Below are 122368 nucleotides of genomic sequence, written 5' to 3' on the forward strand. Positions count from 1 at the left end.
GAGAGTTGTTTAGCTGAAAATATTACTACGGTGCGTTTAGATATATGCATGTAAGGTAGAGACATATGCATAGTTGGTTAAGGATTTGGGCAAACAAATAAGAAGAGAAAATTCATCCAACCAATCCAGTAATGATAGTTTGTTGGCAGACTAGATATGTTAATGACTTATATAATTACCACAGGCAATTAGTTTGAACGGCAGGAGTTGAGACTGGGTAGATGATATTTCTACTTGGTAGTACCTAATAAGCTTTATGTGGTCAATATATGTCTAATGAATGAAACATTATAACTTTTTGAAAGTGTAAGAGATGGAGACAATTCCTCCCCGAACGCATTCATTTCATCAGATGCTAAATGCTGCTACGCATGTACAACAAGTAACAAGAAAAAAGAGAGTTATGCACGCTAAGCCGTTTAGAAGAACCACCAACCAACTCTTTGGGTAACCAATGTCGCATTATTAGCAAGAACTTTCCGTTTATAGCCCTTCTATATAATCATGCAGTTTAGGGGTGTTTTCGTCTGAGCTTATGAATACTTATAAGCAACAAGTACTTTTAAGCTAATTTTAGCTTATAGCATTTTGAAATTTTAAGCAATTACGTGTTTGGTTAAAGTACTTATAAGTGACTGATAAGTAGTTGACGTGTTTGGTAAAATGTAGCTTTAAGTACATTTTATTGTAAAATGACTAAAAAAATGTACTACATTAAACAAGGGTATACTATGAAATTTTAAATTAAACATGGATAATGTGGTAATATACTTGGTTAAACTAACTTATACAGAGTGCTATAAGCAAAAAAAAAAAAAAGTACCCCCCCAACTTATTATTATTTTTTTTTGGCTTATAAGCTCAAAAAAATTATAATCAAACAATCAGCTTAATTTTAGAGCTTATAAGCAAGTTTGATCAGTTTATAAGCTTAGACAAACACCCCTTAATTATACTTTTAATTTTGGGTTTAAAGAAAAGAGTCTTGCACTTCTGTCAGTCTTTGATAGGATTGAGTTGAATTTGTAGAGATTTGGTCTTCTAGCCACTTTTACCTTTTCTAAATAATTCTACTAACTATAAGCTTAATCATAAGTAATATATTCGTGATTTGAAAAAAAAAAAAAAAAAATGTACGTAGAATCTGTACATTACACATTTGGCTCAAAGGCTAAATGATGGATATGTATAAAGAGAATACAAAAACTAGAGATCTAGAAATCCTTCAATTATATATGAATGTCTTCTTTAATTTCTTCTCTTTTCTGCAAACCATACCTGCCGTTTCAATTTCAAATAGGTTTCCCGCATAAGTGAAATCAAACCAACAGCTCCTCGTTTTGATTCTTTAGAGCTTTTCTTTGTTATCGTTAATACACAATTAAGTTAATAGTAATATTTTTAATAAATTAGTGAAATTGCAACCGAACAAACCTATATTTATTGATTGCATTAAATAAATAACGTGATCTAATTTTCAGTCAAGTATATTTTTTAGTTGCAAATTTGATTAATTGACATGATAGAGCAAGAGAATCTATATATCCTTATTGCTTAGTGGAATTAAAGACCTGAATCCGAATTATACCTTGTTAGTATCCTCCACTTTTCAAAACTTTTGTGAATATCGATAACAATTCTTAAATGGTCATATACTATATCACAAGCTTGAGAGTTTCACACCCAAAAAGTTAACCTATTAGGTAAGAGACTATCCCCCTTATAAACCCAGTACCCTCCATTTCTCTTCTAATGTGGGATATGTGACATTCCCCCCACCCAGTTATGTGCCCTCGTCACAAGTGTGCCCCCTACCTGCCTATCCATCTCACCCTCGAGTGGATCTACAATCATACTGTGGATGCTCCTCTGTATGGGCGCTTGAATCAAAAGACAGATTGGGGTCGACACCTGTGACAAGGGTGTCGCATGATTAGTAAGGGAGACTTGTTAGACTTTTTACCTTATGTCCTACACTTTTAATATAATTTCATTAAGGTCCTACACTTTTATGCTGATGTAGACTGATGTGATTTTAATGTAAAAGTTGTGTCTCTCCCTTGAGCAGTTGTCTTTGATGGAAAACAACTGCATATAAAGGAGACTTTACAGGTCCCCATTGGACGCAATTTTTGTTTTGATTCCCATAAACCATCACCCAAAGCTGCAGTCAATGGATCCTGTAATTTATAAAGGAGCAAGAAGATCAAAGAACAATTGCTATGGCTGGAGGTTTGTCATTACTTCCGCATATATTCCTGGAGGTTTTATATTGAAATTGATTGTATTATCACTTTTATATGAATATTGGAATATGAATGATTTTTACATTTGGTATCAGAGCCTTATTTGAATCCTGCCTGCATGAAGTTGTTTTGTTGCAAATCTAAAATATTGCATAAAATTGGGATTTTTTCCATTAAAACCTGTACTTTAAATCAAGCATAACTTTTATTATAAATAACTATTTTCGATTTTGATGTCATTGGAATCCTTGTTGAAAAAGCTTTCCAACGGTATATTATTTGTCAAAAACGAGTTCTGGATGCAAAGTTATGCTAGTTTAAAGTTTTGGTAGAAATTATTGTTTGGGTGTTTTCGGAAGTCATTTATGGCATCGATTTAGGACGAAATTGTCATGTGGATGTCATCGATAGGGTTATATGTCCACATTCAAGTTTTCCATCGAAAACGCCAGAAAAATGGCCGAAATGGCTGTTGAAAATCTGAAAAAAATTGGGTAAAAGTTGCAGAAAACGGTCAAGAGAAACCGACCCAATAGGATAAACGGTCAAATTGACCCGGTCAAAGTCAAAACGGTCAAACGACCCGGTCAACCCAGCCTAAACCCGTTAGGTCAACCCGACCGTCAACCGGCCGAGACCGGTCAATGAACCGGTCAACGGTTCAAACCTGTCAACGAACCGGTCCAACGGACAAACCGGTCACCTGACCCGTTCAAGACCCGGTCGTGCAGGCGCGTGAGAGTTTGTGCTTGCATCAGGCGTTGAGGGTGTGTGTTTGGGCGCGTGCAAGCGCGTGAAAGGACCGTGGAGGCGCGTGAGGGCGCATGAGAGTGTGTGCTGCCTTCTGGCGGAGCGTGGAGGCGCGTCCTTAGTCACGGTGGCGTGTGGAGTCGTGTAGCTTGTATGATGGTTTTTTTATGTTATATATACTTTGTTATGCATAAATAATGTATTATGCTTGCATTGATTTGTGTTATATTAATAATTCATGTTATAAATTATTTGATGTTTATGATCGTATATATTTGATTAATTTGAGTAGCCCAGCATCTAAATTATGATAATATATGCATTAAGAAATATTAGTTATGATCATATTAAGGTTATAACATTGTTTATATTAATCATATTAATATAATCATTTTACCCACAGGGAAGGTTATATTTTTATGATTAATTAGGGTGAAAAAATTATTCTATTTCTTATTAGCCCAGCTATTATAAATATTAATAATTTCTAGTTTCATCATTAAAGGATAATGAATCATAATATGTAATGTCTTTACCCACAGGGAGATTTTATGATATGTCGATTCATTTATGATTATTATTTGTTTTACATTGGTAAACTTATAATTGTTATTGATGTTTGTGCCTCATAATTTATTTAGTAAGCATGTCTATTGAATTACCTACAGTTGATCAAACTTTGATGATGGTTGAGGATAAGGTTCCTAATTTAAATGGTGATAACTACATATCGGGAGAGAGGCTGTCCTCCTTCATTTATGGTGCATAGATCTTGACTATGCTTTTCGTAAGGAAGAGCCCCCTACACCTACAGATACTAGCTCTCAAGCTGAGATTGCTTTGTATGAACGGTGAAGCGATCCAACCGTTTAAGCGATGTTTATCAATCTCACATTACGACTAGTATCCGTGGGTCGATACCGGAGTGTGAAAATGTCAAGGATCTGATGGATGCAATTCATGCACAGTTTGAAACATTAGATAAGGCATTAGGTACATCCTAATTAGTAGATTGACATCCATGAAGTTGACTGGTATTAAAGGAGTCCGTGAGCATATTATGAAAATGAGGGACATAGCTGCTCAGTTGAAATCCCTTCAGATGTGACTAATGATGACTTCCTGGTGTATTATGTCCTGAACTCTCTCTCGTCTCATTATACCCTTTCAAGATATATTATAACACACAGAAGTAAAAATGGTCAATCAATGAGCTTTTGACCATGTGTGTTCAGGAGAGGAAGAGACTGCTTCGGGAAGTGAATGAAACTGCACATCTAGTGACAGGAATGTCAAGTACACTTCAAACAAGAATAAGAAGTGGAGGGAAAGGCAAGCTGCATGAGGTTATGAGCAAAGGTATAAGGACAACAATGTTTCTTCTGTAAAAAGACGGGACCCATGAAGAAGGATTGTCCTAAGAGGAAGGCTTGGCTTGACAAGAAGGTAACCTCTCATCTCTTATGTGTATGAATCTAATATGATTGTGTTTCACATAAGATTGGTGGATTTTCTGGTTCTACAATCCATGTTTCTAATACCATACAGTTTTTCTGGATCAAAGGAAGCCATTAGGAAGTGATGCAGCATCTATTCAGGAAACGGATGCCTTCACGTGTTGAAGCTATAGGAACTTTTAGACTTATGTTAGTACAATTATGTTCTGGATTGGAACGAACCTTTTATATTCCAGTTTTTCTAGGAATTTAATTTTAGTTTCTAAACTTGTACCATGTGGATACTCTTTCAACTTTTATGGTAGTTCTTTTAATTAATTAAGAACTCATCTATTGTTGGAAATAGTACTTTGGTTGATGGTTTGTTTAAAATTCATTTAAGTGATACTGTTCCTTATAGTCTTATGACTCACATGCACACTGGTATGAAACGTACTATTATGTATGAAAACTCTTCTTTTTGTGGCATAGGAGATTAGGACCATCTCCATTGATAGGATTAAAGGTTGGTAAATGCTGGAGTTCTTGAAACTCTGACTTTACTGACTTTGATACTTGTGTAGACTACATTAAGGGAAAACAGACTAACAAATCCAAGAAGGTGCCAGGAAGAGTTCTGAACTTTTAGAAATCATACACACAGATATTTGTTGCCCTGACTGAGCTCTAGTGGTCAGAAATATTCTCACCTTTTGATGATTCTGAACTTTTAGAAATCATACACACAGATATTTGTTGCCCTGACATGAGCTAGTGTCAAAATATTTCATCATCTTATTGATGATTACCCACGATATAGTACCTATATGCTTATCACAAGATGAAGCGTTGGATGCTTTCAAAATATATAAAGCGAAGTAAGAACACTGTGGAAAACAAATTAAGATCGTGAGATCTGATAGGTGGTGAATATTGGTAGATACACTGGTATAGGACAAGCACTTGGTCCATTTGCTAAATTTCTTCAAGAGCAAGGTATTGTGGCTCAGTACACCTTGCCTGCACACCATCTCAGAATGTGGTAGCAGAACGGAGAAATAGAACATTAATGGATATGGTACGGAGTAATGCTGAGTAACTCCAAATTCCTCATTCTTTTGTGATTGAAGCTCTCAAAACTGTAGCGTATTATTAAACTGAGTTCCAACTAAGGCGGTTCCCAAAATGCCATTCGAATTATGGAAAGGTTGGAAACCAAGTTTAGTCATTTACGCATCTGGAGTTGCCCAGTTGAGGTTAGAGTTTATAATCCAAGAACGGAATTTAGATCCTAGGACTTTTAGTGCATATTTTATTGGTATGCAGAAAAATCCAGGTATATAAGTTTTATTGTCCTAACCATTCTAGTAGAATTGTTGAATCAAGAAATGCCAATTTCTTGAAAATGATGTGGTCTTAAATGATGTGGTCAGTGGGAGTGATCAAATCAGAGACTCGTCTCTGAGAAAATTGATGTTTCAGACAAGTGCTCCTACATCAAGTAAAAGATTGGTTGTTCATCCAAAGGTGAATATGAAAACCACTCAATCAAAATCCACATTCTGATGCATTGTTTTAGAAGATCATTTTGACAACTCCAATACAAGTGGAACAACCAGTTGTGCAACAGCTCAAGAGACTGCTGATACATTAAGGAGATCTACTAGAACAAAGAAACAGCAATTCCTACTGATTATGAAGTGTATATGCAAGAGTCTGACTGTGACATTGGTATTGAGGTGATCCAGACACTTTTTTATAAGCTATGAACGCAAGTAAATCTGAATTGTGGTAAATGCCATGATTGACAGAGATGAATTCTATGGCATATATAAGTTGGGGACCTTGTTGACTGGCCTACTGGAAAGGAACCTATTGGTTGTAAATGGGTATTTAAACCAAAAAGGATTCATTGGTAACATTGAGAGATACAAGGCTAGACTTGTTGCCAAGGGGTTCACGCAAAAGGAAGGAATGATTATAAAGAAACATTTTCTCCAGTTTCTAAAAAGATCCTTTCATATCATAATGGCATTAGTTGCCCATTTCAATTTAGATTTACATCAAATGGATGTTAAAACGCTTTTCTCAATGGAGATTTGGAGAAGAGGTTTATATGAAACAGTCTGATGGGTTCATTTCAAGTGATGGGAGCATTTGTTTTGCAAGCTTAAGAAGTCCATTATGGACTTAAACAACCTCCCGATATGTATTTAAGATTTCACACTATTATCTTCTCATTTGGTTTTGTAGAGAATGTCATGGTCAGTTTATATACCACAAGGTCAGTGGGAGTAAAATCATCTTTTTGGGTGTTATATGTGATGATATTCTTCTTGCAACCAATGATTTGGGTTTGCTGCATGAGTGAAACAATTTCTTTCTCACATTTTGTATGAAGATATGGGTGAGGCTCTTATGTCATTGGCATTAAGATTCATGATAGGTCTCAACATGTTTTGGGACTATCTCATGAAGCCTATATTAATAAAATTCTTGAGGATTTAGGATGAAAGATTGTTCACCAGTGTTACACCCTTGTTAAGGCGACGGTCATCTGAACCAATGTCCTACACTTGAGATTGAAAAGGAACAATGAAAACTATTCCTTGCTTCAGCTGTTGGAAGCCAATGTTGCTCAAGTTTGTACTAGACCTGACATTGCTTTTGCAGTTGGCATGTTAGGAATATATCAAAGTAATCCAGGTTTGGATCATGGGAGAGCTGCAAGAAGGTCATGAGGTATCTTCAAGGAACTAAAGGTTTCATGCTTACTTATAGACGTCCGACATTTTAGAATTAGTCGAATATTCAGACTCAAACTTTGCTGGCTGCGTTGATTCTCGCAAATCAACATTCGAATAGTTTTTTATGCTTGCCGGAGGTGCTATATCTTGAAAGTGCCAAACAATCTTTAGTTGCCACTTCTACCATGGAAGTTGAGTTTGTTTCCTGTTTTGAGGCCACTAAACAGGGTATTTGGTTGAGAAGTTTCATTTCTGGGCTTGGAGTTGTTGAGTCATCTCTAGGCCAATAAAGTTATATTGTGACATTCAGCTGCTGTGTTCTTGCTAAGAATAATAAGAGTGGAATTCGAAGTAAACCTCGACATTAAGTACTTAGCAATAGGGAGTACATTAAAGCCAAAGAAGTGCTCATTGAACACATACATACTGAGCAGATGATTGTTATCCTAACGAAAGGCATGCCACCAAAGACGTTCAAGGATCATGTTGTTCAAATGGACTATGTCCTGCTTTGTCACTATGAGAGTAATACTTTCATTGTCTGAAACTTTGTAATTTAGTTTGTTTTTCTCTTAAGTTGTATACATTTTGGTTGGAGCAAACAACATTTTAGAGGACCTGGACAAACATTTAAGGTTTGTTCATAAAGTGATATTCCATATTTAAGCATTTATTTAGAAAGAGAAATTGCATTGTAATACATGGAGTAGTACTTTTTCAAAGGGACTTACCGCTATGATTCATGTACTTTTTCCTCTTTCTAATTGAACATACCGCATATACATCTCTTGTGTTCTGGATTATATTAGAGTTTGGACCAAGTGGGGATGTTAGACTTTTTACATTATGGTCCTACCTTTAATATAATTTCATTAAGGTCCTACACTTTTATGCTAATGTGACTGATGTGGATTTTAATGTAAATTGTGTCTCTTTCCCTTGAGCAGTTTCTTGATGGAAAGACAACTGCATATAAAGGAGACTTTACAGGTCCCCATTGGACGCAATTTTTATTTTGATTCTCATAAACCATCACCCAAAAACTGCAGTCAGTGGAAGATCCTGTAATTTATAAAGGAGCAAGAAGATCAAAGAACAATTGCTATGGCTGGAGGTTTGTCATTTACTTCCGCATATATTCCGTGAAGGTTTTATATTGAAATTGATTGTATTATCACTTTTATATGAATATTGGAATATGAATGTATTTTACAAGACTGACACGGATCCTACATTGAAAACACATTGGAGAGGTCTTAAGTTTATAAAGGACGGAGTCCCTCTACCTAATAAATTAGCATTTCAGGTGTGAAACTCCCAACCCGTTACATAGTCTAGAGCTTTGGTTGGTCAAAGGAAAAAACTTATAAGAACGATCGAGCAACTAAAGAAATTCAAACCTATAGGTATTTGCTATCTGATTGCAATCGGAGCCTTATTCCATATTGGGATTTGATTGTACATTGTCGTAGCATATGTCCATTCACAGTATCAAACTCACTGATTGTATAAACATTCATTATAATTAAGCATGCACTTATATACATACATACAATTAGCTTAAACCTCGTGCTGAATATAAATTGTTTAAATCTATAATGTCGAACACGCTTGGATCGGGATGGTGTCTAGTTGGTGAACTGAATTTAAACATATCAAAAAACACAAAGGCCACTCATTTTGATCAACAGCAGGATTTATCACCACTTTAATTAATTGGACTTTATTAAGAGAGATCAAATTTCTGACATTATGATTACATAAAGGAAACATACAGTCTAATAACAACTTAATTCTTATTTAAAACACCACAAAACTAATCCCAACGCAACAGCTTATTAGTCAACCTCCCACATAGACAGAATTATCTCAGCTGCCTGACATAAAATAAAACAAGAACTAAACCGAAAGCCTATGAAATAAAATCAAGGGTGAAGTAAACCACCAGCACCACCGTCTGCACAGTCACCACTTCCACCACCAAGGCCCCCGATGGAGCCTCCTCCATCGTCTCCACCGACACCCCCACCAATGCCTCCAATTCCACCGCCAAGACCTCCTAACCCAGCTGCACCACCAAGTCCGCTGGTGACACCTCCAATTGCACCAACTCCACCTCCAATGCCACCAAAAGCACCGTTCCCACCAGCACCAGCCAAGCCGCCAACACCTCCAAAGGCAACGAAGTTCTTCTGGTCATTCAGACCACTCTCATTCGGCAAATTTTTAGCAGCTGAACTAGAATGTACAACTGCTAGAGCAAGTACACACATGATATACCACCTTGCCATTTCTCTCTTAAACACTTCCTTCTATCTAAGGAAAATGCTTGCAGTGGTGTATTGTGATTGGATCTCAACCCGGCAATGCCTTTATAGAGAATGTAAGTTGTTCGGGACGGTTGACAGTGTTAAATGAACATAGATGCCAGTTCATATCATCTTACCTTCTGCATTAATTTTTTTTTTCAAAGATGTAAAGAAATTCTATGGGCGCGGAAAAATTATAAGTTAAAACATACAGAAAAAGTTCTTACTTCTCATGATTGTGGTTAAAGGAAGAAGAGAAGAATCATACAATAAGCATGCATGCATCTAGAAATATTTAAAGAATTCACATGGAATTTATTGATTCATAGATATTGCATTGCAACTTGCAAGGTGATTTAAATTACAGTCCATGGAATTTAGATTCCTCCAGAAAATTATTTACTGTGGAACATGATTTCTCCCTAACAACGGAATATGATTTCTTCAATTGAATTTAAATTAATGTTTCTTTATATATATATATATATGTGTGTGTGTGTATTTGATTTAAAATTGAAAATTAATTTGGGAGAAGATTGAATTTTTTCGTAAAGAAGATTGAACTTCGGGTGTTACTATTACTCTCTCATCACCGTACAACTGTAAAATCTCGATGCGACATATGGGTTTAAACGGACAAAAATGGGATTGGGCGCCCATATAACCAGAGTTTTCTATTTGTGTGGTGAAACATGACTGCTTAGCTCTGGGTAAAATGATAAATGCATTGTTAGATAGTTTGTTGAGCAGCATAAATTGCTCCTTTCACTCAACTACGTTAATGGTATGTATATGGTTGTGGTACTCTGAATCGCAGCTTTGCAGACACTTGGCCATCTGAGCTGGTTATAGGATTTCTTACGTTGATGCGTGATTTTGACACCGATAATCTTGCACGGGTAAAATGTTAAGAAAATCTTGGAAATTACACGTAAATGATTATGAGAGTTAATTATGGTGCAAAAATTATATATGTTTGTAGAAACATAAATAATAGATTGACATAAAAGATTTTTATAGTGATTCGGATGCTTAAAGCAAATCTTATATCCATTGTTATTTTATTATTCTCTAGCTATTTTCAGATATTGCTTGTAAGAAGTACAAAAATGGAGAAATGTTTTATTTATAGAGAAAACAATAATGGTTGAAGCTCTCGTTTGTGTCTAGTTCTCGTATGCCCAGTTGGCCATTTTTTATGAAGAGAGGTGTCCATTTATACACCTTTGAGCTCAACGTAATGAATGTTTTTGCAAGTTGTCTTGACACATAGAGAGCCCTCATTTATCATGATCCTTTATTTTGATACAGATGGGACATGTATTATATAATATCTCTTTGAGGTGGTTTGAGTTTTGTCAGCTAATACACTTTGTCTTTTAGATAGTGTTGAAATCAATGTGTATTTTTGACACAACACCTTACATTCAATGAAAGACCAGTCACTTGACTCTCCTCTTTTCAAACTGATAACTTCTACGAATTAAATTTGAATTGCAATAACTTGTTATACGTTTGAGAATAGACACTTAGATAGAAAGTATGGATGTGTATCCATCAGAGTACAGGGTTATAAATCTTGTTTCTAAGCCTAAAGATGGAGTTGTGTTGTGTAACTTTTGGTGGCACAATCAGTAGCCAAAATATTCATTTAGATCACTTCAATTAGAAACTAGTGTAGAGGGAGTTCTTGAGTGAAATTAAGAAGCAAATAAATTACAACTCAATTTAGAAAGCATGTAAACACATTCAGGTATAGTCCTCTCTGCCTTTTGGGCTGCTAGATTCTTAATAAGGCTTTCCGGTCAAAGTTGGTGAAGCCACATCTTTCATCCTGACCTGGATCTGCTAAGCACTGCAACTGGATCCAATAACTTACTTCTAAAAGATTTGCTTTCGCTGAAGACTTTCGATCATAACAGACAAATCAGGCCCAAACAGAAAAACAAGAACAAAACACTTTAGTTGTTTAGGTTTAAATTTTTCTAGTGTAATGGTTATTCATATCTTAAGACAAATTAAGAGGGTATTTGTTTGAGCTTATAAGCTGGTCAAATTAGTTTATAAACTTTAAAATTAAATTGACATGTTTGTTTATAACTTTTTTGGGCTTATAAACTGGATTTATAAGCCTAAAGAAATAAGCTAGAGAGAAGGTTTTTTTTTGGCTTATAAGCTACTTTGACAAATTATATTACTATATTATCTCTTTTTTAATTTTAAAATTTCATCCTATACCCTTATTTTTAATAATGTAGAGATCTTTTTAGTTATTTTAATAATAAAATGTATTTATAAATCACATTTTACCAAATGCGTCAACTACTTATAAATACTTTAACCAAATACGTAACTATTTAAATTTTAAATGGTTATAAGCTCAAATTAGTTTATAAACACTAATTACTTATAAACTAATTTTCATAAACTCTACTAAACATACTCAAAACGACTTATATGTGGAGGTTGACCAGTTGATCAAAGCAGGCAGCTTAATTAATGACCTAAAAAAATTTATAATGTCAATGATATGGCGAGCTTTAATTCATATATACCTTGGCTTTTGTACATCTTCGCGCTTATCATTAAATCCGGTTAAATTTGTTTTATAATCCATCATATCTTATGAATTTAAGGTCAACCATTTATTCAATTCAAGGGCAGTAAGCAATTATTGATATATATTTCCAACACAAAACCTGTTAGCTGTCTGGTCCTACAATTACTATTATTATAACATTCGAAATCTATTACCCGTTTTGACCAATACAATCTCTATCAATAAAAATTATGAAAAGAAAAAAAAAATTGAACAAATTTTATGTGAAGGCACGGAGACTACATCAGAGCGGCAGAGGGATCAGATTCGTCATGTGGAACTTTGCTTAGAGTCAGCGAATTAAATTATAGGTGACGAGTGTACTTGTTAGCATACCCATACATAACCCATAAATAAAACTATCTTATAATGTCATCTTTTACTTAAAATAATAAAAAAAAAAAACTGAAAAAAAAGTGGAGACTTGCTTAACCATATCTGTACACAATACATGCAAATTGCAAAACATGAATTGTAGGAATAGGGCAAACAAAAACCCTAAAATACTGGGTCCATTAATCACAATAGTTTCGTTAAAATTGTTTTAGCCACCCAGCTGAGACAAAATCGCTAAATGCATCATGTGGAACTTGGGATTCACTTTGGCATTTCTCTTCTCCCTCTCTTCCCTCTTATATATATCCAACATAATCTTTTCTCTCCAGAAATATTAACATAATACGTAAAAATTAATTATGGCAAGCTTAGTTCTAACAACCTCCCTCGTCCCGAGGAGCACCCCGGTTAAACTAGCAGCCACAAGGAATCCATGGAGCTCCAAGTCGAGGAACGTTGTGCGGGTGAGTCACACTACCAATTGTACATAGTTATTAGATTTTCAGTGAAACTTAATTCTAATCCGGGTAAATTTTACCTTACTTTGTATTTATGTTGCAGTTAAGTTCAAAACAAGATTTTTCAAGTGCTTGTGAAAAAGCCGCTGAGGCTGCAAAAAGTGGAGCAAATACGGTAAAAAATGAGGCTTCTTGTGTAGCTGAAAATGTAATACTATTATGATCATAATATATATTGCAGATTATCTTTTTTTTTTTTTGGTTACATCCATATCTATATGCAACATTATCTGTTATTAATATGCCAAATAATTTGTTGTAATTCAGTTTCTGATAGATCTAATTTTCTGTTCTGGGTTGTGAGTGGTTAGGCTGCCCAGAAAACAAAAGACTCGGCACAAAAAGTGTCTGAAACAACACAGGAGATAAGTGATAAAGCGAAGGAAACGGTGCAAGATGCATGGGGAGCAGTCAAGGACACAACAGGGAAGATAATAGACACAGTGGTTGGGACAGCTGAGGGATCAACGGATACCATTAAAGATGGTGCTAAAACCCTCAAGCGCAACATCAGTACCTGAGCAAATTACTCTGTGAATTCATATATATATATCAATATGAATTTTGCCCTTCCCTAATTTTGTTATTATAATCTAATAACTATTACACTATCTAGCTTGTTATATGTGCTATAGCATGGATAATGTACCTGTACTTGGAGAAATTTTCATTTCCCAGCAGTGTGCTAATAAACTATACTACTTATACTAGATTATACGTTTTTAATTTATTTATTTGCTTGATTTAATTTTTGTAAGCATGAAAATTTTATTCACCCAATAAATAATCCTCCTTTCTTTCATTTTCTCCTTCGGGCAATCTAAGAGATTATTAAACAATATTATCCATATACTGTCTATGATTTCAATCTTCTCTTAAAGATGACATTTGATCCCGTTCCCCGGCCTTTATCACGACCATGAGGGACTTTAAGAATCAGAATAACTGAATCCCCACATCCAAATTAACTTCACCTAATTTCTTGACTTTAGTTAAGAACCATTTTTTTATGTGCAATTCCCGATCAATTGAGGCTGGCAAAACTGTGTACAGTTGAATCAATATAATTGTTTAATTTTAGTGTTGACCTTATCCAATAAAGCACAATTTCGATATCCCGTTCCAGGTTTCTTTGGAGCAATTTGATTATCCTGGCGTTCAAATGTTGGTTGTAGACTGTGATTTTGATCATTAATTACGTTTGTAGATTTTCAGTATATTTATATTAAAATTCTAATTAGACAGTCCATATGCTAACTTTCAAAAATGTAATTAATTTGGGGAAAATTTATGATGCTTTTGGAAAGAAATAAGGAACAAAAGAAGTCGATTAAGTTAGCGCGAGAAAAAGAGTTTGCTCAGTAATGTTAAAACATGCTTTATTAAATAACTCATATATTTTAGTTTATATAATTGAATTATAGTATAAATTTTTTTACTACTTGTATTGACCTCTTCAATATGTTGCAAGGCCAGAAATGAAGAAACTAACTTCGCGACAGTTCTTGGTGCAAATTCTTTGTAAAAGTAGGGAATAATACCTTTAGCCGCGTAGACTAAAGAGAGAAGATCAATGTTTGGACTTACCATTTCAGAGGTTTTACTTTGCGAAACGAAGACAATAATTTTCATATATGAAATGATATCAAAAAGATGGTGTATTTCAACTGGATATGCTCTGCAACAGTTCACTTTTGATAAAACTGAAACATATGAAAGCTTAATGGATTCAAAGTAACAAGCAGTCAACATCAACGTGCAACTATTATTGCACACAAAGTCGTCGGTGACCCAGCCCACGTGAAAGATTGAACAAGAGCCATCTTATTTAAAAATGAGAAAAAAGAAAGAAAAATTTAAAAGAGAAAATCCAGTGTGGATGTAGTGTACGGAAACCCAAAGACTCCTGAAGACCCATAGAGTTCTCTGGCATGCAATGCAGCAGAAACATATTCAAATACAACCCATTGCTTACGTCTCACCATTAAACGGGACTGTCAGAGGCTTTTATAATGACAGGCTGTAAACTTAGCGGATGCTTTGGGGTAGAGATAAAGACGATTGAAACTGAAGCGCTGTTATTGGCAGATGAGGAGCAAGTGAGGGTAAGGTTACGTCAGAGTGCATGGACACGTTGCAGCAAACTTGAAACCCGCCGCTTACCCAACGAATCTGACAAACCATTTCTGAAACCATTGAACTCAGTCGGTCCACCATTTCTCTCTCTCTTCGTAGAATAATGCAGAGAACAAGAATGTGTTGATATATTAAAAAATTGTGTTACTTTTGAGTGATTTTGGATTAAAAACCTTTTTGATCCATCATTTTAATTTATTTGATCATTAATTATTAACTTTAGCATTACACTTCTGTTGATGTGGTCGAATTAATTATCAATCTGATTGTTTCTTCGCTTAAACTTACTTTTCTTTAAGAATAACTAGATAAGCAGTAATCTGAGTTAAATTAGCTGATGATTGAACAATTAATGCTTATCAAGATGTATCTATATATATGGATTTACCAATAATGATCATAAGAAAGATAGATTCAGTTTTTTATTGAAATTAGTAAGAATTAAGAGAAGACCTAAGGAATTGCATATAGTTAGTTTTAAGCTGAGGCACCGCTGGTTGGCACCATTGAGGAGAGAACGTATGGCTGGTGGCACAAATCCGGAGTGAAGCTGAGAGATAGTAGGGGCACGAGGCTTTGTTTTTTTTTTTTTTTTTTTCTTAAATCTATCTCTATCTCCTCTAAAACTGTCCATCCTTTCTTTCTCTCTCTTCTTTAAACACTACTCTCAAAGTTAATTGTATATGTATAACCCCTAAAAACTGATTTGAACTTATCTGAAAAGAAGTTAGCAATTGAAACTTCCCAGAAGAACGAAAAACACATGGGGTTAACTTTGGGAAGATTAACGCATGTGTTATCTTCAAAACTCAGTCATCTCATCTCTAGTTGTATGTTGGCCTTGCTTGGTTTGAGATCAATCACTGTTCTCTACTTAATTTGGCCGCCGATAATGTTTGTGTAGTATACAGTATGATTTTGTGAAGTCCTAATGGTGTAATTGTTATTAATTATTCTGTGGTTTTTTTTTTATCGAATCTTTTTATGTTATGCAATTAAATAGTAGAAAGCATAGATTTGGAGAAGAGAAGTCCCTTTCTTTTGATGGGTTAAGGAATTATTATATTATCTTTGTTGATAAACCAGATGGTTTATTGCTTCTTCTCTGTTGAGAATTGATAGCCCACACCAAACTCCTTTCACTATTGCTTCCTTAATCGGATACAATCTTCCCACCTGCACTTATCCATCCGTACAGCAAAAAACCCTATCCTTCACTCATTTTTTTCCTTTATTTCTCTCCACTTTCCTGTCTTTCTCTAATTCTATCTGTAACAACAGAACATCGTTTCAAGTTTCTACCCTTTTTTTCCCCAAAAAAAAAAAAAAAAAAAAAAAAAAAAAACCACCAACGCTAGATGAAGAGTTGGCAACTGCATGCTGAAGATCTACATGCAGTTCCGAAAAATGAAACAAACTGTACTGGTTTTGAGGTTTTGGCGGCAGAACAAGTTCTGGGTGCCGGCGAAAGAGAGATCTGGCTTGATGGACCACAAGATGATCTCCTTGATATTGATGACGCTTCAATCTTGTATGGAGACTTTCCTCCTCTTCCGGATTTCCCTTGCATGTCGTCTTCTTCGTCATCTTCATCAAATCCGGCAGCGGTGAAGGCCATTGGTAGCTCTTCATCGTCATCTTCGGCTACTTCATCTTCTTCTGCAGCGTCTTGGGCAGTTTTAAGGTCAGATGTAGAAGAAGATGTGGACAAAAAGATTCAAAATGATAATCAAAATCGATCAGTAGATGTACCACCGACTTTGTCATCTACTACTTCCATGGAGATTATTCAGCCGACGGACTGTATCGATGGCGGTGACTGCATGGATGTGATGGAGAATTTTGGGTTCATGGATCTGCTCGATAGCAATGATTTGTTTGATCCTTCGTCTTTGTTTCACCATGATGACAACCCTCTTGAACAGTTTCAACAGGACAATAAACCACCTCAGGAAATGCCACAACAAGGACATGCACAGTTTATGATGCAGAACAACAATGAAGATAGCCGTGAAGTAGGGCCTTCAGATGACTTGGCCATGGTATTCTTGGAATGGCTGAAGACAAACAAAGAGACCGTTTCAGCTGAAGACTTAAGGAGAGTGAAAATCAAGAAAGCTACCATAGAGTGTGCTGCCAAGCGTTTGGGTGGTGGAAAAGAAGCCATGAAGCAACTCTTGAAACTTATACTTGAATGGGTGCAAACTAATCATCTCCAAAAGAGACGCATTAGAGAATCAGCCTCCAATCTTCCCTACCAACAATATCAGGACCCTTTCCAAAACCCTAACCCTAACCCTAACCCTACCTCAAACCCAAGCCTGAATTGCAATCCTATCCCGCATGATCAACCCAACCCTTGTTTTACCCAGTCGCCATGGATCGGGCAGCCGTCTTACATTCCTGATCCGGCAACTGTGGTGCCGGGATTTCCACCTATGGTTGGTTACATGGGTGACCCATTTGCAAATGGAGCATCTAATATGAATGGCCACAGTTATCCTCCCCATACAGAATATCATATGCTTGATTCTGCTCATTCATGGCCCCCTTCTCAGTTTGCTATGGCTTCTCATTACAACTCGTTTCCGGATAACAATCTGCACCCCGCTCCTCCCCATCCCCATGCATTCACCGGATATGGGAATCAGTACCCATACCCATATGTTCATGGGCCTGGAGATCAAAGGTTGATGAGGTTAGGTTCTTCTGCCACCAAGGAAGCTAGAAAGAAAAGGATGGCTAGGCAAAGAAGGCTTTCATCGCATCCAAGGCATCATCATCACCACAATAACCAGCAAAACCAGATGTCGAATGAGAGTGCAGACCAGCATGCAAGATTTGGTAATGATAGTTGCAACCCTGCTGCTCAAGGCAACACCGGAAACTGGGTCTTCTGGCCCTCTCCTGCAGGTGGTGCAGCCTCGGCCACGCCGATGCTGCCTCTAGACAGATCTTCCATGCAACCGCAGAATTACCAGCGGCAGGTTGCTTCAGATAGGAGACAGGTGGATTCTTTTTTTCTTTTGATATTTTTCATTGTTATAAATTGCCGAGATTTGCCCATTTGTGAAAGAAAATTAACACTGTAAAATCCAACCCAATTTATCATAATCGATTAGTTAACATGTTGGTTACCATATTTTGAAACATGGGAAAAAATGATTTGCTTATCAAATTATCTATCGAGCCTATAGATGCCTTATAAATCAGGAAAACTCGTTTAAGAATATATGGAAACTTTTAATTCTGGATGTGGTGCTGCTCAGCAATAGTGTACGGTAATGATGATTGTTTTTATATTCATTTAGGGATGGAAGCCGGAGAAGAACCTGAGGTTTCTGTTGCAAAAAGTATTGAAGCAGAGCGACGTGGGTAACCTTGGAAGAATCGTGTTGCCAAAAGTATGCTCTCTTTATTTTTGTTTTGTGTTTTGCATTTCAAAAGAAAAGTTCAAAAGTTAGATCTTAGTTGGTGTAATGTTCTCATTTTCAAAGGGTTAATTGGTGAGCTGTGTTTGATGGAAAAAAAAAATGTAAATTTCTACAGAAAGAAGCAGAAACTCATCTCCCAGAACTGGAAGCAAGAGACGGCATTTCTATTGCCATGGAAGACATTGGAACTTCTCGTGTCTGGAACATGCGCTATAGGTATTCTAAAATTAACCTTCTTATATTCATTCCATTGTTTTTTCTGTTCATAGCATTCATTGCTAAGTGACACTTTTCTTCTTTGGATTTCTTTCTTTTTCTCTTTCTGGAGTTTCAGATTCTGGCCAAACAACAAAAGCAGGATGTATCTCCTTGAAAACACAGGTGGGTTATTCGAGTTTTGATATAGATCCATATATATTATCAAGTCTTTATGAATAACATTGTTCTCATTTTCAATCATAATCTTTCAGGAGATTTTGTTAGAACAAATGGACTTCAAGAAGGAGATTTCATAGTCATATACTCAGACATCAAATGTGGCAAATATGTAAGAACTAAACCATCATCTAATTCACGTAGTCTTTTCAAATACTTTTTATCTTCTCCAAATTTTGTATAATATCTTCTTTAAAAAGCTTGAATCAATCTCACAGTTGATAAGAGGAGTGAAGGTGCGGCAACCAGGACTAAAATCTGAGACAAAGAGGCCAGGAAAATCGCAAAGAAATCAGCATGCAAGCACTCCAGCCACTGCTGGAAATGATTCGTCATCTTCACCCATCCCTCAAACAGTAAAGTAAGAGAGAAGAAAGAAAGACCCAACAAACCCTTGCCACCTCTCGTGTCATGCATGGAAGTGATTAGACAAATGGCGGGTCAATGGGGGTTGTTGGTCTTGTTAAAACATCTTTTGATTCTCCGCCCACTACTTCAACTTTTTGGTTTCTCAGATCAGATGTCAACTGGGGAAGCTATTAAAGCGGCTTGGTTTTTGACAACAGTGCGTTACGATCGCAGCGTTCAACTGTGGTGGATGAATCGTTTGTAATATGTTATAAAGTACAGAATTTCTGTAATGTGTATTATTATGTGGTATTAAAGTGTGTGTATTATTATGTGGGTGTGTTTTAATTGATCATTTTAAGGCGCACCGTTGTGTTTATTATGAATGTTAATAATACTTTCGGTATTACTTCATCGTATAAAATGAATGGATAGATGTATTTGTTGTTGTGTATTTAGACCCTTACAAATTGTTCCATGATTTTTATTTTTAATAATTACTTGGAGGTGAAATGTGATTAATAGGACATGGTTGGATGCATCTTGGGAAAAGTGATGATAATGATAAACATTTTCTGTGATTTTCTCACTTGTTATGAATTTTAAAATTTGATTAGTTAACATCAAGCCGCTGAATATGAAACCTGAGTGGTCACGTTTTTTTCTTTTTCAAGGGAAAAGTTACTTAAATTCGATCCATAAAATTAAAGGAGATCAACGGAAAGAACATTTATTGTTAATGTGATTAATTATTGGTGTATATATATATGTACACACACCATATTTTATTATGAGACACACAATATTTTTTAGAGTAACGATTCTATCCACCCAAGGTTTCAAGAAATGGCAAGTTACCACCCTTGGTTTCATAAATTACATATTCACACACTTAAATTAACATTGTTAGTGATTCTTGGATTTTGACACAATATAGAGAGTGCTATTACCAACCTGCCCTTGAACATTTTACTTTTGATTATGGCAGCTAATTATCAGAAACCCCCCTGAAAGATAGAAGTTTGTCCATCGCACCTCTACAAGTTAGGCAAACTCTAGCCGCCACAATCGGCACCATAGACCAACCAAAGCTCGGCAGTAGCGACGCGAAGGAGAATAAATGTCGTGAAGAAGGCGAGGAAACAAAGAAATTGCACAACAGCGTCATTCGAGTGCACATGCTACGATGTCGCTTGCTGGAGTTGTGCATGGTGGACGGCGTTTGGCGAGCTACCAGATGCCGAGGTGACGAGGGTTTTGATTAGGAGGGGTCAATGATGCTAAGGGTAGTGATGGGTGGGATTTTGGCTGCTAGAATCTGGCTTGAAAAGGCAAAACCCTAAACCTAGTAGCGACCGATCGTCAGTGGAAGCAATCAGGTGAAAATCATAAGGGTTTGGTGTAGGGATGACATGACCCATCTAGATCCTCCTTAACTCATAGGCTCCGGGCATACCCATGAGACTCAAGTGACACAGACATGCCATATGGGAAAACTATGAAACCTGTTTATGAATTAAAACATCATAAAACTCTTCTAGCTAAAACATTTATATGCACTCCCTTTTGTTTCTCACAAATAAATATAACATCATCTGCAAATAAACAAATGCAACTAAATCTTTACAAAATAAAACGTATAGTATCAGATTTTTTCATATTTTTTATAATCCAAAACATAAAATAAATACATAATGAAAAAACATAAACTTTGCAGTGGAAAATAAAACACAACTGTGACACATATGATGAAATGAAGTCATGTGGCCTAACCTTGAGTGGGATTCACTCTTCTGCACAATCTCCTTCTTGACCTGATGGGGGAAAAGAAAAACATTTGAAAATGAGAGGTGATCTAAAATGCTCAATGAGTGGGGAAGGGGTTAGTATGCAATAAAACAATTCAATATACAATAAAACATTCATGCTTATAAAATCTCATTTCCATAAACATATTTTATAATATAGACCATCCTTCATAACCAATGTTGAAATCTCTCATTGCAAAATTTTTTTTTGAAAACTTTTATGGTAAACAAATCAATACTCGTGTTTCTCTAAAAATATCATTTCTAAAAACATTTCATATATAGATAACATTTGCATTTACAAATTTCCACTTCAAATACATGATATACATATATATATCCAAACCATCTCTCAATCATATGTGAAAACTCTCACCCAACTAGTACCCAACGGTGACAAGATCTAACATCGCGCAGTTTGAACCACTAAATCCATCCTACTAGGCGGAATCAAACACTGCTCAAGCCTTCAACCCAGTAAGACTAGGGGTGTTCAAAAGAACCGGTTGAAACCGGAACCGGCGAATACCCTGGGTTTGGTTCCGGTTCCTACCTAGAACCAATCGTCAATAGGTAGGTTCCGATTCCAAATTTTTGGAACCGTTACTGTGCAGTTCTGGTTCCTATAGTTAGAAACTGGAACCGGAACCAGGAACCAGGAACCGAGACTAATATAAAATAAAATTAAAGATTATGGGGGTTAATAAAAACTTTTGTAGAAAAAGTACTGTGAATACATTTATATTTATATTTCATAACATTTAAAGTAAGTTGGTTTAACTTTTGAGAATCTACCTTTACAAAGTAATGGAGTTTGTAATTTTGAATTTTATTTTTGTTAACAACTGCCGGGGGGGGGGGTAGGGGTAGGGGTAAGTTGTTAAGGGTTTTTTTTGCTATTTTAAAAACTTTTAGGGGGTCATGTAATTTTACAGGGTACCCAAAACTGGAACTGGAACCAGAACCGTTGTTACAGGTTCTGGGTACCTAGGAAGGTCGGTTCCGGTTCTCGTTCCAAATTTCAAGGAACCATCGGTTCCGGTTCTTTCAAAAAGTGTAGGGTACCCGGAACCGAACACCCCTAAGTGAGACCATGCATTGATTGGGTCGGCACAATCAAATCTTTTCTAGTGTTATTTGCCTCGCTAGGGCCTTCGACCCATTTGGGCCGACAAAATCAAATTATGTCTAGCGATATCTACCTCACTCGGGTCTTCGACCCACTTGGGCTAGCAAATGACCAATCATACACATGCGTAGAATCAAATAAATATCGTGAGGGGGATGGGTACTAATTAGGGTGGTTTGAAAGCCACTAACGTCTCATACTTACTCTCAAAACATGACATGACCCGTCCCGACCCTCGCTATCTCATAAGCTTCAGGCACACCCATGAGACTCGGGTGACCGAGACGTGCCATGTGGGAAAACTATGAAACCTGTTTATGAATTAAAACATCATAAAACTCTTCTAGCTAAAAAAAAAATTATAAGCACTCCTTTTTGTTCCTCACAAATAAATATAACATCATTTGTAAATAAACAGATGCAACTAAATTTTTATAAAATGAAACATATAGTATCAGATTTTTCCATATTTTTTACAATCCAAAACATGAAATAAATACATGATGAAGAAACATAAACTTTGCAGTGGAAAATAAAACACAACTATGACACATATGATGAAATAAAGTCGTGTGGCTCAACCTTGAGTGAGATTCACTCTTCTGCACAATGTCCTTCTTGACCTAGTAAGGATGGAAAAGAACAACATTTAAAAACGAGGGATGAGGTATAATGCTCAGTGAGTGGAGAATAGGTTAGTATGCAATAAAATATTTCAATATACAATAAAACATTTATGCTCATAAAATCTCATTTCCATAAACACATTTTATAATATAAACCATCTTCCATAACCAATGCTGAAATCTCTCACGGTAAAAGCTTCATTCTGAAAACTCTTATGGTAACAGATCATACTTATGTTCTCTAAAAAATATCATTTCTAAAAATATTTCATATAAAGATAGCACTTGCATTTATAAATTTTCATTTTAAATTCATGATATAAATATACATATCCAAACCATTTCTCAAATACATGTTAAAACTCTCATCCAACTAGTACCAGGGGTAAATATGTCCAACCCGGTAAGATCTAACATCGCGCAGGTTGAACCACTAGATCCATCCTGCTAGGCAGAATTGGTCACCACTCAAGCCTTTGACCCAACGAGACCATGCATTACTCGGGCCGACACAATCATATCATGTCTAGCGATATCTGCCTCGCTCGAGCCTTCAACCCACTTGAGCCGGCAAAATCAAATAATGTCTAGCAATATCTGCCTAGCTCGGGCCTCCGACCCACTTGGGCCGGCAAAATCATGTCATACGCATGCGTAGAATCAAATCAATATCATGAGGGTGATAAATACTATATATGTGGTTTGAAAACTACTATCATCAATATACATACCTTTAACTCACCATTTTACATAAATCTCATGCCTTCATTCATCAAGAAAACATATAACATAACATTAAATTCTTATGTGCAGTATAAGGCTAAAATGCAAGTTTTCAACATGATTTCATAATAACACTTTAGCCCAATTTTTATATTATCAACAACAATTTTCCAAAAAAACTCAATTTCTTATGTAAACCAATAACATTAGCATATAAAGTAAATCACTCATTCAAAACTGCCAACTATTTCCAGAATTGAGGTTACTGACTTGTTATATCAAAATCACATCTTTAACCAAATTTTGTTTAGGAAACACATATATGTTCTACCCACGTGACATTATTGAACTCAATCTTCCAATTTTAGTGTAATCTCATGCTATTACACTCAATTATAACCAACACAAATCAAATGAACTAAAACTCATCAAAAAGGGAAATTCTAAGTTTTACTCACCTCCCATATGCTTGATCTTTCTCCACTCTTTCCGATCACCGGAGTTTTGTTCGCCGGCGGCCACTTTTCCAGCCACCTTCATTGTTCTCTACTTTTGTCTCTCTACGTTCTTTCCCTTCTTCCTTTCTTTCTTCTCTCTCTTTCCTTTTCTCCATTTTCTCTCTTTTCTTTCTTCTCTGGTCTTTTTCTCCTCTCTTTCTTCTTCTCCCTGTCGTTCCCTTCTTCGAGGAAATTTAACTGGTCAGACCTCCCAAGTTTGCATTTAAAAAAATAACCCTAAAAAGATTTTGCAATTTTTTTTTTAAGTTAGAAAAACTGATGTGGCACACTTATGATTCATTAAACATGTAAAACGGGTTAAACTGAAAAGATTTAAACATATGTGGGTAATATTATAATTAATGAAAGTTTGTTTAAATTTTGAAAATTGAAAACGATCCCCACCCTTCAAAATCGCTTAAGCAAGCCATATACTCAAAAAACAACTGATGAACACCTTTGATTTCTCTACGATTTTTGAAGATAAAAGTGTCCTATTTCCGACAAATATTCGATCCTAAAGCTTCCTTGCACAAAATCATGGCTGATATTTACAAAGATGAGAAAAACCCAACCCCACTCCAAATCCTAGACTCTGGCGGCGGTGGCTGTTCAAAGGCTTTCGAATAAGAGGCTTTGTGGATCATCCAATGAGTCAAGGTGGTATAAAGGTAGAGGAGACAATGGCGGCACAAGAACAGAGAGAAGAATCGAAAAATGGTTCTGAAGAGGAGGACGCTGGCGAGAATTTAGGCAAGGAGGAGGACGCCGGTGAAGAAATGGTACATTTTTTACTTGTGGTTTTGAATTTGAAGAGAAAATTGATTGATCTGTACGAATTTAGGGGATATGTAGTTGGTTTTATTGTTACGGTTATGGCGTTTTGTCGAGCAATTGGTGGGCATCGGGTGAGTGGCTTTGTTTGGGTTCTAGAGGACGGGGGAAGGCAAAAGAGGCCGTAAGGAGGTTGTTTGTGGGAAGTTGGAGGGCTGGGGATGGCAGGAGCTACGTGGGCGCAACTGTGCGTGGCTAGCCCTGCAATATGTAGAGCAGCCCTCCAGCCCCTCTATTCGGCCACCTCCTGCCATCTTCAGCCCTCCAAGCTTATGAAACCTGCCACAACAGCCTCTGTAGGGCTTGCATTGGCTTCCTCGGTTCTCTCGAGGCCAAAAACACCTACTCCTCGATGCCTTCAAAGCCCATATCCCCCAAATTGGCAACCTATTGGTTGTTTTTTTTTTTTTTTTTTTTTTTTTTTTTTTTTTTTCTGATATTTAATTTATATCGATTGTGCAGATTTTCCGAAGCGTAAATTATAAAGACTATGGGTTGGAGGTTGTAAGCGATAAGGTACCGTACTTCCCCGAGAGGGTGACAGTTAAGTCGAGTTGACAAGTTTTTACGAGAATAATGGAGATTTTAGAGGAACAAAAGAAGGGTATAAACAGATTCAAAGAGAGTTGTTTCGATCATTTTGTGAACATCGGAGAAAATTGGAAAAAAGGCGTTCTAGGGACAGATAGTGCATTATATGTTGCTGCACTCAGTTAAAAGCCAAAAAAAAAAAAAAAAAAAAAAAAAAGAAATGTGGTTCGTGGTGGATAGGAAGCCATTATGTTTTGGGATGATGGAATATGCCCTGATGACATGCTTAAGATGTGGGGCATTTCTAAATGCGGAAGAGCAAGAGAGAATAAAGAAGAGTAGGGCAGCCGATAACTTGGCTAAAAAGGTTTTGGGGGGGAAGATGGGTATACCTCTTTAGGGAGGTTCAAGATGTGTCTGGTATAGTTCGTGCATTCGACCCTAATGGCTTCTGACTCAACAAAAGCTGTTAATATGGATTGGATGAAGTTTGCAAGCAACATGGACTTCTTTAATGCTTATCCGTGAGGATGGGTATCATTTCAGCTAACCATGGACTCCCTGCAAGGAAAAGACATGGGGTTAAAGCATCGCCAATCTGTCAAGAAGAATAGACCGAGCATGTACAATTTGTTTGGCTTCCCATGGACAATGCAGGTAAATATTAATAGTTTTTTGTTATATTTTTTGTATTATATGTATTTTAATTATGATATGGACTGTTTTTTAACAATGTAGGCTTGGATGTATGAGGTCGTCCTTGTCTTGGCTAAGGCGGGGGGGAGGAAGAAGATTTCGGATGAGCAACCGTAATTTCCTAGGATGTTGCGGTGGCGCATCGAAAAGTGTACCCATTGAGATTACGACAAAATAGACATAGAAATTCAAGCGGTTCTGGTAAGATTAAAGGATTAATCTTTTGAATATGCACTTGCTTTTAAATATGGCTTAAATTTGATTAATTATTTTTCCTTATTGCAGAGAGTCATTCGTCCCTTCTTTACCGCTACTAGGGGTGAAGCGGGAGAGGAGTATGTTATATCGTTCAAAACACTAGACGATGTAGGAGATGAAGGGATAGACCTCCTAATGCGGGATCTAGAAGGGGTCATGCATGTGAGTGCAGTTGCAGGGCCACTGTTTGAGAATGTTGTTGACGCCGAGGATGATGAAACTTCAATCGACGGGAGGGAGGAAGAGGAGGAAGAGGTTCGTACGCCTCCACCAAATTGGCAAACTGGTACAACAAGTACCACTTTACTGAGGCGTCGGGGTCGAGAGAATGAGGTGGTTGACCTCATAAGCAGTCTGTTTAAGAGTTTTACAATAACCGTTTATGAGAGGTTTGAGAAGATGGAAGAGCGGATGAAAATGGTAGAGGAGAAAGTTGGTAGGGTGAAGGAGGAAGTTGGTGGGGTATTGAAAGTGGTTGAAGTGCAACTTGAGCATAAAAGAGAGAGCAGAAAGAGTAAGCACGTAATTTCTCTTTATATGGCAGTAACGTATAGAAAGAAGAGGAAAACGAAGAAAAAAAATGAGGAATTCTATGAAAGTGGAGAAGCAAAGATGGATGAGGGTAAGGAGGAAGGCTAAGGAAGTGGGGAAGTGAAAATGGAGGAGGGTGAGGCGAGACGCGGAGGAAGTGGGCAAGTGAAAATGGAGGAGGAAGGCGGAGGAAGTGGGCAAGTGAAAATGGAGGAGTTAAAGGTCGATTTGTATAGGCCAATAGATGAGGAAAAGGCAAAACTCTTCTATGCCTATTATAATGATTCTGGAAGTGATGGATATGTGAAGTGCAAGACCGGGGATTATCCTCGGGAGTGATTTGAAAATATGTTGACAATGGGCAAGTGGCTTGACGACTCAATGGGTTATTTTTTCTTTTTTCTTTTTTTTGCTTATGTTTTCCATAAGGTATTGTATACTTATCATGTTGTTTTTACTTGATGCAGCACATCGATGAGGTATTGACACTTATAAGGCTATGACAGAGCAGTAATGGTGATATTTTGTATCTGTATTGTGCCGTCATCGATGTGGCCTTTGGCCAAACGCTAGTAACTACATATAACACTTTAATGAAAAAGGCCAATGGTAGAGGTGCAAGAAAGGGAGATAAGCAGAAAAGATTGGCCACAAATGACTTTGACGGTGTCCTTGATGATTTTCAGTTTGATGACAGGATGATGCAGTACACACAGGGGGGAAAGACCCAAATATGATAACAGTTGGGCAAACATTAAAAGAGTATACTGCATCATGAACATCAAGGATATGCATTGGATAACCATCGTCGTGCTACTAGAGGAGGGCTTGCTGCAGATCCTTGACTGCAACCCAAGTATTTGTCGAGAGAGGCAATTAGAGATGCACTAAAATTTATTGAGTTCGACATGACCAACACCTCGATGGACAACTTGAATGACGAAACAATGAGCAACTTTCAGGAGCACTAGGCTGTTGAGTGCTTCCATGGACATATGGATCTATTTTGACTGACTAGAACCCAATCCAAATCATTGTTGATGCTGTCATCAAAAGGTATGGAAGTTGGACTTAGAATTTTGTAGTTTATGCGATGATGTCTTATTGGGTTGTCTTGAATTGGATCAGGAGGTGTTGTTAGGCGTCGGGCTGTTGATACTTGGGTTGTGGTGTTATGTATGCTTTGTGGCCAAGGCCAAGGCTGGATAATGTTGGAAGGGGTGTTGTAGAAGAAGACAAAGAGGCTGTTACTGCTGCTACTAATGCTGAAGGTATATTGGATAATTTTGGAGGATGGGGAAGTGGCTGAAGAGAATGATGAAGAGGGGCCGCCCTGCTTTTGTTTTGGGTGTATATAGGACATTTATTTGTTGTATATAATATTGTAATTTAATGTAATTGACACATTTCATATTTGTACAAAAACAATTCAGTATTTCTTTCCCTTTTGAGTTTGAGTTTATTTAGTATTCTTGTTACATGATATTGATGTGTTGATGCAATTAAGCTGTCAAATTCAGGAGAAAATATCACTTTAGTCCTCACTTTGATTGATCATTGTTCATCAAAATATCTAGAAAATTTCACTTTAGTCCTCACTTATTTCGGCTATTACCTTTACTCCCTTAAAACTTTCAAAATCTAACACTTTACCCCCCCCCCCCCCCCCCCCCCACCCCCCAAAATCGCAAAATAAAATTTAATAAAATTCTATACAAAAAATACGGGGTATTACAAAACATCTTTCTCATAAGCATATAATAGTTTCATAACATCTCATGTAATGTAAAAATATAAATGTAAGTTCTCAAAAGTTTTCAAATCTAACAATTTCAACCCATTTTCATTTCCTTTCAAACCATTGTCCAAAAACATCGAAACTCCATCTTTCTCATGTCAATCAACAATTTCCAACAATAATGTTACAATAAAACTCATTTTTATAAAGAAATCAAACAACTTAGGCAATTTAAAACAATAAACATGCATAAATAAGCATTTAAATATAACTTTTATTAAAGATAAAAGTTAGGGTTTTAGGTTTTTTCCATTCACAAATTTTGCTCGACCCTTAAGCCAAAAAAAAGATTGAAATCCTCTAACGGTGCCCCTGCTTGCCTCCCCATCACTATTTTGCTAAATCTTCATTCACTCTATCCGATTGCCAAAGCTTGCTCGCCGGCAGCCACCTCCACCTCTATCGCTCTCTTCTCTCCTTTCTCTCTATATATTCTCGGTTTCATCTTTCTCTCCCTTCTTTATTATCTTCTTCTTTTTTCTCTCTTTTCTTTCTCTCCTTTCTCTTCTTTCTTTCCTCTCATTTGTCCTTTCTTTCTTCTTCTCCGTTTTTCTTTTCTTTGAACTATCACTGTTCATCAAAATATCTAAAAATTTTCAATTTAGTCCCCACTTGTTGTTAAGGCCAAAAATGTCTTTGACCTCACTAGGCCCAAAAACGAAACACCTTCAACAGGGCTCAAAGCCTTAACCCAAGTCTAGTTGGGCCCACAATAGAATTCACGTAATGGGCCAGCCCATTGCACCCACCAGGGCGCTTACAAATTGAGCGCAATCACTAAGGCCTTAATTCACTTAAGCCTCACCGTTAGTTTATCGGAGCCCAAGCCCATTGATCCTAGATCACCTACAAAACCTATGGTTTACTTAGACCCTAAGGCTATCTACTTCCTATTTCAGTACTATCCAGATTCTCTTGAAGAGATTCACCTATATCCTAATTCGTCTAAGATTCGAATCTTACATTAAATAGGACTCCTTCCCTTACTAAGGCAAGTGAATTGAAGACTTTTCTACTCATTAACCTCAACCATTATGGACTCATAATCCTACTGGGATTCGAAGATCCTACGACTACTATATAAACAGAGACTTGCCATCTCATAAGACATTCAACATTACACCTTCAAACCCCCTAGTTCTCGCCCTTGAGAGCTATACACCACCATCGTACTTCTAGTCTCTGACTAAACTTTCGACAACCCTTTTTTTCCTAACCCTCACTAAATTAGCCTCATTCAGCTTTGCTGACTTGAGCATCGGAGTGCCTATGGCAAACACCACTCTGGTGTTTTTCGTTCACTTCACGCTTATTTCTTTGTGTGTGCAGGTGCAGCGGATTACTAGTGGTCTTAACCTGACGGTATCAGACCCCCATTTTCGTAATCGTAGATTTCACCGTCCACATTTGTTTCAGCTATTACACTATACTCCCTTAAAACTTTCAAATTCTCACACTTTACCCCCCAAAATCACAAAATAAAATTTAGTAAAATTTCATACAAAGAATACGAGGTATTACAAGGGAGGATGGAGATGTTGGTGGTGGTGGTGGTAGTGGTGTTGTCGGGGGAGGCCAACGACAGTAGAATCAGGCTAGATCAGGCTTGAGACGAGAGTCATGCAACTGAGGAAAATTCGGGCCTAAGGGTACTTGTGAGAGAAATTTGAGATGTGGAGGGTTATTTGAAATTTTCATTTTTATTTCAGATTTAATGTAGTGCAAATGACCACTTTACCCTTTAACCATTACATTAAACGATTTTATGTTAATTTAAAAGTGAAAATCTGGAATTTATGAAACCAGGGATGGGAACTTGCCATTTAGCGAAACCTTGGGTGGGAACATGTCATTTACTCTATTTTTTTATTATTGAACTCTTGCTTATAATTTTTTGTAATTGGTAGATAAAGTGAGCCAATTTAAGCCCACATCAAAGTATCAACTTTGTTGTATCAATATTTATCTAAAAATGTCCATTATTTCTTTTTTATTTTCATATTATTTGTTTCCTATAGCATTCTTCTTTCTTCAATTAATCATATCAATTGTGTTTGTTGATGCAAAAATTACACCAACTAGAGCGATCCGATTAACCTTAGTGGAATTGGAAATAATGTGTGCGTGATTATGGATAACCAGCATGCAATAAATGTAATGATAATAATGTAAAGAACACATAAAGGTTTTTAAAGTGGTTCGGTAAGTTTAACTCTTGAGTCTATGTCCACTGTGGTTCTTATTTTCTTTGAGAGCTTATAAGTAAAGAGTCTAATGCCTAGAACAATTTTCTAACCCATTTTCTATCGTTGAAAGGGGTTTATATACAAGTTTTTTACAAAGGAAATAGCAAAATTAAAGGAATTACAATTATGATTAAAATGCAACTCTGATATTCTCGTTATTGAACACTAAGATCGCGCCATTATTGCTGTTGATCTGATCTCTTCCAAAATATTTGGGATCTGAGCTTATCTATGATTTGCTTGAACAACTGTCGAGATTGGTCACGACTAGCTTATGCTGGGTCGAGCTATATCTCGACTAGCTTATGCTAGGTTGGACAAGTGTTGAGTCGAACTGATTATATGGGTCAAACTATAACCTTGCTGAACTCTGACTTCTTCGCGCTTAATGAAAAAAATCACACACAACATCTACTCCCTAGTGTTCGGTGCTTGTTTCGAGCTTCGAAGACTAATTGCTTGATTTGATATCAAGCTCAAACTTCACAGGTTGTATGTGGAATGCAGGTTTAGTCGAGCTTCATGAGTCAGACTTCATTTTAGTCGACGGGAACAAAACTTAAGCTTTTTTCCGCTGTGACATTCACGATAAACTCAGAATTTGAAATGAGGGGCATGTGAGTAATTTCCAAGCAGTCGTGTCACATTAAAAGCAGTCGGCTTTTGCATAGTGTAAAGAAGATCGAAATTGAATCTTCTTCAACTTCAACAACGGCAAGAAAAACTAAGAAACTGTACTTCTTCACTGATTTTGCAGGTGAGATTCTCTTTTCCTTTCATTTTCGATTTCCTCGCACCAAACCTTAATTTTTCATGTAATTTTGTCTCATTGTATTCTTTTTATTTTCATTTCATTTCAATGCACACTTTTTTTTTTTTTTTTTTCATTTCTACAATTTTCCCAGTACAATTCCCTTCTCCATTTCACTTAACTGAAATTGAATTCAGGGTTAGGTTTTTTTTTCCCTAATTTATGGTTTTTTAATAAAATAATAATAATAATAATTTTGGGTTTGAATTGGATATAGAGATAGATTTTAATAATGAAATTATCTGTCTTGATGCGTGAATCTTTGGTTGACAATGTTGTTTTGATTCTTTTATTTATATATAAGGCAAAGCTCTTGACTTTGTTGTGACTTGCTATAATTTTTTCCGGATGCACTTTGGTCTCTTTGATTAACTTCTCTTTCTTCGATCTTGATTTTGTCCGCTTCACTAGACAAGTGAGTTTCTTTTTCCTCTTTTTTTTTTTTTTGTTTTTTTTTTTTTTTTTGGTTTTTAATTTATCAAGTTCGATTGAAGTCGATTATGAATTGATTTTATGTATCTGAATTTGCTCTTAATTATATTGTTGGTGCATTTATGCATTCTGGAGTTTCTTTTCCTTATGTGAGCATGTTTTATATGCGTTTCAGATTTTCAATCTGGAGAAGACTATTTCACAAACCTTTCAATGTCTGAAATTCAAAAGATTGGAGACTGTAAAAGAGAAAACCTTAACAACAAATGATTTTTGTATTATATTATGTGACTATCTTTCTCATTTTGTTATTTAATTTGTAATCAGATGAAAACAACACGATATTGGGATTATTATTAAATGGTGGTGTTGAATTTTTCAAATTTTCAGATTTATAATTTATGTTTTATTGCTGAGGTCATCATGATACGTCACCGGTCCAACCGGTTGACTGGTCAACCTGGGACCCGATCAGCTGACTGGGTCTCCCCTCAGGTTGGGTTTTAAAATAGTGGAAAAAACCTGCTCTCAGCGAATGATGATCACCCAAAACATTCTAAGGTTGGGGAAAGTTTTTGTCCCCTATAACGAGATGGATACGGGGGTCGGTTACCCATCCCAGGTTAATAATTTAATAATATATTAAAAAAATTCATTTACTTTATTAAATATATGTATTATCTACATATGACTTATGTAAGTTTTCTTTTTTAATTTATATATTGAAATTAGGGGAAAATGGTTATAAATGTATTGATTAATTGTTTAATATATATGTGTTCGGTATGGTTTTTTAATTTAAATAATGTTGGTCTCTAAAAAAGTTTAAAGTGTTTTTCTTTTTCCTCTATGAAACAACAAAAAATAATTAGTCCTAAGACTTCCCAATAATAATCCAATACACCTCTAAAGAGTATTATAATTATTATTAATTTTATTTCTTATAAATATATATTCAAATTTTGGGGGAAGAGATGGGTAAGGGCACGAGGACAAGGACAAATTTAGCATGTTATGTGCGAGTTTACTAGCCTCTTCTTCGGCCCCCAAATTTCGGGGATGGAGATGGGTTCGAGGTTGATGTTTGGCATCCAAGGGTGGGGATGTGGAAAAAACTACCCGTCCCTATACCCAGATATTGCCAACCTTAAGTCAGTGTATCAATATTCTGATAAACTAGCAATCATCCTAGTTCTCATTCTAACTCTTTCAACTAAAAATATTTAGACTTATTGGTATGCCACTTTGTGTTCTAACAACCTTAATGGCTTTCCCTATCCCATATGGCATAGCAATAGGTCATATGTAAAAAAATTAAGATGTTTTGAATTCGACTTCTGCACCAAGACAGTATTGGTGAGCTTTACTTCCCCGAATGAAATTGATGTTCAGGAGCTTATCAACTTCATCCTTGAGCGCTCTAGATCGCTCAGCATCCATATATCTTCTTTTTTGTCTAATTGGTCGAGCCCCTGGTTGACGTTTAATCTGTGACACATTACCTCGAGGCTGATCCCCACCATATCCGTATGTACCCATGCAAACACATTGAGGTTTTTCTTTAAAAACCCCACCAGACTGTTTGCCAGCTCATCGCTTAAATTGCTCCCAATTTTTAGCACACGAGTTGGGTCTTTCTCGCTGACAAGTACTTCTCGCAACTCTTCTATAGGCCATGTTACAAGCTCTTCTTTGTGTATGCAAGGATCTATGGTGTCCTCTAGTGGTCCGGGTCTTGGCTCGAACTCAGTAATGACCATGGTTCTTAGGAGCGACCATTTTTGTGCAACATGGATGACCCAATTATAACATTCTCGAGATTCTTTCCTGCAACTCTTGATTGTTGCAACCCCACCTGGAGTTGGGAATCTCATTGCTTGGCAGTACATTGAGGTGATTGCGCTTAGGTTGTCCAGAATCGGCCTCCCCATAATGACATTATAAGTGGTCGGGCAATCGACAACTAGAAACTTTGCCATCACCATCCTTATCTAAGGCTCTTCCCCAAGAGTCATGGGCAACTCGATTGTTCCCTTGGGGACTAAACTATCCCTGGTAAATTTTGTACAGTGGCGACGAACATGCCCCAGGTCTCATTATGTGAATCTCATTTCTCGGAATGCTCCCAAGAAAATGATGCTCACTACACTGCTATTGTTGACTATTACCCTGAGTACTCGGGCATTGTCAATCCTTGCTACGATTATGATTGCATCATGGTTATAGTGAGGGGATTGTTCACACTTCTCCTTGGTGAATCCTGTCACCTCGTTTTCTTGCCTAGGCCACTTCAGCGGCTTTTGCTCACAGCTCATCACTCGGGGGACTGAGTATGTCCTGGCCTCTCACGCATATTGCTCGCAAAAGCGCCAGAAGCTCCCTACAATGTCGAGTTTCTGGTAGATCATACCCACCAATACATCATTGTTCGGCTGGATTTGTTGGATCTAATTATTCTACTCGCTTAGATTCTCGCGAGCTGGCTCCTCCTTGACAAATTCTTTCAAGTGGCCTCTTATGATCAGATCCTCGATAGCGTCTTTCAAAGCTCGACACTCATTAGTGTTGTGCTCGATGTCTCGATGGTACCAATAGTATTTTTGGTGATCTCTTCTGCCTGGTGCTCCTCTTATTCTTTCTGGCATGGACAATCTCCTAGCCTCACGAGAGACTTCATAGATGTGAGCTACATCTTGAGTTAGGGGAGTGTACTCTGCATACCGCGAAAAAGGTTGTCTTTCCTGTGGTTATCCGTTTTTTGTCTTTTTTAGAACCTATTTCGGTCCCTATCATTGCGATCATAGCCTATCTGTTTGTTTGTTGAGCGATCTTGTCACCTATCAAAGGCTCTTTGGGTGAGTTTCTATTTAAGATAGTTAGTGAGCTTTCCACTCGCTGATGTTTGGTGGATATTTAATAAAACTTGGCCAAGCTTACATGGTCTTCGCTTTGAAGCTCTTTCCACATCTTCGTCTGCGGCCTTATACCTGTTATCAGCAAAGTCTGGATTGATTCCTCAGGTGCATTTGCGACCTTTGCTTATTCATTCTGAAGCCTCGTTAAGTACAAGGTTAGAGTTTCATCTCTTTCCTGACTGATGTTGCTCAGATAACTGAGCAGCATTGCGAATTGTCTCCTCGCTTGGAATTGTTACAGGTACAGTGAGGACAATTGTTGCCAAGAGTGTATTGTGTTCGCCTTAAGCCTTTTGTACCACTTCTTGGCATCTCCAACTAAAGTGATCGTGAAACAGCGGCACTTTGCCAAGTCAAAGACCTGATGCAACTTCATCAAGTCATTGAAAGAGTCTAGGTGATCTCTAGGATCCCTTTTTTCATCAAACTTGCCCTCTGGTGCCGTGAATCCCTAGGGAAGCAGGGTCTAATGAACTTCTACTGTGAATGGAGAACTTATTATCTCTTCCGCTGAATTATTCTAGTGGGCTCTTGATTGGTGATTTCCATGTTGTCGTGGTTTCCGGTGGCCGTTTTTGATTTGGTACGGGCCATTTGACACTTCAGGTGATCAAGTCACTAAAGTCGCTTGCCAAAAATTTTGAAAGTAGGCAGAGGCCCTCATTCTGGTGCCAAAATGTTAATGCAAGAATTACACCAACTAGAGCGATTTGATTGACCTTGGTGAAATCAGAACCGATGTGTATGTGATTACGGATAACCAGCAATACAATAAATGTAATGACAATAATGTAAAGAACACATAAAGGTTTTTAAAGTGGTTCAACAAGTTTAACTCTTGAGACTACGTCCACTGTTGTTTTTATTTGCTTCGAGAGCTTACAAGTAAAGAGTCTAATAACTAGAACAATTTTCTAACCCTTTTTCCATCATTGGAAGGGGTTTATATACAAGTTTTTTACAAAGGGAAGAGCAAAATTAAAGGAATTACAATTAAGATTGAAATGCAACTTCGATATTCTCGTGATTGAACGCTAAGATCAGGCCATTATTGATGTTGATCTGATCTCTTTCGAAATATTTGGGATTTAAGCTTATCTGTGATTTGCTTGAACAATTGTCAAGATTGGTCGTGACTAGCTTATGCTGGGTCGAGCTATATCTCTACAAGCTTATGCTAGGTTGGACAAGTGTTGAGTCGAACTGATTCTAGGTCGAACTATAACCTTGTGGAACTCTGACTTCTCCGAGTTTAATGGAAAAAGCACACACAACAATATTTATTAATTATTTCAATTATAAACTATGTGATTAACCGTGATAATAATGCATTAATTTAAGAATGATATTGATCTTTTACAAATTGAAAAATACGTGTACAACATTTTACAATTTAAAATATTTGAGATATCACATTGTAAATGTTTTGACAACTAATAATATATAGAGTAAACGACATGTTCCCACCCAAAGATTAGCGAAATTCCAAGTTCCCACCCCTGGTTGCATTTATCTCCCACCCTTAAACTAACAAAAAATTATTTAATGTAATGGTGAAAGGGTAGAATGGTCATTTGAATTGCATTAAATCTTAAATAAAAACAAAAATTTCAAAATTACCCTGACATCTCAAATTTCTATCACAAGCACCCCTCATCACTCCCCTCCCTCATGGCTGCAGGAAAAATCCAGATCTGGTCGGATTCCAACATCGTTTGACATCATCGCCACCACTACTAGCTTCCCCCACTCATCCCTGACAATACTCATCCATCCCCCAGTCTCATCCGCCTCCATTTTGGCCGGATCTGAGCCTTTTCTCCGCGATTTTTCCCTCCCTCACAGCTACCAAAAAAATCAAGATCTAGCCGGATTCCGGTGTCGTTTGACATCACCACCACCACCACTAGCTTCCCCCACTCATCCCCAACAAAACCCATCCACCCCCCAGCCTCGTTTGCCTCCATTTTGGCTAGATCTGAGCCTTTTATCCACGATTTTCCCCTCCCTCGCGGCTGCCGGTAAAGTCCAAATCTAGTCGAATTCCAACGCTGTTTGACATCACCATCACCACCACGAGCTTCCCCTATTCATCCTCGACAAAACCCATCCATCCCCCAGCCTCGTTCGCCTCCATTTTGGTCAAATCTGAGCTTTTTCTCCCGATTTTCCCCTCCCTTACGGCTACTGGAAAAATCCAAATCTATTTGGGTTAAAAAATAATTTATTGGTCAGGGCAGTTTGGTAATAACATTCTCCATATTGGGTAAGCACTCAAAAATCATTAACAGTGGTAATTTAAGGGTGGATATGGAATAAATGAAGCCAGGGGTGGAAACTTGGATTTTCGCTAATCTTTTGGTGGGAACATGTCGTTTACTCTAATATATATCACATTTCAAAGGGATATATCTTGTATCATAGAATCATCCTCAATGTTAAGGCCAAAAGGATTCCGTTTTATGCCACAACCACAAGATATTAAATTCTGATAAACATTAATAATTTATTTATAATGAGAAATTATTTTTACTTTTACTGAAAATAATTGAAGAAAATATATCAAGATTCTCTGCTTAGTTAATAAATTTTCATCATTCTCCTTTCATTGCAAATGGTACAACCCGTTTACCCCTGTTATTTGATGAAACAGCTTGCCACCATTTACGGGTGGCCATGGTTTTATTTTACAAGGGGCTGATTGGTGTGAAAAATGGGAGTCCTGAGTGCCTGTTATGCTCTTTTAAAACGTAAATTGCTTTGTCAATCTCTTAACTTATGCCATGTTTTCATACCAAGGTTTTAATCACAGTATTAGTTTTATCATTTTGGTGATATTAAAAATCTGGGTAGTTTTGTTAGCACATCCAGAAATTAGTCGAGTGGTTTCAGTTTTCTGTTGCGAACAACCCGCTTCAATTCACAGGATTATTAATCAAACTCATCCTCAAATTTTCTGCTTCTATTTATTAATTTCAAACTTTCACCTTTACATAAACAAACCAGAGTTTTGAAACAGGGCTGGAGTTGAATCAATCTCCTCTCTGGTAACAGTAACTACCTAGAAAAAGAGAGAAAAAAAAAAGAATAAAATAAAAGTAACTATTTGAAAGTTGCCTTGGAGTTGGAGGATGAAGAGTATAACAATGAAGATGCAGAAAAGCTTGTATTGTTGCTAAGGAGAAATGATTTAGGCATCATTGTTGAAGATGAGTTATTATCTTGTTGACCATTTGTTGAAGAACCCTGGAGAAGCATATCAACTTTCAGACACTCCTCCCGCTCCTGCCTAATCTCCTTCAGCATGGCTGCTACATCTTTCATTGTAGGCCTATCATCTGGGCTAGGATTTACACACAGCAAAGCTACTCCTAAAGTCTGCAACATTTCCTGTATTTCAACTTCTGGGCGTGCCCGTAAACTCGGATCAAGAACTTCTACTCTACCTCTCTTCTGCCTCACCCAATCCACAATGTGAAGCCCATCTGGTATGGTAGGATCAATTGGTTGCTTCCCTGTTAGCACTTCCAACACAACAACTCCATAGCTATATACATCACTCTTTTCTGTTATCTTCATCATGTAACCATATTCTGCAAACCAAATCCAACGAAATACAACAGCTTTCAACAAGCATTAACATTCTGAAGATTGATTGAACATCAGAAATAATTATAATTACTTGAATAAGTTGTAAACTGGAGCAAAATTAGGAAGGAAAAACATTAATGATTGTTTGGCAGAGCAAGCTAGTGCAAGTAGTGATTATTGAATCATCCTTAATACTCATGAGATTTTGTTATATTCTTTATGAAGTAGTCTCATTTCTAAATAATTATTGAAATAATCTAACAATAATTTCGATAAATGTTACTTGAGATAAAATTTTAAGGATTTTAAACTTACCAGGAGCAATGTAACCGTAAGACCCAGCAACAGTGTTAGAAGACCGAGCAAAATCTCCCTCATCAACAAGCTTGGCAAGCCCAAAATCAGCAATATAAGGTTCAAATTCAGGACCAATGAGGATGTTGTTGGCCTTGATATCCCTGTGAACAATGGGAGGCACACAGTCGTGGTGTAAATAAGCCAAACCCTGAGCAGCGCCCAATACTATCCGATATCTCAACTCCCATTCCAAGCAGCTATCCCTCCTTTCATGAAGAAGACAACCCAAGCTCCCATTGGGCATATAATCGTACATAAGTAATCTTGTATTTCTATTCCAACAGCAACCCAAGAACCTAACAATGTTCTTATGGCGGATAGAGCCAAGGGTCTTTATCTCAGCTGAAAAGGAATCACGAACTCCACCAATTCCAGTTTTATTATTTTGACAATCATATCCAGCAGCCATTGTTGTTGGCCAGAGCTTTTTAACCGCTATGACTTCTCCGTTTTCTGTTTCTGCACGATAAACAATTCCTGAACATCCCTTTCCAATAACGTTGTCTTCAACTAGACATTTCAAGACTTGTTCAACTGAGAAATTCAGCTTCTGGAATGGAGTGAATTGCCAAGGCCACGAATTGCCTCCCATCTCTGAGTCATTATCATCTCCTACCATTTTCCTGGCTCGAAAAATTGCAAGAGCCCCAAAGATTGCCAATGTTACGGTCAAGGTAATAAGTGAAGCAATGGCAATTTTGAGTCTTTGTGACTTCCTAAAACTGCCACTATTCAGCATTCCTGCAGTTGTGGCATTGCTCAGGAAACATGACTCGTGGCCAGTAGAGCACAACCCCTGGTTTCCTGCCAGCTCTGTTGCTGATAATTGTCGAAAGAGTTTACTGTCCGGAAGATAGCCACTGAAATTGTTGTAAGAGATGTTTAAAGAAACAAGGTTGTCAAGCCCAGAAAGTGCAAACAAGTCACCTCCAAGCTTATTGTGTGAAAGGTCTAATGTGGATAGTTTGTTGAGAGCAGAAATCTGAGGTGGAATTATCCCTGACAGTGCATTCCAACTCAAATTTAGAGAAATGTCGAGAGCTTGAATTTCAAACATTTCAACTGGGATCATGCCCAAGAGGTCATTGCTGCTAAGATCAAGTGATTGAAGACTTGAACAACGACCTAGAGAAAAGGGGATTGCTCCAGAGAGGGAGTTGCTACAAAGGATGAGTCTATTAAGTGATGTAAGTTGTCCAAAACTTTCAGGAATGTGACCTGAAAATTGATTTACTGAAACATCTAGCACCTGAAGCCTACTGAGTGAAGCTAAAGAGCTAGGTAAAGTACCTCCAAGGGTGTTGTTGCTGAGGTTCAACATCTGCAATTGAGTGCAATTGCCAATCTCATCTGGCACTGATCCAACAAGATGATTTTCAGACAGGTCAAGGAAACTAAGGTTATTGAGGAACCCAATTTCTTTTGGAATCTCTCCACGGATTCTATTGCTTACAAGCCGAAGCCGTAGAAGAGAACTGCAATTGCCAATCTCTGGAGGGATCGAGCCTGAAATGCCATTAGAAATTAAGAGCAACTTTGTTAAATTTTGAAGCTGAAAGAGGCCAGGAGGTAAGCTGCCAGTGAGTGCATTGTGTGACAAATCTAGAGCTTCAAGACTCCTGCAACTAGCTAATGACGATGGAACGCTTCCTTCAAGCTTATTTTGCCAAGCAAAGAAGACTTGTAGCTGTGTTAACATCCCAAGCTCTGCTGGAATAGAACCCGATATCTGATTGGTATCAAGCTGCAACTGTAATAGGCTTGTGGCATTTGAAAGAACTGGGGGGATTGAACCGGAGATGTTATTGTTACTTAACATAAGCTCTTGGAGATTTGAGAGATTTCCAAAAGACTGGGGTATGCTTCCAGAGAAAAAATTTAAAGAGAGATCGATAGTCTTCAATCTTTTACAGTTACCTATTTCCTCAGGAATTGGCCCATCAAAGTTGTTTTGCCATAGTAACAGTTTCTCCAGCTTTAGTAGCTTGCCCAGCTCTCGTGGGAGTGAACCTGAGAGATCATTCTCATAGAGAAACAACACAACAAGCTCTGAGCAGTTGCCTATTTCAGGGGGTATCTCACCAGATAGCATTGTAGTATATACTGATAGTGTCTGAAGCTTGCTTAGTTTACCCAATGAAGCAGGTAAGGAACCGGCAACTTTAGTATCAGCAAGACCAAGCACCATCAAATTCTGGCAGTCTCCAAGCTCATCCGGGATTTTTCCTGCAATGTCTTTGTTTCCTCCAGCTCGTATAACTTCTAAATTAACCAGTTTGCCTAGTTCAACTGGAATATTCCCGCTTAAGTAATTGTCGAATATTATGAGATTCTTGAGGTTTTTGCAACCACCAAGCTCTTTTGGTATCTCACCCGTAAGCTGATTGGAGTTTAAAATCAAGTCCTGAAGATTAAGGAGCTTCCCTATGCTCGTAGGAATGCTACCAACAAGACTGCTTGAACTAAAATCTAAAACTGTCAGTTGAGTACAGTCTCCTACATCAGGTGAGATTGCTCCAGTGAGATTAGAACCAGAAATGGTAAGCTTTTGGAGGAAGGGAAGAGAGGAGAAATTTGAAGGGAAGGGAAGTTCTAGCTCAACTGACTGGATATTGATTTCAGTGACAAAGTTTTGGGAAGAACAAGTAATGTAAGACCATTTGCAAGGATTGGAATCTGAAAGTTTCCATGTCGAGAAAGGTGAAGGTAGTGAGTGAGAGTTGTTAAGCCAAGAAACTAGCGTAAGAACTTCAATATTCACTGCAAAAGCATTAACAGATAGTAAAAGAGAAATGAGAAGACGGAGGAAAAGAGGATAGTGGTGGTGGTGGAGGATGCTGAAAGATTGGCTTAGCATTGGATTGTGGTGGTGTTTGTTGAAGAGTTGTCTCGGCATCGGCATTGGCAATTGCTTCAAATCCCAAACCACTCTTTCTTGGTTTTGCATTGGGTCTCTCTCTCTCTCTTTCTTGTGATTCTTATCTCAGACACTCACTCAACAAATGCTGCCAATGCAATTAGTCTATTACAACTCTATTTACTTTGCAGGTAAGCAAGAAAAGGGTAGAGGAAAAAAAAAAAAAGTGAAATAGCAATAAAAGATTGCAGCCACATTACAATCACCATCACCCTCGGCCTCGGGGTTCTGTTCTTTTTCTATATCTTCTAGTCTTTTATATTAAGGTAGGTGTTGTACTATAGTCATTACCAGATACCACCATGTGTTTTTGCATTGTTTTCCTCAACATAGTCAGTGACGCGGACTGTTTTATTTTTTGATAATCGGACCACTCTTTTGAAACCCAGTTGCACCATTGATTCTTTTTTAGTTTTTTCTCAAAGAGGAAAATTTGGTTTCAAAACTTCATGAAAGCTGCTTCTATAGTGTTTATCATCATAGAGTTGTATGGAAGTGCTTCTAGGAGATGGTTTTTCTTCACTTTCATAACAATGGCAGATATATTTCTTCTTTAACATTCAGTATCTATTAATCTTTGAATATGACTACTAGTTTCTATAAATTCATTTCCCAGATGGAATTTCTCTCATTCTTCTCTTGAGCTATGTTTTCCACTTTGTATATTCTCTTTTCCCAAACAAGTAGCCATGGCCAATATAATTATGTAACAAAAAGCAAATTATGCTACACGGTTAACAAGAGAAGCATAAATATTTTCATGGGACAGATAGAGTCTCTGAATGCAAAGCATATGTACTACACTCCGTAATAATCACAATAAGAAATCCATATAGATGCATCATCTTTTCTTTGTTTTCTTGTCACTGGTAGTCTTACTATATTTAATCTAGTGTGAACAAGAGTACCATTGGCATTGGGCTCTTCACCACAGCCATTTGCACTGCTCATTGTTCTGTTTCATTGAAACTACAAAACCAATATATATAAGAAAAAAAAAAAAAAAAAAATCATACAGCAATTAATCTATATACAGTATCAATTGCTTCTCAAACTACAACGTTAACTTTTGTTTTCCTGTATTAGCCGGCCCTAGCTTGTAATTGGCTCTAACTTTCCCCCGTCCAAGGCATGTGTTGGGGTTACAATAACTTTAATAAAAGGATAAACCCTAAGGCCCTCTAGGTCACCAAGTCAAAAACATATTACTTTTAATCCAATAATTTTTAGTTCATCTTTTGACTGTTGCATTGGCTTCAATAATTGACACAACATGTTTGAACAAAATACCCACGAATAAAAAAAAAAAAAAAAAATCTAACTCGAGCCTAGTGTCCTCAGCAAGTAGCGAAGGAAGAGAGAAAAAGGCTAATCATATTGCAAATATTTCAAATTTTAGTGTAGCTAGGTAGGATAGTAGTATTATTTGTTTGTGGTGAAATGAAATTGAATACGTGATGATCGTGTTATTGAATTTGGAAGTGTTGAAATTAAAGGGCATCCCTGATTTTGAGGGTAAATCATGTGGATGAATCAAACTTTAGCCATTTGGCCTGACTAAACCTACTCCGCTTTAATTAGCTAATAATACTTGCTTAGTAAATATTCAAATGCAGGAAGAATGGTGCGCCGAGCCCAGAGTTCAAGGGCGTGACCTTGGAACTCCCACTATTGGAATCTATACACGTTTTGTTTTGACAAATTCCTAATCAAATTTTTCCCAGAAGCATCTCACATCGCCTTTACCAACTTAAGCTACCACCCACCCCCCATTAAATTTTTAGGAGACAAAACATAATCGGAACCATACTTTCTTCGAATTTCTAGGCCTCGACCATTATAGCACCACCACATGCTTATTAATTAGCATAATAACAAATAGGGAACCAAATTGTACCAATATTTTGTTAAGTTACCATATTCTAAAAGTCCACCCCTATTACTCAAACTTCAATACTGTAATAACTAGTGCACCATTTGCATTATTGTAATATACTTGTGAATTATATGTTAGAAAATAATACAGTCATCGAAAGTAGTACACTGAATTCATACACCGAATGATGTGACACAATCTTAACTGTTGATTAATTATAAATTAATATTAATTGACGATCAAGATTGCGTCACGTCATTCGATAAATGAATTTGGTACATTACTTTCAGTGACTATAGCATTACTTTTATATGTTTATCTCAATTAAGAGTATATATATAAGAAGAAGAAGAAGAAGAAGAAAATTAAATAAAAATTTTATCTATGAAAATTCTGTAAAAAATCCTCGTAAAAAAATAAATACTAATTTTTTAAACTTCAAAAAGAATTACTTTAATGAAACATGATAAAATATTTTGAATGGCAAGACAACCAAACGAAGGTTACCAAAATTGGGCCATATCGGGTTGTCGAAACAGGCCCAATCTGTGATTCCATTCGTGGTAACTTTGGAGCATAACTTATTTTCTGTTGAGTCTGGACCGGGTCTAGCTGACTGGCATGGGCCCTTTCCCTCCATGATTTTGCGGTTGAGAGAAAGCCTTAGCTTTGCCGTTTGGCACCCAACTCTTGGAGTCTTTCAAAACAAACAACTTAGAACGACATAAAGTTGTTTTTTATTCCAATTTTCCTTCAGTTGCACACACACTGTAAATTTTGAAGAAACATTTGCTTATATATTATGGCCTCTTCACTTATTCTTCATAATCTGAGTTCGATTTCGCCTGCCTTTTCAAAATGTTACAAAAACCAAACCCTAGCACTTACTCACTCGCAGTTTCTTCACTCAAATTCATATTTAAAGTTGAAGAAGCCATCTCTGCTCTCAAATGTCAAAACCAGGAACCTCAGAGCCCAAAAACCTCGTTCATCACCCCTTGTCTTTGCTGCTCAATCTAGCATCGTCAAAAGTTAGCTTTCCTCTCTTTAATTTAATTTCATTTGGTTTGCACAGCTTCTCTGCTTTTCTTGGATTTTAATTTTCATTTAATTTCTTTTATGTATTTTTTATCACGCATTGGCATTAGGAATTGCAATGAAAATGTTATTATTTTCATTAAGAAACAGTCATTTCGTTTGTTTTTAAATGAAGAGACTAAACAATTATAAGGTTCACTGCCTTGTCAATTTCTTTTGCCTATTTATAAGGTACCCTCTCACATCCCCAGCGGGTCTCGTTGAATGTTATATGTAGTTTTGTCTTCAGGTTAAGATCCTTTTGTCAAATAAATTCAATCATGTTTGGATAATTCTATAAGATTAGTGCTTGAGGTTGTTGGCCATGGATATTTTTTTGTTTCTTCTGGAAAGCTTCTGTTTCAACAATTAATTCCTGGTAGGTCATTCTCTAATAGAAGTTTACTGCTGTGGTCCTGCTATTTCAAGTAAACAGCACACTTCATTTGAGTTTTTTTCACACGTTCTTTGCTAACTCCGACCTTATCAATTCCTTGAAATAGTTCTGCAGACAGTTTGGAATGTTGGGAAGGATGGAATTGAGGCCGGAACCAATCTGGTGCCTGTAAGTTAATTTTCTCCCTCTAGAAATTTTGTGTTTCAAGTTAAAGTTGCAGTTAAAAGATTGCTTTGTTCATCGTTTTGTTGCTAGGCCTCTGTACCAAGACCAGTAGCAAGGATTTCAATTACAGCTGTGGCATTGGCTATTTCACTCTTTTTACTCAAGTCATTCGTCTCTACTGCTTTCTTTGTGCTGGTGTGCAGTTTTTTTTCTTATTCTTTCCTTTTATTAATTTGTAAGGATAGAGGATTGATGATACTAGTTTGCTATGTACGAAATGTTTAGAATATCAGTAGCAGTTTATGCATATGAAAAGTTAATCTTTTTTTTTTTTTTTTTTTTTTAAAACAGGAAATTATCTACCTATCTGGGGCCAACACTAACTTTCTTAAAGAATATTGATTTTGTTATTTTATTTTTCATTTCTTTTCTTAGGACTAATTCTACCATCATTATGACTTGCATTCATTTCGTCCGTTAAAATGGAATACTGCCATTAGAGTAAAAGCTTCTAATAACTGAATTATTTCCTATTGACTTAAAATCTCTTCATTTTCAGCATGTTCTTTAAGTTGGTAATCATTTAGAAGTTAGACATTTTAACCTTTACTATAATCTCACAATTTGTCTGTTTACTCTTAAATTTTTATACTATTTCACAGTAACAATTATTCGCTGTATTTAGAAGGAACAAAAGATAAGAAATCAAGATATCCTCTAAACAATCTTTCTAAAGTGGCTTTTGAGCATTATATTATATTGGTATTTGAATAATATATTCTCTGTTATGAGCAGGCCACGATGGGATTGGCATATTTCATATTCATTGCCTTGAACAAAGATAATGGACCAAAAGGGGGTGGTGGTTCCAGTTCCACACCTACCTCTACGGAGGACTCTCTTGAAGAAGCTAGAAGAATAATGGAAAAGTACAAGTAACAAATGCAGGAGGGATTTAGCCTGCTAACAATCAATCATCCAATTTTTGTTTGATTCACTTCTTGGAGAAATGTTGTGGGTATTCACTGAATTGAGGGAACAATAAATCTTCATAAATGGAATGTGTATATATTTTTCGTTTTTCATAACAAGGCTCGCCATATGTCGCTATTCTCCAGTGATGTTATCTTGGGTTAGCTTTAAGCCATGGTTCTGTTTATATGCATGGTGATAGAATAGCTTCTTTATATATTAATATTTATTTTTTTTATTTTTTTTTTAAAAGTTATAAAATGTTATATTTTAAACTTCAATTCGGTAGCAGACCAGCTATTTGCATATTGCACCGTACTAGGACTTTATACGCATCTTGAGCAATATGCCTATGAATTTTTTCATTGAAACTTGATCGGACCTGCTTCCTTTACATAGATACAAGCAGCAAGGCTGTTGATTTAAAGCTATCTGGTGCTTTTACTAGACCGTGGCACTGTGTTATCAGCAATGATGATGCTCTGTTCCTGAATCCTGAGATTCATATAATTTCTCTTTTAATTGTGCATTCTGTTGTGTTCTTTACAAATGCTTTTGAGAATGGTGAAGTAACTTTACAATCTGGGATTTGGCTGTCATTTTGTGCCATACAAGGTCATGATGCATTTTTAAATCACAATTAAGGACTAGATTATTACACTATGTACTATCGAGTATTGAGACATAATCACAGCCAATATTTATGTTTACATTTCTTTTCTCAAGTGAGTACATGTCACAATGTCTCATTAATACTGTGCTTGAACCTGTCTTGGTACAAGAAGCACTATTCTCATTAATTGCCAACCTGAGACCATCGTGGCTTCCTGCCATTTTAATTCAATCTGATTGTAAAGCCGAGCTTCGAAAGTTATGATTCCAACTTCTCCTAAAGCTCCAACTTTACTGTATTCGTAAATGGATATAGGGAACTAATTTTTTATTCTTTATTTTATGGACAGGATCTCTTTGTACCGATAAAATTGAATTATAGGGGAAAAAGTAGGTATCTTGAATGAAGGTTGAAGGAATGTAGACAGTTTTTTTTTTGCATAAAAATGTTTCAATGGATTAACGATTCTGAAATTAAAAAAATTATTGGGAAGAGAATAGCAAATAGGGCTATCCCATTGCTGAACTTGTGTCATAAAATATAAGACACTCAGTTTAACACCGATGTAGAAACATACATAACAGTTAACATTAATTACCTACACAACAGAAGTTTGATAAATGCGAACTATTAATTATTCTTCTTCTAGAACTTAGGCTTCCATGTTGATAATGCACCTCAAACCCTGCCCCTTCAACATGAGCTCAAAGGCCGTATTGATTTCTGAGAAAGGGACATGATGGGTTATAAACTTCTCCAGTTCCAATTTCTGCATGAAATTATGACATCAGATTAATGTCATCTGATAATAAACAGTCACCCTCTAAAAGCTGCGAATGCCGAAGAAAAAAACTAATTACCTTGTTCATGTACATATCAACAACAGAGGGGAGGTCACTCCTGGGTTTGTAGTTGCCAAAGAAAGTTCCTTTTAGCGTCCTTTCATTAAGGACATTGATGGGCTTCGTCATAAAGACTGCATCCTTATTTGGTACTCCGACGAGTACCGCCACACCCCATCCCTGCATTGTAATGTTCAGTGGATTAGCAATAAGCTTACGTAAATTGAACTCAAAATGAGATCACCTACGTCATGAACACACTCAAAAGCTGAGATCATGTTATCAATATTGCCCGTGCACTCTATGCTCCTGTCAACTCCACCATTTGTTATTTCTGCAATAACCTGTACACGTTTAAGTAGAGTTATAGGAGTCAGAGTACCGCTGAGATAAACTACTGAATAATATCAAGTGATCCAGTTATATGATACAGTGAAATAAAAGCAATTATAAACGATAAAAAGAGAGGAAACAACACCTCTTGAATGGGTCTGTCATGTTCCTTAAGGTTAAGAAATTCATTTACCCCAAACTTCTTGGCTAACAAACCGACAAGGATGACAGATAGAGGATGAAGCAATAAGTTAGTTCCACGTTCTTCTTTAAACAATTTTTTTCCACAGTAGATGATAAATTGATAAACAAATTATAAATGTTACCTTCATCAAACCTCTTGGAGCTCCTATCCACCCCAATAATCCTTGATGCTCCAGCAATTCTTGCCCCTTCGGCAGCCTAAAAGGTAACAGAAAAGTAAAAGACGCTCGATTTGGGGAAAATCTTATTCATAAGAGAGTTGAATAATAACAAAAATTAGCCTAAAACTTACAGCTAAACCAACAGCCCCTAATCCAAAGACAGCAACTGAAGAACCTTTTTTAGGTTTTGCCACATTAAAAATTGAACCCAATCCTGAAATTGAGTAGGTAGTTAGCTTTACATTAGCACTTGATATAAATTTCATCTTCAATATAGAAATTGGAAACTACCCAATGTCACAGAAAACAACCTGTTGAAATGCCACAACTGAGGATGCATACTTTATCCAGAGGTGCTAATGGATTGATCTTCACAACACACCCTGAATGGACAACCGTGTACTCGCTAAAGGTAGAGGTGCCAAGAAAGTGATTTATCGGCTTCCCCTTGAGGGAAAACCTTGAATTTCCATCAGCAAGCATTACTCCTCTGGTCGCATTTATTCTTAAAAGGTCACACATGTTGCTTTCTTCAGACTTGCAGTGCCCACATTCTCCACATTCCCCTGTAAATACTGGAAGCACATGATCCCCTACATCAAGGTCTTTTACTCCTTCCCCAACACTTTCTACAATTCTGTCATAAAATTAAACTTGGCAATGAGAATAACTTTACATTGGTAACAATATGACTCTATGAGCTATGACCAAGATCATACCAGAATAAGATAAAGAATTGAGAGGCCATCAGGCACCAAAATGATTCATCGTGTTTGAAATTAATCTATAACATTATGTCATAATAATGTAAAATCAATAGCATACCCAGCTGCTTCATGGCCAAATATTCGAGGAAACAATTGTGTGTTGCCCTGAAATACCAAAACGCAAAATCTTAGGTTTAATGAATTGCTGCGTGTGAGAAACTTGGCATTTGACAACTACTAAAATCAGGAACTACTCTTATTAAAGCCGATTACCATTTTGGTATGTTGTTAAAATATATATATCTTTGGTACGGAAAACCTTCCTTAATATAATACCTTTTGGACATACGTTAAGGATGTTGAGGGCATTTATTGATAAAATGTTGGTACTGAGTACTGACCTTGGCTTCCCAGAAGTGGAGATCAGTGCGACAAAGTGAGGTGTATTTGATTTTGATCCTTACTTCCATGGCCTGTGGTGGAGCAACCTCCACTTGCTCTATAACCAACGGCTTCCCTGCTTCCCATGCGACCGCAGCTGCCAAACAACAACACAAAACCAAATTAATATCCCTGCACTGCACCGAGGATAATTTTTTTTAAGAATTTATAAAGTTAAGGATAGAAGTCACAACAAAAAGATAAAACTCATAAACCAAAAGGTCTTTCAAAAGAAGTGATCAACTGATTTCATTGAAACCTTTGCACGGAATCACAAGACCAGCAGAAGTCGACATGGTTGATTCAATACGAGAATGAAAACTAAACACTTTCCGTCTTCGAGTTTGTAATAGAGGAGGAGCACATGTTTGTGTCCTTAATCTTGCCAGTGTACCGGAGCACTAACATGTGATACTCATTCATGAATCATGACCCATCTATAGATACCGAGCGAAGAAGGTTTAGTCAAAATCCAATGACAGGTGGCGGAGAGATAGACAAAATTAATGCTGTACAAGTACAATGATTATCCTTATATAGTTTGGACTTAAGCTATGAACGAATACACGAGCTATGTTTTACAAAATATCTTTCGTCCGTGATGACCCGCGCGCCAGGTAACTTCTTTCCAATAATGCTAATTGATCGTTTGTGTGAAATTACTTTAATAGCCATCAAGAAAGATCCAAGACATTAGACTTTTATCACTCTTGTCAGGTCTTTTCACAATATCATATGATGATGTATTTGTTTTACTCCGGTTGGGCATATTTCCGAATTACCGCGAACAACCGGTTCTAAATTCAAACTGTAATTTGAAAAACAATATCATCCACACAGTCTCATTCTCTTCGTTTCTCCACAATCAAACTCATGAACTCATCAACACTATACAAACCCACCGCTACAAGTTCATCACAACACCCATCTTCACTCTTCCCACAAATCACAAAATGCAAGAACATGAGACATTTAACCCAAGTCCACGCCCACTTTATCAAGACTGCCCAAATCCACGACCCACTTGCCGCCGCCGAGATTCTTCGCTTCTGCTCTCTCTCCGACCGCCGTGACTTAGACTACGCGCGTAAGGTTTTTAACCAAATGCGTGAACCCAATTGCTTTTCTTATAACACTCTTATAAGAGCCTTCAGTGAGAGTAATGATGATGAAGCTCTTCATGCCTTGTTATTATTTTATCAAATGATTTGTGATGGGTTTGTGTTACCTAATAAGTATACATTTCCTTCTGTGTTAAAAGCCTGCGCTAAATTGGGGAAGCTTTTAGAAGGAAAACAGGTTCATGGGTTAATTGTGAAATTTGGATTTGTTTATGATGAATTTGTTGTCAGTAATCTTGTTAGAATGTTTGTTATGTGTGGCGAAATGGATGATGCTCATATTTTGTTCTATAAAAACATTGTTGAATTTGGTAATGGTAGTAAGTTAGCGGGAGATAAGAGGAGGCAAGAAGGTAATATAGTTTTGTGGAATGTGATGATTGATGGGTATGTTGAAATTGGAAAGTTTAGAGCTTCTAGGGACTTGTTCGATAAAATGCCTCAAAGAAGTGTGGTTTCGTGGAATGTTATGATATCTGGGTACGCACAAAATGGGAAATTTAGGGAGGCGATAGAGATGTTTCACGAGATGCAAATGGGAGATGTGCGTCCGAATTATGTGACTTTGGTTAGTGTTCTTCCTGCAATTTCGCGACTTGGGGCTCTTGAATTAGGAAAATGGGTGCATTTGTATGCAGAGAAAAATGAGATTGAGATTGATGATGTGCTTGGATCAGCACTGATTGATATGTATTCTAAATGTGGGAGCATTGAGAAGGCAGTTCAAGTCTTTGAGAGGATACCTAAATTGAATACAATAACATGGAGTGCTATGATTGGAGGGTTTGCCATGCATGGCCGAGCAAAGGATGCTCTTGATTGTTTCACAAGGATGGAAAAAGCTGGTGTAAAACCCAGTGATGTAGTGTATATTGGCATCCTGAGTGCTTGTAGTCATGCAGGCTTGGTGGAAGACGGTCGGTTCTTTTTCAACCACATGGTAAATGTTGTTGGTTTAGAACCTAGGATGGAACATTATGGCTGCATGGTTGACCTATTAGGTCGTGCTGGCCTTTTGGAAGAAGCTGAAGAGCTTATATCGAACATGCCATTTCAACCGGATGATGTAATATGGAAGGCTTTGCTTGGTGCTTGTAAAATGCATGACAATATCGAGATGGGAAAACGTGTAGCAAAGGTTTTAATGGATTTGGCTCCTCAAGATAGTGGAGCTTATGTGGGTCTGTCAAATATGTATGCCTCTTCAGGAAATTGGGAAGGGGTAGCAGAGGTGAGGCTAAAAATGAAACAAATGGACATAAGGAAAGACCCTGGTTGTAGTTGGATTGAACTTGATGGAATGATTCATGAGTTCCTTGTGGAAGATGATTCCCATCCGAAAGCCAAAGAAATCCATTCAATGTTGGAGGAAATATCGGAAGAATTGAAGTTGTTAGGCTATAGACCAAAAACCACACAAGTCTTGCTTAACATGGACGAGGAAGAGAAAGAAAGCACATTACACTATCATAGTGAGAAGATTGCAATTGCATTTGGCTTAATAAGTACAAACCCTGAAACAACACTGAGAATAGTCAAGAACTTGAGGATGTGTGAAGATTGTCACTCTTCAATAAAACTAATCTCGAAGGTTTACAAACGTAGGATAATTGTAAGGGACAGAAAGCGATTCCACCATTTTGAAAATGGGTCGTGTTCTTGTATGGACTATTGGTAACATCTGTCTGTGTTAGCCTAAAATGATACTGCTAATTACTTTAGTATCAGGTATTTGATTGGGAACTGTACAATTGAGTGGATGAAATCAATTGAAAATGAAACATAATTAATCTAATTGCATTTTAAAATTATATAGTTTTGTTGATGCTGAATTTTGACACCAACGACTTCGCACGTGTAAAATGCTAAGAAGTCACACGTGAGCAAATTATAGTGAATAGGTGAGATACTGTTTGCACGGTAATACGCAAAAACATAAAAAATAAAGGAGACAGTAAAATTTTTATAATAGTTTATATGCTTAAAACGAATCATACATCTACTGTGTTCTTTTATATAAGTTTGTTCCTAGTTGTTAGACAGGATTACAAGAGGTCGTGAACTGCAATCTGATATTACAACTGCATGGTGTTCTAAGTATTCTTAGAGAATGTCAAGTCAGTCTCTTTCTACTAGTATGTTTTTTGCTATTTTTTTTTTGAATCCAAGGGTGTCTCCTCCCGACTTTGTGAGGGGGAGTTGCTTATTTATACCCGTTGTACTCAAGACAATGATTACACTTTTGTAAGTGGCCTGATGTCCTGTAGATCTCTCTAGCCTTCTCATTCATTGAGAACTTAAAGAATATCCTTAAATTAAATAAGGTTTGGACAGGTGTGCGAACCAAATTCATTCATAGACAAATTCTTGAGTCGATTGTTGACAACTATATTCTTTTTGTCTTTGGAGACGTCACATGCTTTGGATGGTCTTAAACTTTGATTGGTACTCGATGACATCAGCATAGCCCAGCCCTTATTTTAGGCCTAATATAATCACAAAGGGGAAATCTTCAAAGAATTGAACCAATATCTGCAATTCCAGGGTGCTGGTTTAGAATTCAATTCAAATTGTTCAACCAATTGATTTGATTAAACAGGTTGAATCTATTATATTAAAAATTCAACTCAATCTATTTGATTGGTCAGTTGAATTGGACTGTTATTTCCTCTCATCCAATCTAATTCAATTTTTTTTTATCATAAAAATCGAAGCAGATTTTAAAATTGGAGACTACTCATCGACTTTAAATGGATGAACACCTTTTATAATCATACCCTTAAAGAAAAAGAAAAAATATAGTTAAATTTGGAATAATATCAACTGCAAACACGGAAGAAGAAATCACAGAATTTCAACACAACATAAGATGCTTTTTTCCTTACTTATTCAAAGGCCTGCGTGGGCTTTGTATTATAATGTAAAAATAAGAAAAGAAAAACTCTAATGAATATGTTTCCACCATGCCGGACAAAGTTCCATGCAGATAGAAAATTTTATTGGGTATTCTGAAGTGTCAACGTATATTCAAATGATGAACTTAGTCCTCACTTGGCTTCCCAATTTAAAACTCCGCCTTAGTGCTTCACTCTTGTTTGAAAAGTGTTAAAGATGTAATCAAAACTTGATCAAAATATTTCTGTTTCAGATTCACTTTGTGCCAATGACCCATAAGCAAATTTTATGTTCCTGGTAGACAGAAACTCTACCAAAAGAATGATCCTCCAATACCCAATTTTCAAAGGTCAACAACATTATCAGTCTATATAAGTAAGCTAGCTTTTTATTTACAGCCATGATTAGGATATGTGGTTGAAAATCTTGAAGTGATGATAATTGTAATGAAAATCATGTTAAGGAACCAATCATTTCAGAGACCGGCGTGAGTTTGAATAGATAAAATGTCAAGAAACATGAAAAATTAGATGTTTGATAAATGGGGTGTCTTTTCATGATATCTCAACCCCTTGCTTATGACTTATGAGACCCATCTCTTCACAATATTTTCTGCAGTCATAATTCTATTTTCCATCATGTATTGAGAAGATGAGTGATTGTTTAATGTGGAAATGACCTTTTGTACCTAGTCGGAGTTGAGACCCCACATGATATTTAGTATAATTATAGTTAATCATAACTGAAATATACTAATTAAATTCCTGCTTTCTCAAGCTTTCATGTTTTAGTCCATGGATGATGGACCCTCTTCACTTCTAAGCCGCGGACATAGATTCACCTTTCCGTTTCTGGATTGCCTTTGCTTTTCCTCTTTCACCAACTTTAACATGCACACTTAATCTCCACCGTCGACATTCTTACTCCATTTTATACTGCCCCACTCATCACTTTATCAACACCACGCGTATCATGATAAACGAAGGAACATCATATATTCCATGCACCTGCCTGTATCTTTCACTTCGAAAGACAATACTTGGTGGCGTCCTGCACAACAAATGACAATCCTTTTTTTCTCAAAAAGTGCAAAGTAATAAAAGAAACAAAAACGAAAAAAAGATGTTGAATTCCAGCGTGAAGAGGCAAACACAATAATTTATGTTAATATTCATAATTAATGTTGAAGTTGTTTTCAGGTGGTACAGCTTCCTCAGTTGTTATTTCTTAAACTAGCTTTCATTAACGTTAAATGATGTATTTTATATAGAGTCAAATCATGACCGTAGAATTATTGGACTATCAGATTATCCATTAGTCAACACTGTGTCAGCTTTCCCCAAAAAGAGAGAGAACCTCTTCTTTGAACTTAACAAAACCGCCCTCACTACCAACTTTCCTCTCTCTCTCTCTCTCTGTCTCTCTCTGCTACTTTCATGGCGTTTTTCAAACTTTACTCTTCCTACATTTTCCTCTTCTTGGCTATAGCCTTTTCCGCTTCACTCACTGAGTCACTATCTTCGTCCTCTTCACAAGATGTGGAGCTTCTCTTAGGAAATATCAAAGCTTCACTGCAAGGTAATACTGACAACTTGCTTTTGTCTTCATGGAACTTGTCTGTGCCTTTGTGTCAATGGAGAGGACTCAAATGGGTGTTCTCAAATGGCTCTATTCTCTCTTGTACTGATCTCTCTTCTCCACAATGGACTAATCTTTCTCTTCATAGAGACTTATCAATTCACCTTTATTCTATTCAGCTCCCATCAGCTAACCTCTCTGGCTCACTCCCTAGAGAGGTTGGTGAGTTCTCTACGCTTCAAAGTTTGTATCTTAACATCAACTCACTCAAAGGAACTATCCCTCTTGAGCTTGGTTATAGCTCTTCACTCTCGGATATTGATTTGGGTGATAATCTTTTTAGTGGTGTTCTAGCTCCATCAATTTGGAATTTATGTGATAAGCTTGTTTCTCTCAGGCTTCATGGGAACTCACTCTCTGGGGCTCTCCCTGGACCTGCACTGCCTAATTCTACTTGCAAGACCTTTCAGTTTCTTGATTTGGGTAGCAATAAGTTTTCAGGGAGTTTCCCTGAATTTATAACTAGGTTTCCTAGTTTGAAAGTGCTTGATCTTTCGAATAACATGTTTTCAGGTTCAATTCCAGAGAGTTTAACTGGATTGAACCTTGAAAAGTTGAATCTTTCATATAATAACTTAAGTGGGATGTTGCCATTTTTTGGTGAGTCAAGGTTTGGTGCAGAGGTTTTTGAAGGAAACAGTCCCAGCCTTTGCGGGTTACCTTTAAGAAGTTGTGGTGGAAATTCTAGGTTGAGCTCAGGTGCGATTGCTGGTACAGTGATTGGATTAATGACTGGAGTGGTGGTTTTTGCTTCCTTGTTGATTGGTTATATGCAAAATAAGAAGAGAAGAACCGGAGGAGATAGTGAGGATGACTTAGAGGAAGGTGAAGATGATGAAAATGGTGTTAATGGTATTGGTGCTGGTGCTGGTGCTGGTGTTGGTAATGGTGAAGGGAAACTGGTTCTGTTTCAAGGCGGCGAGCATTTGACACTGGATGATGTGTTGAATGCAACAGGACAAGTTATTGAGAAGACAACATATGGGACTGCTTATAAGGCAAAGCTTGCAGATGGAGGGACCATAGCTTTGAGGCTGTTGAGGGAAGGCTGTTGTAAGGATAGGAGTTCATGTTTGCCTGTGATAAAGCAACTAGGAAGGGTTCGACATGAGAATTTGATTCCATTAAGAGCTTTCTATCAAGGAAAGAGAGGGGAAAAGCTACTCATATATGATCATCTTCCCAACAGGACGCTCTATGATCTTTTACATGGTATGCACTTTTTTTTTTCCTTCTGTTTTGCTCTTATGCATTTAACTCATGTGCGATTAAAAAGCTATTGAGAATGCTGTATTCTTCTATATTCATGTATGCACAAGAATTGAACCTCTTATGATCATAGTTCTTGTTGATGCTGAAATGTTGCTCCTGTCTTGGGGCTTAATTGATGAAGCTACAAATAAATGTGGAAAAAAAAAAAAAAAAAAAAATTCAGCAAAGCAACCTAAACAGTGTGCATTAATACCCAATGTTACAGAGTTCCAATTATATTGAAATGTAAGAGAGCATGTATTATCCAAAACCCACCGTAACGTGAAAGTCCTAGAGGAAAATTTGGTGGTCATTCGTATTCAAAAACATTCCCTCCCTCTTTCAGCTATCGTCATCTTGTGAAGTTGTAAACAAACTTCAAAGTGTGTGATAAAGAGATTGCAATCATTTCTTACACAAATCTTAGAATCCTAAGTATGCATTGTCCTAGATGATACTCAAATTCCTATTTTTTCTTATTTGAGTGGTGCTCTGGCTTAGACGGGGTGTTAAGGTTCAGAAGCTGAAGCAACATTTGAACTACAGAATTAGGTTTCAGGGCTAGGTGCCTGGTCAAGATCTATAAACTTCAGTGTGGCATTAACTAAGGTTCACTTCAGTGCTTAAATAGTATTTATTTTATTAGTATTCTTAATTAATGTAGTTTATCATTGATATATGACTGTCTTACGCTTGATAATTTTTCTCTTGCTGACAATATATGCTCGGTTAGTCAGTCCTGGAGTTGGTAAAGAGCATTAATGCCCAATGCTTGTATCAACTCAATGTTGATTTGTGGCCATCAACCTGACTCATAGTCCATATCTTCACCACTTCAAGTGATCCTAATTTGGTTCCACCATTACTACATATGAGTCAGTTGTCCATGATAATTCATATCTAGAAATCAGTTTGAGTGTTTATATCTATTTGCTATTCATGAATTATGGGCAAGGAATGCAGAATAATCAGTGTTATATTTTATCTGATCTGCTTGAATGCAGATACTAGAGCTGGAAAACCAGTGCTGAATTGGGCTCGGCGACACAAGATTGCATTAGGTATAGCCCGGGGACTGGCATATCTTCATACTGGTCTTGAGATGCCCATTACTCATGGCAATGTAAGATCCAAGAATGTGCTTGTGGATGACTTTTTTGTGGCCAGGCTTTCTGATTTTGGGCTTGACAAGCTTATGATCCCTTCTGTTGCCGATGAAATGGTTGCACTTGCAAAGACTGATGGGTACAAAGCACCAGAGCTTCAAAGGATGAAGAAATGCAATTCCAGGACAGATGTTTATGCCTTTGGGATACTTCTGTTGGAGATTTTGATAGGAAAGAAACCGGGCAAAAATGGGAGAAGCAGTGAGTTTGTCGACTTGCCGTCAATGGTGAAAGTGGCAGTTTTGGAAGAGACAACAATGGAGGTTTTTGATGTGGAGGTTTTGAAAGGGATAAGGAGTCCAATGGAAGATGGATTAGTTCAGGCATTGAAGCTTGCCATGGGTTGCTGTGCTCCAGTAGCTTCAGTGAGGCCGACCATGGATGAAGTTGTGAAGCAGTTGGAAGAAAATAGACCAAGAAACAGATCAGCTTTGTACAGCCCAACTGAAACAAGGAGCGAAATTGGTACCCCCTTCTGAGCTTTGTTTTCTAACATATTCTTAAAATTATGTGGTATACTAGTTACCATATTCTCTCTCTCTCTCTCTATCTCTCTCTGATTAAGCGAGTAATTGTAGCGAATGGTGCAATGTTTCCAGAATGAAGGTTATAGTTTTGTGGATGGAAATTCAGTTCTTAGTGATCTCTATGTAATTCATGACATTTATCTTGTAGTGTTGATTTTCACTTATTATTAATTTTGTTAAATCTGGGCCTAATGCGACTACAAGTGTTTGTGTTTATTTATGATGACATCTAATGCGCTTGAAAGAGTAGACTTGCTATTGTTGTTGACGTCAGCCTAGCCTAGGCCGTTTTAGGGCCTTAAAATTGAATACATAAACTACAGAAGAATTTATGTCTTCTAAGGGGTACCTCAGTCCAATCACATATCTGAGTCCGCACATTACGGTTGTATTATTTAATTCGGCTCATGAGGCATAGAGCCCCATCCACATGGACACTACATGACATCTCCACGTTCCATACATGTGATTCGGTACACACAAAAATCCAACCGGTTGTACTTGTAGTTGTATGTAAGGAACGCATCACATGCATTGGATCAAATTCCGCAACATAAATAATGCATGTGCCAGTGAGAGCCAAGCACATAAAAGACTCTGCTTGCAATTAACACCATTCCGGTCATGTGCATTTTGTGTATAAACTAATTTTGAAGCAGAGTACACTTAGGAGAAGAAAATCCATAATTGCAAGGCACACTTAATTTTTAAAAAGAAGTGGGCTAATTGTAATACCCACGTAGAGAATCTTTTACTTATGGGAGAGATTAACTTCTTCCCATTAAATTAAAGTACAAGTAGATACATACACACAGCTGGGTGGCCTGAAACGGGTATATTTCAGGAGAAACGGAAAGGCGATAAAGCAATTAAAAAAAGAAAAAAAAGTGTGAACAACACTACGGCAGGTAAAGTATGCCGAGGTCGATCAATGGCATTATGACAAGTGAGCCCATGTATATGAGATGACATATGACAACTGTAAGAAAAATTTGTACACTTGTCAAAGATTTGGTCGGGGACAAAATATAAAGAACGGTTGTAGACACTACTAGACAGAATGACTGGCTGCAAACTTACTGGATAATGCTCTTAAAAGGAAGAATTTTTTTTTTTTTTTTTTTTTTTTTTTTAATATGGGAGTTGTGGTGTCTATAGGATTGAGAGAATTAACATTGTCTACCACGGCGGCAGGACATGGCACCAGCACTAGAGGTAAGAGTGCCAACCAAGGAAGAGGATTTTGCACCTAAACTTGAGGCTCTTGCATAGCTGGCAGCAGATTCAGCTCCTGATGAAATGAAGTAGGCTCCATTCAGCAAGAGATCTCCCTCTGATCGCCAATTCCAACTCTTCCATACACCACTTGATGTATCCACCCTCTTTGTTACCTGATCACATTACCATTAATATATAGTCAGAATTTTGGCATCTTTAGCTTCAATTTATGCAATAAATATTCTTATTTCTATTAAATACCTCCTTAGCAAAGGAATTTGACGGGGCAAGGTATCTGTTGCCCTGGCTGTTAATGGTGGGATTAGCACTTCCACCGATGGCATACATTTCCCAGTGTGTGTAGTCATTATTCACCACGTGGAAATACCCATGCCTGCACCTGCAATTAAACCCACATTTTCTCAAGTCAATCTAAAGCTTTTACATAAGATTATATTTTTCTTTGTAAGGGTCAACAAATAAATTTTAATGTTCATATTAGATATAATACCTTGGCATTCTCTGGATAAGACCTTCACCGAAATGGTTGTAGGCAATGGTCACTTGCATCTGCTTGTCTCTTGTATAGGAGTCACTGTGTCCCAATAGCATAACCTGTATAATTTATCAGATGAGAAAATCTTAAGTCCAATTCGGTAATTACATAAATTAAAAATTTATATGAGGAGAAATATTAAATACCTCGTTATGGTGGGTGAAGTAGTTGTTGGAAATAGTAATTGCTGTTGAGGCCATTATAGCATCAATAAGACCATCAGCACAATTAGCAAGAGAATTGTGGTCGATCCAAATATGGCTTGCTCCAAAAATCGAAACGCCATCTCCATCAGCCATTGTCCTCCACCCATAATGACTCGGGGAGCTTCGAACCATGGCATTGCCAGTTGGTTTACAATCATGGATATGTATACCATGAATAATGACATTGGTAATGTATTGAATTGTGATGCAAGCCCCATTAGCAATATGGACATTGACACCACGACCATCTATTGTCTTAAAGCTATTCATTATAAGCTCTTGCTTGAGTGTAATCACCATGTCCCGCTTGAACACAATCCACAAAGGCCTGTCCTGGATGACAGCATGACGGAGTGTACCTGGTTTGGGATTGATAGGGTCGTCATCGCTTGGGTCACTTACGACATAGTACTTGCCATCACGGCCACCAATGGCATTCCGTCCAAAACCAATGGCACAGTTAGCAAGACGCTTTCGGCGCAAGTGCCATTTAGGGTCACAGCGCCAGCAATCATCTATTGGGTTGCCAGTTCCACATGAGAAATATCCCAACTTTCTCCTTTCAGTGCTATTGCGAATTGACCTGATAAATTCCAATATCCTCAGTTTTGATTACTACTATCGAACTTCTTGATTTGATAAAATACTCAAAAGCATGGGAAAATTAATAAATAAAGTTGATGGTTATTTAACATGACAATATTAATGTGTCAAAGTCATAACTCATTGTAGTGAGGGGAATTTAATTTCATGGGTTAGAAGCATGCTGTCCCTAGGCTGGCCATGTGACTTAATGAGGGAGATGTATACGGATAGATGTATACGGTTCATACGAAACGTTGGAAGACCACATTTCGCTATGAGAAATAAATGCTAAGGTGGGGAAAAACTAATCCCTGTCTGGTACTTTGTGAGTCGGTGGACATTAAAAATGGGGCACATTGATTAACTTGGCATGTCAGTATAGCAACTACTAGATCAGCAAAAAATTCCACCGAAGTTTTCTTTTATGAAACCAGATCTATGATTTGAGGTTTTTCGACCTCTTGGCTCTTGACAGGCTGTATAAAGAGAGCATAATTTAAGTAGCCTACCCCACAAAAACCAGATATAAGACATGGCATGAATTTATTGTAGTTTCAATTGAATGCAGTTGGATATTAAATTAAACTGGGTAGATTCTTATTCTCTTCACTGCTTTCTTCTATGCGTGGTTGTGGTACAAAGTAATTAGGTAAAATCTATTGATAAAATCCATCACCAAATCATTCGATTCCGACAACTGAATAAAGCAATTTGGCACCTATAATCTTATACAATCAGATATCTAATAGAAAAAGTCAAGTTATCATAAACGGATTCCCATGCGGAATCTCCCAGAGAAATGAAGACAAACATGGGCTTTTGTTAGCTATAATATGATATACTTAGCATCTTTTCTATATAAGAATATTTCATTTAACCAATAGCTTCACAAAAGCAATAAAATATGGCTTTACAATTAGATAGAATAGAAATCTATCTAAAGTTAAATGAGATTGGCACAGGCATAAAAAGTTGATGTTCTTAAGAGAGATACTTGGATAAGATAAAAATAGGACAAGAAATAAAATAAGTGCGTAGTGCGTGGATCTCAGGACATCGGCATGTGAGTAAGCGCTGGCCGCAAGATAACAAGAGTAAAGGGATTGCAACAGATGAGATGAGAACGTGGTTAGCTGGTTCTTCAAAATATAAAGGGAGTCCCTTCATGAATAATAAATCAAACAGGGTCCCATGGTTTATCTGAAAGAATTATTTGCACCAGCCAATCAGGTAACCATGTTTACATATGTCTGATGACAGTTAAAATAATCTTTTTCATTTTATTTTATTTTCAGTGCGGACCGTTGTAAGTACGATAAAACGGACAAGAATGCAGATGCAGTGACTCCTTTTGACTGCAACTTCTATGGTAAAGTAAAATTTGACTAATTGACTGCAACTTCTACTCACCCACATCACATGAGAAGACGCCAAGAAGTAAAAAGGACGTGTCAAAGACTCATTAAAGCGATATGTTAGGGTCATGTGAGGCCTCGTGTAGGAGATTATTCTAAATTCTATTTGGTTATAAAATGACAATGAATAAACAAATGAGTAATTAAATAATAACCAGGAACCTATCATTTTGTTTGATACGGAGAGGAAGAGAGAGACTCACATGTCAACCATAGCAGCCACCTCCTCTGGATCATCAACAGCGTGCTCACTCTTTGAATCATCGGAGCTACAAGTAAATTAAGCATCCGCAAGTTAGAGATTTTCTTCCTAGTTAAATGGAAGTGATGAAAAAAATCATAAAACGGCACCGTCAAGAAGTTGGCACGGAGAATCTCACTTTGTAAACTAGTAACTACTAACTAGAGGTAGTCACCATCAGCAAAATTGCGGACAGTGTGTTTTCTGTGGTCTATCAAATCACTAACCTAACCTCAGGCTTTTCTGTGGTCTATCGAATTACTTATCTAACCTCAGCATATTTATAATTTCATACATGCGAAGGTATCAGGATGTTAGAGGGTGATTTCGTACATAAAAAACCTATTGATGTCACCGTCAGTTGATTTTACAGTCAACTGTTTCTTTTTTTCCTTCTCGAGGGTTGACGGAGCAGTGAAATCACTAACGTAACCGAATTAACTATCCAGATTTTGCAGATCCGAATTAACTAGACGGTCCAATAGTAAAAAAAATTAAAAAGAAAAAAAGGCCCTGCTAAATTTATTTTCCTAACGGGCTCAAATTGCAACAGTAGAACTGGTTATCAGTAATTACACTAGCCTGTCCGCCATGGATGAATTGTTGGAGTTCTTCAAGAACCTGAAATAAGAAACATCAAAGGTAACCAAAAACACAGTAAGTATTCAAATAACTAAAATAAGCTTCCACTTCATAGAGCTCCGATGAAACAAAATATCAGTGTGGCCTAGAATGTGACACGAATTTCTAGAAATTCTTCACGTAAAAATGTGAGAAAATTTGAACCAATTGGTTTGTCACTGAACTAGCATAAGATGGCTTACCTAGACTTTAGCTCGTGCTTCTCTGTTGAGGCTTTGACGCCAAGAAACAGACATAGAATCAGTAATGCACATACAAAGCTTATCCATCTATGAGAAACCGCCATTGTTGCTGCTTCGAAGCTCTTCACTTTCTGTCTGTCTCTCTCTTTTTTTCTCTATTCCAATAAATGTTGCTGTCTCTGTATAAAATCAGAGAAGATGAAGAAAATGAGAAACAAAATTGAGTCTAAGAAAAAGCTGTGCGGAAGCCATCTTTATATAGCGGAAAAACGTTGGGTCGTAGCCAAATAATGCCTAACTCCGTTAATCACAGTTTGATTCTTAACCATGGTTAGGGTTAATTAACCTTACCAATAACCACATTTAACAACCTCCCTAACTGCCACTAACTGACTCCCTCTCTCTCTCTTTTCTCCAAAAAGACTTTACTCCTCCCACGTGTCACGTGTGTGATAACTCACTTGTTTCGCTGCCTCTCTCTCTCTGACACCTCAGCCATTCACCTCCGGCAGCACCACCTCCACTCCACCTCAGCTTATTTATTTTTAACTCCCTATAAGAGTTATTTCGTAGTCGTTATTTCTACTCGCACAAACATGATTGCCACGTTGCCACGTGAACAACGTCGAGGAGTAACTGAATTTCAGATCACTGTATACGACAGTATTTGGACAGATGTCCTTTTAGAGGTACGGTAAATGTATTTAATAGAGAGAGCGAGTACCCTATATCACCGGTTCTTCCGGTTAACTGTTCCGTACTGAAAGTCAAAAATCGAAAGAAAATAATTAATGTGCCTTGATTTCTAAATCTTAAATAAAAATAAATTATTTTATGCTAATGTTTCATTGGACATGCAATGACTAGTGTCCATAACTTGATGGGTTTAAATTGTCGTTCCTAATCTCCTAAGACGTTGTCTAATCTGCTTCACCAATTTTATTAATTGGGATAAGTATTCGAAATAATTGAACTGGTGTAAATTATTGTTTGAATTATAATTTTATCAGAAAGAAAGCAATTATTGTTGAAATTGGGTAGAGTATCTCAAATTGCCTCGTTAGGTTCAGTATTTGAACCTTAATAATGTACGCATCTCCATTATACTGTAACCCCTTTCTGTTTACCATAAATAGTTGAAATATTTGACACTGCTATTACTAGGCTTATTAAATGCGAGAATTCTGCTATTGATTAAATCCAAGCCTATATTCTAAAAATTTATTTATGTGTTTTCTTTGGATTTCATAGCAATGACCAATGAGATGGGACCATTAAATTATATCAGAAATGGACAAATAAATTGGATTGTTTTGAAGAAGCCTGCCTAATAAATGGCGTGGCATAAATTCCTATATGTCTGTTAAATTTCCAAATATAGATTCAAATGTCTGACCAAATTGTAGATATAAGAAATAATATTTTAATTGAGTTGTAGATCACATGGCTTCTCGCCGCTAATCAAGCCCCCCTGTCCTCCGCTCAATTCATGCTTCCCATCCTTTAATTAACCACCTTCCTAATCATAAAAATAAACAAAGAATAAGCCGGCGGCGGTGCCTTGTTTTAAGAACTTTTATACTATATATTTATATGGTGTTTAATAATAAACAGTATTAGTTAGTTTAAATCCACAAGTAATATAACCCGTTAATTGTGCTGTTTTCAAGTGTTCGTTCATTTTCCACTGTAAATGATGGGATGGAAGAAGTTAGTTAGGTGTGTGACAGAGAATGGAATTTGTTGAAGAAATTAGTTTGTGTTTGGCATCCAAATTAATATATTGAAATCAAAAGTCTTAACCTCAAGTACTTGTGGTTTTTAACAGATAGCCTACAAAGCGACTTTTTGACCCTTTCTAATCTCTCCATTTTCACAACAAAACTCCAAACTACTTAATGTTAAATTACTACTTAAGATTGGCCCCAAAGAGAAGTGGAAGTGAAACCAACAGTTGATTATGAGTTGGTATTTTGAAGTTAGATTTGACAAATACACCTTTCAAAGAAGAGGAGGTCGGATTAGGTCTAGGTCATATTTATTTGTTCCACAAAGTCAGTTGATTTCATACTAACTATCATAAAATTCTTCAAGTTGGAACTGACGTTGGAGAAAAGGTCATTTTAATGGAGTTGTTTGTGACATCTCAAATTGGTCAAAACTATCTTTAAATCGAATAATTAAAGTGATAGGTAATGACCAACCAAAACGTAAGTCTCTTAGTCATGTTCCTAAATTCCACATTTTAGCTAATGTTTGTGTAACTCCCATGTCACGGTTGGTTCACACTGCCGGTAAGAACAAATTAATTAACATTCATGGTACAGTAATAATTATGTTATATATCTATATATAATTTGTTGATGCTTGATTTTGACACCAACGACTCGCATGTGCAAAGCGTTAAACGGACTTAGAAATTACATGTGATATGAAAATGTGCTACGAAAGAATAAATGAGAAGCGATTTTTAAAGTGGTTCAGATGTTCAAAAGCGAATCCCACGTTCACTATGGTTGTATTAATGGATGGTTACAGTCAGGTCACGTACAATGAGTTGAATTACAATCTAGAGAGAATTTAAATGTACAGAGAGAGAGAGAGAGAGAGAGAGAGAGAGAGAGTCTGCTTTTAAAGACTAAAAATGAGTCAATCCCGTAAATGAGAAAGGAGCCCTCTATTTATAGTTAGGGGATTCAAGGTAGTAATCATGATTATGCAGTTTGGCAGGTGTGGTACAATTCTTAACCCGTTTCCCATTGGTTGTCTGCACGAGAGACATCCTTAAACCGCATAGGGCTTGGGCAGGTAGACAACTCCTAGCCACTCACAAGTCTGGCTTTCACCTGCCACACTGATGATAGCCTTACCTCTTCTGCCTTTGCGCGACGTGGCAGCGTCTAGACGACACAAAGTCTTCCTGAACTCTGATTGGCCCTTGCTGGCATGAGCTCATGTCAGCCCTAATTTTTTAGGCATAACAGAAGCCCTCTAGTTTTTAAGATTTAACTATTTAAGGATTGAACCTTAGGAACTTCATGATTATGCCGTGACTTGACTTATCCCGAGTGACGTCTGATCGAGCTGTATGAGACAAAAAGGTAAGATAATGTGAAACTAGTGGTTCAACCCGACCATCGAGCTATAATGAGGTCACAGCATAGGTCTCTAAGAATAACACAAGCAACTTGAGACGGCCTTCTCCCATAGGTTCAGCAACTTGGGTCGGACCCTACTCAGTACTATACCAACATGCTTTGAATTTTATCCGTCGCTCGCGACCTGAAAATACTTAGCACATTTTTACCGAAAGTAAAGAATCACATCGTCTCGAAATCAATACATGGCGAAGAGTGTTTTACTCGAACGACCTCTTTAAATGTTATCCGTTACGCTTGACAGCTAGTCTAGTAAATAAAATAAACTTTATTCTAACAGACGTGTCTATTGCGCAATAAGTGTCAACTATGCGCATTAAATATAAACCATGTTGAAACGGCATTCCCTTTCAGAGCATTAAATACGGGTGAGGGCGCATTTAATGTGGAAGAGGTAACCGCGCCGACATTTGGTTGCTCCAATGGAGGGAAACATTGATTGACATCCATGAAGCATGAAGGTTACTCTTCTCGTGGATTAACGACACGTGGTCGTAATCAATAGCAATAAACGTATCCTGCCCAAGCGTCGCTTGCTTAGGGAAACCAATCGTCGTCTTTCCCCCTATAAAACCCCAAGTTCGCCTCAAGTTTTATCATAAAACTCACATTTTCATAGAGAAAAACAAAACTCTTGCACTCGCGAAATCAGTCCGTTCTTCTTCCAATTAATGTGCACTCTTCGTTATAACAAGAAGTTTGTTTCCAGCAGTCAAGAGGTAAGGAGGACTTCTCCTTCGTTTTCTTCTATAATTTTTGTTAATAGCTTGACTTTATAGTAATGGTGGGTGTGAACTGCCTGATAATCTTACATGATGCATATTTATGGACAATGGTAAGAAGAGAACTTTTTTCTTTGTAAAAAGTGAGAACTTAGGGCATGAATTCTTGATTCGCAAGGGTTTTTAGGGTTTTTTTGGGGGTTAAGGAAGGTAAATTAGGGTTTCTTTTGCTTTTCCACGTCATCGTATGGAACACTGTACGGAGACTGAGTTATCTCTGCATGTCGCCCTTTTTTCAGACTTTATGAGCAATGGATACTTCAACGACTAGAGCAGTAGAGGGGACGAGCTCGTAGGCTCGGGGCCCCTTAGCAAGTCCCGTGCAAGAGGCATTATCAATGGCCCCCCGGGACGAGATACAAAAAGTGGTGGACTAGTTTGCACTTAGCGTGGATGTCTACCAACATAGGACATACACAGTTCGAAATCCTCCAGAGGGAATAGCCACGATCTCCGAGGCGATTTTTAAGTGTGGAGCATTGATACCTTTTCACTCCTTCATTAGATCGATCATCGACCACTTCAAGGTCGCACCATTACAATTGACACCTAATGCGTATATAATAACAGTTGCTATGTATATCGCATGTGGCGAAAATGGTCTTGGTGAGCTGACAGTGCTGGAGCTAACATGCGCTTATTATCTAAAGAAGAGTAGAGATAAAGATTTTTTTTACCTCTCGAAGCGATCTATGATCGAGAGAGGAATATTTGGTTACCCTAGTAACGTCGAGGCTTATGAGACCAAATTTTTATTTTTTGAATATGATGGTGTTCGCCAATTTAGGGAGTCGAGTAGGTTTTCCTTTCCTTTGATTTGCGAACTGTCCCTTTTTTCTTCAGCTCGTCTTATATTTAACAAACTTTTTGTTTCTTTGCAAAAAATAAGACAACCAGATTGACGGCTCTAACAGACTTTAACCGAATTGTAATATTTGGTCATCTACCCGAGCAGAGTCGAGATCGAGACTACTCATGACTACTGCCAACTTACGAAAGTATGGTTTTTTCAATCCGGAAGCATCTTTGGAACTCTTAGCCCGTAAGTATCTTCACACTTAGACCCCCTTTCTTTTGCCTGAGGTGACCTTTTCGCTAACATGCTTTCATGGCGTGCAGCAACCATGCCACCCAGGGTTCCAAGGCCGTCAACAAGGACTAAGGGGTTCGTGTTTCCCCAGGTCAACCATGGAGCGATGTGAAGAAGCTTCTCGGCTCGCGGCTACTCGCGCCGCTAAGTAGAAAAATATGGGCCAAAAAACCAAGAAGAGGAGGAAGTAGCTGCTTGCCGAGGAGGAATCGGAGTCCGAGCCAGAGGGCTTCGGGATTCCGCCGAGGGGATCATAGCCTTACCAAGCTTTTCGCTCGGGGGTGCCCCCGAGGAGCACGCCTGACACTTCGGCGATCCTCGAGAGCTCGCGCATAAGAGAGGGGGAGGTCGCGGTTACCCAAAGGAGAGCGGGCAAACAATTGGTCGACGAGGTGTCGGTTCTTCCAAGGTCAGACACGCCTGTGCTGGATTCTATGGGGTAACTCCCGGAGCACCTGAAACCGGTGGTGTCTACCTTGCTGGAGTGCCAACTGGCTGCGGCCTTCGAGAAGTTCGTGGCTTCCCGACCTACGGACCTGATGGCTACTGGGCTTCAGTTGCAAAGTCGGGAAAAATAGCTCGTTCTTGTTGAGGGCTTTCTAATATCAGTTGATTTTCTAACTTTTATGATTTTTGGGAAAAGGGAGGCTAACTCTTGTTTCTTTTCTCATACAGTCCTTGCTCGCCTTACATATGGCCCAACAGAAGATCGACATAGACTCTGCTTGAGGGTTCCATGAGCTGAGGGAAGAGAATACCAAGCTGAAACAGGACTTCGCGGCTCTAGACGCAGAGGCGAAATCTGTCAACATTCAGGTGAATCAGTACTTGGCAGAGAGAAATTATGCCCTTAAATCGTGTAGGGCTTGGGCAGGTGGATAATTCATAGCCACTCACAAGCCTGACTTTCACCTGCCACACTGACGATAGCCTTACCTCTTCCGTCCTTGTGCGACATGACAGTATCTAGACGGTACAAAGCCTTCCTGAACTCTGATTGACCCTTGTTGGCGTGAGCTCACGTCAGCCCTTATTTTTTAGGCATAACATAATTAATTATATAAATCTTTTTAGCTTATTCTTTATTAGATTAGATGCTACATATACATCACATCATTTAATTACTCAACCTATTCTTCATATAATTTATTTTTGTTAATTTGGGTTATATATATGAGCCATAGAATTGACTTATTCATTCATCCAAGCACGTCGTTTTGAGGATATAGCATGTGAACTACTTTCAAATTCTAACAACCCTAATAGGTACCGTTTCCCTTGGACATTTTAAATATATTTATACACATGCATTTCCATAAATACCATACTTTTAATTATATTAATTTTTAATAATTAGGTTAAATATTGCGAATATTCTAAGCTAAAGTAAGAATACCAGGACATGCACATCAATCCAGATTCCAAATCCCATGTATTATCAATCCTATGATTGCTTTCTTTTGTAAACAAAACCAATATTTTTTAAGATTTATAAATTAAATTAATATAAGTCTTCTTAATTTAATTATATAAAAAATAAAAATGGTTTTTGACATGACACGACTGCCTGCCGGCTCCGAAATTTTAGTTGACAAAACTAAGCTAATGCCTGTTCCTTCTCAACAGAGATGCATCTTCTCTTCTTGTTATAAATTTATAATTCAAGGGTGCTCAATTAATTTATTAACTTTAATATACATATATATTAATTATTTGGGTTGGATTAATTAATATTGTTATCCTTGTTATTAAAAGAATATAATATAATTAATTAACCGTACATTGTGTATTTACGGGAGAAGTTTTGTACTTAGATTGATAAAGTTCATGTTTGTGCACTAATTCGAAGACCAAGACCATTGCGAGCCACAATAATCCGCATTGACCTCAACACCATTTATTTTTAAGATGCAACTAATAATAATAATGCATACGGGAAGTTATCCATAACCCTTTATTCTTCGAATAATACTATACTTACAACTCTCTCTCATAAACTTTCTCTCACAACTCTGACGTGGCTCCTTGTAATTGGTTAGTTCATAATGGATCTCCACTAATTAATTGCAAACTGATCAATTACGAGCTATCACGTCAAGATTGTAAGAGAAAGTTTGTAAGAAATGATTGTTAGTATAGTATTACTCTTATTCTTTATCATCCTATCAAGTACACAAAAATTAACAAAATATAAATATTTATTAAAAAAGTCCCTTTGTGAAAGGAATAATTTATTCAACAATTAGATAACCCAATCACATAATGAAAGATTAAAAATCAACACACCATATTGATTAAAATCTAATTATAATAAACACCTGGGTTGTCATTATCAAGCATAATGTGAAAAACGAGATCAAATACAAACTTATTATAAAAAATAAAATAAAAAAAGAATGCATTTGGAGGTGGAGGATGAAAATTAGGTTAAACTTGTAAAGTGGGAGCGCATTTGAATAAATTCAGAGAATGTAATAACTAGAGAACAATTATGGAATTGAAAATTGGAGTGTTGAGGGTGATTCATTGCATGCGTATTATAGTGACATTAGGAATTGGTTCATTAGATTTATTTCGATAGCTACAACGTGTACATTTGACTTCATTATTGTCTGAAAAAGGGTTTATCATCATATCGTCTTTGATTAGAGAGCCGAGTGCGGCATTTGTGCCACCAACTCTGCAAATCCCAGCAACAAGTTTTTGTTTCTTATTAATTGTTAATTTCTGCTTTAGGCATAATTGGGCTTTAGACTTTGAAGAAGAGACTTGTTGAAACAGAGAAACGTTTGCCACCAAAACATCTTCCCTTTTATCTTCATCCAACCCAAAAGATACAAGGAATCATGTGCACATGTTTGGTGCAATATCAAACCAAAAAAGCCAGCTCGATCCTTATAACTTGAACCTGACAACAACAACAATTGAAATTGGGGTTCATCAATTAACTTACACGTGTACAGTGTCTCTGAGTTGTTTTATCCATTAATACTATGAACCCACATGGAGATTATCTGAATCGATGTGATACACCCCATGTGGTTTTTATTGCTGGCTGACTTGTGCTTTTGTTTTCTTCATAATTTGGCAGCTGGCACTCAGCTGAGCTTCAGCTGTCCCTGATGGGCTTGTTCTCTATCATCTATTTTGGTTGGGTTTTGTCACAGCCCATATGCTCCATTGGGCTGCTGTTGAAGTTTCAATATACAAGTTCAAACCTAGTCTTAACGACGTTGGTTTTAATTTCTTAAGCACGATTTTTTCTAGATATTTGAGCACTTTATGTTTATGTTGCCACAAATCCTTTCCATCAATGACTATGCCAGCGACACTGCGACTTCACAAGACTCGAAACACGGGAAGGCAGTGGTTGCAACTTTATATGTAACTGTTTACGAGATCGGCCAGGCCTCGCATTAACAAGAAACGGCCCAATGCCCTTTATATATTATATAGAGTAAATGGTTTAATGTTACTTTTTTTATCTGCATATTTTTTTACATTCTACTTTTATAGCAATATTTATATTTATATTCTATTTTATCACCGTTCTCTTTCTCAGATCATCACTCATCAAAATCCCTCAAACCTTACTCTCGTCAATCCTTCTAATCGCTAGTAAATGAGCGACTATGGTTTGCACAACCTCTCTTCTCAAATCAAATTTTGATCAATCTCAATCACTAAAATTTAACATTCTACTGCAAAAAAACTCATCGGTCTCTCCTCTTCAAAAACCCAATAGTCTGGATCGAGTTTACTCTCAATAATATAAATTTAAATAGTAAAATAACATTTTTAAAGCTTGTGTGGGAAGAAGTAGTTAACTCTATTGGTATTTTGTTTTTGGGAAAGTGCATGAACTTGGTCCAATGTCTGTGCATCACAATAGGCACCATCACAAGTCACATGACCTGTGCGTTATGCCATCAGTTTAAATGTATAACTCAGAGGCAGCTTTTGGCCAAAAATTAAAAAGATCATAAGAAGTTGCCGTTTATACAATATAGTTCAATTGAATGAGGTAAGGCCTTCTGCCACTCCATCCACGTGTTACGAAGTAAAACTGCTTATTCTTCTAGACACACTGTAAAGTAAACCATCATAATTAATTTCTCAAATCAAACAGCAATTAGCAATTAATACTTAATTTTAAACGAGGTTAGTCTCTTCACCACCCCAAAACCCTTCCCCCACTCCGTCCATATCAAGCATTGAAGTCTACGCCTCGTTTTAATGCGAATGCGATACCATATATTATCCGTAACTGTGGATAATTATTAATTAATGAAATAACCTTAATTAATTGAATCCAACAAGTTAAATCAACGGAAAATTGACTGGTAGTCATAAATCTTTATCGTAAAGGCATGTCATCATGTAAACTCAAAATTGATGAAACAAAATTCGATCTAAAACAAAAACGAGCACACATGGCTCTCTCTACGACCACTGCTACCTTTTTATTCCTGGTTTTTCATAAATGGAGGGAAAGATCAATCTTGGAATCCTTACCCGTATCAGATATGTTGCCAATGTTAATGTGATTGTTATTCGTCTCGGACATTAACCTTCCATAGCCATGGTCACATCTTATGCTTCTTTGCCAGTTCAAGAAACTCGGCTCATCCTCTTGACCAAGACGACGATGATTGCAGTAGAACGCTACATTATCAAACCTGGCTGCACCGTTGGATTTAAACATATCTGGGTAAAGTTGTGAAGGAAAATAGCCAAAGTTGGCGCTATGAGCAGTTATATACATGGATGGGTGTAGAAGGCCGAGATGATGATGGCTTGGAGGGAAAACCATTGGTAAAGATGGTGGTGATGAGAAGTTGTTTGGTGAATATTCGGATGCACGTTTAGCTTTTCTCGCAGCCGTTCTCTCCTTCTTGTGAGCATTTTGATGACCCCCCAAGGCTTGAGAACTGTAAAATTTTCTTGAACAAAACATACAAGGAAACACTCTTGACGATGAATCGTCGACATTGGTTTCCGAAACTTTCTCATGTTCGTGATCTCCCATGCCTGTAGAAAAAATTAGGGTAAGTTAATTTCACGGAAAATGTAACAAAAATATATACTGAGCATACATATATAACTTGAACAAGGAAGTATAGAAATCAAATGAAGAAGACCTTCAAATGCGATGCAAGAGCTAGGCCGAAGAAAGAAGAAAAATTGAACAAATAGAATGTGAGTATAGAGAGTTTGAAATGTTGGTACTGGTAAATAAAGAAGCGAAGAGGAGTTCAGAAACTAAATTGTCAAGAGTTGGAAAATGTGAAGAGGGTCTGTGTAACTATTAAATAGAGTGCTTGAAACAAGAGGGTGTATGGGCTTGGGAACAGAAGAGATAAGAGAGAGAGAGAGAGAGAGAGAGAGAGTTTTATGACAAATCTGCATGCTTAAATAAAGAGAGTGATTGGTGGAAAGAAATGCTTGGTTGGGAAATGGAATCTGTAATTTCCTTCTGACAAATATCGGTTTCATGGGCATTTTGGTTTTGCTTGACAGAAGTTTAACTCTTTGTTTCTTAGTTACAACTTGCAAATGCGTTGAATTAACACTGAAACTTCATAATTTTACTTGCTTTTGGAATTTGAACTCCTCTCTACTAAAAGCTAATGTAAAGACACTGTTCTCCCAACACAAACAGTGAGCAGCACCCTGAAATGAGAGTAGGCTTTTTCACTTTTTCATGGGTATTAATCCAAAGGATTTTCGTCTTATTTGCTAAATACAGGGATTCCCACATAGCAAGTGTGGACAATTAATTAGAGAGAGAGAAGATAAAGGTGGGTGTAAACTGTAAAGTGAACAGAGGAAGTCAGAGCAGAGTTTTGATGATCACGTTTGTGATGTCCAATGGCCAATGTAGAAGGATTGGGTATCTTGGAAGCTAAAGTCAGTCAGTCCCCCACTTAATCAGAAACTGAGTCGTGCGTTGCCTTCTCTCTCTCTGTGCATGCAAATGGCTCTCTGATGCATTCCTCTGCTTTTTCTATAAATAGTTATGGGCCTAACAGTTACTACTCCTGGATTCTCCACGCTCCACCGCCTCTCATCCATCCCTATCCCGACTCTGCACACTCTTCTCATGCCTCCAGTCACAGAATTTAACACAACCTAATACTCCGTCTTTTCTTTACAACTCACATTCTATTACCACAATTTGATTTCTCTCTACATTTAATCAGAATTTAGCTTAATATTTTTATTTAATGTAACATTTATATCAGTAAGAGATTTAGGTTTCCTTCGTTATGAATCAAGTGGCTATAAGCCTATAACTTGCTAGAATGTGCTTGGATATGACTATAGTCTATATAACACTTCCAACCTATCCTGTACACCTTTAAGAAAATATCGTTCCAACTCTTTGTGCGCGAAACTCGTTGTTTCAATTTTCAAGAGAATAGCCTAGTTAGCTAAATTTCTTACATGTAGTAACAAGTCTAAAAATCAAAATTTTCAATATTTAAGGCAATCCTTTGCATGAAAAAGACGAGGGGGTGGGGGCCTGGAGGGTTTTTAAAGCAATGAAATCGACATGGCTGAAAAAAGGGAGGCATTGTACAAAATCACATTACATTTAGTATAAATAAATGAAAGATGATAACGCTATGCAATTAATGAATGTTGATTGTTGACTCGGCAAAACCTGAAAATTACAATTCTGCAAGCAGGAATATGAACCATGGCAAAGGATTCACAAAAAGAGGTCAGGAGTAAAAATCACTGTTGAGGCATTTATCTTATCATGCTATACTGGTATAGGATGTGCAATTGACGATGACACAAGGATGGAGTATACATTTATGAGACTCAAGAACAACCAAAACATCTACTAATGGAGAAAAAACTTGATGGTTCTGATGATGGCTCTGCCTCGTCCTTGGTCTCAGGCTTAGTCTGAGCCTTCGGATGAGGATAATGCTTAAAAAATGCTTTAACCGCTCCAGTTACTCCATCTTCTTTCTCCATGGACTTTGCGAGTTCAACTGCACGCATCTTCACCTGTCATAGTTCTCAGGTGAGTCAGTAAGAACTGTAGTATAATTTTCCTATATCCTAGAATCCAGTAGGAATATTATATCAGATTGTGTAGTATTAGATTTTTTGTTTTGTTTTGTTTGAAACTGTATAGTATGAGATTTAATTGGATATAAATAGTATTGTTATGACTATATATACTTTACAATACATTAAATCAGCAAATGTTGAAAATTCAGTAGTACCTCTGGATCTAGCATGAAATTTATTGCATCAACTAACTTTGCAAGTGAGAACTCTTCAACTGGGATGGGTGGAGGACCTACTCCTCTGGCATGTACTCGATCTCCCCAGAAAGGTTGGTCACCAAAGAAAGGTACAATAGTTGTCGGGCACTATATTTCAAAAATAATGTGTCAAAATGAGATAGAAAACACATCAGACAGAACTCTTACTGAAACCATGCTTAAAGTAAGTTATCCATCATTACCGCTGCTTTAAGACCGGCAGCAGTTGTTCCAGCACCACCATGATGAACCTTAAAAGCAAAGTGTGGAGAAATAAGAACTTGTCATCACAAACAAAATAGGTTGAGGCATAGCCATATGCTTATTGAATCCCACGAATATTGAAAGAACATACACATGAAGCTGCTTCAGGATAAAGACTTACCACAGCCTTACATTGTAAGAATAGCCAGTCATGGGGGCAATTGTCCAACAAGTATACAGAGTCCTTTGGTTCTGCCACTGGAAGGAAATAAGATATAGCCAATTAAATCTCAACCCCAAGTGGATAGAACAATGTAGTCGTGGCCTTTACAGGCCAGACCCCACGGATCTAGCCGAAAAGGGCCAAAGAGGCCATCTTTGGCCGTCACTGAAGGCCAGATCAGTGAATTACCGGCAGTTCCGATCGGTAATTCACCGTTGTGGCAGATTTGGTTACCACCGACGGTGGTTGCCAGAATCTGGTAAGTACGCGTATGGGGGTGTTTTGTTAATTTTTAAATTTTTTTCAGGGGGTATTTAATGAAATTAATAACCTTATAGGGTTTAATAATTAAAAATAGGGTATATTTAGGAATAATGTGTCAAACATTATTTGGAGAATAAGATTGGGAATATAGGCAGAAAAATAAGCCAAAAAAACCATTATTATTACGTGAATTCGAATCCCATCATTTTCACAAAAGAAATCCAACATATAAAGGATTTCACAGGGCTTGGATTTCGGGAATCAGACTCTTCAAACTCCATCTCCTTTTTTTCTTAAGTAGTGGAAAATAGATAAGTGAATTCTAACCGAAGATTGTTTAGATTTTGGTTCCCTTTGAATTGTAAGATAAGAAATGCACTCAATTCAGAGGATAATTGAAATTCAAAGTTGATATATAATGATATTGACAAATCTGAAATGATCAAAAGTTAGCCACAGTCGATTCTTAAAACGGATTATGTAATGTATTATCATTTGTATTAAGGGGGATATTTTTTTAATCCCAAGAAATTGGATCGGTATATCATATTATAAAAGGATCATCCTGATCCATTACTTATCCTCTTACAGAACATTTTATTCATCATCTTCAAGAGAATTATCAATAAAAAAAAAGCAATACTACACTTTATAGAACGTACTTTACAATCTGACACTCAAAACCCAAAATATTTTTCTAATTATTTATAATTATGATAATTATCAATCAAATTGACAAATAAACTCATTAATTACTTATGAACTGCCTAACCCTGTCAACGAATTGGTCAAACTCAGGCAGCTTAGGAAAAAGATGAAACAGTGACAAGCATTATCAAACTCGACCAACTCAGCTTCTTTTCCACGATCCGTCAGCCCTTGAAAGTACCCCGTTTGCCAATTTTCGATGGATCAAAACCTCCAACAAAAACAATCGTCGCCGAAATTCACTCCGGAAATATCATGCCCCTTCGGCCCGAAAACGTTCGCTGCCCCATGGTCCCGGTCCGACCTTTTGGCAAAAACGCCTTCCACGTCCAATCAGTCCTCTTATTGATATTAGTGGAGCTCTCATGCGTTATTTGATGGAGTCCTTTCCTCCCCACCAAAATATGGCTGAATAGCTAAAACTCCATGATTTACTCTGGTTAAATTGTTCTGAACAGCTCTGAGAGCTACGTGATGAGCTATGTGCTTCCTGCGCTGTTCCAGCATGAAACAGTGATAAAATCACGTAGGAAGGCAAGCTTTCAATGGATTTAAATTTGTGTCGATAAAGTTGAGCAAATCAAAGCCATTTCATAGTGAGAGGACAACGATGCTCCGGAGCCAGACGGTAGTTGACAGAAATGATAACGGCGGGGAGTTTTCTGACGACGGTTTTTGAACTGTCAAGGAAGCCCTGTGAAGAAAGGGTTTTTGACAGGTTAGAAAGGGTCTTCACCGTTTTTTAACTTGACAGATTCTCGACAGGTAAAAAACTGTAAAAAATCAATCAATTTTAATCAAATCTTTGACAGTTTGGAACTATCAAGAATTTAGATTTATTTTCAATTTTTAATCAAATTCTTGACAGTTTAAAAAGTTGGAAGATTTTTTTTGTAATTATTTATTTTCTAGTTATTACTAATTAAATTATGGAATAGTGTAATGAAATTATTCATATGTTCCAATTACAACAATTATCACAATTCAACAATAAATTTAATATTTAACAATCTCTCAATTGATTATTGAAGGTACATATATCATTGTTGCTCTTATTAAACAAATTAAACAACAATATAAGTCTAAAATATTGCAAAACAACAGTTAAATAATGGAAAAACCGGTTCGGTTTAGTTTCTACATTTTTTTGAACACTCCTAATTGATTGATTGACATAAACTCACATAAAAATTACTTTGTATTTATGCTCTTTGTTATGTTAATAGAGAGAGAAGTCTTTATGCTGTGATTAGTGTAAAAGCGAGTCATACTCAATTCTGATTTTTCACTGTAAGATTATCAAAGATTTAGAAAGGCATTGTGAAACACTCATTGATCCTGTGCAACACAATTATTGACTAATTTTTGGACCCACCGAACTAGTTTGTATTTATTAAACACTCTATAAGCACAATAAACCAAATAAGTCATAAATATGATAAGTAACTACTTGATAGTACTCAAACTTGAGACCCCTGGCTAACGTAAATAAGTCATAGATAACAATAGAAAACTCATACACAACCAAAACAAATTTTTCTGAAAAAATCCTAAGACCATAACCATTTTCCAATTCTTTTTCTTGGGAAATTCTGGGATACAAAAAACAATTTTACAAAAAAAAAAAAAAAAAAAAAATCAGCACTCTTTTAACACATACTAAAGTTAAACATAAAACTATTTTTTTTTCCAATACAAAACCAACAATTTTGGAGTACAAGTTGTACAACCAAACAAATCAATACAATCTAACAAGGCGCTGTAGGTGGAGGCAGCATCGGACCGGAGAATGGAAACGGCAGTGGTGGAGAAAACAGGTAAATAAGAGATAAGGATGAGAAAAAAATAGAAGAGAGGACAAAAAACCAATGTGCTTTAGATCTTTTACATGAAAAAATAGAAAAAAGAGGAAAGTTAGAAGATACCTTAATATAAATACTTGCTTTTGGAAATAAAAGGGTAATTGTAGTTCATCTAAGTCGTTTTGTGCTGTATTAATTCGCATGTAACACATTCTAGCTTTATTTGAATCTTGAATGATATATCATATTCACATCATTTAAAGTTGACATAGCATTAATCCTTTGATAAAAGCATCACTCACGTTCTTTGGTCCTCTCAATTTATCCCTCACCCAAGAATAAAATCTTTTGGTAAATTGGGAATTTTAGTCTTATCCTAACTTTAGTAATAAGAATTTGATGATATAGCATTATATCTTTGATACCATTTTGTAAATGTTGAATAAAATTTATATGGGGAATACAATAAACTGGATATCAACAGTGATTGGATTGAATCGCGCCTATTAATTCTTGTTTCCATACAATAAAAGTTGTGCTGGACTCTCGGCATTGATTTGACAGACAGGACGAATAGGTAGTAAGCAACAGGTCGCCAACCTTTTGTCCATGAGTAATATTAAGTTCAAGGAACGCTTCCCATAAACCTTTTTTTTATAAAATACAATGTGTCAATTTATAATTGTTTAACTTATAATGGATTCTGTTTGTTTAATAATAGGTTTCACTTGATCAAATACAAATTATCACATTACTGTTGTGAAAAGTATTTATCCACTTATTTTTATTCTTTACCCACAAGTGAAAAGCCTTTCCAATATTCATGCTGAAAATTGACTATATATTTAAATTTAATTTAGAGTTAGTTCTTATAAGTAATACTTAGTGGAACTCTATTTTTTATACCGTTAAAAAGATAAAATACTGCAACTTTATATTGCATTAACTAACATATACATGCAATTTATGTATATGTTAATATTTCGTTTCACAAATTTCTCTTTTGTGAAGGAGGGGAAGTTGGTGACCCCACTCAAATTTTTTTTTTTTTTTTACTAATTTCGTTTGGTTTTTTGTTTTGACTATACTGTGTTTGTATTGATTTTTCTACATTTGACCCCATTTATTTGTTTTTTCCCCTATTTTATGTTATATTATATCGAAGTTATCCATTCTAAATTAATTTTTGGGTCTGTTCCTGGATGTCTTAATATCCTACTCATAGCAAACTACATTTTCCGACGTCATAGTCTAGAAAATTGAATTTTTTTAATTTTAATTTTTTTTATAAAAGTTTTTCAATAAATTATTTGAATTTTAAATAAATACTTATTTACAAATTTATTTGAGAAATATAATATTTATATGATATAGCATTATACAGTAGTATCTAATGCAATACACCAAATAGTAATAAAACTCAATACAACTTAAAGAATTCACTAAGAAATATAAAAGTATTGGGTGTATTTGGTTTATTATTTTGGATAGGATTTTGGGGATAGTATTGAATAATTGAATATGAGAGTATTACGAGGTAAAATTTAAAAATTTATAAAAAAACCCCCCTAAGTTTGCTAATTTAATAAATACCCCAATATATATAAATATATAAAATGACAAAAAGACCCACACCACCTACAGTGCCAGATTCCGGCCACCACCACCGGAATCTGGCCGAAAAATTGCATAACCACACATACCAGCCAAATCTGGCCAGTATGACGTTGCTATGGCTTTTTCTGGCCAGATCCGTGGCCTTTACCGGCCAGACCCACCACGGATCTAGCCGAAAAGGGCCAAAGAAGGCCATCTTTGGCCGTCACTGAAGGCCAGATCAGTGAATTACCGGCTAGTTCCGATCGGTAATTCACCGTTGTGGCAGATTCTGGTTACCACCGACGGTGGTTGCCAGAATCTGGTAAGTACGCGTATGGGGGTGTTTTTGTTAATTTTTAAACTTTTTTTCAGGGGGTATTTAATGAAATTAATAACCTTATAGGGTTTCAAAGTAATTAAAAAATAGGGTAATATTTATGGAATAATGTGTCAAACATTATTTGGAGAATAAGATTGGGAATATAGGCAGAAATAATAAGCCAAACACACCCATTATTATTACGTGAAATTCGAATCCCATCATTTTCACAAAAGAAATCCAACATTATAAAGGCATTTCAACAGGGCTTGGATTCTGGGAATCAGACTCTTCAAAACTCCATCTCCTTTTTATTCTTTAAGTAGTGGAAAAATATAGATAAGTGAATTCTAACCGAAGATTGTTTAGAATTTTGGTTCCCCTTTGAATTGTAAGATAAGAAATGCACTCAATTCAGAGGATAATTGAAATTTCAAAGTTGATATATAATTGATATTGACAAATCTGAAATGATCAAAAGTTATGCCACAGTCGATTCTTAAAACGGATTATGTAATGTACCTTATCATTTGTATTAAGGTGGATATTTTGTTTTAATCCCAAGAAATTGGATCGGTATATCATATTATAAAAGGATCATCCTGATCCCATTACTTATCCTCCTACAGAACATTCTTATTCATCCATCTTCAAAGAGAAATTATCAATAATAAAAAAAGCAATACTACACTTTATAGAACGTACTTTACAATCTGACACTCAAAACCCAAAATATTTTTCTAATTATCATTATAATTATGATAATTATCAATCAAATTGACAAATAAACTCATTAATTTACTTATGAACTGCCTAACCCTGTCAACGAATTGGTCAAACTCAGGCAGCTTAGGAAAAAGATAGAAACAGTGACAAGCATTATCAAACTCGACCAACTCAGCTTCTTTTCCACGATCCGTCAGCCCTTGAAAGTACCCCGTTTGCCAATTTTTCGATGGATCAAAACCTCCAACAAAAACAATCGTCGCCGGAAAATTCACTCCGGAAATATCATGCCCCTTCGGCCCGAAAACGTTCGCTGCCCCATGGTCCCGGTCCGACCTTTCTGGCAAAAACGCCTTCCACGTCCAATCAGTCCTCTCTATTGATATTAGTGGAGCTCCCTCATGCGTTATTTCTGATGGAGTCCTTTCCTCCCCACCAAAATATGGCTGAATAGCTAAAACTCCAATGATTTTTACTCTGGTTAAATTGTTCTGAACAGCTCTGAGAGCTACGTGATGAGCTATGTTGCTTCCTGCGCTGTCTCCAGCATTGAAACAGTGATTAAAATCAGCGTAGGAAGGCAAGCTTTCAATGGAATTTAAATTTGTGTCGATAAAGTTGAGCAAATCAAAGCCATTTTCATATTGAGAGGGACAACGATGCTCCGGAGCCAGACGGTAGTTGACAGAAATGATAACGGCGGGGAGTTTTCTGACGACGGTTTTTGAACTGTCAAGGAAGCCCTGTGAAGAAAGGGTTTTTGACAGTTTAGAAAGGGTCTTCACCGTTTTTTAACTCTGACAGATTCTCGACAGTTAAAAAACTGTAAAAAATTCAATCAAATTTTAATCAAATCTTTGACAGTTCTGGAACTATCAAGAATTTAGATTTATTTTTCAATTTTTAATCAAATTCTTGACAGTTTAAAAATTGTGGAAGATTTTTTTTGTAATTAATTTATTTTCTTAGTTATTGCTAATTAAATTATAGAATAGTGTAATGAAATTATTCATAATGTTTCTCAATTAACAACAATTATCACAATTCAACAATAAATTTAAATATTTAACAATCTCTCAATTGATTTATTGACTGGTACATATATCATTGTTGCTCTTATTAAACAAAATTAAACAACAATATAAGTTCTAAAATATTGCAAAAACAACAGTATAAATAATGGAGAAAAAAGTTGTGGTTCTGATCATGGCTCTGCCTCAACCCTGGTCTCAGGCTTAGTCTGAGCCTTCGGACAAGGATAATGCTTAAAAAATGCTTTAACTGCTCCAATTACTCCATCTTCTTTCTCCATGGACTTTGCGAGTTCAACTGCACGCTTCTTCACCTGTCATAGTTCTCAGGTGCGTCAGTAAGAACTATAGTATAATTTTCCCATATCCTAGAATCCGATAAGAGGAATATGTTATATTAGATTGTGTAGTATTAGAGTCTTTTTTTTTTTTTTTTTGAAACTGTGTGGTATGAGATTAAATTGGATATAAATAGTATTGTTATGACTATACATATATACTTTACAATAAATTAAATCAGAATGTTGAAAATTCAGTAGTACCTCTGGATCTAGCATGAAATTTATTGCATCAACCAACTTTTGCAAGTGAGAACTCTTCAACTGGAATGGGTGGAGGACCTACTCCTTTGGCATGAACTCACCCTCCCCAGAAAGGTTGGTCATCAAAGAAAGGTAAAATGGTTGTCGGGCACTATATTTCAAAAACAATGCGTCAAAATGAGACAGAAAACACATCAGAAAGAACTCTTACTGAAACCAAAACCACGCTTAAAGTTATCCATTATTACCGCTGCTTTAAGACCGGCAGCAGTTATTCCTGCACCACCGTGATGAACCTTAAAAGCAAAGTGTGGAGAAAACTAAGAACTTGTCATCACAAACAAAATAGGTTGAAGCATAGCCATATGCTTATTGAATCCCACGAATATTGAAAGAACATACTCATTAATGAAGCTGCTTCAAGATAAAAGACTTACTACAGCCTTACATTGTAAGAATAGCCAGTCACGGGGACAATTGTCCAATAAGTATACAAAGTCCTTTGGTTCTGCTACTGGAAGTAAATAAGATATAGCCAATTAAATCTCAACCCCAAAGTGGATAAAACAATGTAGTAGGTGAACGAAATAGAGGCAACAACAGGAACAAAATATAATAGTAAAACAAATCAAACAGTAAACAAAGAAAATAACACGTGCGATTTATCTTAATTCATCCAATGGGGGCTACGTCCAGCTGAGTCAATATTATTGCAATATGCCTCACCTCTCTCGTTTATAATGAATGAATTGCCCTATGATTTGCTATCACTGTATAACAAGAGAAAAATATATTTATATATTAGGTTTAAGAGAGTAAACCTAGTTTTACAAAGATTCATATTCCTAAGCCTAACCCAATAAGGAATTAGCAACTTACAAGAAATCCTACAAAGGTTCTACATGGAAAAGCCCGAAACAGTAGGAAAAGAAGAAGAATGAGAGAGACACAGAAGGAGAGAGAGGTAAAGGAACATATGAAGCATACGAATGACTAATTAAAAGAACTTACAGTTGCCAAGGCCACCCAGCCTTTGTTAATGATACCACTCTGTCCAGTTATTTCCAGTGCTTCCACAATTACTTGGGTCATTTTCTCTGGCTCTTGAACAGGCTGACAAGAAATAGGATAATAAACCTCCCATAAAGATTAAATATAATACTTTTATTCGCATAGCCAGTTAATGAAAAAGTATGATGAAATCTGGATCACTGCAATAACCATATAAGTCTTGAAATAAAAGAGCATTTAGAAGTTTATAACATGGAAAAATTCAATTTCCACAAGGGGGAAAAAACAAATATAATTGGACAAATCATATGGCAGCACTACTTCAGGGGGTGATACAATCTAGACAGTAGACGTCAACACATTGCATAATTATAACATATCACAGTACAAGAAAAATCTTCAACCTTTATTTCAATTACAGTCCTCCAGCTCCCCACTTAAACACATTCCTCCCTCGAAGGATGGCAACTTCTCCCTTCCCACTCAAAAAAGTTACCGGCTGCACCTCGCATCATATCCTACACAGGAGCTTTTCTAAACCCACAGCCCGCCTCCATCCTCCTGTTTCAAAAACCTATTTTCTATGTGAACAAAACAAAGGCTTCTTAAACTTGAAGGGAGAAGTACAGCAAGATGAAACCCACTCACACTGGTAACTAGTCCAACCATTGCTGATTCCTCAAACATTTACGGTCCTAAATTGCTCATAACAGAAAATAATAACTAGAAATCTACATATAAGAAAAAGATTCGATCCCTTCTCAAAATTCCTAAAGAAATTTTAAAACTTCCAATTGTATCTGCCCACATGAGTTACATAAGTTATGCACGAATTAGATTTGATCAAGAAAATGAAAGAAAAAACTGTGTGTTAAGTGAAAGAGGTAACAAATTCATAGCATGCCAAATTGATAATAAAAACACATGGTAGGTAATAACTTAATTTAATCTCACTCACTTCCTTCAAATAAATTTTTGGAAATTATGCCTCCTTTTCCTGCATTTATTTCATATGTTAATATTTAAGTTTCATGGAAATATATCCATCCACAAAAATTCAAAAAGAAGTTCTCATCGCAAGTAGTTCAAGACCTAAAGGAGTGAACAATCTAAATAATTAAAGCTACTTGGTGTCGTGCTGGGAAACATAGGATCCCACCTCAGTCAAGGATTAAGGCTTTATGGGAAACAAGTGGTCTATCAGTCATCTAGTAGGGCCATCATACCAAATAAGTAGAAGTTCACAACTCGAAAATATTCTCAAGAAGGCTTTACTAGTTTCAAAAGGTTATATTTCCTAGTAAAACAACATATAAATTATGAGAGAACTAAGAAAACAAACTCACAAGGCTACCGAATCCAATATAAATAGGCTCTGTATCAGCATCAAGCCTTTTTACAAGTGATTCTGGAGGTTCATAATTGGATGCGAGATAAAGGAAGCAAAATCCTACCACGTCAACTTTTGTTCCCCAGTCTGCAACACAATTAAAAGAAAAAAGGAAAAATGTAAACCAGAAATTAGCATTCTCCATAAGAATCCTTTTTCACAATTTAGCAAAAGTGCATAATACATGAATCAAGATGTCAACTTCACGAAATTTTAAGACAGCAAAAACCTCAAAACTATAGCATAAAAGCAGCTAAGTTCATAAGGACAGTTAGCCATGAATTATAGAAGCAAAAAGATACACGACACTCCACCCAAGAGAATACGGAAAAGTGTCACCTAAACAACAAGGCAAATAAAAAGCACCAGAAACTATTTCATCCACCAAATCTATAACCACCCAAGCATATGGCCAATGAAAGCATATCACACTTAGAATGGAAAAAATTGAAAATGGTGGCACGTAAGTCATCCGTTAAGACTAAAATAGCACTTACATCCCAAAAAATCAAATCAATTTTCAATTTGTGCAATAAAAGGGGCACAGGAGGAACAGGGAGAATGGATATTCGATCCAACATCAGCCTCAAATGTTCTATGATTATAAAGATGTGAAGTATAATTCCAGGTCTAAAGAAATTAGTTTAAAGAACATATAAGGTTCTCTAAGGCACTTGGCTGAGAAAGACATACTAAAAGAAACTCTATTCAAACTATAAATGCCTATTAAATGATCATAATGCTATCTGTAACAGTCTAGAAACTGAAGTAACAACCTTTGGTTTGGGAACAGGTGAGGACCCATATATATCCATGTGGAATATCAGATCAGAACCTGGAACCTCAAATAAGTGAAGCGTACTTCAGCTTTTTTTTACTCATTATCATTCCCAATTCCAAGCCAAATCATTGAGGTCAACAATTTGTACATAGCTGCAAAAATAAAAGAAAAAGTCATACCAGAAATTTATTTTTAAAAATAGAGCTAAAAATTAATATAATATGGCAAAGAGGACAGAATTTGATGAACTCACTCGATATCCAGCTGATTGCTTGACACGGGACAAAGGATGCGGAAACCACTTTGGCCGGAGAAAAAGATAATAGATTGTGCAAAGCAATTTAAGATTCCCCATCAAACCATGCATAGAACAATAAACTGAGACAAACAAGAAGAAACCAAGTTGTAAACGAAACTTCAAAGATATTAGCAAAACTTAATCAGCTAGATTCCATTACCCAACAAGACTTACGTCCATGATTGTGAAAAATATATGAATCGGTATTTCCAGTGCCTCTGCAACATGGGTATGCCTAAAGAAGCAATTGACAAGGTTGTTAGAAGTGTGATCAAGGAAATGTCACATAAGTTGACTTATGTAATAAATGATGATATGATCTCGCATGATCATCAATTCCCCAAATAGATAGCAAAAGATGCAGACACAACATTAAGCAAAAGATGAGACACAATCATTAACTACAATTATTTCTGACAGTGATTGCTTAGATTTAATATAGTCATTAAGATAAAAATAGCAATGAAAATGCTTTGTATAATTTTCTCTTATTTATTATCTTCTTAAATCACTTTCTGCACTATATATGCTCACCACACGAGAATTTCAAGTTGCAACCGAAACTGACATGTCCAATACAAAAAAAAAAGCTTGCTTCTTCATTTATGCTAAGAAGCAAATCAAAAATTTCACAACCAAAATTATCAACAATGATAAAACATTACCGTATGCTGGGGGATTAGCAATGATTGCATCTGCCTTAAAGGGAATACCAGAATCTAAATCAGGCTCTTTGCAAGCTGGAAGTAAAGAGTTAATAATTTCCTTCATCTGATTTCGTTGAATGGGTATCTCAGAAGGGCCTGATGGCAGGAAGCCCTTGTTTTTAACCATATCTGCTCAGAAGAGGAAAACTATTAACTGAAAGTACTGATTAAAAATTATCATCAAATAATCTTAAGAGTTTGTTCATATGGGCCACTGCAGTATCAACTCCAATACAAGAGAAAAGTAGCCAACTCTATGATATTATGAGGAAAAAAAAAACTGTATAGTATTGAAAACAGAAAATGCCCATGGCAAACAAATACATGCAATGCAGTACCCATGCTTTATGTCATGAGTGCAAGTGTGCAATCATTAATATTTGTGTATGTCAAACGCAAGCATGTAAAAGCTATCATTAATGCTTAGGATGAAAAGTAATTAATCAGACTAGCAGAACATCAAAATAGTTTAACTGCCTCTGAGGTGCCTAGAAACCCAGTTGCAGCAGCATATGCATCAAGTGCTTTGTGCAAGTTACCAATGCATTTGGACCACATATAGTAGATGGTAAACACTCCTATAAATACCGTAGACAATAAAAACAAAATCCAGACAGTCTAATCATGTATACTATAGATGGTCGTATGGGTACTTACAACCAGCGAGAACTTTTGGATCTCCGCCTAAAGGATAGAACTCCAACCCAGCAGTCAAGACAAAATCTTTGAAATTTGAATGAGTAGCTAATCTAACACGATGGCCATAGTCCTGCATGAAATATCCTTGTTAATAGACGTAATCTGTTGCATAATAGCTTCTTGGATTGCTAAAATTAAAAATCCTGTCCCAAATTTTCATATTTCTTTCCATTGGCACAAAATAAGCACAAAGTTTTAATTAAACATGGTTATACCAGAACAAAAGACCAATATCAACAAAGGTGAAAATTCTGCCAATAAACGAAACTTTTCTTTAAAGAAAAAACTGAAAAAATTATCTTCTGCATTCATGCTCCTAATGTCTATCCCGAACATAACACCTATCTAAGGTGTTTGCCACTTTTCAGTTGAAGACAATTTTGCGTAGAATTGTTGTTATTTTTATATTTAAATTACAAAAAATACAGAGTAGAACTGTAATACCCACCTCTAGAATTACAAACAATGTCAATTTATAAAAAAAAAAATAATAATAATAATACACATATAGAACTCAATCAGAAAAATGGAACAGAAAATAACGTGAGAGAATATTCTTTAACCTGCAGACGTTTGCCAATCGCAATAAATGGTTGTACATCACCACGAGTGCCTACAATTAGCATTACTATTTGCAATGGTGGTATGTATAGATGGTCTTGCGAATCAAGGGGCTCATCATTAACAACTTCACTACATAAATTTTCAGATGCAGCACCAAGATCATGGGGTTCAACATCTCCAGGAACTTCGAATTCTACAGTTCCATCATCTTTCACAGTAGCTATTCTGTTCAACAATTTAATCTGCATGGATTTGATAACTATCAATAAACAATAAAAACCCATGCAAACTAATCTCAAAGATAAAATTGCAATGCTATCAAGTCTAACTGTCACGACTATGATGACGACAATGATGCTAATAACAGTGAAAGCTAGCACACAAGTAGTAATAGTAAAGTCAAATATATAATAGGTTTTGTCAAGCAGGGCTTAAACTTAATCCCCTTCATGTGGGGAGACCATTTATTGATTTAGACAATTTATATGGATCTAATCAAGTTTATCACAAACAAGTCCCTCATAGCAAAAGATCAATAACCACATAGAAGTACACAACACTCTAACATTACATTTAAGCATGTCACTAAAACCCATAAGATACTGCCTAACTAAACCTACATAACATCAGCCTCAAACTGAAATTTGATAAGCATTAGATGAGGCTACTGTAGTCTTCCAATATGCTTCAATCATAAAAGTCATTCTACAAACAATATTCAATATGAATATGACTCCCTATATTGGATTAAAGACAAAATTAAAATTAGATATCACAATTAACCATTCTCAAGATGTTCATAGAATTCATAAAGCTCATCTCAAATAGAAATCTTATGAAAGTTCATACATTAATTCAGTATTAAATAGAATACGAACAAGTGTGAAAAAGGTTTCTGGTTAAGCTAGCTAAAACATGTCAACCATTTCGAAGAAAAAAATGCTTCACAGATATTAAAAATTCAAGGCAGATTTCAATAAACACTGGTATTATACCTTCTGCTCGACAGAAATCTTGCTGTCAAAAATTTGGGCTGCCTGTTGAGCAAGTACACTACGGGGTCTGTGACTCTCAGTTTTTGCTCTTTCCAACTTAAGCGGACTTGAAACTTGCTGATGTTTCTCAGCGCTTAACAACTCCATCTGCGGAGTCTTTATCTTAGGAACACTTTTCCCAGAATTTCCTAAACGAAGGAAAAATCAGAAATATCATATACGCGAACCCATAGATAAACAAGAAAATCTTTTACTACAACACCTTGGACTTGCTTGTTGGTCGTATATGATGTCATTTTATCTACTAAATTTTACAAGATTACAATCACATAAAAGTGCTAGTTAAAGATTTGACAAGCAATACATAATTTCACCAGCGTCAACAAAATCAATTAATTCTAACCACTCTCAGGTCTAAAATTCAAATATTCAACCATACTAAAAGAATTACAAAATAAAGTGAGCTTCACAGCTATGTTTTGGAAACCGATTTCTCAGCGACCAAACAAGAACACAAGCGAAACCACAATTCGAAAGGAAAATTTACTAACCTGAAGACTCTGCATGTCCATTATTTACGGTAACGGCACTCGTACTCGTCTCACCGCTATCCACTTCTTTACCTTCGCTGCTACTTACACCACCAATTCCGCGCTCAAACTTCACAGAAAGTTCACTTGAACTCGAAGAAGAAGAAGAAGGTGACCGTAAATTCTCTCGAGTCTCCGCCATCGGCGTCACGCCCGATGCCGGCCAGCTCCCTGACTGCGGATGTCCTCGGCGCCTTGCTGTTCCTTATTCAGATCTGCCCTACTAGGACGTGTGTTGTTTAGTACTCTCAATTTGTGCGTTTGGAATCTCAGAAACTGACGAAAAATGAGGGAGATTTTTGTTCTCAGAATCTAATTACTCAATAGAGAAGGCACGTCCACCGTAGTTGGTGAAGGGCGTAGGTGATGCTTGTGGTTTTCCTGTTTGCTTTTTTTTTTTTTTTTCCCTCTTTCTTTTTTGCCTTTAAAAGATACGTGACGCGTATGCAAAGTTACAAACTGTCGGAGCAGGGGCATTTTCGCAGTTAAATGGTCTATTAAACCATAAAAAAGGGAGAACAACATTTTCCCACCCAAGGTTTAGTGAAATGACTCTTTCCCACCCGTCAAGTTTCAAAATGACATTTCCCACCCTCCATTATGTTCTGTTAGTGTTTGCCATTACTATTTGACTTAAAAGACAAAAATATCCTTAATATTTGACTTAATAATTTTGTTATTACTTATATCATGTCAACAATTCAATTACTAATATACCCACTATTAATATAAAATTACTGCAATGTCCTCAACTATATAAGAGAATGTAAATTACCAATTTGTCCTTCCAATTTTTTTTATTAAAAATAATATTTTAAATGAAGTTACCACTGGATTTTTAAAAATTCAGAACCCTTAAAACTGGCATTAATATTTAAATATTTGAATTTTGTTAATTTAAACACTACTAATATCTGAAAAATAAGAATCCAGATTGTAAAATTACAGTAGAATTAATGGAGAATTATAAGAAATTTTGTCAATTGAAACCCAATAAAAATAGGGAATTCAATACAAACAAAACAGATTTCTACAAACTTTATGTCAAACATCAAATGGTATTGTATAATTAATAGAGAAGCAAAAGTATAAAACTAAGTAGTCACAAATTACAGAAATTACGAAAAGGAAGCTTTGCCTTATCAAATCAGGTGCTTAAATTTTATAATGATTTCTGGCATTGATTACATTACACCCAAACCCTAAACCCTAAACCCTATAAATTACGAAGAGGAGCTTTGCCTTATCAATCAGGTGCTTAAATTTTATAATGATTTCTGACATTGATTACATACACCCAAACTTGTCAACATAGAAAATTTTTTTCTCCTTCTAAAACTGCTTCCAAAAGTTGTCCTGGAAATAATTTATGTTGTCAAAACCATAAATTCATAGGATACTTTAATCTCCTTACCTTCGTGATGTTTCCATCTTTCTAACATGAGCTCCACATTTGAAATCATTGTTGGAATCGATACCTACGCAGAAAAATATACCATTCTAAATTTTTAGTTACTTTCAAGGAATTTGGATAGAAAGTGTGGTTGGCCTGTCTTTTAAATAAGGACAATTCATTGAGCAAACAAGGTGCCAACCAAAACACAAAGAGCAAACTCTCAACATCAGATTTATTGAAAGATGAAACAAAATAAAGCTTTAACCACCACGAGAAGTAACCTCCACAAAGAGCCATTGCAAATCTAACTCCTTTCCTCCAATAATGGGGATTCTACAATCACAATTACATAAATGATTATCAATAGAGCCAACAACATGCCAAAACATTTTAAATCAAAACTAAAGAAAAAAAACCTACAATAAAAGTTGAATTAATATCTTGATCTCTCATGTTGGGCATCAAAAGAAAGAATAAACATATAAAATCTTGCTGATATATGGTTGTCTCAATGATCAACAACAAAAAACTTACATCACAACAAGCCACGATATTTATAAATTATTATTATTATTCAAGGAGCAAGTACTAATTCTTCTTAATTTCGGTTACAGCTATGGCTTAGCTGTTGGTCCTTGAAAACTAAAGCAATTCAAGAGCCAACCTTCTAATTATTCATCCCTAAAGCAGCTGCATCATTTTCACTTATCAATCTGCAAGTTTGTGATAGTGAAGGATATGAGATGAAATTCAACAGGACTCCTTTAAATTAAAGTGTAATCTGACTTTGCCAAATTGATGTTTACAAAAATTCATTTATGTAATGGTACAAAGGTCATAAGAGCAAATATTTAAAAAAAGACAAGAACAAAACAAAAAACACACAACTTTTCTCAACCTAAAAAAAAAAAAAAAAAAAAAAAAAAAAAAAGGACAGAAAAAGATTACCCAAATTGTTGTCGTCGTCGATATTTTTCTCTCGCTCGCTGCTTTCTCACCTTTTTTTTCCTCAATCGTTGTCAGTCACCAACCTTGAGTCCCTAATCGCTTCAGTATCACAGAACACGAAGAACCCACAACTGGCTTTTTGTTAGTCGCCAGAATTTTCCTGCATTCAAACCACTGCCATTATGAATCAACAACACAGGAACTATCTCAGCCCGACAAGACACCAAAATAGAAAGCCGTTGCCTTTGCTACGTCCTTGTCATCAATAGGTCGGCCAAAGATGGAAAAGAAGCCGATATGGTGTATCCTTACTGGGGATGATGAAGAGATGTGGTGATCGCACGACAAAAAACCTAGGTCGCCAGTCCAGGAGAACACTTCAAAAAATGCGCTTTGATAGCGAGCGAGATCTTTGAAATTCAATCAGAACAACATTGAGTGAGTAAGAAATAGGATTCTTCTCTGAGTCGCGCGGATCACAAAATGGACTTCAAATCTAGAGAGCAGGAAGAGTTACCAAAGAATAGGCAGAAAAGGCAGGCAACTCTTCGTTCTCCCTTCTTTTTTGTTTTTTCAAAGTCAAACTTCATTGGAACATGGCAACCATTCAGCGACACTCACCATGATTTCAAATTTTTAATTTTTGTGGCTTATGTAAATTGACACTATTACCCTTTTTTAGAAGGGAAAACACTAATTGAACATAACGAAAGGTGGCAAAATATCGTTTTGAAACTTAATGGGTGGAAAAGTGCCATTTTGCTAAACCTCGGGTGGGGAAAAGGCGTTCTCCACTTAAAAAATCTTTCGATTTTAAAGTTGGAATATACTTGTGCTAGTTGACGATATGTACGTAATATGTTTCCATTTATTTCCTTTTAGTTAATTATGAAAATAATTAAATTAATAAAAAATCTCCATCTTGCTAAAAGAAAGAAGTTGATTTGGGGTGGCCGCTTCCTTTTACATTGAAGAAAACAAATTATCTGGCGATTGATGAGCATAAAGAAGTTTATTTTAATAAAAATCAAAACCAACTTTAACACCTCATCCATGTATATTAAGAATATGTTTTAACGATCCAAGAGAGAGTGGCAATGAGCATAATAATAATATAAAATGGTGATAACCGTTATAGTTCATGATTACAGATGTCAGGTATGCATATTGGAATTACGTATTACTTGGTCAATGTGATAAGCGTTTCAATTTTCTTCTTATTTTTGAATCCCTAATTCCTCCATATCATCTTCCATAAGCAATGACTGGAAAATCAACTTTATATATAAATTATAGTAGTACTTTTCTTAGATATCACAATTACCTTTTCTCAATGGCATTATTTGTGTCCAGCTGTTCCTCTTGCAGTTGGAAATGGAATTCCTTTGAAATTTCGTTTCTAGTGAGGAAATTTGAAAAAATAAAATAAATACATATTGAGAACAATAAAAATCTTAATTACATGGGCATAGAATAGAGTTTAATATATTTTATTCTGAATAAATCTTTATCATTGTTGCGTATCTTTTTCGCTTTTATTAATGTCAACTTGACATGATAAATCACATTAATGGAAGATCTTTATACTTCATAATAATTTTAACGCTCCAGTAGTTTATTTCTTGGTACTTTATTATCATTGGACTTTGTTAAATTTCATATCAACACCATGTCAAATTGAAAACTATATGATATATTGATACTATGATATTATCCAAAATTCATAATGATTATAAATTCTGTCCCACCAATTAAAACCAAAGGACTTTTCACTAGCCTTCAACACTAGTACTGATGAAGTTGTATACAGCATATGTTTTTTTCATTTATTTAAATTATTTTCGGATTCAATTAATACAAAAATTAACAATTATTTAGACTTAGTCAAATAATTGTAAATACTTTCCAGTAGCATAAAAGAATTCGAAAGAAAATTTTGCGGTTCATATTATTCAAGTTCAACACAAAGTATTTTCTCCGTAGTAACGCTACGCAATTATTGTAGCCGTCCATTTCCAACGCAACAATGGGTGGATTAACCACACCACGCGAGAAAACAGAAGAAACCGAAACAGTAAACCAAGTAGTGGACTGTGATGGCATGGAATTGTAGGCAGTCAAGTCAAGTCATGAAGACGTGTAGTTGTGTCGCACTCTGTGCCAAAATATTTCGGATGCACATATTGCCCTAGAGGAAACGTCGATGCCGACTCATGGAGTGCTAGCTGTTTCGACAATCATGACCGTCCACTTGGAGTATGGCCAGTAACCGTCTTAATTGATTTTAAGTGAGCTCTCTTGGAGTCTTCGTCTTGGTGAAACAAAGACACGCACACGTGTAACACTATGCAGACTTTGCCAACTTGTCGATGCCAGAAGGCCCAATACAAAACAAACTGTAGGCTTACTTGTAACTAATTTTATTTTTTACCGTATGCTTATTTTATATTTGACTAAAGTATTTTAAATTAAAAATGATAAAAGATGACTTTCACATTACCAAACTGAATAGTTTATCTTCTGTCTAACAAATCTTTTGATAAGAAAAGTAGAAAACAAAGATAATATTCTAAATTATCTTAAATTTAGTAGATTTATGTTCGAATATGCATAATTTTTTGAGCCAAACTAAACCTGTGATATTTCTAATGTCAAGTCGTGATCCGTGAACTACTTGGGCCCTATATGACAAAAACGAATTAACTAACAATAACAAATTCGCAAATCAAATGGCTAGGATTACTCAACTAGACGTACTCAACAAACACATGGTTAAGAAGTTTACACATAAAATCAGGAATCAAGATCATATAGGTTTTACCAATTTATTGGTTTATGGGATTAAGGTTGAAGATGCCAACTAATTAACCAACATACTTATTCAATTGAAATTCCCAAAATAATAATGATAATTCAATTAAAAAAAAAAAGGGTTTCAGAATTATTCTTCTTAACACAAAAAAACCATTCAATTAAAATTGTTATAGCATAATTTTTTTGAGGCGATACACGTAGGAGAGAGATAGGGTAAAACATTATAAAAATTGGGAAATTTAATTTTAATATAACTTAGCTCTAGTGTGGATGCCGCTTAATTCTCGGCAATGTCGCTCTCTCATGCGGAAGATTGAAGCTGCTCCAGGCTTAAGCCACGCTCTCTCTTCTCCTCTCTTCCCTTTCATTTTACCATTTTCAAAATTTCTCATCAAACCCTCTTATTTTTAATTTTTATTTGTCTATTCTCTTTCATAAGACATCGTTTAATTCAAATACAACAAGATATAAGGAGCTAAAAAGCGAGCATCGAGTATTTTTTTTTACGATCCAACTGTAATTATTGTAATTATATTCTCTTTTAGTTTGATCGATGCTTATTTCGATTTGACTTACATGTATTGAAGTCTTGCTCTGTTGTGTTGTTTATGATCTCTTCAGGTTTTGCGTTCGAAATGTTGACGGAAGATCATGCGGTACTGGCTTGATTTACGTGATTGATTTCGTGTACATGAAATCGGATCTGCTCCATGGTAATTTTTTTTTTTTTTTTTTTTTTTTTTTTTTTTGGCAAGTTTGTGAAAGGCAGACTCGTAATTGTTGTGTTTTTGTACAATAATTTGTGTGTGATTTAGGATTACTCCCTGCCGTTGTATGTTTAGAGTGAGTATACGGAGGATTCATTTTATATTTTAGGCTAAAAATTTGTTAGATTTGATTGGGATCGTGCAATTAGGTTGTAAACGAACAGTTTGTTCATTTTATTTTCTATCAGAAAGAGAGGGAGTAAGTGTTTGATATGTTGAATCAAGTAGATATGAGGAGGACCTGCTTATGTGTTGGAGAGGATAATAGCAGCTCAAGGGGCTAAGGCACTGCTCTTATGCAGCTGGATAGGCAGAGGAAGTCATCTGATGCTGCCATGACAGGTGAGGCACCTGGCCCATCTGGTCACTGGATCCAGCAAGGAGCAGCTTCTTTAGTACCAAATACAGGAAAAATCATGAATAATAATGTCTCCGTACAAACAGGAGAGGAATTCTCCATGGAGTTTCTTCAGGACCGTGTTGCAGCAAGAGGGATTCAACCTGCACCCATCATAGGTCAGAATAATGAACTGAGAATTGGACAAAACTATAATCAGAATCACCCGCAGGGGTGTGGGGATCTTGCTCGAATTCTTGGGTTCAGCAGAGAGGATTCCGAGTGTGCTTCAGATGTTTCTGGTTTGTCTGCAAAAGGGCCTGCAAAAGAGATAGAAAATGGGGTTTACAGCGATAAATTAAATAAATACCATAAGGAAGATGGCAATAATGGACATGGAGCGAGAAGAGCTTTTGGTGAATTAAATGGTAATCAAGTGGCTGGTGTGGGACCAATTTCTCCACCCACTTTTGTCTTAGAGTCTTCTCGTGGCAACAACTTTAATGGGCCAGGAGTTCCGGATGAATCTCCAGCTGGGAAGATGAAATTTCTCTGCAGCTTTGGTGGAAAAATATTGCCTAGGCCCAGTGATAGCAAACTCAGATATGTGGGAGGAGAGACAAAGATTATTTCCCTTAGGACAAATCTTTCTTGGGAAGAACTTGTGAAAAAAACTTTGGGTATTTGCAACCAACCCCACTCAATCAAGTACCAGCTCCCAGGTGAGGATCTTGATGCCCTTATATCCGTTTCTTCAGATGAGGACCTTCAGAATATGATAGAGGAATATCGTGGGATTGAAAGGCTTGAGGGTTCTCAAAGACTTCGGTTATTTTTGATTCCCTTGAGTGAATCTGAAAAACTATCTTCCCTCGAAGCAAGTACTATTCTGCACAACAGTTCTGACTACCAATATGTTGTTGCTGTGAATGGCATACTGGAACCCAGTACTAGGAAAAACTCTGGTGGGCAGAGTTTAGCAAATGAGACAAGTCAACTGGGAACTGATTTGAATCGCAATCCAAGCTTCCACAAACATTCTCCAGCTGCCCCATTACCTTTGGAAATTAATGGTGGTTTTGGTGACTCATATCTGACTCAATTCATTAATGAACCCCAACCTCCCAATCAGTCATCTCCCATCTATCTAGTTCCTCTGCAGAGTGGAGATTCCAAGAGTGTTCCTATGCAATTGCAAGGCAATAACTCCAGCGTTGATAGCAGTAGTTCCTTCATTACCGCCCAATTACAACCTGAGGACACAAGCACCGACACTGGTAGTGGTAGATATCCTTCCTTTGAGCCAGCAACTTTGGTAAGCTATCATCATGCCTACAAACAGATGGATGCCAACCAGCCAGACCAAATCCAAGGAGTACAACTTCCCAACCACAATTCCAAAAAAGGATTTGCAAATCCTTCAACTTTGGATCCAAACGACAATGATCTCAATGGTTTCTCTTATGAGAAGCCTATGCCTAAGGAAAGAACATTCCACTCAGAAAAGCCTGTCTCACGCCCAGGTAATCCTATTGGCTTGTTGTCAGGATCTATTGACTTTACTGATCCTCATCAAGGCATGTCACATGCATATTCTGATTCAAAGCTGAATGCGTATGGAGGGGGCTCTGCGTACTGTTCACTAGAAGGAATGAGCCCATTATCCCCCTTGAACTTTGCAAAAATACAATTGCCTTCACTGCCAGTTTCCAATGTCTTGCAAGAAAAACCAATGCAACGGTACGAGAGCACTGATCTTTTGCATCCAAAAGTACAGAATAATTTACTGGATATTGGGTCTACTGGATCACAGATAGATGTGCTGCCGTGTTTCCCTCTAGAATCAGCCTGCAGGAAGAAACCTATTTCTAAGCTTACCAATGACACCAGAGACAAGCGGCAAACAACTAATGATGCCATGAACAATGATTTCACGAAATCAAACCATTTTGATGAAAATTCTTCAACTCTGGAAACAAGGAAGATGGTAGATGAAAGAGATCTATTTTTGCATCAAGGTGGAAACTTTTTCAAGGGAAGACCACCTGCTAACAGTTTGGAGCACATGAACAATTTTCCTAATGACGATTGCCACCAAACTAATGCATCTGGTGTTGATACATTTTCATGGGAAATGCAATTGTCTGGGGGTATGCATCCTACATCCTCGGCTATTGGTCCCAAACCCTTTGTAAACATTGTGAGGGAGCACCCCACAAACTTTGAACTTGACAAGCCTCTATCTGATCACATTGTTGTGGACCAAACTGCAAAAGATCAGCATTGTGATTTGACTGGTGCAATGATAGGACAAGGAAGCAATGCTCCATGTACTGAAAACTCTGAAGTTGCAGGCTTATTTCCGAAAATCAGACTGGCCTCTTCTGATGGAGGTCCTCTGGCTGATCCTGTTCCTGAATTATCCAGTGGTCTAGTTTTCTGTGAACAAAGACAGCTGCAACCTGCGGTATTTCAAAATAGTACTGGTCCTGGAGAACCTGATCTAAAAGTTTCTGCAGATTTATCCCCGTCTCCAGTTCACTATGATGCTGGTCCAAGCTCACACTTGCATAACAGTGACCTCCACACGGTGTTGCAGAAGCCAACCATAGATGTTTCTTTGAAGAGAGAGGTTTCCCCCATTGACGGAGATTTTATATACTACCCAGACCAGAAGGTTGAGAAGTTGGGATTTGAAGAATATGTTTCTAAGAAGTCAAATGTAGCAGATGTTGCATTGATCCAAACAAACCCGGCAATTGACAATGAAGATCGAAAGCGGCTGGAGTCAGTGGTTCTTGTGGAAGATGTGACCGATAGTGTGCTCTCTTCTTTTCAATCTTTACCTGCAGTTGACCCTCATGTTGCAGATGCAACTGGCAGTGGTATTGTATCCCCTAATGCAACAGAGTCAGATAGTCCCATTCCAGGATCTGAGTCTGAGGTATCATTGATTGAATTATTTACTAGTCTTAGGTTTTATAAAATATGCATATATTTGTAGGTTTGAGTTGCTACATAATTGTTTTATAGGATTCTAAAGCTGATTATCGAGACAAGAATGAATCTCTTACTGATGCAATGATAGCTGAAATGGAAGCCAGCATTTACGGCTTGCAGGTTCTATGTTAATTTTTTATATCTTCTTAATATGCTTTTATCATATTATCAATGCGCTTGGAAGCTAAAATGTGGTTCAAACCTTAAATGTTCTGTCATGACCTACTTATTGAGAGTTGATGTTTAGTTTGGAGAAATAGTAGGTCTTTTTGACGAGAATGAGTACTTTTTCTTTTTGAGTCTCTGAATTGCCTGTTAAAGTTGATTAATTGATCTCCTTCTAGTGCACCATCTTCCTGCTGTCAGTTTTGAACAGTAACAGATTGATTTTAACTTAACCTCTCTTATGCCTCCAAACTTGTCACTGTTATAACTAAAATATAAACAATAACCTGTATTCCTTATGCTTAATTAATTGAGTTAAAGGAATTTGAGTGGTATGATTTAGATAGTGAAACTATCAAGTGCTTTATTTTGTGTATCTATGTCAAGCTAACCTAGTATTAAGATGATTTATAATTTATGAAGTTGAGTCCAAACAATCTTGATATAGATAATGGGTTATATTAATGGACAAAAAGCATCAAATTGTGGGGTTGACTTGGCATTCCAACCAATAATAACACTGGTGTTGTGTGCTATTCTAGTATGCATGAGGCTACATAAAGTAGAATTGCTATTAATGTGTAAATTTCAGTCCCTATTGGTAGTTTGCACAATCAGTCCTCCCCTGGTTGGATGACACCGTTTTGACTGGAATCTGTCAAAATTCTAGCTCTGTACCACATTAATCATGATTATTTGTAGGCTTTTAAGTGCACCTAGCCACACACAATCCCATATGCAATTGCGCAAAACACATGTTCACCATCATTTTTTTTTTTCTGAAGATCTTTACTTCATATGATCAGGCTTGTAAGAGTTCAAACTTCCAATAATTATCTTCTAGTTGATACTCTCTTCGTAATTTTTAGAACTAGAAATATCCTAAGTTTACTAAGTCAGCCCCAACCATACCTAATAAGATAGGAGTTTTGTGTTTACTGTGATGGTTCGTTTACCTACTCAGCGGTTGGTTGTTAAAAAATGTTTTAAGATGTTGTATTATTTACGGATTAATGACCAGCTTCCTGTCAATTTATTTCTTATCTTGCTTCTTAATCAATCTGTATGTAAGGCTAAAGTTTTTGATGCTGATACAGATTATAAGGAATGTTGATCTTGAAGAGCTACGAGAGCTTGGATCTGGTACTTATGGAACTGTCTATCATGGAAAATGGCGGGGAACAGATGTTGCTATAAAGAGAATTAAAAAGAACTGCTTTGCTGGGAGATCATCAGAGCAAGAACGGCTGGTGGGTTCCGACGCATTTTCATCCCAGTACCTTTTCTATTTAAAACTTTAAATACTTAGTATTTAAGAAATTTAAAACAGTTTTGTAACAATTTGGGCCATAGATTCTAGAATATATTTGCAGTCCAAGGGTCATATGAGTCATTTTCTAGTCTAACAATCAAATTCTGACCGCCCTGAGCACACTGTTTAGATTCAAGCCTTAGGAGCGTTACTGCATGCAAAGATGCTATAATAACCATTCCTCCTTAAAAAAAAAAAAAAAAAGGGAGAGAGAGAGAGAAAGTGTAATAGATTTGGTGCAACTAATCATCGTTACAATTTTTTTAGTTAGAGTTCTAGATAGAATGCAAAAGCAAAAGAAATAGCCAGGTGCAAGGAATGCCCAAGATTAGGGAATATGTGAAAGAATGGTTGAATCCGACTTTGAAATGAGAATAAGAAGAATCAGAAGATTAAAATGAACACACCAAAATTCAACTGAGATATTGAAGTTTTTCTTTATCTACCAGTACTTGTGTATGTTTAGTTGCTATAGTAAAAAATAGAACAAAGAGGTAACCTTCTTTCTGTGATAATAAAGATTTCCTCTATACCAACCGTTAAAAGTTTTAAGTAATATCGGTCATTTCCTGTTTGCTTAAATATTTTGGATTATTGGTGTATCAATATGGTACATCTCTAATCTTTTAATTAAATTGTATTTGGCATTTCTTTGCATCCACGTGATAAGTCTGTTGATAAAATATAGCCATGTATGTGAAATTTTTTAAAAATTATTGTTGTACACTTTTTTATTATTTTAAGTTTTCAGGTTTACTAATGGTATTAAATGCTGTTCGTTTTTTAATTGTTATTGTCACCTGCATGTGATGTTGATGAATATTTGGTTGTACAGACCAAAGACTTCTGGAGAGAGGCACAGATCTTGTCAAATCTTCATCATCCTAATGTCGTTGCATTTTATGGGGTAGTACCAGATGGAACTGGAGGAACCTTGGCCACCGTAACTGAATTTATGGTCAATGGATCGCTTAGGCATGTCCTGCTTAAGAAGGATAGGTAATTCTGCTTCTATATCTTAAATTTAATTAGCTTTCATTTGTTTGTTAATGCTATTACTGGTTTTTGGAATTCTTATGCAGATCACTTGATCGTCGTAAAAAGCTTATTGTTGCCATGGATGCAGCTTTTGGCATGGAATACTTGCATTCAAAAAACATCGTCCATTTTGATCTGAAATGTGACAATTTGTTGGTAAATTTGAGGGATCCACAACGACCCATATGCAAGGTAAAACTTAACTAATTGTAGTCTGTTTTCATGCAAAACTATTGATTATGCTTTCTATGTGCGCTATGATTCTATCGGCTCTGAAAGCCCACACTGAAGAACAACAAAACTTCAAAGCAGAAGAGAGTATTTCCATTTCAAGATGGTTTTGTAAATACTTGAGGCAGAAATCAATTTCCTGAAAACCATTTGTTCAATATTACGCTGAAGTATAATCTAATAGATACTAAATTGGAGGAACTTTGTTGGGGGAAACACCTGTCCCCCACTTTAGTTTTCAATTTTATTGTTTGTATTCTTCAATTTCAAGATTGGTCACAGTATGTTGTTTTCTGCAGGTTGGAGATTTTGGATTATCAAGAATCAAAAGGAATACTTTGGTATCAGGTGGTGTACGAGGAACGCTCCCATGGATGGCACCTGAACTATTAAATGGTAGCAGTAGCCGGGTTTCTGAGAAGGTTAGTTAAATCCTACAAAATATGTCTCCTCGTAAAAGCAGTAAATGTTTCATGGTAAAGCAGTGTACAATAAGATATTCTATTTGACAGGTTGATGTTTTCTCATTTGGCATTTCGATGTGGGAAATCTTGACTGGTGAGGAACCTTATGCAGATATGCATTGTGGTGCTATTATTGGTAAGTTTGTCATTGACCTCATTATTATAAAATTCCAAAATCATATACATATTGTTTTTGGGGAAGAAATATGAACAGTTATGCTATCATAACAGTTCATATTTGATTTTTTTTTTTTTTTTCTTTCTTATTTAAAGTGTGCAATAGAATTATTTTCGAAATCTCCGAATGATAATGGAACTGAAGCAATAAGTTGTGTTGTCATAGAATTCAAGGGAACCAATTAATCTATTTATTTGGTGCCTGAAACATGATGAAACCACCTTTTTTCTCCTTTATGTTCGGTTTCATAGCATCACAAGACTTCTACTTCACGCTGTGCTTGCACTTGTTTGGTAAGCTACAAGGAAGTCATTGGTAGGCAGATATGAAGAAGATTACTTCTTGTTTAATAAAAACATTTTTTTTCCCCGACACCCTTATTCCAATCTCCCTAGTATGGGTAACATTGAATTTGTAGGCTTCTTATACCTACATGAGATCCACTAACTAAGAAGCTAATATTATTGAACCCTAATATTATTTTCAATTAATATTTACTTTCTATTCTTTCCACCGTTTAGATATGAAATATGTGCTACTCTCTTATCTGTTTTGTTAAACTTTTGTTTGCTGATCTGTTTTGTGAACTCTGTGAAGGTGGGATTTTGAAGAATACACTTCGACCAACTATACCTGAACGCTGTGACCCTGAATGGAGGAAGCTGATGGAAGATTGTTGGTCACCAGATCCTGAAGCGAGACCATCATTTACTGAGATAACAAACAGGTTGCGATCTATGTCAATGGCACTTCAGGCAAAGGGACAGAATAGCCAATCAAGACAGACGAAGCCTAATGTTTCCTAATGAAAGATGTACATGAACCTGAACCTGCTTCAAACTTCAGGTACAGGGACTCTTTTTGTATCATCAATAGAAAGCCCTTACGATTGGGGATCACAGCTTCTGAGGGTGAGCATGATAAGAGCTTTTGGCGTACTGTTTCTTTTTCTTCCTACTTCTGTTAATAGAAATATCTTTATTTTTTATTCTTTTTTGTAAAGAAAGAAAAAGAAAAAGGAAAAAAAAAAAAAAAAACAGCTAAGATCATAGTAATAGGCGATGAAGGGTGCATTTACAGTTCTCTGATTAGTTTACTATGATGTTTTTGCCGGGAAAATTGGGTTTTGTTTGTAATTTTTGTATATACAGATGTTAAAATGGAGTAGTTATGGATATATATCTTATTAGTTTACCATGCGGCAACAAAAGGTTCTTTCTCTTTCTGATTCCAATTTTGTTTTTTCTCTTTTATTCTGAACCTTTTATATATATTTTTTTTAACTTTTTTTAATTATTAAGAAATCAGTTGCTTTGAAACTTCTACCCAAGAGGGATCCTTTTTTCAATGAAGGCGCTTTGGTTTCCTTGGATTGCCTAATGAAAATACTCAAGTTTCAAAACCTTTTTCATTTCAACGTTAAAATGGATTAATAATAATAAAAAAAAAAAAGTTTATATGTATATATAATTTTTAGAGGTTTTCACAAGTCATTTGCACACTGAAAATAACATGCTTCTTCCAAAAAGTTCCAATTCTTTAATTAAAAAAAAAAAATGTAGACTAATCTGAGAAAGAACATTGAAGTAACGAAGTTACAAGGAAGCCATCGGTCAAATTAGAAAAAGAATGATGGCTCTAAGAGTTAGAAGAAAATTGAATGATTAAACAAGACTTTCCAAGTTGAATTCACACATGAAATATTATTGAAAATATTCCACCACCACCATTACAACAACACCTTTCTTGGCGGTATTCCACAACTTGCTTAAATTTAATTAAAAAATAAATCCAACAAATGGTGAAATGTCAATCAGGTCCTTTTTTACTTTTTACAATATCATATCTCTTAGACAAATGGTGGGTGTAATTATTTTTGTTATTTTTTCTAATAACACTGAGTTTTGTCTATTACACTTGCGTCAGTCTCGCTGCTTGTGAAAATAAGAGTAATATTACATTTACAAAGAAATTTTACAAAGATCTTCGTATAAAAGGATGTGATAAAAAATGAATGAAAGAATAAATTTAATGAGTTTCACTTTTTGTTTTACTTTTTTATTTATTTTTTACTACCTTATTTTGTATAAAAATCTTCATAAGACTTTTTTGTAAGTATAATATTATTAGTAAAAAAATTGGGGCCAATTGACGAAATTCTTACTAGTATAAATTGTTATAAAATAACTATCCAGTATAGTTATTTTAATACATTTTTTTTTTTTCTCAAATTTCAAATAATTTTATAATTATTCAGAATTATGAATAAAAAACTAACCAATCATATCATATAGGAAGAGTTCGAAGTAGCAAAATGTGGACGGTACGGGGCCCTCAGGGCTCGGACTCATGTGGAAATCGTGGACAAAAACGTGACTTGGATATTTCTATACGTGATTTGTGTTTGGGTCAACTTTCTTAGGTCTTTTTCTTCACTACATTTTCCTAGAAATTTTTCACTGGATCACTTTATTTTGCTCTGCTCCTCCATAAATACCACAACTCAACCACATAACATTATTACATTTCAAATACATTACATTATAAAACTTGAAGAGTGAGAGATGGAGAGAGCTCTCAACAGACAGAAAATTCTGCTTCAACATTTACTGCCACCTTCTTCTGCTTCACAAATCAATGAATCAGATGCTCTATCTGTAAGTTTAACTGATCTCTGTTTTTTTTCAAGGTTTTTTTTTTTTTCAACTTCCTGTCCTGAGATTTTTTTTTTTTTTTAATTAAGGCGTCTACCTGTGCGGCTGGGGACAGTGCTGCATATCATAGGAAGGCTGCTTTTGGAGATGATGTAGTGATTGTTGCGTATGTTTAATGTTTTGTCAAAAATTGGATATTGGCCTGTTAATTAAATTGAGATATGGTTTTGAGTCTTTTGTAACTCAATTTCACTAGTGACTAGTATTGATTTTGCTGCAATAATTGTACCGAACAGTGCATATCGAACTGCTATTTGCAAGGCGAAGCGCGGAGGCTTCAAGGATACCCTCGCAGATGATTTATTTGCGCCCGTTCTTAAGGTTTGATTGATGCCTATGCCTTTAATTTAATTGTCTCGAAAGGAATTTGTTAATAAACTTACTAACAAATGCCTTTAATATCACTTTGGGCAAAATTTCTCTAGCATTCATGCTTTCTTTGATAATATATGTTAAGGATACATATTCTTTGCAGGCATTGATAGAAAAAACAAAGTTGAACCCAAGTGAAATCGGAGACATAGTTGTTGGTACTGTTTTGGCGCCAGGCTCAATAAGAGCTACTGAGTGTCGGATGGCAGCGTTCTATGCTGGTATTCCTGGTATGCTTTTCATTTGTAGCATATGATTATGCAATTTGATCATATTAAACGGAGTCATTGCCAAAAGTTTCTAATTTTGATAAATTAATATTAAAAAGAAAGAAATCTATTATTTGAATGCTTCTAATACACATGATTAAATATGATGTCAAGACCAAGACAGAATGGTTTCCTTTACATGTAGTGTTTATTAATTTCTTTTTAAATTCTTATTTGCTCTTGGGACGCAATATATCTGTTTCAAACAGAAACGGTACCCATCAGAACTGTCAACAGGCAGTGTTCATCAGGCTTACAGGCTGTTGCTGATGTTGCTGTTGCTATAAAAGCTGGACTGTATGACATTGGTAAGAGTAATTTTAATGTGTTACTTTCTTTATTTCCCTTCATGGGCTCGTGAAAATGATTCTGGAGTGCGTATAACGACCTTTGTCTTTGGTCTTAACCTACTTTGCTTCAATTGCAGGTATTGGGGCTGGATTGGAGTGTATGACCCAGGATGCTATTGGCAGAGTTCCCAAAGTTAACCCAAGAGTATATTCAAAGTGTAGTCGCTATTGAATTGTGTTTAATTTTGAAATGGGTCCTTCAAGTGAATTTGTACTGTAAACAGGTAGACAGCTTTGCTCAAGCCCGAGATTGTCTTCTTCCAATGGGTATTACTTCTGAAAATGTTGCACAGCGTTATGGTGTGACACGGCAAGAGCAAGACCTGGCTTCTGTGAGTCTATAGAACCTTTATTGCATTATTGACTCTTGACGCGAACATATTGTTTAATAGCTTAATACCTTAAATTTGTGAGAATAGATTGAATCTCATAGGCGTGCTGCTGCTGCAACTGCATCTGGTAAATTTAAAGATGAAATTATCCCAGTTCATACTAAGGTAAATTTTGTGTTGAATATCCATGCACAGAATATTTTTTTATATATTTATTAATTAATTCGTTGCATAACTGATAAACATTGTATTCAGATTGTGGATCCAAAAACTGGAAAAGAGAAGCCTGTCACAATTTCTGTGGATGATGGTATCCGACCCAACACAAGCATGGCAGATCTAGCAAAGCTGAAGCCTGCATTTAAAAAGGATGGGGCCACAACTGCTGGTATTTAAATCATAAAACTTACGAAGTTTGTCTGTCAAAATTTGGATCAGCAGAATCATACATTCCAACTGAAATTTATCTGAAAACTGTATCATAGGGAATGCTAGCCAAGTGAGTGATGGAGCTGGAGCAGTCCTCCTTATGAAGAGAAGTTTGGCCATGCAGAAGGGACTACCAATCCTTGGTGTGTTCAGGTCAGATCTAGTTATATTAATAGGATTGACTTGCCCTACATTAAATATGCATTGACTAGGAACCATAGGATCTAAGTTTAGGGCCTTTACTTTTTTGCCTCTTATGTTGTGTGACAAGGTTTGATGTTTAGCATGTTCTTTTATGAAGTTCTTTCCCCTATCTGCATGCCATAATTATACACACAAATACAAAATAAAAGGGTTGATCATTCAATTGCTTCCCTCTATCAACTAGCCTAAACAAAATGAGCATGGTTCAATTGGTATCAAAAGCTTCCGAAGTATAGTATGGAAATTTTAGAGGAGATGATAGAGACCAACATTGACATATTGAAATAATCAACGGAATGGTAACCATGTCAGCACTGATTAAATGGTTACTCTAAGCAAACTCTGATTTGGGATGTAGAGCAAAATAGGCAGGATATTACGTGGGATATGTGCAGATATAAGTTTTGATTAAAAGCTATTACACTGTTTTGCTTCAGGAGCTTGATATAACATGTTGGATGATTTCTTTCTGAATGTAGTTTTCTACAGAAATTCACATTCTTAGACCTTACAATGCAATGCGCATTCCTTGCAGAAGTTTTGCCGCTGTCGGTGTAGATCCTGCTGTCATGGGCATAGGTCCAGCTGTTGCAATACCAGCTGCAGTGAGGTCTGCAGGTCTTGAGCTTGATGATATTGACTTGTTTGAGATAAATGAGGTATTAGTTTCATATTGTTGTTCTAATTACCATGGTAAATATGTTTAGAGTTCAGAACTTTTAATCGAAGCAAATGAATGGCTCATCGTCCAGGCATTTGCATCTCAGTATGTCTATTGTTGTAAGAAACTGGAGCTAGCTCATGAAAAAGTCAATGTCAATGGAGGTGCAATCGCACTTGGGCATCCTTTGGGTGCTACTGGTAAGTTGTATGACATTTCGTATAGAAAACCTCAAAATTGTTGATTAAAGGTTGCACTGTATATCTATCCATATTGTCACTGACAACTGGAGATAATATATTAGTATGTGCACACAAGTACTTAGTATGTATATGTTTTGTGAGGCATGATCATATATTATTTTCTGGGGAGCATGACATCTGCAGTAAAAACAGTGAGCCTTTTTTGGTCATAAGAAGTTTTGATCTTATACAGTAGAACTCTTACTGTAGGTCCATAATATTAAGATGCCTACTGTTTTATGTATTAGGTGCGCGTTGTGTTGCTAGTCTGTTGAATGAGATGAAGCGTCGGGGCAAGGACTGTCGCTTTGGAGTGGTATCCATGTGCATAGGTCTCCCTCTCACTCTCTCGTATATATGAATATAAAAATATTGACCAATTTAGTTGTCTAGTCGTGTACTGAAGCATCTAAATTTTATCCTCTTAGTTCTTAATCATCTGGGCATGTATCATCAATGCAGGCTCAGGAATGGGGGCTGCAGCAGTTTTTGAAAGAGGGGACTGTGTTGATGAGTTGTGCAACGCTCGAATGGTTGAAAAGAACACTCTTTTATCTAAGGATGCTCAGTAGATACATTAGTTTGCCTCTTTCCTGTCCAAGACTGGCTTGGTTGATTACTAAAATTATCTCATAAAGGGTACCGATAGGAAACAAATAAAGCCTTTTCTGACACCAGTTAAATGACCTGGTCTCAGATGTACCGGTAATTTGAGTTATATTCAATTTGTAACTTCAAATGTAGGTTGTTATCCTGCATGACGTAATTAATTTGGGTTTTAAATAGATAAATCTCTTGTTGATTAGGATTTAACTGAGGTTGTTGGCGTAAGTATGGTTATTCACCACAAACCTATAAACTGAGTAAACCGTTCTGATTGCTTGTTTAGATATTAAACAAGTCAAACTGAACAAAAATAAATAAAACTGAATACGTATTGTTGATGTTTGAGGTTCAATCTTTGTTTCTTTTTAAAGTTTCTGGTAGTTGTTCACTTTTGTTGTTATGATAAACAATCATTTCTTTCATATTATTTTTCTTTACAATGAAATAGCTGCAATGATAAATTGTTGAAAAAGCACAAGTTGAATCAACAAAACGAAACACAAAATCTAAAGCAACAATAAAAGGTTTTATTTGTTTATTTACTTGGGTACAGACTCTGATCAGCACTAATCTTTGCTCCCCACCGGAGATGGGTGCTGTCAGCAGCTCATTTATGCAGTGGACAAATCACTGATCTAGCAATAGCAATCATCGGTATATGCCCTATGCCATAGAAACCAAATATTAGAAAGAAAAAACCATGATAATTCGCTCTGAAATCAGTATTTTGTAACATTATTGACCTAGGAACTTCATGGAGCACCAAAGTGATTAACTTCTATACATCCTTGTAAAACAACTGATATTTTGGAATGCGCTCTGGAGGTAAAGGGCAATTAACAATTAGCTTCCCTTTCATGGCTCCCCTAAATATTGCCTGCAAGAATGGGATGCAAATGTTAACATGTTAGTCGGCCTGTGCATATCATCTTGTAATATATCAACTACAATACACAAGCAACAGAACCACACACAAAAGGCTGAAAATTGATAATCCCTCGAAATAAAGTAACTTTCTTGGCTAACATATGAGTACATTCTCAACCAGAAAAGCTAATATATCCTAAATAGTAGCATACTATAATATATGCATAATGTTCTTTCCAGTGTTAATTATGCCCCAAAGATGGTGCATTGTCCTTTTGAAAATTAAATATTTTCATACAGCCAAACTTCGACACATGAATAAAGCAGGTGTTGGGAACTGGGTAATCCATTCCTATAACGTGTTTTTTTCCGAATTTGAGAGATTAAATTCAATATCTGCTAATCTTTCAGCTACTAATGACACACATAAAAAACAAAAAAAAAAACAAAAAATTAAAAAACAATAAAAAGTTTGCAGAGGTTGACCCAACAAATATTTTACATGTAATGAACTCCATTGTGTCAGTTGAAAAGAGTGTTGCATAAATTTCATGATAGCGTAAAACAGTAGAAGTACGATAGTCGATAGCCATATCCACAGAGCAAGGTACAAACTAAATTGAAGACATGTTTGAGTTTGCTAATTGCTGAGGAATGAAAGATGCCATACCTCTACAACATCAACAAAGTCTTGTTTTCTATGAAATGCACCCACCCATTTCGTGTGATCAGCAGTCCTGTATGAACAAAAAAACTAAATAAATAAATCCTATACTGTGAATTGGTAGTCTCAAAAGAAAATTTTGCCTGTTAAATACACAGAAGAAACTTGGCCCCCAACAAAAGGAGAGTAGGACCTAGTACTCTGCAAGTAGTTAATTAAGTTAGCTACACGATTTGGGAAAGCCCTTCTTAATCTGGTTTTTCATTATAAGTTTGGAATACCTTTCAAAGAAATACCTAGAGAGCGGCGTTTTTTTTATTTTTTATCAGAATAATCCCTTTAATTCAAAGAGCTTCAATTCAATATTTGGTAATTGTACTAAAAATTTCAACAATTCAATAATAGAATGTGCGTTGGTATTTCAAAAATGAAACAAGTTCATAGAAAATTAATAATAATAACGGAAAAAAACAGAGTTATACAATACAAACCCAGAATCCATCTTCATATGATGAGCATTAAAGAAGAAAACGGTTGACGGAATGAAAGTGATGTCGAAGTACTTCACATAAACTTGAATATCTTCCGAATCAATATCGACCAATGCCACGGTGGCAAACTTTGAAACATCGCGTGCCGATTTTACAAGCTACAAAGAAGAAAACATGAGAAGGATAGTGTGGAATTGAAAAGAATATAAAGAAGAAAGAGATAATACGATGTCGTCAAGCTGGAGACAGACGGCATCGGTGGAGCGACCGAAGCGGAGGATGAGAACCTTGTCGATTGTATCTCTAATGATGCTGTCTATTTCTTTCTTCTTTGTTAATGTGGTTGATAAATAATCCATCTTCAACCCACACCGATTTTAATTTGAATTTGAATTTTGAAACCCTAATATAAGGATGAGCTCTGGAGTTGTGAATTAAATGGGGGTGATGCGCCGAATGGGTTAGGATGGTGATGGATGTAAACAATGCGACCGGAAGAAGGTGAGTTGAATACGTGAGGGGTGGCCAAAACGGTGAGGGTGGGGGTGGGGGACGATGGTGAGGAGATGAGAGTGGAGGTGGGAGGTGACAGCGAGCGAAGGGGGTGGTGAAGAAGAAGAAGAAGAAATAAAGAATAAAAAGACTAGAAGAGGTAATGGAAATAAATAAAGGAAAAAAGAAAAAAAGAGGTGCTTTTATCTTTAATCCATTCACAATTTCACATAAAGAAGGGGCAGAATTGTAATTGTAGGATTTTATATTCGGTTCCCATACCCGCTTGAACCGAACCGAAAATTAGATTCAATTCAAAGCCAATCAGCCATAAACCGGTTTAGATTCGATTCGACTTATAACCGAAACCGAATTTCTAGTTCGGTTCATATAAACACCAAACCGGTTTGGGTACCGGTTTTGAACAGCACTAGTGAATTTGCCGGAAAAAAACGTAATATAATGTAATATTACGTTCCGACTCGAGCAAAGCTGTTGAGTTTTAGCCTTTAGGTTCCCTTTACTAATCAGCACCCTCTCCTAATTAAAAAAATGAAAAGGAATGCGCTACTTAAAATGTCAACAATTTTTTTATGAATTTATCAATTAAATCTAATAAATACAAATTAATCAAAGAATTAATGAATAGATTAGTTTTGTTTTGAAATTATCTGTCATATAATCAAAATGACTTTTACAGTGGAGTGAACTCATAATCATAATAATTCAGAAGTTGAAATTTTATAGATGTCCAGGGACAACTCTTCAGCAGTAACAAGACGAAGATTAAAGGATTTGTTTAAAAAAAACAAAATATTTGAAATTGTCTTTATAATAAACAGCATTTTAAATTTAAACATAATCTATCACTAACATTACAATAGAAGAATCCACCACTGTTGCCCAACACAACCATGTCACTGGAAATCATAATAAGAACTTCTCCTGGTGCACATGTCCTCATTAAAAATGAGGATATACTCCGGACCAATCACATTCAGTGAAAAATTTAAACAATTTAGATTCCACGCTCTCATTCTGGATCAGGTGAGCCACCAGGAACCAGCTGCATTGCAAACAAAATTCATATTAGTAAAGAATATAAATAAAATTTTGTCTTCCCTCCCTAATAATCTTTTCTGTCTCACCCCTTTCCCCAGGATTGCTACAAGGAATATAAGTTCCCAAACAGACAGGCAATGCCCATCATTCACAAATTATGACTTTGACGTATCTCCGACTAACACACACTAAACTGAAAACCAAAGCTATAGGAGTGCATAGACTTAGAAGAAAACCATTCACGTTAATACTCACAATAGCAATGTTGTTTCCATTAAGCAAAATCTGATCAAGCTTTGTGATCCGTCTACCTTCAGATGTGATCTCACTGTAATACGAACACAGAAGCCGGAAATTAAACAAAATTAGATATCAACACATGAAGTCTCTCAAATTATGAAAAAAAAAAAAAAAAAAACCAGTATAGATTCACATGATCATTATAAAAAATGATGTATACATGCACACAAATAGGGATTCTGGAGCAATTGAAATGGTATTAAATATGTCCCATTACTCCATTGTTCTTTCCTGTCCTTCCATAACTTATGAGATTGATTAAAAATATCCAACTTTATTCACTGAAGAAATATAAGTCTCTGTTCATTGCTTGCAGAAGCAAATAGATAATCCACTGCTATACCTAAACATATAAACTTGCTATGATTCCCATAAGTGTGAGGACGTTCAACATAGAAAATCATTTGCAAAGCCGATATTAAAGAAGACGGTGTCACACAAGAGAAACAAACAGAAGCCCCAAGCTAGAACAAAGAAAAAGAATAATACTCCAGAACATATGATTAGGAGATTTGCTCTCATTAATGTCATCAAAATCCGAGCTCGATACTAGGCTAGAAAGTTGAACTACAGCTTGCTCTCCTAACCAACCAGACAAGCATACAATCTATAATTTTTAGGGCACAGATTAAGTATCAAAGTACTCATTGAAAATCATGATGTAAATTCTGATTCAGGAATTCAGCATCTGTCATAAGAGCTGGGGATCATATCCTGTCAGCAGTTCAATCAAGATAACCTATATAAAAGTCAAAATGGGCCACCAAAGACCCCTTGAAAGCTGACCAACTCCCCACCATCCCAGATTCCCTAAAGACTGTTGCTTTGGAGTTTAACTTGACAAAGTCATCAGTTGAGGGTTGACAAGCAGAATGTGTCTGTACATCCCTAAGGGTTGAGAAAAGTATAATCCCTGATAAATGCAGATCTAAAAGCCAAAAATAGACTAATACATGCATTTCATCTTCTGCTAAAAGAAATTCTCCAAAAATTTCATTCAAAAGTAGACTTGCTTCACAATTTTATGACATAGCCAACATACCACAATGATAATTACATCTATCACCCAATCTTAAGCCAAGGAATGGAAAATCTTCCTTGTCAGCCCCAAGTATATACATGTCATTTCAAAGAGGAATTCCCACATTAATCAGGTGAATTCGCATTAATTACAAGACTAAATGGTTATCCTTGCCGTAGATAATACATGCACAAAAGAAACTTTGTTGGGTTTTCCTCCAAGTGGGAAACAACTCAACTGAGCCTTCATTTCCTACAGAAGAATTGCAAGTTTGCAACCATTTACTCTTACCACATAAACAATCTCAAATTCACAATCCAAGTTCCCCATAATCAAATAATGACTTCAAAGTTATCTAATTGTCGGCCATACAAGCAAAACATAAGCCTCTCTCACACTATTAGATACATATGCAATTTTGAGAGAGAGTGAGGGGCTTACTCCTGCCTTCACCATCTTGAGTTCCCTAACTGCTACTACGCTTTCCAAAAAAGACATCAGAATCTACATATAGTAACAAAAAATCAAATTCAACAGAATTACCTTTCACGGTTCCAGAACAGACACAAACACCAAACACAACACGAATCATTATGACAGCACCACCCAATTTCAACACATCCCTCTCCCTCAAAATATAGAAGCTCAATCACACATTAACCCCTTTCTCTAGCTCAAACCATACACAGTACAAAAGCATAAACTAAAACCCTAGAAAACCCAACTCACTCGATAAACATAAACCCTAAAACATAAACGATAACAAATAAGTATTTACAGAATGAGAAAGAGAGAAATACTATTCAGTAACGTCTTCGAGGACCATGTTGACGTAGACATCGAATCCCCTAAGAGTACCAACAAGCTCCTTGTCTCCTTTCATTATCACCCATATTTTGGACCCTATGCACCTGTCTATTAGCTCTACACCACAAACAAGTTTTTTTTTTTAATTATTTTCTCAAGAAAATTACGAGAGGAAATTGAAGGAAATGTAGATATAGGTACCTGATGGTAGGAGCTGCGAAGGATTGTTGGCCATGGCGCTAAGGACAGAAAGACTTGGCGATCGATTAAAGGGCCTTCTTCTTTTAGGCTTTTGGCTGCAGTTAGTCACTCAATTACAAGTTTCTTTTGTTTCTGTCAAATTTTTACTCTAGGATTGTCGCAACTCGCAATTTCGCTATTGCACGTGATTATATATATAACCTCTCTCCAATCATAATGTTAACACCTATTAAACTTATTAAAATAAAAAAGATATAACTTAATTGGGGCACGTAATAACAATTTTTTTTTTATTTTTTTTTTTATAATTAATAGTACAATACAACTTCTTTATAGTCATAATATTGAGACCAATTAAATTTATTACTATAAGAATGTTATAATTTAATAGAAATATAGTTACAAGAATTATTGTTTTGATTTCTTATTTTATAATTTATATTTTAGTAGTATTATGATTTCAACTCATTGTTTTAGTAATATTAGAATAGTACAGAAATAGATATTAAAGAGTCACTGTAAAATTGAGTGATCAGATTTGATAACTTCACTACCCTAATCAAATGGATATTAATGTCTTCCTCAATCATCCAAATGAGCAACATGTCGTATATGTTTTAATTGAAGAATAAATCATTACTTGAATTAGACAAGAAGAGGAAGAAGATAATCATGAGGATGATAGTACGAAAATACCAAAAATTCAATGCCAAGAAGCTCTAACATGCTTGAGAGCTAGAAATATTTTGGTTTCAACAAGAAAGTGTCCATGTTGGCGGCTTATTATGAACCTGCAAGAGAAAATATATGTTAACAACTTTAAAGCATAAATCATTATCTCAAACAACTTTAGATCAATATTTTATTTCATCTTAAACTTTTAACGTAACATAGCATATATTTTTTGTAATATACATGTAATTATTACTATGTAGAAGCAATTTTTTTAAGATGAGACATAGAAAAATTATAACTTATTACAATGTGAAATTTATTATTATTTATAACTGACCCAAGTTGAGACCAAAATTTTTTATGACTACATGGAGGTTATTCCTATATAGAGTATCATTATAGAGAGGTTCTACTGTATTAGGATTCCAATTAATTGTTCTAGTAGTATTATGATTTCTTATTTACTTTTCATGATGTAAGAATATTACTTGATTACTTATTTTATAATTCATGTTCATTGTTTTAGTACCAATAAGATAGTATGAAAATATATATTGAAGAGAAATTATAGAATTAAGTGATCAAATTCGACAACTTCACTCCACTAATCAAATGGATATTAATGTCTTCCTCAATTATCCAAATGAGCAACAAGTCGTGTATACTTTAACTGAATAATAAATCATTACTGGAATTAGACAAGAAGATAAAGGAGATAATCCTGAAGATACTAAAAGTTTCGTGTCAAAAAACTCTAAAAAATGCTTAAGAAGCTATAAATATTTTGGTTTCAACAATAAGAAGTTCATGCTGACGATTTATTATGTGCATGTAAGAACTCCAAAACATAAATCATTGTCCCAAACAATTTTAGATAAATATTTTATTTAATCTTAAACATTTAATATAACATAATATGTATCTTTTGTAATATACACATAATTATTATTATATAGAGACAAGTTCCTTGAGATGAGACATTAAAAAATTATATTTTATTACAATGTAAAATTTAGTCTTATTTATAACTGGCCCCAAGTTGGAAGTAGAATCATTAACTTAACTACTAAAAATAAGTGATGAAAATTTAATTTAAAATTATATATCCTGACTAATACCACAATATTATGATTAAATGAGTCATAGTAATACTAGACCCACAATCTAATCTCATAACATTCTCTCATAATCTTTGACGTAGTCAGGGTCGGCAGGTGAGGCACCTGCCTAAGGCCCCAAAAAAATAGGGGCCCAAATTTTTTATAAATTTTTTTTTTTTTTTTTTTTTTTGTTTGAATATCTTACAAAAATGAAAATGGTTTATAATTTATTATCTAAGCCAAGGGGCCCCCCCAAAAAAAAAAAAACCAAAAAAACCCAAATTTATTATAAACTTTTTACATATATTCCCACCAAAAGTTTAACAAAATAGCAAGTTTGTACCCTTAGTTTTATATATTCTAGTTTATACCCCTAAATTAACACATTGAATCTCTTTTAACAATAGAAGACTAAAATAGTCATTTACATATCTTAAATTACTCACCCCCAATTCAATCCCAAAATTTGACATTCACATAAATCATCTCTAGCCCTCTTCTGCTGCCAGTGGTTTGGAGTTGATTTCGGTCGATTTTCTCACCAAAATCGACCGAAATCATCATTTTATCATTTCCCAACCTTGATAGCCCTCAATTTGACTAATTTTTGATGAATCTCGCAACTCAACTCCACCACACGACAGCCATTTCTAACCTTTTTGGTATGTACCCGACATTATTGGCCTTCCCCGACACCACCATCTTCCTCCCCTCAACCCTCTCACCACAACCCCTATCATACCTTATCCGTTTACTCTGCCAATCGCCGGCCATCGATACCTTTTGGGCCGTGACTTCTCAAGCTTTTTCTTATCAATCTTGGCATTGGAAATCACCCATTTCACCACCCATCACTTCTCCAACATCTACTCTCCAAAACCCCCCACCAACCTAACCTTGTTAGCCTATCGATTGCCGTCTACCTCTCCTAGTGATTTTTTATCTCAAAAGGCAAAAAAAATAAAATAAAATTAATAATAATAAATAAAATAAAATAAAATAATTTTTTTAATATATGTTTATATTATTAGAGGGCCCCAAAGTAACTCATGTCTAGGGTCACAAATGTTCTAGAGACGACTATGGACGTAGTAGTTTATAATTGGTTAGTTCGTAAATAGGTCTTGCCTACTTGCCTATCCATTTGTAAGCTGACCAATTGTTAGTCGTTGATGGGGTTTGCACAAAGGAAATTAAAAATAAAATCCCTAACAATAACATTGAACCCAAGAACCTTATACCTAATTTATGTTATTTACATATGAAATAATATTGAATATAAAATTTACAGATTTAACACTAACGTTTAAAGGCTCCTTCAATCGATACGAATCACTCCCACTCTAAGATAAAAGTGAACTCTCAGTATCTGCACGAATGGAGATCGACTTGCGGTCTCAAGTGCTAGGAAGACACACAAGCAAAAAATATGCATAATTTTTCAAATTCTCTTCCCCACCAAATGAAAAAACATGAGAGTGAGTGAGGTGAGTGGTTTGGGTTTAATTAATAAGTTCTCTCTTTTATTTTAATTTTAAGTTATCTTTTATATGCAACAAAAATTAAAACTCTAATATAGTTAGGAATAAATTTATTCCATGATTAGAATAGTAAATCCTTATTACCAAACAAGGTAATAATCCATATGACATCTCATTCAAATTCAAATATGAATTTCATATTTCATATATATTATCTTTACTAATATTAATATTAAATATATATATATATATATAATATTTAAATATATGAATTTATTTAAATATATAATCTCACTAATTTTAATTTCAATATAAAATTAAATATAGGCAACAATCTCAACAAAATTAATTACACTATGAGATTACTAAAATGTTCTTTCATATCGAAAGACAAAAATATCATTTCTATCATAAATGATAAAAATACACTTTCATCGCAAATGATGAAAATACATTTTCTCACCAATTCATTATTAATGTGTCCTCTATGTGTGTGACTCGAGGCTTCTCATTATATCGGTAGTGGGTAGTCTCGTGATTGATACCAATCAATCGTCTCACTAAACACATACCAAGGTTAACCTCTAGCAAGACATCATGGCCATCTGATAGATTCGGATTCAGCGAAACAACTTGCATATCAACAATATGGTTACTGTGCAATTAGATTCTTTCATCGTCTGTTATTTTATCGAGGTTGAGGTACAAAAATAGTGTCAACCTTAGTTATCTTTGATATCTTTGTATTCAGTTACTGGACCAATGACTGAAATAATAAATTGGATTGAGTAACAACTCAAATCTCACTGTGGCCACAGCTTTAGTGTCATTGTCATTCACTGAATTGCGTCGTGAGATAACTTATTCCGTACCCGGGAGTGATGAATCCTTTGTCGATCCACCATGGTTTTGATACGCTCTTCGATGTAGCCAATCACTACCGTATTGATAGTTCTGAATAGAACTACGTTGGGTAGTATCAAACTACACCAATTGGTGCACAAGACGCTCTGGTGATCTCAAGTCTAAGGATCATATGCACCACCATTCGTTAGAGGATTTATTTTATAGACACTAAAATTACCATCCATATGGAATCCTCTGGTGGGTCTGTCCAGTGAACTTGTCTACAGCAAGCAGCCAGGTGTCATCCCAACCTTGACAAGTGAGATCAGTTAATATCTTTCGACAGGGTCGTTCAATACTATGATAGTTTTACTATATTATCTATGTCCTTAGTCATAATAATACTGGGGCTGTGAACATTTCTAGAATAGCCACCATATGTGATCATAAAGTTTTCACTATCAAGATTTGAAACACTTGATATCCTCATCACGTTTCTACTATCATAAAGACATATATCAATACACATAATTATGATTTATATGATATAGAATAAAATTTTATTTTATTGATTAATAAATATTATTTCAGAGAGTCAATTATACAATAATTGATTGACTATAGGATACATACTCTAACACCAATTATGAACTATTACTCTGTGACAAAAAGTTGTGAGATTGGTTTGTTCCATTTTGGATCTAAATGAGTTAAAATCCAGTAAATAACTAATAATCTAGTCTCCAATAGTTAACAGTAAAAGCTCATATTCACCGACAGAAGATAATCCACGTGTAAGTCATCCACCGGTACGACACCTACAAGAAGGCGGTTGCATCCGATCAAATGATCAATACCTCAATGATCTTGACTACCAAAATGACCTTTCAAAAAGTGCATTTCATTTCAATTTCAATTTCCATTTCCCCCTTATTGCTTCATATTTTTATTTTATTTTATTTAATTAAAACCTCCCGATTCTCACACCGCCTATATATCTAAAACAACTCCTTCACGCAACCTCTCTATGCATAAAAAAATCCAATCTACACCCATTGGAATTCAATCTCCTGTAATTTCTCCTCCCATCGCCTTAATTTTAACGCTTTCCATTTTTTCGAATTGATCTGCTTACTTCTGATTTCTTATCCAATTGTTAGGTATATTATCTTCATTTATTATTAGTTTATTCATTCATTTTTAGATTTTTTATGTTTATGTGGTTGGTGATGATTTAGATTATGAGTTAAAGACGTTGAATTTTAGTTTAAAACACGCGCAAATTTGAAATCAGAAAATATTTTTAAATTTTCTGGTTAATGTTTTTGATGATCATATGTTGTATTTAAATTTGTGTTTCATTACAATTACAATAACAAAAGCAAAACGGCAATGAAAACTTCCAGTTTATGCTAGGGTTAATTGCTATAATGGTTTCCTGAAAATGGGTTTATGGTTTATAATTTTGTTGTGATCATTTTAGAATCAAGTCTTGGATAAGAGTGGAATATGAAACGATTGGCAGATCATTGATTTTAGATTATATACAGCCTTAGTGGAGGAGGATTTTATGTTTGTAATTTGATCTTCTGGGTTATCTGCTCTGATTTGTATATTATAGGTTTGTTGTCTTTTATTAACTAGTTCATTTATCTTTAAGTAGCTTTGGTTGAGTTTTGAGAAATGCATATGAAAGGAAACTGAATTGATTTATTTATGCGCGTTTTGTGTGTTGTTTTATAATTTTTTGTTGTTACATTCAGTGTATACTGGTCAGTTACTTTGTAGGTGTCTAATCTATTCTTTAAATGACTACAAATTTGAAAATGAAATGTTTTCTTTGTAACGATCGCTTCTGCTTTCTGGTTTAACTGCAGGTTTTTGGACTCATTCACGATCTTGTGGCTGAGGACGTAGTTATAGCTTGTTTATTCAAGTCTTTAATCCTTCAGCTTTGTAGAACTATTTATTTCTGAACTGTTTGTCACATACTTTGGAGCACTGCATGAGTGTTTGCCTTGTGATCACAAAGTATAAAGATTTCATAGTTTCAATTGTAGCGCATAGAGATTCAGAAGGTTGCGGTAGGAAATCTGCATAGAGTGCTTGTGGTAAGCGTACATGCAATTATTGGAAACACATTATTAGCTGCATTTCAAATCACATTATTGTACGATGGATTCCCTTGCTGACTTCATTTTGTTTAATTCATGTTTAACCATGTTTCATATCTCACATTAGTGTTGTTTATTAGTTAGATTGTTAATGGTTGCAATACATATATGTATAGTTGTCCTATTCAATGGAATCATTTCACTTTGACCTTGTATACTGAAGTTTCATTGGAAGGTTATGCCAGAAAGTTAAGAAAGCTAGTATTTGAATTGATGGATTTATTGCGATTGCTTGATGGACTATGAGTCTGTTAGGGATTGGCTTGAGCAAGAAGGAAGGACTGGGCAGCATTAAAATTCAATGTGGGTTGTGGGGTTTCTTTCTCATTCCACTGATTGCTTACATACGCAATTCTAGAATGATTCAATCATGGTAAAATATTTCTTATGCATCTCAAAGGTACAGATGGGTTTAGATGAGGTTTTTTAGTTTCGCTTAGTCGTACTCATGGTAGCAGTTGTAGGCCTTTCTCCTTGATAAGGCTAGTTCATGTTTGGAATGCTGATTCTTCTTATTTTTGTTCTAGATAGAAGATGTTGGTCTTAGTAAGATGGTATTGAGACAATCATAGAAATAATTCAAGAAATAGAACTGCTGACACTTTGAAATTGATAGAATAATACTCTTTGATTGACACTAGTTGGATTTCAATTTCCAGGGTTTTCATGTGAAGAATTTGTGGGGTACTGTGTCTAAACTGAATTATTTTATGGCAAATTTGATGATGTACTGTGGGCCTTATTGCTTTTATGATTGAAGTAGTGCTGATGCTTAAATGATGATTCTGAAGTGGCTATCCAGCTACTCCTTGCTTAGTTAATTGTAGATAACTTATGTCAGAGAAGTCGTATTACAACTGGTTGGATCAATTTCCTAACTCAATATAGTTTAATAAAAATCATTATGTTGCAGCTTTCTTTTCTGGTTTTGGGCTTGGATTAGGCTTTAGAAAAGGCTAATCATGACAAATTCAAAGCAAATAGGTTTATTCTTTACATGGACTGCTTGCTGAACCAAATTATCTGATTTGAATTTATTATTTTAAAATAGGAAGCATGAAGAATTATGTTGAAAATAAAGAGAAGAATAATGTCCACTATAAAGACAGAATCCTTGCTGAAATGGGGACAATTACCTAAACAGAAGTTATACAATCTTTTTTA

General features: G+C 36.1%; 16 protein-coding genes and 1 long non-coding RNA gene across 23 annotated transcripts; 7 read left to right on the forward strand and 10 right to left on the reverse strand.

Moving 5' to 3' along the window:
• Positions 1-8900: 8900 nt before the first annotated feature.
• On the reverse strand, positions 8901-9505 carry LOC116136820 (acanthoscurrin-1-like). Its single transcript, XM_031422493.1, has one exon. The coding sequence runs from the start codon at positions 9468-9470 to the stop codon at positions 9105-9107; it is 366 nt and encodes a 121-aa protein (XP_031278353.1). The 5' UTR covers positions 9471-9505; the 3' UTR covers positions 8901-9104.
• A 3277-nt stretch (positions 9506-12782) lies between these two features.
• Positions 12783-13462, forward strand: LOC116136785 (uncharacterized protein At4g13230-like). Its single transcript, XM_031422458.1, has 3 exons — positions 12783-12887; positions 12985-13056; positions 13253-13462. The coding sequence occupies exons 1-3, from the start codon at positions 12783-12785 to the stop codon at positions 13460-13462; spliced, it is 387 nt and encodes a 128-aa protein (XP_031278318.1).
• A 2973-nt stretch (positions 13463-16435) lies between these two features.
• Positions 16436-27664, forward strand: LOC116136786 (B3 domain-containing transcription factor ABI3-like). The gene is made up of 10 exons (XM_031422459.1): positions 16436-18085; positions 18389-18481; positions 18627-18727; positions 18846-18892; positions 18982-19058; positions 19165-19302; positions 24893-24985; positions 26424-26828; positions 27395-27406; positions 27530-27664. Exons 1-10 carry the CDS (start codon positions 16436-16438, stop codon positions 27662-27664), a joined length of 2751 nt encoding a protein of 916 aa, XP_031278319.1.
• A 10567-nt stretch (positions 27665-38231) lies between these two features.
• Positions 38232-41979, reverse strand: LOC116136787 (LRR receptor-like serine/threonine-protein kinase RCH1). Its single transcript, XM_031422460.1, has 2 exons — positions 39036-41979; positions 38232-38722 (listed from the first exon to the last, which is right to left on the reverse strand). The coding sequence occupies exons 1-2, from the start codon at positions 41977-41979 to the stop codon at positions 38232-38234; spliced, it is 3435 nt and encodes a 1144-aa protein (XP_031278320.1).
• Positions 41980-44567: 2588 nt separating this feature from the next.
• On the forward strand, positions 44568-46684 carry LOC116136818. The gene is made up of 4 exons (XM_031422491.1): positions 44568-44901; positions 45451-45512; positions 45600-45704; positions 46305-46684. Exons 1-4 carry the CDS (start codon positions 44673-44675, stop codon positions 46446-46448), a joined length of 540 nt encoding a protein of 179 aa, XP_031278351.1. The 5' UTR covers positions 44568-44672; the 3' UTR covers positions 46449-46684.
• An 889-nt stretch (positions 46685-47573) lies between these two features.
• Positions 47574-50169, reverse strand: LOC116136745 (alcohol dehydrogenase-like). Its single transcript, XM_031422406.1, has 10 exons — positions 50042-50169; positions 49743-49879; positions 49460-49506; positions 48946-49271; positions 48766-48848; positions 48596-48671; positions 48415-48476; positions 48185-48280; positions 47955-48116; positions 47574-47863 (listed from the first exon to the last, which is right to left on the reverse strand). Exons 1-10 carry the CDS (start codon positions 50076-50078, stop codon positions 47747-47749), a joined length of 1143 nt encoding a protein of 380 aa, XP_031278266.1. The 5' UTR covers positions 50079-50169; the 3' UTR covers positions 47574-47746.
• Positions 50170-50590: 421 nt separating this feature from the next.
• Positions 50591-52693, forward strand: LOC116136807 (pentatricopeptide repeat-containing protein At5g48910). The gene has a single exon (XM_031422476.1). It carries the CDS (start codon positions 50656-50658, stop codon positions 52579-52581), a length of 1926 nt encoding a protein of 641 aa, XP_031278336.1. The 5' UTR covers positions 50591-50655; the 3' UTR covers positions 52582-52693.
• A 2479-nt stretch (positions 52694-55172) lies between these two features.
• LOC116136810 (putative kinase-like protein TMKL1) lies at positions 55173-58561 on the forward strand. The gene is made up of 2 exons (XM_031422479.1): positions 55173-56648; positions 57692-58561. Exons 1-2 carry the CDS (start codon positions 55235-55237, stop codon positions 58330-58332), a joined length of 2055 nt encoding a protein of 684 aa, XP_031278339.1. The 5' UTR covers positions 55173-55234; the 3' UTR covers positions 58333-58561.
• Positions 58562-59084: 523 nt separating this feature from the next.
• Positions 59085-63658, reverse strand: LOC116136805 (probable pectate lyase 8). Its single transcript, XM_031422473.1, has 7 exons — positions 63426-63658; positions 63184-63222; positions 62564-62629; positions 60301-60943; positions 60110-60213; positions 59860-59998; positions 59085-59771 (listed from the first exon to the last, which is right to left on the reverse strand). Exons 1-7 carry the CDS (start codon positions 63527-63529, stop codon positions 59550-59552), a joined length of 1317 nt encoding a protein of 438 aa, XP_031278333.1. The 5' UTR covers positions 63530-63658; the 3' UTR covers positions 59085-59549.
• Positions 63659-72831: 9173 nt separating this feature from the next.
• On the reverse strand, positions 72832-73954 carry LOC116136741 (protein LATE FLOWERING). The gene is made up of 2 exons (XM_031422401.1): positions 73597-73954; positions 72832-73486 (listed from the first exon to the last, which is right to left on the reverse strand). The coding sequence occupies exon 2, from the start codon at positions 73482-73484 to the stop codon at positions 72933-72935; it is 552 nt and encodes a 183-aa protein (XP_031278261.1). The 5' UTR covers positions 73485-73486; positions 73597-73954; the 3' UTR covers positions 72832-72932.
• A 1105-nt stretch (positions 73955-75059) lies between these two features.
• LOC116136761 lies at positions 75060-76258 on the reverse strand. Its single transcript, XR_004129064.1, has 4 exons — positions 76127-76258; positions 75945-75992; positions 75700-75849; positions 75060-75478 (listed from the first exon to the last, which is right to left on the reverse strand). It is a non-coding gene; the product is annotated as an uncharacterized LOC116136761 (long non-coding RNA).
• Positions 76259-81500: 5242 nt separating this feature from the next.
• Positions 81501-86696, reverse strand: LOC116136788 (probable carboxylesterase 18). Its single transcript, XM_031422461.1, has 8 exons — positions 86595-86696; positions 86490-86493; positions 85517-85647; positions 84171-84272; positions 83408-83455; positions 82809-82931; positions 81663-82329; positions 81501-81508 (listed from the first exon to the last, which is right to left on the reverse strand). The coding sequence occupies exons 1-8, from the start codon at positions 86694-86696 to the stop codon at positions 81501-81503; spliced, it is 1185 nt and encodes a 394-aa protein (XP_031278321.1).
• An 81-nt stretch (positions 86697-86777) lies between these two features.
• On the reverse strand, positions 86778-90401 carry LOC116136760 (sterol 3-beta-glucosyltransferase UGT80A2-like). The gene is made up of 6 exons (XM_031422427.1): positions 90156-90401; positions 89605-89792; positions 88609-88851; positions 88004-88115; positions 87305-87475; positions 86778-86875 (listed from the first exon to the last, which is right to left on the reverse strand). The coding sequence occupies exons 1-6, from the start codon at positions 90334-90336 to the stop codon at positions 86796-86798; spliced, it is 975 nt and encodes a 324-aa protein (XP_031278287.1). The 5' UTR covers positions 90337-90401; the 3' UTR covers positions 86778-86795.
• Positions 90402-95948: 5547 nt separating this feature from the next.
• Positions 95949-103832, forward strand: LOC116136746. 4 transcript variants are annotated; one of them, XM_031422407.1, is made up of 9 exons: positions 95955-96065; positions 96308-99400; positions 99490-99576; positions 100719-100871; positions 101769-101932; positions 102016-102163; positions 102502-102624; positions 102715-102802; positions 103442-103832. In XM_031422407.1, the coding sequence occupies exons 2-9, from the start codon at positions 96416-96418 to the stop codon at positions 103648-103650; spliced, it is 3957 nt and encodes a 1318-aa protein (XP_031278267.1). In that variant the 5' UTR covers positions 95955-96065; positions 96308-96415; the 3' UTR covers positions 103651-103832. The 4 variants fall into 4 exon arrangements, 3 of the variants coding, with proteins under 3 accessions (XP_031278267.1, XP_031278269.1, XP_031278268.1); XM_031422409.1 differs by having other exon boundaries at positions 95956-96065; positions 96348-99400; XM_031422408.1 differs by lacking the exon at positions 95955-96065 and having other exon boundaries at positions 96168-99400.
• Positions 103833-105296: 1464 nt separating this feature from the next.
• Positions 105297-109040, forward strand: LOC116136762 (3-ketoacyl-CoA thiolase 2, peroxisomal-like). Its single transcript, XM_031422428.1, has 14 exons — positions 105297-105501; positions 105588-105664; positions 105795-105879; positions 106034-106160; positions 106409-106507; positions 106627-106694; positions 106774-106881; positions 106969-107046; positions 107137-107269; positions 107367-107463; positions 108050-108173; positions 108267-108375; positions 108666-108749; positions 108880-109040. The coding sequence occupies exons 1-14, from the start codon at positions 105409-105411 to the stop codon at positions 108987-108989; spliced, it is 1392 nt and encodes a 463-aa protein (XP_031278288.1). The 5' UTR covers positions 105297-105408; the 3' UTR covers positions 108990-109040.
• Positions 109041-109464: 424 nt separating this feature from the next.
• On the reverse strand, positions 109465-111627 carry LOC116136763 (thioredoxin-like protein 4B). Of its 4 annotated transcripts, XM_031422430.1 has the most exons (5): positions 111273-111404; positions 111046-111203; positions 110561-110627; positions 109767-109900; positions 109465-109686 (listed from the first exon to the last, which is right to left on the reverse strand). In XM_031422430.1, exons 1-4 carry the CDS (start codon positions 111402-111404, stop codon positions 109802-109804), a joined length of 456 nt encoding a protein of 151 aa, XP_031278290.1. In that variant the 3' UTR covers positions 109465-109686; positions 109767-109801. The 4 variants fall into 4 exon arrangements, with proteins under 4 accessions (XP_031278290.1, XP_031278292.1, XP_031278289.1 ...); XM_031422432.1 differs by having other exon boundaries at positions 109469-109900; positions 111297-111627; XM_031422429.1 differs by having other exon boundaries at positions 109469-109900; positions 111273-111627.
• A 629-nt stretch (positions 111628-112256) lies between these two features.
• Positions 112257-115102, reverse strand: LOC116136777 (sm-like protein LSM5). Its single transcript, XM_031422451.1, has 4 exons — positions 114929-115102; positions 114721-114844; positions 112855-112927; positions 112257-112603 (listed from the first exon to the last, which is right to left on the reverse strand). Exons 1-4 carry the CDS (start codon positions 114960-114962, stop codon positions 112571-112573), a joined length of 264 nt encoding a protein of 87 aa, XP_031278311.1. The 5' UTR covers positions 114963-115102; the 3' UTR covers positions 112257-112570.
• Positions 115103-122368: the final 7266 nt, after the last annotated feature.

Source organism: Pistacia vera, unplaced genomic scaffold (assembly GCF_008641045.1).
Source record: "Pistacia vera cultivar Batoury unplaced genomic scaffold, PisVer_v2 Contig32, whole genome shotgun sequence".
In the NCBI taxonomy this organism is placed as follows: Eukaryota; Viridiplantae; Streptophyta; class Magnoliopsida; order Sapindales; family Anacardiaceae; genus Pistacia; species Pistacia vera.

What these genes read in the sequence shown, in the direction of transcription:
- LOC116136820 (XM_031422493.1), bottom strand. Translation starts at nt 9,470, where the DNA reads ATGGCAAGGTGGTATATCATGTGTGTACTTGCTCTAGCAGTTGTACAT.
- LOC116136785 (XM_031422458.1), top strand. Translation starts at nt 12,783, where the DNA reads ATGGCAAGCTTAGTTCTAACAACCTCCCTCGTCCCGAGGAGCACCCCG. An exon ending in AGTCGAGGAACGTTGTGCGG is followed by an intron (nt 12,888 to 12,984) that starts GTGAGTCACACT and finishes TTTATGTTGCAG; the next exon opens with TTAAGTTCAAAACAAGATTT. An exon ending in CAAAAAGTGGAGCAAATACG is followed by an intron (nt 13,057 to 13,252) that starts GTAAAAAATGAG and finishes GTGAGTGGTTAG; the next exon opens with GCTGCCCAGAAAACAAAAGA.
- LOC116136786 (XM_031422459.1), top strand. Translation starts at nt 16,436, where the DNA reads ATGAAGAGTTGGCAACTGCATGCTGAAGATCTACATGCAGTTCCGAAA. An exon ending in TTGCTTCAGATAGGAGACAG is followed by an intron (nt 18,086 to 18,388) that starts GTGGATTCTTTT and finishes ATATTCATTTAG; the next exon opens with GGATGGAAGCCGGAGAAGAA. An exon ending in GTATCTCCTTGAAAACACAG is followed by an intron (nt 18,893 to 18,981) that starts GTGGGTTATTCG and finishes ATAATCTTTCAG; the next exon opens with GAGATTTTGTTAGAACAAAT.
- LOC116136787 (XM_031422460.1), bottom strand. Translation starts at nt 41,979, where the DNA reads ATGCCGATGCCGAGACAACTCTTCAACAAACACCACCACAATCCAATG. An exon ending in TTACGGTTACATTGCTCCTG is followed by an intron (nt 38,723 to 39,035) that starts GTAAGTTTAAAA and finishes TTTGGTTTGCAG; the next exon opens with AATATGGTTACATGATGAAG.
- LOC116136818 (XM_031422491.1), top strand. Translation starts at nt 44,673, where the DNA reads ATGGCCTCTTCACTTATTCTTCATAATCTGAGTTCGATTTCGCCTGCC. An exon ending in CCGGAACCAATCTGGTGCCT is followed by an intron (nt 45,513 to 45,599) that starts GTAAGTTAATTT and finishes TTTTGTTGCTAG; the next exon opens with GCCTCTGTACCAAGACCAGT. An exon ending in CTACTGCTTTCTTTGTGCTG is followed by an intron (nt 45,705 to 46,304) that starts GTGTGCAGTTTT and finishes TGTTATGAGCAG; the next exon opens with GCCACGATGGGATTGGCATA.
- LOC116136745 (XM_031422406.1), bottom strand. Translation starts at nt 50,078, where the DNA reads ATGTCGACTTCTGCTGGTCTTGTGATTCCGTGCAAAG. An exon ending in CAGTTGTGGCATTTCAACAG is followed by an intron (nt 48,849 to 48,945) that starts GTTGTTTTCTGT and finishes ACTCAATTTCAG; the next exon opens with GATTGGGTTCAATTTTTAAT. An exon ending in TAGGGGCTGTTGGTTTAGCT is followed by an intron (nt 48,672 to 48,765) that starts GTAAGTTTTAGG and finishes GTTACCTTTTAG; the next exon opens with GCTGCCGAAGGGGCAAGAAT.
- LOC116136807 (XM_031422476.1), top strand. Translation starts at nt 50,656, where the DNA reads ATGAACTCATCAACACTATACAAACCCACCGCTACAAGTTCATCACAA.
- LOC116136810 (XM_031422479.1), top strand. Translation starts at nt 55,235, where the DNA reads ATGGCGTTTTTCAAACTTTACTCTTCCTACATTTTCCTCTTCTTGGCT. An exon ending in GCTCTATGATCTTTTACATG is followed by an intron (nt 56,649 to 57,691) that starts GTATGCACTTTT and finishes GCTTGAATGCAG; the next exon opens with ATACTAGAGCTGGAAAACCA.
- LOC116136805 (XM_031422473.1), bottom strand. Translation starts at nt 63,529, where the DNA reads ATGGCGGTTTCTCATAGATGGATAAGCTTTGTATGTGCATTACTGATT. An exon ending in AAGCACGAGCTAAAGTCTAG is followed by an intron (nt 63,223 to 63,425) that starts GTAAGCCATCTT and finishes TTCTTATTTCAG; the next exon opens with GTTCTTGAAGAACTCCAACA. An exon ending in GTGGCTGCTATGGTTGACAT is followed by an intron (nt 60,944 to 62,563) that starts GTGAGTCTCTCT and finishes GGAATTTATCAG; the next exon opens with GTCAATTCGCAATAGCACTG.
- LOC116136741 (XM_031422401.1), bottom strand. Translation starts at nt 73,484, where the DNA reads ATGGGAGATCACGAACATGAGAAAGTTTCGGAAACCAATGTCGACGAT.
- LOC116136788 (XM_031422461.1), bottom strand. Translation starts at nt 86,696, where the DNA reads ATGGGGAATCTTAAATTGCTTTGCACAATCTATTATCTTTTTCTCCGG. An exon ending in GCTGGGTGGCCTTGGCAACT is followed by an intron (nt 83,456 to 84,170) that starts GTAAGTTCTTTT and finishes TTTGCTTTTAAG; the next exon opens with GTTCATCACGGTGGTGCAGG. An exon ending in AGACTAAGCCTGAGACCAGG is followed by an intron (nt 82,330 to 82,808) that starts GTTGAGGCAGAG and finishes CTTTCTTCACAG; the next exon opens with GGCTTCCTTGACAGTTCAAA.
- LOC116136760 (XM_031422427.1), bottom strand. Translation starts at nt 90,336, where the DNA reads ATGGCGGAGACTCGAGAGAATTTACGGTCACCTTCTTCTTCTTCTTCG. An exon ending in TCCAAAAGTTCTCGCTGGTT is followed by an intron (nt 87,476 to 88,003) that starts GTAAGTACCCAT and finishes TCTTCTGAGCAG; the next exon opens with ATATGGTTAAAAACAAGGGC. An exon ending in TGCTAATCCCCCAGCATACG is followed by an intron (nt 86,876 to 87,304) that starts GTAATGTTTTAT and finishes ATTGCTTCTTTA; the next exon opens with GGCATACCCATGTTGCAGAG.
- LOC116136746 (XM_031422407.1), top strand. Translation starts at nt 96,416, where the DNA reads ATGCAGCTGGATAGGCAGAGGAAGTCATCTGATGCTGCCATGACAGGT. An exon ending in GTCCTGCTTAAGAAGGATAG is followed by an intron (nt 101,933 to 102,015) that starts GTAATTCTGCTT and finishes ATTCTTATGCAG; the next exon opens with ATCACTTGATCGTCGTAAAA. An exon ending in GCATTGTGGTGCTATTATTG is followed by an intron (nt 102,803 to 103,441) that starts GTAAGTTTGTCA and finishes AACTCTGTGAAG; the next exon opens with GTGGGATTTTGAAGAATACA.
- LOC116136762 (XM_031422428.1), top strand. Translation starts at nt 105,409, where the DNA reads ATGGAGAGAGCTCTCAACAGACAGAAAATTCTGCTTCAACATTTACTG. An exon ending in CCAATCCTTGGTGTGTTCAG is followed by an intron (nt 107,464 to 108,049) that starts GTCAGATCTAGT and finishes CATTCCTTGCAG; the next exon opens with AAGTTTTGCCGCTGTCGGTG. An exon ending in AGTGGTATCCATGTGCATAG is followed by an intron (nt 108,750 to 108,879) that starts GTCTCCCTCTCA and finishes TCATCAATGCAG; the next exon opens with GCTCAGGAATGGGGGCTGCA.
- LOC116136763 (XM_031422430.1), bottom strand. Translation starts at nt 111,404, where the DNA reads ATGGATTATTTATCAACCACATTAACAAAGAAGAAAGAAATAGACAGC. An exon ending in GTCTCCAGCTTGACGACATC is followed by an intron (nt 111,204 to 111,272) that starts GTATTATCTCTT and finishes TCTTCTTTGTAG; the next exon opens with CTTGTAAAATCGGCACGCGA. An exon ending in ACTTTGTTGATGTTGTAGAG is followed by an intron (nt 109,901 to 110,560) that starts GTATGGCATCTT and finishes CCATTCTTGCAG; the next exon opens with GCAATATTTAGGGGAGCCAT.
- LOC116136777 (XM_031422451.1), bottom strand. Translation starts at nt 114,962, where the DNA reads ATGGCCAACAATCCTTCGCAGCTCCTACCATCAG. An exon ending in CTCGAAGACGTTACTGAATA is followed by an intron (nt 112,928 to 114,720) that starts GTATTTCTCTCT and finishes TTCGTATTACAG; the next exon opens with TGAGATCACATCTGAAGGTA. An exon ending in ATGGAAACAACATTGCTATT is followed by an intron (nt 112,604 to 112,854) that starts GTGAGTATTAAC and finishes TTTGCAATGCAG; the next exon opens with CTGGTTCCTGGTGGCTCACC.